The sequence below is a fragment of the Bubalus bubalis genome, chromosome 5, assembly GCF_019923935.1.
Source record: "Bubalus bubalis isolate 160015118507 breed Murrah chromosome 5, NDDB_SH_1, whole genome shotgun sequence".
Taxonomy (NCBI): domain Eukaryota; kingdom Metazoa; phylum Chordata; class Mammalia; order Artiodactyla; family Bovidae; genus Bubalus; species Bubalus bubalis.
Genome location: NC_059161.1, coordinates 26,954,097 through 27,064,292, shown reverse-complemented (window position 1 = coordinate 27,064,292; position 110,196 = coordinate 26,954,097). Strand labels below are relative to the sequence as shown.

Here is a 110,196-nt window from a genome sequence, read left to right as displayed (position 1 = left end):
AATTACATGGCCTGTTATGAACTGACCTCTGAAGTCACACTCTTCCATTTCTGCAATATTCTATTAGTTACAAAGGTCAGGCCTATTTTATGTTGGAGAGGTCTACACAGGGTGTGAACGTCATAAGATGAGGATCCTTGGGTGTCATTCCTATAAATTTATTCACTTTAACTGGATCCAACCTTTTTTTTGCACATCAAACTTACTCTCTTGCCCCAAACCTTCTAACAGCTCCTCATAACACAGAATAAAATCTAAAGTCTTAACCAGACTTCTTATCTAAAGGCCTTATGTGATCTAGCCACCTCTCATTTCTGCATTCTAATTTTCTTTTTTTCTAAGATTTTTTTTTTTTTTTGATGTGGACCATTTTTAAAGTCTTTATTGGCTTTGTTACCATATAGCTTCTGTTGTGTATGTTCTGATCTTTTGGCCTCAAGGCATGTGGGACTTCAGTCCCCTAACAAGGAGCTCACCCCTCATGCTCTGCATTAGAAGGCAAAGTCTTAACCCCTGGACCACCAGGGAAGTCCCACGCATACTTATTTCATAACTCCTCTCTCTTTCACTCTCTCCACCAGGCACACTGGCCTTTTTACTTTTCCTCCAAATACCAAAATTCTCCCAGGACCATACACAGCCCCCTCCCATGTTTCGTTCATTTCTTGACTCAGATGTTCACCATTTCCACTACTCAGAGTGTCTCAGAATAGCATCCTTACCGTCCTCCTCTCTCCATCCCTTTCTCTGCTTTGTGTTTCTGAGTAACAGTTGTCACAATCCGAATTTATATCGCATGTTTGTGTTTGTCTGGGGAGGGACCTTCTCTGAAGCATTCACTCCTCTAGCCCTGATGTCTGGTACATGCGTGATGCTCAGCTGCTATTTGCTGAGTAAATGAATGATTGGATGAAGTCATGTGTTAAAAAAAAAAATAGGGTTGGGAGTTGTACTTGATTCATTGGTGGACTAATTGGTAGTCTAAAAACTGTTACTGGTTCATGACAAAAAGTCCAGAAATTGAAAGTAAATACTAAGAAACTTTTATGGCAATTTGATATTGCTGTGACATCCAAGGTCATGATTGAGGACTGATCTTGGAGTAGAAAGCCTCTACTATAGACCAGCTTGGGTGCTGTTGAACCTGTATGGAGAACCAAGTATGACGTATGCTACAAACCAGTTGTCTACAGTCAGACCACTTTAAAATAGAGGCTATTTTATTTTTTATTTGAAGTATAGTTTATTTATAATATTGTGTTAATTTCTGCTATACAACACAATGATTCAGTTATATACATACATACATTCTTTTTTATATTCTTTTCCATTCTGGTTTATCACAAAGTAAGAATATATTTCCCTGTGCTATACAGTAGGACCTTGTTGTCCATTCATTCTATATAAATAATTTGCATCTGATAACCCCAGACTCCCACTCCATTCCTCCACCACTCACCCTACCCCTTGGCAACCATAAGTCTGTTCTCTATATCTGTGAGTTTGTTTCTGCTTCATAGATAGGTTGATTTGTGTCTTAGGTTCCATATGCAAGTGGTTTCATATAATATTTGCCTTTCTCTTTCTGACTTACTTCACTTAGTATGATAATCTCTAGGTCCATCCGTGTTGCTACAAATGGCATTATTTCATTATTTTTTATGGCTAACATTTCACTGTGTATATATACTGCGTCTTCTGTATCCATTCATCTGTTGATGAACGTTCAGGTTGTATCCATGTCTTGACTATTGTGAATAGTGCTTCTATGAACACAAGGGTGCATGTATCTTTTTGAACTGGAATTTTGTCCAGACATATACTTAGGAGTGGGATTGCTGGATTATATGGAGACTCTACTTTTAGTTTTTTGAGGAACTTCCATACTATGTTCCACAGTGGCTACACCCTTTTACCTTCTTACCAACAGTGTAGGAGGGTTCACTTTTCTTAAAATGAAGGGCATTTCAAAGTTAGTTTGTCAGCTATGATCCAAGTACTTATAAAATTCAGATTCCATTTCTTCCATTGAAAAATTACTTAAGTGCAATTGTGGCTTTTCAGGATAAATGGTGATTGATGATGGATTGAATATAATTTCTGAAAATTGAGCATCATTTGTTTTATTTTAAATAAAATAGGTACCCTAAGCTTGTCTCTTCACACAAAATTGCATTCTCTGGAGGGATCTGCAATGCATGTCCTGACTTTCAGCGTTCAGGTCAAGACTTTGGTCTTCTTCTTAAATAAGGAGGCACTATAATTCTGGTGTAAAACTATTAGCCAGAGACCCCAGAGAATAATAAGCTTCAGTGATGTGTCAGAATATTTTAGGTGCCATCAAACGAGATTTTGAGATTCTTCCCTGGGCTATGGTATTTGGATGCAAATTTGTGTTTTCTCCTATTTCTATTTAAAGCAGATTCTGCCATATGTGTATAATGTTTTAAACATAATTTTGAGTCTTTCTTGAAGCCATCAAAGAGTCTATTCTTTCCTGTAATCATTGGCTTTTACTGAATTTCTTCTATATATAAGTCAACACTGCACTGTGTGTATCTTTTTGTTTTTACCATCTGAGCCACCAGGGAAGCCTCTCCTTTTAGGATTCATCATGAATATGAAACAAGCTGTTTGTATGGGGACTTCTGCCTGAAGTGATATTCAGATGTTATTTGTAATTTGAAGCCCAGACCCGTGCAGTGGCTGGCAGGGCTTCCCTCTGATTACTGTAAAGAGATCCTGGAAATCTCAAAGGATGTTGGGGCCTTCTTTCCAGAAGATCTTTGATTTCCATGGCCTCTCTCAAGATGTCTGATGGAGCCATTGAAGAGGATAAGATTCTCTGAATTTAAGAATCACAGGGGTTGATTCTAAATGTGTTACCTTTTTGCTGAACGCTGCAGACCACCCCCTCCCAGATTAAATAACAATCATCAGCTCCTCTCCCCCATGCTCCGTCCTATTCCATGTCCAGGACATTCAGTTACCAGGTCCGAGATCCTCCAGACCAGAAGTGATGGGTATGAACCCCCTGGATGCTAGATATTATACCTGAAACTATGTGAAAATACAAAGGGCCTAGCCTGTTAAAATGGGCTCAGAATTGATTTGCACAGGGGTTTTAAGTGTTGTGCTCCTCAACTCAGAGAAATTAACAAGCAACGAGTTGAATGGAGATATTTGTATGTTCACCCAACTGTTTGTTACTGGGAGGAGCCCGTGGGTTTGGTCTGATGCCTAAATCTACAGATGCAGACAAAGAGGCCCATAGCTGGTGCGATGCTGGCTTGTTTACTGAGTGGACTCAGACCACAGCTGGAGGGCTGAACAGGCTGTGACTAAGGCCTGTGTTGCTTTTCTGGTGATCTCCTGGGTTTCATGTCCTCCACCCAGTTGCTCACCGTAGCTGCCTTTCATACCCCCCACCACCCACCTGAGATGGTGACCCAGGCTAGGCTGGGATTAGCTGGGAACTATTTTCAGGCCTTGGGTCACTGAGGTGGTCTGACCTGAGGGCCCAGAACTTTCCCCTGCAGACGGTTTGCACATGGGGCCCCAGGGGAGAGGGACAGCAGGATGGTTAAAGGTTTGCATGTCATGCTAAAATGATCACTTTTGGAGGTCCCTCTGGGGACTGGGGTGAGACCTCTCTGTCTGCAGCAGTGATCTAGTGAGTCAGGGGTGGAAGGTTAAGGGCATACCAAGATCGTTTGGGATACAAAAGGAAGGTTTGAGAACTCTTCTTTTTATTCAATCCATCTCTTCAAAAAAAGAAAGAAGCGAATCCTTTCTAATATTCGTTATGAAATCTGGTGGAGGTGCATGGTTGGCCAAAAGGTTTTATTCAGGTTTTTAACATTTTATAAAAAAAACAGAACGAACTTTTTTGGCCAACCCAATGTATGCAATTTATAAACATATATTGGGTTACACAAAGGTATTGAACTTTTTTTTTTATCCTACAAAAATGACAGTTTTCATGTGAATGAATCTAATACTACGCTGGGAGTGAGCGCTCACATTTTTTACTACTACGGATCAAAAGGTTTTGACCACACTATCAAACCAGTACTGCTTTACCCTTTAATTGCTTCTCCAAATCAGATCTTAAGCCCTGGAGTTGGGACATCAAACTTTCAATGGCTCTAGTCTCTCTGGAACACCTAGCCTTGACCCCATGTTAGTAGAGCCAGGGACAATGGAGAAGCTTGATTAGTTTGCATTTTGCTCCAGGCATGCCTCTTGGAGTGGGAAGTATGAGAATTGTAATTTGGGACATGGGGCTTTGCAGTGTGGAATTTGAGCCCAAACCTAGGAAAGTGAGATTTCCTTCCCAGAACTTTCTTCTCTGCCTTTCCCCTCTCCCACTCCTATCCCCCACCTCCTCGATCAGGTCCTTCCCTGGAGTATGTTATTAGTCTCTTAGTTGTGTCTGACTCTTTGCAACCCCATGGATTATAGCCAGCCAGGCGTCCAAGGAGACGTGGCTGCAAGGGCGCAGGAGGGCCTAGAGGAGCTATCCCATGTTGAAGGTCAGGAAGGGCAGCGGTGAGGAGATACCCCTTGTCCAAGATAAGGAGCAGCAGCTGCGCTTTGCTGGAGCAGCTGTGAAGAGATACCCCATGCCCAAGGTAAGAGAAACCTAGTAAGACGGTTGTGTTGCAAGAGGGCAACAGGGGCAGACACACTGAAACCATACTCACAGGAAACTAGTCAGTCTAATCACACTAGGACCACAGCCTTGTCTAACTCAATGAAACTAAGCCATGCCCGTGGGGCAACCCAAAACGGGCGGGTCATGGTGGAGAGATCTAACAGAATGTGGTCCACTGGAGGAGGGAATGGCAAACCACTTCAGTATTCTTGCCTTGAGAACCCCATGAACAGTATGAAAAGGCAAAATGATAGGATACTGAAAGAGGAACTCCCCAGGTCAGTAGGTGCCCAAGATGCTACTGGAGATCATTGGAGAAATAACTCCAGAAAGAATGAAGGGATGGAGTCAAAGCAAAAAGAATACCCAGCTGTGGATGTGACTGGTGATACAAGCAAGGTCCGATGCTGTAAAAAGCAATATTGCATAGGAACCTGGAATGTCAGGTCCATGAATCAAGGCAAACTGGAAGTGGTCAAACAAGAGATGGCAAGAGTGAATGTCGACATTCTAGGAATCAGCGAACTGAAATGGACTGGAATGGGTGAATTTAACTCAGGTGACCATTATATCTACTACTGCGGGCAAGAATCCCTCAGAAGAAATGGAGTAGCCATCATGGTCAACAAAAGAGTCTGAAATGCAGTACTTGGATGCAATCTCAAAAATGACAGAATGATCTCTGTTTGTTTCCAAGGCAAACCATTCAATATCACAGTAATCCAAGTCTATGCCCCAACCAGTAACGCTGAAGAAGCTGAAGTTGAACAGTTCTATGAAGACCTACAAGACCTTTTAGAACTAACACCCAAAAAAGATGTCCTTTTCATTATAGGGGACTGAAATGCAAAAGTAGGAAGTCAAGAAACACCTGGAGTAACAGGCAAATTTGGCCTTGGAATACGGAATGAAGCAGGGCAAAGACTAATAGAGTTTTGCCAAGAAAATGCACTGGTCATAACAAGCACCCTCTTTCAACAACACAAGAGAAGACTCTATACATGGACATCACCAGATGGTCAACACCGAAATCAGATTGATTATATTCTTTGCAGCCAAAGATGGAGAAGCTCTATACAGTCAGCAAAAACAAGACCAGGAGCTGACTGTGGCTCAGACCATGAACTCCTTATTGCCAAATTCAGACTGAAATTGAAGAAAGTAGGGAAAACCACTAGACCATTCAGATATGACCTAAATCAAATCCCTTATGATGATACGGTGGAAGTGAGAAATAGATTTAAGGGCCTAGATCTGATAGATAGAGTGCCTGATGAACTATTGACTGAGGCTCGTGACATTGTACAGGAGACAGGGATCAAGACCATCCCCGTGGAAAAGAAATGCAAAAAAGCAAAACGGCTGTCTGGGGAGGCCTTACAAATAGCTGTGAAAAGAAGAGAAGCAAAAAGCAAAGGAGAAAAGGAAGGATATAAGCATTTGAATGCAGAGTTCCAAAGAATAGCAAGAAGAGATAAGAAAGCCTTCTTCAGTGATCAATGCAAAGAAATAGAGGAAAACAACAGAATGGGAAAGACTAGAGATCTCTTCAAGAAAATCAGAGATACCAAAGGAACATTTCATGCAAAGATGGGCTCAATAAAGGACAGAAATGGTATGGACCTAACAGAAGCAGAAGATATAAGAAGAGGTGGCAAGAATACACAGAAGAACTGTACAAAAAAGATCTTCATGACCCAGATAATCACGATGGTGTGATCACTCACCTAGAGCCAGACATCCTGGAATGTGAAGTCAAGTGGGCCTTAGAAAGCATCACTATGAACAAAGCTAGTGGAGGTGATGGAATTCCAGTTGAGCTCTTTCAAATCCTGAAAGATGATGCTGTAAAAGTGCTGCATTCAATATGCCAGCAAATTTGGAAAACTCAGCAGTGGCCACAGGACTGGAAAAGGTCAGTTTTCATTCCAATCCCAAAGAAAGGCAATGCCAAAGAATGCTCAAACTACCACACAATTGCACTCATCTCACATGCTAGTAAAGTAATGCTCAAAATTCTCCAAGCCAGGCTTCAGCAATACATGAACCATGAATTTCCTGATGTTCAAGCTGGTTTTAGAAAAGGCAGAGGAACCAGAGATCAAATTGCCAACATCCGCTGGATCATGGAAAAAGCAAGAGAGTTCCAGAAAAACATCTATTTCTGCTTTATTGACTATGCCAAAGCCTTTGACTGTGTGGATCACAATAAACTGTGGAAAATTCTGAAAGAGATGGGAATACCAGACCACCTGACCTGCCCCTTGAGAAACTTATATGCAGGTCAGGAAGCAACAGTTAGAACTGGACATGGAACAACAGACTGGTTCCAAATAGGAAAAGGAGAACGTCAAGGCTGTATATTGTCACCCTGCTTATTTAACTTCTATGCAGAGTACATCATGAGAAACGCTGGGCTGGAAGAAACACAAACTGGAACCAAGATTGCCGGGAGAAATATCAATAACCTCAGATAACATCACCCTTATGGCAGAAAGTGAAGAGGAACTCAAAAGCCTCTTGATGAAAGTGAAAGTGGAGAGTGAAAAAGTTGGCTTAAAGCTCAACATTCAGAAAACTAGGATCATGGCATCTGGTCCCATCACTTCATGGGAAATAGATGGGGAAACAGTAGAAACAGTGTCAGACTTTATTTTTGGGGGCTCCAAGATCACTGCAGATGGTGACTGCAGCCATGAAATTAAAAGACGCTTACTCCTTGGAAGAAAAGTTATGACCAACCTAGATAGCATATTCAAAAGCAGAGACATTACTTTGCCAACAAAGGTTCGTCTAGTCAAGGCTATGGTTTTTCCTGTGGTCATGTATGGATGTGAGAGTTGGACTGTGAAGAAGGCTGAGCACCGAAGAATTGATGCTTTTGAACTGTGGTGTTGGAGAAGACTCTTGAGAGTCCCTTGGACTGCAAGGAGATCCAACCAGTCCATTCTGAAGGAGATCAGCCCAGGGATTTCTTCGGAAGGAATGATGCTGAAGCTGAAACTCCAGTACTTTGGCCACCTCATGCGAAGAGTTGACTCATTGGAAAAGAGTCTGATGCTGGGAGGAATTAGGGGCAGGAGGAGAAGGGGACGATAGAGGATGAGATGGCTGGATGGCATCACTAACTCGATGGACGTGAGTCTGGGTGAACTCCGGGAGTTGGTGATGGACAGGGAGGCCTGGTGTGCTGCGATTCATGGGGTCGCAAAGAGTCGGACATGACTGAGTGAATGAACTGAACTGAACAGAGGCTCCTCTGTCCATGGAATTCTTCAGGTAAGAATACTGGGGTGGGTTGGCATTCCCTTCTGCTGGGTATCTTCCTGACACAGGGATTGTGCCCAGGTCTCCAGCATTGCAGGTGGATTCTTCACCACCTGAACTACTTGGAGGATGGGGTCATGTCAAAGGCATCCAGAGCTCCACTTGCCTCACACCTGAGTCCTGGGTGGCCCTCTGTGTGGGGTGTGAGTGGAGAATGTGCTCCTACCATGGCTTCATGGCTGCAGAACTCACAGTAGCAATGATTTGACCTCCCTCAGCAGGAGAGGTGCCCCATGAGTTGGGTTACACCAAAGAGTAAGATTTTATGAAGCCAGATCCCAGGTCTGTGACATAAACATGAAGGAGTGTGCAGGAAGCAGGTGGTGGCTTCCATGGCATGACTTCAGGTACTCTCGCAGGGTCTCCATTCAAAAGATCTTTCATGTCGTGGTCCCTGTGTGGGTTAGAAAAAAATTTCCAGACATGAAGTGGAATGAGAAGAGAATAAAGTTTATTAGCACATAAGACTCTATTAGAAGAGTGGGCTGGCTCAAGGGAGAGTAGACCCCTTTCACAGGCTAGTAGCCAGTTTGTAGCCTCACAAGAGAGAAAATTCCTACCGGAAGAGTGGCATTAGGTGATTGGTTAGGATGCTATAGGGTAGTGAATAGGGTGGGTATTTTACCTAACATGCCAAAAGAACTGGCCAGTTTAGATCAGGAGGCTCATGGCAACAGTTGCTATGGGGCTGCGTTAATTTCAGAAATTTTTGTCCTGTGACCTTGGTCCAAGCCTCCACACTATGACCTTGGTATGGGGCTCCACATCTTACTCCCTGTCCCAGTGCCTGAATTTCCACCATCAGTGCTACTCCTTCGATATTCCTAGATTTTGAAAACAATTTATTTCTCTAGATGAGACATAAACATTCATCTGAGTGAGCGTCTATAGATATAATACCTTATACTGGAGCCCTATAGTGAAAAAGCCATGGATGTGGGGCTGCAGCTCCTTCACCCGCTATGGCATGGCCTTGGGTAATTTCAATCATTCCAACTTTTGGCTTCCCCACCAAAAATAAAGTGTTAGTTGCTCAATCATGTCCAACTCTGCGACATCATGGACTGCAGCCCTGAGGCTCCTCTGTCTATGGAATTCTCCAGGCAAGAATACTGGAGTAGGTAGCCATTCCCTTCTCTAGGGGATCTTCCTGACCCAGGGATTGAAGCCAGGTCTTCCGCATTGCAGGCCAATTCTTGACTGTCTGAGCCACCAGAGAAGCCCTAAGAAAGGGCAACAGTGATACATTTTGTGGTTATTGGAAGGACTAGATGCATTCATGTAAGAGAATCTATCATGTGCTCGGATGCGACGATTGCCTAATAAATAACAACACCTTTGACTGTTTTATATTGCTTTATAATTTATAAAACACTTCCACACATACTATTTTCCTCAGATGCAGTGTTATGAGCTGGGGTGGACTGTGTTATTTTAATTTTTACAGAGTAAACTCCAAGTCTGGTTGTTCCTTCCTTTCTTTTTTTTAAGATTTTTTTTTTTTGATGTAGACCACCTTTAAAGTCTTTATGAATTTGTTACAATATTGTTTCTGTTTTCTGTTTGTTGTTTTTTTGGCCACTAGGGATGTGGGATCTCAGCTCCCTGACCAGGGATCAAACCCGAATTCCATGCATTGGAAGGCGAAGTCTTAACCTTTGGACAGCCGGGGAAGTCCCAGATTTTCCCATCCTTGATCTTGAAGATGGTTCTTTCTACTCTATTTTTTTCCTTTTAGGTGGATCTGTTAGTAGTCAACTGAGGACTGCTGCTGCTACTGCTGCTAAGTCGCTTCAGTCATGTCTGACTCAGTGTGACCCCAAAGACGACAGCCCATCAGGCTCTACCTTCCCTGGGATTCTCCAGGCAAGAACACTGGAGTGGGTTGCCATTTCCTTCTCCAGTGTATGAAAGTGAAAATTGAAAGTGAAGTCGCTGAGTCTTTGACTTAGCGACCCCATGGACTGCAGCCTACCAGGCTCCTCTGTCCATGGGATTTTCCAGGCAAGAGTGCTGGAGTGGGGTGCCGGCAGACCTATGGAAATGGAGGTAAGACTAGGAGCCTGGGGTGGGGGGAGGAGTAGATGAAGAAGAGGGAGGTAAGTGGCACAGAGAAGTTCTTAATTTTGTCACAACCATCTCTGGTGTTGTGTAGCCATGCGACCACTGTCTGACAACAACCTGCGAAAACCATTGCCATTGTAAGTTGGAGGTCTATGACTGAAGAGAGCCTCTCAGACCCCAAACAGTTTCTCCTTTAGCCACCAGACCCAAAGGATTATTATTATTGGCACATTTGATGAGTCATTAGAATAATTCCATCTCCTTGTTAGCACCGATGGCAGTGCCTGACTCATAAAAGGTGCTGGGTGAATATCCGTTGAATGCTCACTCAATAGACTTTGGGGTTTTATCGTCATTGAAGCCTTTCTGGGTTAGTCACCACAAAGGGTGGTGAGGTGAGTATGGCTGGACTTGCCTTTGTGTTCCACTCATCCTGCAGGGGTTGACTTTGCCTATTGTTTTAGGTCACATTTCTTTCACCATGGATTCTTCCAATCTGAGTGCAAAGTTGGAATGACAGTATGGGGAGGTTTAGTAACATCTGTCTGTCCCAGAGGAAGTGTAGTGGCTGCCAAACCATTGTTTGTTAGAATCAAGGGAATGGCTCAAGGTCAGAGTGGAAGAGGTGTGTGTCACTTTCCATCTGGGATGGGCTGGATGGGCAGAGGGGAGCTGCCCTTGCAGATGGGTTACTCAGCGGGGATGGTAGGGGGATGTTTTATATTTCCTAGGGCAGCTGTAACAAATGACCACAAACTGGGTGGCTTAAAACAACAGGTATTTTTTTCCTCATAGTTTCAGAGGCCACAAGTCTCAAATGAAGGAGTCTGCAGGTGAATCTCACTCTGGAGGCTCGAGGGGAGATTTCCAGCCTCCTCCTGCTTCTACGGGTCCCTGGTGTTGCTAGGCTGGTGGCTGCATCACTCTGACCTCTGCCTCCATTTTCCTATGGCCTCCCTTATGCTTTACCGCTTCTGTCTGGGTTTTCCTCTTCTTCTAAGAACACTTGTTACTGGATTTAAGGCCCATCCAGTTAATCAGGAAGATCTCATCTTGAGATAGAGCTTTAACTTAATTATGTCTGCAAAGACCCTTTTTCCAAGTGAGGTCCCCTGCACAGGGACTGAGGCCCAGGGCTTGGGCATATCTTTTGGGGGCCACATTTGAACCACTACAGGTGAGGTTGGAGCGTTACCTTCTTTTTTTAAGATTTTTTTTTGTAATGTGGACCATTTTAAAAGTTTTTATTGAATTTGTTACAATATTGCTTCTGTTCATGTTTTGATTTTCTAGCCCTGAGGCATGTGGGGCCAAATCTGCATCCCCTGAACTGGAAAGCAAAGCCTTAACCATTGGACAGCCAAGAAAGCCGCAACTTTCTGAAAATGGTACTGATAAAATGATATGTGGAGAAATTCTCAATCAACATCAAGAACTCCTTACTTTTTCTTTAAAAGAGGGAAATGTTGAATTTAATTTTTGTGTGCATAGCAGTTCTTTTTCATTTCAGAGAAAATGTCTATTATGGAATCTTTTCATTTTTAACATTTGCTTCATAAATATTTTGGACTGTGGATCACCAGAAGGATTTTTCTCAGGAGCCAACTTCATGTTTTTAAATTATTTTTCTTCTGCAAGTTAGAAAATATCTTCCAACATCTGATATATCACTTTGTACCTAGAAAAAATGCTGACTCTGAATCTCACTGTTGTATTTTTATTAGAAGTAATTAACTAGCTCCAAAAATGTTTTCATGAAATGTAGGTGAAATATTTCTATCATTTTGAAAATAATAAATGTATTTCCTTCCAATATTTTCATATAGGAAAAAAATCAGACAGTCATTTGAAGGAAAATGGATGGGTAGAGACAAAGAATTATTGTAAAATTATTGGCCACTAAATCCAATTAATTTAGACCTTCTTTCTATGAGTATCACATTCATAAGAAAGATGCCAAGTAATTCTTAGTCAAGTCTGTATATTTAAATATCCCCCAAATTAATTCATTGAGAAAATGCTAGGGTTTGCTAAAAATACAGAGAGCAATAACAAAGTCTCATATACCTACCACTCAGCTTCAGCAAACCCTAGCATTTTCTCATATTTATTACATAATTTTTTTTTTAGAAATAAAAATTTGTCAAGAATCCTCATGACATCAGTTTCTTCCTTCTTCTCTTCCCAGAAGGACCATTCTCCTGAATTGGGTGCATTTCAATGGGAAATGTGTATATCTCTGTATTTTTCTGTATGTTTAAAATATTTCCAAATTAAAACAAAATAAGTTCTGTATTTTCCACTGGCTGAAGAAACTGTGTTTTCAAAATATACTACTGTTGAGCTGATAGAGAGGCATTGATTTTAAAAATGTGATCCTTGATAGCTCAGTTGGTAAAGAATCTGCCTGCAATACAGGAGACCCCGGTTCGATTCCTGGATTGGGAAGATCCCCTGGAGAAGAGAAAGGCTACCCACTCCAGTATCTCGGCCTGGAGAATTCCATGGACTGTATAGTCCATGGGGTTGCAAAGAGTTAGACATGATGGAGTGACTTTCACTTTTACTTTAAACAATGGAGGGCCAGAGACACCTGCTCACTGCTGATGATTCAGGCATTTTGTAACTCTATAATTTTAGGCAACTGTTTGATCCTCAGTTTTGTCATCTGTAAAATGGGGATAATCTCTGTCTTGCCTACTTCACAGGGATGTTGTGAGAGTAAATGAGGCTATGGTAATAGAAGTAAGAAGTGATCTTTGGAACAATTGCTACTCATGATTGAGCAGTAGCTGTGTTTTCAGACAGGCACTAAACATTTATTATTTCCTTTAAGGCTGATAACAACTCTAGGATATAAGTATTATTTTTACATAAGAAACAGTAAAGCTCTGAAACATACGGTTTTCCCATGCTCTTTCTTCCAGAACCAACTTCTGCCAACAAGAAAGAGGCAATGACTAGGAGATGGAGGACCTACAGTGGTCTGCGACCCACCTGTGACCCGGCACACAAAGTTCTGACCAACCGAGATAACCGGGCTGTGCAGATTTCTTTGGACATTATAGTCTGGGAAATAGAGAGTGAATCAGACATTAGTGGCAGGAATCAAAGCTGAGAGAACACATGGAGATAGGATGCCAAAGTGGGGGGAGGCAGGTGTGTTTAAGGGGACACCACTGGACCATGTGTTACGTGAGCTGTGAGTCAGTGCAAGTTGTAAATAAGCAGAAGCCAGGAAGCATAGACTAGATGCCCAGAAGACAGAACTGGTTTGTTGGTTGGTAGTGACAGGGAAAATGCGGGGTTAAATCACCCTCATATTTGTACATTGACAAACTCTCATGTGGTTGGACCAGTCAAGGTCCCAGCTGGAAACATGTGGTACCCTCAAAAGAAGGATGGAGAAGAGCTGGATAAAGGGACAATTTACCAACGGTGACACAGGGTTAAGGAAACCAACAAGGAACGATGAGGCTCCTAGGATTAACAACCATGGGGGTCCACAGTCCTAATTAGGCAAAAGGAGAATTTGTTACTGGAACCCGGCCAGACCTATAGCTTTATTCAATAGGAGCTGTGGCTTTAAATTTTATTCATTTATTTATTTAATTTTTGGCCATGCCATGTGGCATATGGGATCTTGGTTCTCCAACCAGGGATTGAACCTCTGTCCCCTGCATTGAAGAGCATGGAGTCTTAACCAGAGGACCACCAGGCAAGTCCCAGGAGCTGTGGCTTTTGGTAAAGAAACACAACTACCAGTAACATGTTGACCTGACAAGGAAGGGGCTGGAGGAATAAATACACCAACCTGGGTCTCTTTTGGGGGTGATTTTCTTCCCAAATCACCTGTCAGTGCCTCCCACTAGCCAAACCCAACCAGAACCTGGAAAGCAAGAGAATTGGTCATTCAGGTCTGCCTGCCTGGTCACAGAGCCAGGTGATGAAAGAAGGAGAATAGACTCAGAGTGACAAATGAAAACTGTCCAGTGCAGTGATGGAAGTGTCCAGATAATTCAGAACCCAGCACTGTTGAGAACACTCTCACTTCCTTGTGGTTGAGCTTTGCTTCTGCTTGGGGGTTCCCATAGGGTTTTTCACCCTTGTTTTCACAAGTAGCCATAGAATATGAAGCCATGCATGAAGACACCTGGGTGAGTCTCTGGTCCTTGCAATCAAGAGCCTAGAAACATAAAAGTGTTAATGCATTTCCTCCATGGTGGAAATGGGAGAGCCTGGAACTAAAGCCACCAGAATCTGGTCTAAATTCAAGCTCTTTCCACTCCACAAAAGTGGCTGTACAAATGTGATAGCAGCCCCCTGAAAAAGTGTAGAAGCTCTGAATCTCAAGTTATTTTGTGGGAAGCCACTGGGACAGATCTTAGAATATGGTGGTTAAATGTGCAAAAAGATGCCTTGGGAAGGTCCCACTCATGGAATACAGATCAGGTAAGAGCAGGGAGAGATGGAAAGCAGATGTTTAACTTTGCGATAATGTCAAGGTTCTACTCAAGGATCTTGAGAAGGGTGGCGGTGTGTATGTAAAGGGTGACAGAATTGTTCACTTGCTACGTGCGAGGCACTGCTCCAGGGGCCAAAGACGTAGCAGAGAACCTAACAGACTCCTGCCCTCCTGGAGCTTCTGGTCACTGAAGCTGTGAGAGTAGATAAGCTTTCCAAGGGAGAAGTGAATAGTGAGGCTTAGATATGCCTGTGAGGAAGAGGATGAAAGAAAGACAAGAAAAGAACCAGTGGAGCAGCAAGCAGAGGGCCCGAGGGGCAACTGGCTTGGTAACATGGTGAGCCAACCAAAAGCAAGAAGGAGGTCCACAGGGCTGGCTGCTGGGGCTTGTTGCCTAGGACAAGACCAAGTAGACAAGACCAATGCTGCTGGCATTGACAAATGGGGGAAGCTGGGTCAGAGCAAGTCAGTGGGGTGGGTGGAAGCTAGATTGTGGGAGGTCATGGAGGCACCATTACAGTTAAGACTTACAACAGAAGTGCTGTGCAAGGAGGAGAGTTGGATGCCTGGGTGGAATGAATTGGGAGATTGGGATTGAGATGTATACAAGAATCTGCCTGCCAATGCAGGAGACACGAGTTTGATCCCTGGGTTGGGAATATCCCCTGGAGTAGGAAATGGCAACCCACTCCAGGATTCTTGCCTGGGAAATCCCATGGACAGAGGAGCCTGGTGGGCTACAGTCCATGGAGTTGCAGAGTCAGACACGACTAAGCACACATGCATGTTTAAACCAGATAACAATGAGAACTTCCTGTATTAGCTCAGGGAACTCTACTCAGTGCTCTGCGTGACCTAAAGGAAAGGAAATCCAAAATAGAGGAGATAGATGTTTAGGTATAGCTGATTCACTTCTCTGTACAGCACACACTGTCACAGCAGTGTAAAGCAACTCTATGCTAATAAAAATTAATTAAAAAAAAAGAGAATTAGATGCCTTCATAGCACTGGTAACTTGATGTGGATATCATTCTCAAAGGATCTGGTCCTCAGATTTATGATCCTTAAATCTTAATTGCATAAGAATGGAACTGATCCTAGGGTTTGCTGCTGCTGCTAAGTCTCTTCAGTTGTGTCTGACTCTGTGCGACCCCATAGACGGCAGCCCACCAGGCTCCCCTGTCCCTGGGATTCTCCAGGCAAGAACACTGGAGTGGGTTGCCATTTCCTTCTCCTAGGGCTTAAGTCATGCCAATAAGATTCATTAAAACTGATTTATAACCCCACATACCAGGTTGGTAATTTTCAATGAGTGAGATTCTTTTTCAGTGTTGGGTGTATTTGTGTCCATTATCGACAGCACCCCATCCCAGCATTAAGCTGCTTGGAAAACTGAATTACTCATCAGAGGTTGTTCAATGGTATAAATGAGGACAAAGGGAAACAGCTAATCCTGACGTGTACGTCGGGGTTTCCCAGGTGGCACTAGTGGTAAAGAACCCGCTTGCCAATGCAAGGAGACGTAAGAGATATGGGTTCGATCCCTGGGTCGGGAAGATCCCCCTGGAGGAGGGCATGACAACCCACTCCAGTATTCTTGCCTGGAGAATCCTATGGACAGAGGAGCCTAGCAGGCTACAGTCCACAGGGTCATAAAGAGTCAGACATAACTGAGTTGACTTAGCACACACATAGGCACGTGTGAGGTGTATGTCATCCAGGCAATGATGGAAGACTCCTCTGGTAACCCGTCTGCCTACCCCTGACCTCTAAATCTTGGAGTCCACGAATGCTCTGATTTTCGACTTGTCTTTTTCCATTGATGCTCTTGGTGATCTCATCAGTATCACTGACATCATGTATTAACCACTCCCAAATTATGCCCCCATCCAGATCTCCGGCTTAAGCTCCAGACTCATACAGCCAGGTGGCTGCTTGAGATACCCTTACTTGGATCTCTAACAGACATCTCAAATTCTGCATGTTCAACACAGAACTGCTTGCCTCTCCCAAACCTTCTGCATCCACAGACTTCCCTGGTGAGTGATGGCAGCTCCATTTTCCAATTGCTCAGGTCAAAATCATTGGAGTTGTCTTGAGTTCTCTGTTTTTCTCATATCCCATGTCTGGTGCATCAGATAATCCTGCGGACTTTCTTCAAAATACAACCAGACCAGACCGTCTCAAGACACCTCCACTGCCATCATCTGGGTCTGAGCCACCATCATTAAAAAAAAAAATTTATTTGGTTTCGAGTCTTAGTTGTGACATGAGGGAACTTCATTGGGTCATGTGGTATCTTTCCTTGTGGTGCAGGGCTCTCTAGTTAAGGCATGTGGGCTTAGTTTCTCTGCAGCATGTAGGATCTTAGTTCCCTGACCAAGGATAGAACGCACATCCCCCACACTGCAAGGCAGATTCTTAACCAGTGGACCACCAGGGAAGCTGGTAAGACAATATCAGCTCTTGCTTAGATGATCACACTGGCTTTTTATCTGGCCAGTTCCCAGCCAGAAATAAGAGTGTCTTGAAATATAATTCAGATTATGCCACTCCTTTGCTCGGGACCTTCCAATGGCTTCTGTTTAGATGGGCCCCACCACCTCTCTGGGCTCATCACCTACCATTCTCCTCCCTGCTCATTCTGCTCCATCATTCTGAGCTTCTCTGCTTCCCCACCACCCCCCTAACATGTTCCTACCTTGGGCCTTTGATATTTCCTTTTTGCCTGGAATGTTTTCCTTCAGATGCCCACTTGGCATCCCTCTCTTGCCTCTTCTAGGGCTTTGCTCAAACCCCAGTGGGGTCTTCCTTGCCTAACCAAAGCAACGCTGTGGTCCCTCTGCCCTGCTCTTCCTCTTCCCTCCCCCTGGTGCTTTTCTCCATTGCCTCTTCCACCCCCTAATTTCCTACACACACTATGGTTTATCTGTTTATTTTGAGCACTGTCTGTCTCCCATGCTAGAGTGAAGGGTCCAGCAGGTTGGGAATTTTGTTGATTTTACTCGCTATGTATCCCCAGGACCCAGAGCAGGGTCTGACAATATGTTTACTGAATGAAGGAATGAGCAGATTATTTCTGTCCCAAGAGGGTGTATCTCTCCAGCAGTCCCAAACACCCTGTTAACCCGTCAGTGTCCTTTGTCCCTGGGTCTTGCTGGGCAAACATCCACACCCTGCAACTCCTGCCAACCAGCCCTGTACCATCCACAGCCTCAGTCTCATGCCCAGATGCTCTGTGGAAGGCTGGGAAGGGAAGGAAAAGGAAGGCTCAAGCTTTCCCTTCACTCGGAACATCTTTTGCCTTCCTGAGTTTACCCACAGGGCGCTGTTGTGGTTTAGGTTGTATTCAAGCACTTATTTGACATAACCTCTCAGGTAGCATCTGGAGGGTCACCATCCCTTCAGGAATATTCCCCTTGTGACTGGCAGGAGATTGTTTTCTCAACCCCTTGCCATCTGTGGAAAATTAAAGGTGCTAGGAGGGAAAGGGATAGGAAAGAACATGGGAGGAACAAAGTTTCAGGAAAATGCATGGGACTCTGTGTGGTGGCCCCACTTAGGTGCAGAAAAAGCATTGGGTGCTTTGCAACTGTGTCTGATAATATGACCCCCAGGGTGAAAAGTGCTGAGGATTAATGGTTGGTGAATCCAGGCTGGCATTTTGCCTGAATTATGTGTGCTGGGCCAATGGGCCAAAATCTCACATTCCTTACACCAACCTTATTCTTCTCCTCCAAGAGATTTTACATTTATCCTGCATATTGCCCATGAACTGTGGTTACATCCTGTGCGTTTATTAAATTAAAAGCCCATGGATCCACTATACATCCTAACCTGGCTTTTCCCCTCAACGTTATTGAAGTATAATTGAGAAGTAAAAATTGTATAAATTTAAGGTGTACAACATGTTTTGATATAAGATGCTGGTCAAAGGATACAAAGTTTCAGTTATGCAAGATGAATAAATCCTTAAGATCAAGTGTGCACTATGGTGACTATAGTTAACATCATCGACTGTAGCTTGCCGGGCTCCTGTCTATGAAATTCTCCAGGCAATACTGGAGTGGGTTGCCATTTCCTACTTCAGAGGATCTTCCTAACCCAGGGGTGGAATCCATGTCTCTTGGGTCTCCTGCATCGGCAGGTGGATTCTTTACCACTGTGCCACCTGGGAAGCCCATAGTTAATAATACTGCACTGTATTCTTGAATTTACTAAGACAGTGAGTGTTCTTGCCACACACACGAAAAAGTAACATGTGAGGTGATAGACATGTTAATTAGCTTGATTGTGGTAATCATGTCACAAGGTATATTTACATCTAACCTAGCTTCAAGCTTTGGGGAAGAGCAAAGAGAAATGCTTGCTTTCAGGGAACGCCAGGTTCGCTGATGCTCACAGGTAGAGAACTGTGTGCTCCAACTGTATGTGCTAAGATCCAGCTCTGTTTCAGAGAAATTCTACTTCCACTGGACTTCAGATCTCAGCAAAGTTTTTATGTCAGAATATGCATTATGCCCCATCAAAGCATTTGTCAGGAGCAACCCTGGATACTAAATCAATATAAATTAAAATAAAGATGGAAAGAGTAAGAGGTTAAGTTACTCATTCTTTGTTCACTAAAGCAGAACTAAGTCTTGTTTTTTGAAGACTTAGTTTTTCCCAGGTTGAAAGGAAAAAAGGGTTAAGACGATGCTTTGTGTGTATTAGTTGCTAAGTCGTGTCCGACTCTTTGCAACCCCATAGACTATAGCCTGCCAGGCTCTTCTGTCTGGAATTCTCCAGGCAAGAATACTGGAATGGGTAGCCATTCCCTTCTCCAGGGGATCTTCCTGACTCAGGGATCGAACCCAGGTATCCTGCATTGCAGGCAGATTCTTTACCATCTGAGCCACCAGGGAAGCCCAAACAATGCTTTGCTACCTCACAGTTAACTTCAGCACTGCTTGGTCCCCAGGCATCTCTAAGAGAAGAGAGGATGGAGTTGCTTCCTTAAAGTCCCAGCGCTCTTGGCAGTCTGTTTGGTCCCAATAGTCTCCTGAGGGTGGCGTGTATAAATTGACACTTGACATAGCGGATGGCCTGGGAGTCTGTGGGACTTAGGTGGATGTGGTTAGTTTTCTGCTAGAAAATGCATAGTTTCAAGTCCTCTCCTATTAGTTTCGCCACTTAGAAACAGGCACTCAGGATTCCAGACATCTGGCAAATTCAACAAACCTGCCTTAACAAAAACTGAGTATTATGAGGAAGGTATGATGCTAAATCTAGCCTTTACGAATAGAGATAGAGTTGGAGGGGAGAGACACAGGTGTGGCATTAGTTCCCATATGCAGTGTTGTGCATGGGGGTGTGGAGTAGGTAGACTGACAGAGGGCCAGAGGGCCTGGCTGCTCCAGTCTCTAGACTCTGCAGAGTGCTTGCGCTAAGGGTCAAGAAGCAGTGAGATGTCCCAGGAACAGGAATTCTGCAGCGATGTGCATCCCAGGCCATAGGCAGTTAGAAAACCTTCACAAGGGTTATTACCACCTTTTCTTAGGTGGTCAAGCCCTACCCACCTGAGGTCAAGTTCCCAGGTAGGCTGGCAGGAGCAAGGTATAACTGCTCCCCTTTCCTGGCTCCAGTCTCCAGGGCAGAGAAATCAGGAGCCAGGCAAAACCTTGTTAACAATTTGTGACCAGAGTGAGCAAAACTAATCCCAAAGTGCCACTTTTCCTCCCATTCCTCCACTTGACCTTAACTTCCCTACTTTGCCAGAGCCCTGGGTAAAAGGTCCAGTTATATTTCTTCCCCATGGATGTACCTCCTATGACCATTTATAATTCACTCCCAATCAAGTCAAGAGGCAGATGTTTATATAACGTGTAATCTCATCTGGAGATGTACTCAGGGGTGATCCAACCTTGATGGAGATTCCCAATCACAGATCTGACTCACTGTTATACTCAATCATCTGTTTTATTTTAAAACATGTCTACACTGCATTGAGCACAACACAGATGTGACCAGGAAACCCATAGCCCTGTCCCAGCAGGTGATAGGTCCAGTGTATGACTTGGGGTTGACTATTATTTTTCACAGTAAGAAAAAAAAAAAAAGAGAATAAGAAAGAGGAAACTAACATTATTCCCAACTCCTGTTCAGAAATCTGAGTGATGAAATGGAAGGGTATTTAAGAGATTCATAAAGCATTTCCAAAGCCCATTTTCTCCATCAGCTGATGATCAATTATTGAACCTGGGATATTGGACTAGCTGGACTTGAGTGACACAAGGGCATACTGTTTCAAATTACATCCACCCATTACTGCAAAAGGTAGGGGAACAGGCCAGGCTTTCTGACTGATAGTCTACTTTTCCCTGTTTTATGAACCTGATGAATTCAGAGGCTATCAGAAATGTATAACCGCAACTGTGATGTATAACAGCATCTGCTCAGTGTAAAACCTTTTTGTGTAGGGGAAAGAATTCAGTTGGCCTACGGGAAGACATGTCCTGAGCTGGATGGTGCCCATACAGAACTGTCAATCATGACCCCACTGAAATATGTGGGATCTCGTGAAAATCAGAAACAGCTTCCATTTTAAGATAAAGTCTCTAAATCCAGTTGCCTTTTAAAAATTAGCATTCCCATTTCTTTCCTCTGAAGCAGAAAGTGAACGCTAGGAAGCCAACAGGTTTTGTTTGTGACAAGCACACACAGGGTTTGGGGACCACTGCGGCTCAGTCCCTGGAACACCTGAGCCCCTGGCATCACTGGGCCTCCAGGGCTGAGGTCCTCATATTCCAGAACAAAGAAGCCAATATAGAGGACTTGGGTGATGGGGAAGTGAGAAGGCCACCCCGTCAGGTCTGGATCTCTATCATCTGAGGAAAATGGAAGTAAAAAATTTATACTTGTGTACAAACAAACCTTTGATTCATCAAGTCATTGATGAAGAAGACAGCAGAGTACACCGAGACCCTTGGTGTGAGAAACAAAATGCCTTCCCCAAAGTAAGACTTCTATTTATGATCTAAAACAGAGGTCTTTGAAATGCTTTACCTGGACCAGTGAAAGCCAGTTGCTAATTACATATTATACAAGTATAAATTTTCTACTTCATTATCCATACCAAATCAGGCTCTAAAAACAGACCCCATTGGACTGGAATGTGTATGTTTTAACAGATCAGAAACTGCAAAGCACTTACGCCACTAACTGACATAGCTCTATCCCCAAGGACGCCATTGGTATAAATATTTTCAGATTCCTTTGCATTTTAACAATAACAGAGGAGAGTCAAAACAAAGGCTAATTACAAAGACAAAAACAAAGACAATTACAGCTTCTGACATTCACTGATTGTGTTGGCCATAAAGTTTGTTCAGATTTTTCTGTAAGATCTTACGGTAAAAACCTTAACAAACTTTTTGGCCAACCCAATCTATTGTCTATTTAGTTACAAATCAGGTTTAACACAGCTTTGCTCCATTTTCTATGCATTTTGCCTTTTAAATTACACACAAAATTTATATTAAAACAATAGTTTTTTTTCAAAAGACAAAGGCTTAGAGGAGCACGTCTGATGAATAATCTTTCCTTCGGTTAGTTTTAGCGAGTGGAGGGATCACCGTGGATTTTGAGTGTGGTGGTGAAGCAATTCCACGGGTCATCTTCTCCATGTGCTCAGGGACGTCACAGGGGGGGATGTCGGAAACTCTTTTTTAAAATGTATTGGCAGGACAGCACAATTCTTTAGCACTTTAGGGCCTGTGAAGACAAAGAGAAAGGTGACTGTCACTTCTTTGTGACTACTAACCCGGTGAGTCATTGTTCTGATGGTCCTTTGTCTACATCTTCCAGTTCTGAGTCCTGGGGCTCTTCTCTCCCTGCTCATCCCTCCTCTAGGCCTGATTCTCAGGATCAGATTCAGGCCTGACCTAGGGTCAGGTTCCCGAGCATTTCCAGACACATAAATCTGCAACTGTATCGCTGCTTATGTCCCTTGACCACCCCCTCCCCCAGTCGTATAACATTTATCCTCTCCCCATTCAATCATATCTCCCCAACAGAACTAAGAAAATGTTTTCCTCTGGCTATGAATTTGAAATGTTCTGAATTCCTAGGAAATTTTAATGGAGAAATAATTCCTTTCCTTGGGTGCATGCAGGTCAGGAGTGGAGGGAGGGGCCCCAGCACCAGTGGAATTCCTCATCAGAATAGGGTCTGCCACTAATGTTCTTCTGAGAACCACCTACCTCTGATGACTGGTAGTAGGGTGATTGGGTATCGTTAAAACTTGGTTGGGCTTTCCTTCAAGTTCACTGAGTTGGAAAATTAAGAGGTCAAATTGGGTCAGATTGCAATGGAAATCAACTGAAGAGCCATCTGGGGTGCTCTCTTTGCTTAGGGAGGTTGGTGGCTTCTGCACATGATCTTTATTTACAGTGTCTATTAGTTCAAAGGTTGGAAACCACTCCCTTCATTTACCATCACAAGAGCCTAAGGTTTATACTTACGAGTATCTTCCCATTTTCCGAACAATCACAGAGATGATTCCACCAAAGACTGCGATGCCTAGTAAGACCCCAACAATGATTCCAACCAGGGTCCCCACTGACAAGCCACCTGAATGAGACAGAAGAAAAAAAGCCGAGTCCCCAGATTAACAATACAGCAGCAATAAGCCACGCCATAGGCCCACCGTAGATAACAAAAGATGCTCTACATTGTTTGTCCTCTATCTATCTAGTAGGAGGTGACTTAGAAGGGGAGAAAAGCTGGGGTTAATCTAATCAGGGAAAGATTTCTGGACCTCAAGATATATCAAGAAGCATACCACTCCGACTAAGTGGCTTCACTGTTGATTACTGGGTAGCTTTTGTGTACACACAGCTATTAAATTAGCCCCTATTTCCATTCTTAGGAACCATATATTGTGATATGACACCATTCTCCACAGCTGTTGTGAAGACTCACTTGTGGTTTGCTTATTTTCAAATACAGGCAATTCCCTTTTCTCTCTTAAGAGATTTGAAACATTTTCAAAAGGTTTTCTGCTCCCAGTTGATTACAATCCAGGAAAGAATGTTAATTCATCACAAAGATTAAAGTTCAAAGAAACCTTCTTAAAAACTCCCATAAGAATGTTTTGATAACAAAATCTAACCCACCTTTCTGAGTGCTTTTTGGTTTTTCTCCATCTGTTTTCCCTATAAAGAGAGAGTTGCAATGATAAAGAATTATTAGGAGTTAATAACTATAATTTAACAATTGGCACAAGATGGATTTACTCTAAGTGGAAGGTAGCAAAACACAAGCAAAGAGGATACTTTCTTAAGTAAATCGGATCAGGGGACTTTTAAGCAGGCTCTGATGTGATCCTGTCTTTAAAACTATTATTTATTGAATTTATGAATGCTTCTTCACACCTATGAGTCCATAGTTTTTTGGTAAACGTTACTTTTTTCACCACCCACTGTAGAGAGCAGAGTCAAGGTAACTCGCCCAGAGAGATCTTAAATAAATGGTCGAAGATTTCAGAAGTTAGGGTAACAAAAGAATCCAAGGCTGTTGATCTTTGGTCCAAAGTCAAGATCATGAAAAACTCACCCATTGGGAGGAGGTTTATTTTGAAGAAACATCATTTTGAGAGCAAAATGTTTTGAAAGTTGTGGTTAAGACTGTGATATCACCCATCTTATGATATCAATTTCCTTTTCTTTCATAGAAAATCCAGATCTTACAGGGCACTTAAGCTTAATGAGACTACACTTTTTGTATTTTCAGTTCATTCAGTTCAGTCACTCAGTCATGTCTGACTCTTTGTGACCCCATGGACTGCAGCACACCAGACTTCCCTGTCCTTCACCAACTCCTGGAGCTTGCGCAAACCCATGTCCATTGAGTTGGTGATGCCTTCCAACCATCTCATCCTCTGTCCCCTTCTCCTCCCGCCTTCAATCTTTCCCAGCATCAGGGTCTTTTCCAGTGAGTCAGTTCTTCACATCAGGTGGTCAAAGTATTGGGGTTTCAGCTTCAGCATCAGTCCTTCCAATGAATATTCAGGACTAATCTCCTTTAGGATGGACTGGTTGGATCTCCTTGCAGTCCCAGGGACTCTCAAGAATCTTCTCCAACACCACAGTTCAAAAGCATCAATTCTTCAGTGCTCACCATTCTTTATACTCCAACTCTCACATCCATACATGACTACTGGAAAAACCATACCTATGACTAGACAGACTTTTGTTGACAAGGTAATATCTCTGCTTTTTAATATGCTATTTAGGTTGGCCATAGCTTTTCTTCCAAGGAGCAAGTGTCTTTTAATTTCATGGCTGCAGTCTTTTAATTTCATTTGCAGTGATTTTGGAGCCCCCCAAAAATAGTTGGAGAAGGCGATGGCACCCCACTCCAGTACTCTTGCTTGGAAAACCCCATGGATGGAGGAGCCTGGTGGGCTGCAGTCTATGGGGTCACGAAGAGTCGGACACAATTGAGGGACTTCACTTTCACTTTTCACTTTCATGCATTGGAGAGGGAAATGGCAACCCACTCCAGTGTTCTTGCCTGAAGAATCCCAGGGACAGGGCAGCCTGGTGGGCTGCTGTCTATGGGGTCGCACAGAGTCAGACACGACTGAAGCGACTTAGCAGCAGCAGCAGCAAAAATAGAGAGTCTCTCACTATTTCCATTTGTTTCCCCATCTATTTGCCATGAAATGATGGAACCAGATGCCATGATCTTAGCGTTCTGAATGTTGAGTTTTAAGCCAACTTTTTCACCCTCTTCTTTCACTTTCATCAAGAGGCTCTTTAGTTCTTTTTCGCTTTCTGCCATAAGGTTGGCATCATCTGCATATCTGAGGTTATTGATATTTCTCCCGGCAGTCTTGATTCCAGCTTGTGCTTCATCCAGCCTGGCATTTCTCATGATATACTTTGCATTTAATAAGTAAGTACTTTGCATTTAATAAGCAGGGTGACAATATACAGCCTTGACGTACTCCTTTCCATATTTGGAACCAGTCTGTTGTTTCATGTCTGGGTCTAACTGTTTCTTCTTGACCTGCCTACAGATTTCTCAGGAGGTATGTAAGGTAGTCTGGTATTCCCATCTCTTTAAGAGTTTTCCGCAGTTTGTTGTAATCCACACAGTCAAAGGCTTTGGCGTAGTCAATAAAGCAGAAGTAGATGTTTTTCTGGAATTCCCTTTGTATTTATGGCACTATTATTATAGGATTTCTATCTGCAGCTAACTCTAATTTAGTGGTTCAAATGTGAATATTCTTATTTACCTAGCATGTGGATATAAGTTGCTTAACTATGAATACCTCTCTGGAAGAAAGAAATAACATTGTTTTCTTCAGATAATGTTTACACAATTCTATTAAAAAATAAAGGCCTTTTGTTTCTCCCATCAACTTGTTGGTATACTGAGCTCTTCACTCCTCTGGGTGGTAGTTGTTTATAAAGAAAAAGTCGAGAGGCCTTAATTTAATGAGACAACAGAGAGATGTGATTTAATCAGGCTCACCCCTAGAATCTTAGCTCACGATTTGCAAAGTATCAGATATCCAATATTCTCCTAATCAAAAGTGAAACCAGCCAACCATCAACTATAAGATGGTTACTTTTTCTAATGGTTGATTTGGAAAGAAAAGAAGTTATCCACTCTGTATCAGGTCCATCTTTCAAAAAAAAAAAAAAAAGACATCCTTTCAAGATGGCCCCAGAGTTGTCATTGTTCAATAGCTAAGTTGTGTCTGATTCTTTAAGACCCCATGGACTGCAGCATGCCAGTCTCCCCTGTCCTCCACTATCTCCAGGAATTTGCTCAAACTAATGTCCACGGAGTCAAGTGATGCCATCCAACCATCTCATCCTCTGTCGTCCCCTTCTCCTCCTGCCCTCAATCTTTCCTAGCATCAGGGTCTGTATCAAAGAGTCAGCTGTTTGCATCAGATGGTCAAAATACTGAAGCTTCAGCAATAGTCCTTCCAATGAATATTCAGGGTTGATATCCTTTAGGATTGACTAGTTTGATCTCTGTGCAGTCCAAGGGACTCTCAAAGTCTTCTCTAACACCACAGTTTGAAAGCATCAATTCTTCAGTTCTCAGCCCTTTTTGTGGTCCAACTCTCACATCCATACATGACTACTGGAAAGACCATAACTTTGACTACATGAACGTTTTTTGGCAAAGTGATGTCTCTGCTTTTTAATGTACTGTGTAGGTTTGTTATAGTTTTCCTTCCAAGTAGCTTTTAACTACTTTTAACTTCATGGCCCCAGAGTACAGGTCCTTGAACCCATCTCTTCCTGCATGAGCTGAACCCATGGCTCTAGAACATTTACATGAAGCTCAAGCTGATCACACCAACTCACATAAAAAAGCAGTTGGGAGACTTCTGGGTTTGAGGCCTGCCCAGAACAAAGGTGTCATCCTATCAACTCCCTGAATGTTATACCTGGCTGACAACTACCAGTAGAGGCAGGGCAAACATTTGCTTTTCATGTCTTAACATGGTGGCTCATGACACATTATCACCATCAATGGCACCATTTTCCAGAAAATATATTACCAAAATAAAGTTTGTGGATGATTTATCACTAAATTAAAGTTTACTAGACTTATACTCCCTAGGCCTCTTCCCAATTACACCGCCTGTGATCACTTGAATGTATCATGCACATGAACATCATCAAACTTGGGCGTTTGATGGGAAAGGCATTTGCAGTCCTAATAAAATTACCTCTTAAAAAGCCAAGTGTTTGTAATTACATTTTAACTCACATGTGAAAATTTCTTGGAACACTGATGCATGAAGTAGGAATGTGCCGTAAGTCACAGTATTTGTGAAAGGGTGGGGAAGAAGACAGACAAGAAAGTAATCATGAGTATTTTCCAGGAAATTGAGACATTTTCTTTTTAAGGAATAGGAGAAATATTCTGGTATGATATAAAAAAAATACTCAACTTGGAATGCTCCATTTGCGGCTTGCCATGAATAAGCTGTCAGCTCTTGTTACAAACGATCAATGCTTCTCCAAAATTTTGAAATGTTTCCAATGATTAATTATATTGATTCTTTCCTTGTTTAACCCTATTTAGTTCGCTTTGGTGTTTAATGCCAACCATTTCTTTAGTATCTTAGAGTAACCCTTAGGCATCATTTTCTAAGCATATTATGAAACTTTTCTATCTTTGTAGTAACGTACGCATAATATAAACACTACTATCTTCACCATTTTTAAGTATACTCTTTGATGGTATTATGTACATTCACCTGGTATGCAACCATCAGCCCCATCCATCTCCACAACTCTTTTTCACCTTGCAAAACTGATACTCTCTACCCATCTCCATTCCCTCCCCACACCAACCCCTGGCAACCACCATTCTGCTTTCTGTGATTTTGACTACTCTATTTACCTCATCTAAGTGGAATCACAGAGTATTTGTCTTTTCGTGACTGGTTTATTCCATTTAGTCCTCAAGGTTCATCCATGTTATAGCATGTGTGAGAATTTTCTTCTTATTAAAGGCTAAAGAATATTCCATTGCATGTATATGACACATTTTGTTTACCCAATCATCTATTCGTGGACAGTTGGGTTGCTTCCATGTTTCAGCTATGGTGTATAATGCTGCTGTGACCATAGGTGTACAAATACAACGCATTTTAAAAATCTGCAGAAGTGCTTTAGAGTTTTAAAAACCAGACTGGTGATTGGGAATTGTATATCAAACAATAAGGAATAACTTTCTAGGTGTTCAGCTGTGCAACTGGTTTTAGGAATCTTGGGTTCAGGGAGGTCCTTACGTTTACTTTAATTTAAAGATGAAAACACCTAACTAGGTATATATGATAGGAAATTGCTGAAGTTAGCAAGCATTCATTGCAGTTACTAGAAGATTAGTTCCTTTTCTCTTCCACCCCTATCTACTATAAAATAAGGCGTATTTAAAAAATATTCCAAATAACTGAATTTCTTTCAAGAAAGCTCTGGAAATAGGAAGCTCTTCCTCTTACTAAGTTGTAATGGCAATCATCTTTCCTCACAATCATTAGTGATGGTCTAAACCTCATAATAGTGATGCAGACTCAAAGTTGTCCTTCAGAATTTCTCCCCAAGGTGCACCTCCATTCACATTGCTGCATATACCAGCTGTAAAGTATAACCCCAAAGCCTGGTAAGACAGGCTTAGAATAGATTCTTGCATCATGTGTACAGACATGAACTCAATGTACAGTAAGATAGTAAATGTTAGCAATGTTATTGCTGTTCAGTCGCTAAGTTGTGTCCAACTCTTTGTGACCCCATCAACTCCAGCACACCAGGCTCCTTGGTCCTCCACTATCTCTTGGCGTTTGCTCAAATTCATGTCCGTTGAGTTGGTGATCCTATCGAACCATATCATCCTCTCCTGCTCCCTTCTCCTTTTGCCTTCAATCTTTCCCAGCATCAGGGTCTCTTCCAATGAGTTAGCTTCCTGCATCAGGTATTGGGAGCTTCAGCTTCAGCATCAATCTTTCCAATGAATACTCAGGATTTATTTAGTGTTGACTGGTATGATCTCCTTGCAGTCCAAGGGAGTCTTCTCAAGGACCACAATTCAAAAGCATCAATTCTTTGGCATTCAGCCTTCTTTATGGTCTAACTCTCATATCCTTACATAACTACTGGAAAAACCATAGTTTGACTATACAGACTTTTGTTTAATATGCTATCCAGGTTTGGCATAACTTTCTTTCCAAGGAGCAAGTGTCTTTTAATTTCACTGCAGTCACCATTTATAGTGATTTTGGAGCCTAAGAAAATAAAATCTGTTATTGCTTCCACTTTTCCCCCTTCTATTTGCCAGGAACTGATGGGACTGGATCAGTTTTTTGAATGTTGAGTTTCAATGTTAGGACAGAATCTACTAAGATATACATAGGTTGGCTAACTTTTACCCACTTGGGTGTCAACACAGAGCTTTTTTGTGTAGCATTATATTAGCTTAGGGTCAGCAATATGACGCTGGTAGCTATCTCACTTACTTTTGTGGGGCATTGTCACTAGCTGTCATTCGAAGTAGAGAGCAGAATTCAACAACCCAATAAATATGAGCTCTGAACCCACCACACAAAGCTTGGTTCAAAATTAGTGCTTACATTCCAACGTGTGCCATATTGATGATTATATTTGTCCCTGGATTGTTGGGGATGCATTGATGGTGCAAAAAAAGATCAACCCGTACTGGGGCGACTGCTTTTCTTACCCTGGGAGTGACTAGTCGCTGATACGTGGGTATGGACTGTGGTCTTGGCAGGTGTGCTCTTGGCGGTTGTGCTCCTGGCAGGCGTGCTCTTGGCTGTTGTGCTCCTGGCAGGCGTGCTCTTGGCTGTTGTGCTTTCGGCAGTTGGCAGATCTTCTCTGTGACCGTGTGTTACATTCTTTGTTCCTGCTGGCATCTATTGGAGATGTAGAAGGCAAAACAGACATAAAACTTAATATTGTAAAATATATACTCTGTCTTATGTCAGAAATGGACTTAAAGGAGCTTAAATGCATATGCTATATGATGACATAAATTTAAAGTGGAAACAAGATAACACACAAGAAACAAGAGTGGAGACAGGAATAAAATCATGTCTACTCCAGAAATAAATCCCAAATGTTGAGCATGCTGACTTCCTGAGGTGTAACTTTTTAGAAAATACTGGGTCACTAGGCATTAATTCTTTTCCTCCCTTGAACGTGAATGGTACTTTTTTTCCTGTAACGTTTACTCAGCACATATTATGTGGTATTATTTTTAATGCCCTTTTTCGCCCAGAGCTTACCATTTGCCATGCCCTCTAAATACATTCTCATTAACACCACAAAAAAATCCTAAGAAGTAAGTTCTCTTTTTTTTGTTTGTAAGTTATCTTTGGCTGCTTTGGGTCTTCCTTGCTGGGTGTAGGCTTCTCTAGTTGTGACTCGAGGGCTCCAGAGTGTGCAGGCTCAGTAGTTGTGGCACATGGGCTTAGTTGCCCCACAGCATGTGGGATCTTAGTTCCCCAACCAGAGACTGAACCCACATCCCCTGCACTGGAAAGCGGATTCTTAACCATTGGACCACCAGGGAAGTTTCAAGAAGTAAATTCTATTATTAGCCCTATAGTATGAACAAGGCTTAGAGAGATCAGATAATATGCCCAAGCTCACATAGCCAACAAGCAACAGAACAAGACTTGGAAATGGTTCTGTTGACTCCAAAGTTCATGTCAATATAGCATTCAACAAGCTAATGAGTACAGGCAAAACAAACAAACAAACAAACATAGATCAGTGGAATTATATCAAGCTTAAAAACTTAGTGCATAAAAAGACACAATCAGCAGAATGAAACGGCGACCTATGGAATGGAAGAAATACTCACAATCATCTTATCTAATAAAAGTATATAGAACTCCTATAAATGAATAACAAAAAAATCTAATAACTTGATTTTTAAAATGGGAAAAAGGACTTGAGTAAATCAATCTCCAGATATAGTACACAATGGCCAACAAACAAACAAAAGATACTCAATCACACTAATTATCAGAGAAAAACAAATCAAAAGTACAATGAGATTATCACCTCACACCAGTTAGGATGGCTACTATCAAACGAACAGAAAATAAATTGGAGCCATTGTGCACTGTTGATGGGGTCGTAGAATGGTTGCAACGTTAGGGAAAACAGAATGGAGGTCCTCAGAAAAATTGAAAATAGAACGGGCATATGATCCAGCAATGCTACTTCTGAGTATAAGCCCAAAAGAATTAAAAGCAGGGTTTGGAAGCTATTTGCACGTCCATGTTCATAGCAGCATTATTCACAATAGGCAAGAGTTGGAAGCAATCCAAATGCATGAAGAAAATGTAATATATACTTACATACAGTGGAATATTATTCAGCCTCCAAAGGGAAAATATTTTTACACATGAAAATATTCTTACAACATGGATGAACACTGGGGGCATTAAGCTCAAGCATACTGAAATAAGCCAGTCTCAAAATATCCTTGCATGTGATCACATGCCTATGAAGCAACTTCCTCTCTTCCTGCTACACTCACCGGAGTTGCCAAGGATTCTTTACTGGCAGCTGGGGTTGTCGTGTAATCTTCCACACCCAGGGTCGTCTTCTCATTTGTCACACCTGTAGTCACATCGTCTTCTGGCCGGACCGTGCTGGCTGAAAAGGGGAGATTGAGTCAGACCTCAAGGTGAAATCATATGGGCAGACCTAACTGGTCAGCTACAATCAGATTTTTTTTTCATTTCCGCTGGGTATTTTTTCCTTTTTAGGGAGTTTTCCTTCTGGCTTAACAAATCATTCTACATATATAGAACAGCCCGGTCATCTCCATTGTAAAAGAAAGGAAGATGGGACTCCAAAAAGGTGAAGCAGCCAGACCCTCCCTGGTTCCCACTGAGGCGTGCTGGACAGTGGGGTGTTTGTGCGTGCGTGTGTGTTTACACCTTGACTTTTCTTTCAATAATGAACCTGATTCTTTCTGGTGCCATTTCATATAAAGAATTAATGCATTTAGGTAAATAGAATTTCATATAGACCCAGAAAAATTCTCAATTAGAGTCTGGAAAGATTTCTGAACATACTGATTAGCAGGCTCTCTGTTATAAAGAGTGAAGTAAGTTGGAAAGAGGAAAATATCTATCATATATTAACGCATATATATGGAATCCAGGAAAACGGTACTAATGAACCTATTTGTAGGGCAACAGTAGAGACACAGACATAGAGAACAAACTTGTGGATGTGGTGAGGGAAGGAGAGGATGGGGCGAATTGAGAGAGTAGCGTTAACATATATACATTACCATAAAAGTGTCAAACTGTTCACTCCGTGTCCAACTCTGTCACGCCATCAACTAGCCTGTCAGGCTCCCCTGTCCGTGGAATTCTCCAAGCAATACTGGAGTGGGTTGCCATTCCCTTCTCCAGGGGATCTTCCCAGCCCAGAGATCAAACCCAGGTCTCCTGCATTGCAGGCATTTACTGTCTGAATCACCCGGGAAGCCCCATCCATTACCACATGTATTAATAAAATAGATACCCAGTGGAAATTTGCTGTATGCCTCAGGGAGCTCAACCCAGAGCACTGTGATAACCCAGAGGGTAGGATGGGGTGGGAGTTGAAAGAAAGGTTCAAGAGCAATGGTACATACGTATACCTATGGCTGATTGATTTTGATGTATGGCAGAAACCAACACAACATTGTAGAGCAATTATCCTCCAATTAGAAATAAATACATAAAAAAAAACTTAAATGAAGTAAAATAAAGCTAGATAGTAAACTTAAAAAAAAAAAGTTGATTAGTAGGCTCTATCCCAAACCTACTAAATCAGAATGTCCAAAGGCGGGGGTTCCTTCTTGTTAACATCAACCTCGTGCTCCATTTAATTTTGAGACTGCTGTCTGCTTGAATGATTAAACTCACTGGCTCTAACTACAGATCTCATACACATAGACATAGAGGTTGACATAGAGTTCAAACTCTTCTTTTGCAGTTGGGATCATCATCTACAAGGGAGGATCAGTAATATGAGTGCTGAGATAACTAACAGAACTTTTAGTGCACCCAGAGCTAAAGTAAAGAGAGACCTGACAACCCCTGGCCCTGGCTTTTCTGTATTACCACTGGACGAATGACCCTGTTGTGCCAATGAGAAAGGTTTCCAGAGGAGCAGGGAGTAGGTGGGGGTGGGACCGCAAGTTGAATTCCAGGACGCAGGGAGGACAACTTGAAGTGGCCTTTTCTTCACCCTCTTCCACAATGATTGGAGTTTATCCTGACCGAGTAGGAATGCCATCTCAATTCATCAATAACCCTTTTCACAAGTTAAAACAAATCTGACTCATTGGTCATGGGTTCCCTCCCTAGACTCAGAGAGGCTCTGGAAGAAATTTCGTGACTAAATACAGTTGCAAAATAAGTAAGCACACACAGCTCAGGAGCAAGAGGGAGGGGGTGGTTGGAGACTTCTGTGCTTAATTAAAGAGCAGATGTCTGGCCCTTGCCTTAAAACTCCCTCTTACTCTTGTGCTTAGATAGCTCAGCCAAAGCCACAGCTAATAAATATTTGATCACAGCTTCTTTGCTGATGCACAGAGGAAGGAAGCCTCTAGAGTAAATTCTCTTGTTTCATGAGCCTTCTCTTTGCATTGAGTACTACTGATCTGGTGCTGCCAATCAGTGCTTCCCAAGCGTATGCATTTTTTTCTCATCTGGGGTGGGGAAAGGCTTTCATTAGTTAGCAACTAACTGATACCTCAGTGCCAGCAAATAGATTGCTCCCTTTCTGGCTGGTTGCTAGGGTGGGAGTAGGGGTAGTGATCAGCTCTCATTAAGGACTTAAGATTATGATCTCAGCAAATTTTGTTTGTATTTATCAACTTCAAGGGGAAATATCCCTTTGCCAGGCAAGCAGTCTTTATTAAAAAACTTAGCATTCTATTTTCTTTTCTTCCACTCCAGGTTCAAATACACTTAACAAACCATCCATTTAAAAACATTTTCTGGAGTGTTCAGCAAAATCACTTACCATATGGCATCCTCTAGCTTTAAAAAGCAAAACCAAACCACCCTTGCTTAAAAAAAATAAATAAGTACAGGACTAAGTTAGTTAAAGTTGAATTCTTTCGTAGAAAGTTCAGTTCATTGAAAGCCTAATGATAAAAATTCCTTCTTGCTCTTTTCTACCCTTGGCCCACAGAGCCAAGGACTAAAATCGCTCTGAATAGACAAAGGGGCATTTTATGAATGACACTCATGATGAAGAGGCATGTCTTTTGTCTCACTGCCCTGGCATTCTTTTTGCTCCCTGGGAAAGCTGATCTTTAACAAGGGATGTTCACTTGTCTCTCTCATTATTTCGGCTGAAGGCTTTGCGGATGAACTGCTGAGTGTCCAGCCAGCATTTGACATCCTTTTCTCTTGAATGGTGAAATTCAAATCATGTGTTGCTGTCTTTCCTCTCCAATCATTTTCTTCTTCCTAAGACACGTGTGCGCATAGTCGACACACACAACTGTTTATGTAAATGCAGTGACGAACCTGCAATAACAGAGTCTGTTCTAGAGCGATGTCCCCTTGTGCTCACACGAACACCTCCCTGCCACTCCCAGCCTCCCCCAGCCTGTGGGTCAGAACCCGTGGAAATTTTCAACTCTGTCTGTAAGCCATCCATGTGCTTTGGAATTGGTGTGTACATGTTATTCTTTTAAAAACTACTACTTCTAAGAAGATGATGTGATAAATTGATTTGATCCTAAGGTGTTTAAGTTTGAGAGCCAATAAGCACTGAAGAGATGTTTATCAGGGATGAAGGTACTAGTTATGAATCATTTTTTTGGTTTTGTTTTTTTTTTTTTTTTTTAATTATGAAAGTATGACAACACGTTTACAGGAGATATGGAAAATACATAACAAAGCTACATTGTTCTGCATTTTCATTATGTATTAAAATTACATATTACAATTATTTTTTAAGTAGATAAAGTAAGATTTTTAGTTGGAGCTTCAATATCAAACTCTCAAAACTTAATAGACTGAATAGACAGAAAAGCAGAAGGATATAGTAGACCTGAAAACCACTATGAACCAATTCAACATAATTAAGAGTTATACAATTTTCACACAACAGCAGGATACAAATTCAAGTTCCCATAGACTATAAACCAGGAGACACTGGAAAATATCCAGGTGCATAAAACAAGATGCAAAAATGTCATGGCTTAAAGGTATTGGAATCATTCAGAGTCTGTTCTCTTATCACTGTGGAATTATTTTAGAAATCAGTATCAAAAGATATTTGAAAATAGCCCAGATATTTTCAAATGCAATGTGTTATTTACCAAGAGAGATCTTTGATTTAGCCATTGAAAGCCTCAATAAAGTTCAAACACTGAAAACACAAAGTGTGATTACAGAGAAGGAACCATTAAATGATAACTGTCAAACTGAGAAATTAACATCAAAGATACTTTAAAAATTTCACGTATTTGGAAATGAAATGTCCACTTTTAAATGATAGGTATATCTAAGAAGCCATAATAAGGAAAATTAGAGAATATTTGTAACAGAATAAAAATGAAATGAGAATTTATCAGAATTTGCTGCATGCAGCTGAAGCTGCTGGATATAACTAAATATTAACACAAGTGAATCATTTTTATCTTTGCATCAAAATCTAATAGCCCAAAGAAATCATTCTAGTTTCCATATATTTATGGGATGGCATTTCATTTACAATATTTAGAATTTGATGGAACATTAGTTACACTGTCACTGTGATTGTCTTACAACAGTCCCAAATTCTTGATTAAGCCTTTGAGTAAGTGTTTTCAATTTTGTGGTTTGTTTACATTTCTCTGATTTGCGGTACTGAGTTGTTCCTTATGTTTGCTGGTTGATGGGAGTGTCTTCTCTTATGACCATTTTTCTTTTATGGTATTCATCTTTAAATAATTTTTAAGTCTTCTTTATGCCTTAAGAATATATTCTTGGATTTCCTTCCCATTTAGGTCACCACAGAGCATTGACTAGGGTTCCCTGTGCTATACTTTAGGTTCTCATTAGTTATCTATTTTATACACAGTAGTGGAGAATCCCAGGGACGGGGGAACCTGGTGGGCCGCCGTCTATGGGTCGCACAGAGTCGGACACGACTGAAGTGACTTAGCAGGAGCAGCAGTGTATATATGTCAATCCCAATCTTCCAATTCATTCCCCTTTCCACCTGGTGTCCATACATTTGTTCTATTCATCTGTGTCTCTATTTCTACTTTGCAAATAGGTTCACCTGTACCATTTTCTAGATTTCACATATACGTGTTAATACGCATTTGTTTTCTCTTTCTGACTTACTTCACTCTGTATGACAGGGAACTAATATATAACCTTTTATGGCATCCAATCAATATACTACACGGCTAATTGGTTCATAACACTCGTCTGGCACCATTAAATTAATCCAGAGGGTGTGGTCTAGTGGTTAAGAATCTACCTGCCAACACAGAGGACTTTTGATTCCTGGTCTGGGAAGATTCCACACGCCGCAGAGCAACTAAGCCTGTGTGCCACGACTACTGAGCCTGTGCTCTACAGCCTGTGCCCCAAAACAAGAGAAGCCACCGCAATAAGAAGCACGCACACTGCAAGGTAAGAGTAGAGTAGCCCCTACTTGCCGCAACTAGAGAAAGCCTCCACACACCAGTGAAGACTCAGTCCAGTCCAAAATAAATAAAAATAAATTAATCCAGAGAACTGAAATATCAATAGGAAAAAGGAAATGAACAAATGCAACATAAGCTCAAGTTGCATTTTATTTAACAAAATCAGGAAATAAAGCATATTTCTTTAAGTTTTCTGGGGTAGACTAGAGTGATAAAACTGAGAAAAATATATATTCTTTGGAATAGATGCTGCAATAATTTTTTTAATTAATTGGCATTTGCATATACCTTATAAGTGGCAAGGTCTGCCATTAGTCAAACTGATAAAGCTTGTTTTGTCTCTCTGAATATCATACTTACAAACTCTTTCTCAAGATTATGTAAATATTCATCTACATTTTCTGTAAGTTTTTGTTTTTACACTGAATCTATTTGTCCTGTGTTTATCTTGAAGCATGATGTAAAATGGGAATATAAATTAGATTTTCATCCAAAAATTAAGCTGGTGTGCTTGTCCCCACTTACCAGATGAGCAAAGTGAGGCTGACAGAGACCTTCCTTGACCAACCTTTGTTGAAACTCCTCTGAGCCCTCTTCTCAGGGAGGCCATGTCCTCAGGCTTCAGTGTTCATCATTACAGAGTCTAGTTTCAGCAAGAACCCTGCTAAGTCAGTTTATAGAGAATCACTTGATTCTCTCTAATCAAGTTCTCCATCTCGCACCTTTGATTTCTAAATCCCTGGCCTGCCTTTAGCAAGAATCCCCCTACCTTTGAGGTCTCTTTTTTACAATTTTCCATCCACTGCCCTTCTCTGCTTCTTGGCTATGAATCCTCAGCTGTCCCCGTTGTACTCAGAGTTGAACCCCCATCTCTCTTCCCTGAGGCAATAGTCTTGAATAAAATCTTCCAACTGTTTGAACAAGTACCAGAATAACTTTCTTTAACAAGGTCAGAAGTTTAACAATTTTCTGAGTTGGCCTGGTCAGTAAGCAGATGCAAAGCCAAGTGTTTTAGACTGCTCATTGGCCCCTCAAACCCTTTTTTATGCCTCTGGGGTAGCTGTTGCCTGGAAAATGCCCTTCCCTGGGTTCTGACATCCTTCCTTTTCACCCCCATCCTCACTCTCCCTTAAATTATAATCCTGGTTATAGAAAGCAGTTGCTTCCTTGACCATCTCACCTCCTCTTATGAGACACCATCTATTAGAATCCCTCAGTCTAATTATGTAGTGACCACAATTTCTATTTCCTCAAATGAGTTCCCTTGTTAGGACTGAGGTTCCAGAAGTGGCAGGTTAGAAGACAGGCGTGGTCTGCCTTACAAAGGCTGTACTTCTCAGAGCCGAGGTACTCTTGGTTCTACAAAAAAAGGCAGCAGCAATGATGGATGGAGACTGGAGCCTTTCTGAGTTCACCTCTATTTACCAGAATACTTACATGCTGGGGGCTTCCCTGATAGCTCAGTGGTAAAGAATCTGCCTGCCAGTGTAGGCAAGGCGAGTTCAATCACTGGGTCAGAAAGATCCCCTGGAATCTGGAGGAGGAAATGACAACCCACTTCAGTATTCTTTTCTGGGAAATCCCATGGATGGAGGAGGCTGGTGGGCTATAGTCCACAGCGTTGCAAAAAGAGTCGGACTTGACTGAGTGACTAAACAATGATACCTGCATGTTGGGCCCTGTTCTCGGCACTGGAAACAGAAAAGTGAACCAGGTGAGGTCTCCATTCTTATGGATTTGGGTACTGTTGGGGTGGGATAGGAGGAAGGACTCTCAACAGGCAGACAAGGAAACTCTCAAGCTGGTGCTCCTGCACCCACTTCAGATCTCTGCTTAAAGGGCATTTTCTCAGGAGGCTTCTTGACCATCCACTGAAATCATAACATACTACTTAGTGAATTAGTATATTCACTAACTGACTATCCCTCTAGAACACAAGCTCAGTAAAGGCTGTTTCTTCTTGATGTCCCCATTGTCTACGATACTGGCACAGAGTAGGCACTCAGTGAGTATTTGTCGAATGACTGAGTGATCTCCAGGTAAGTGAAAAGCTGGTCTCACTAACCCTGAAGCCCAGAATGCAGCACCACACACTTGAGAAGCAGGCTGATCAATGTGGCTGGACAGTGAGAGACAAGACCGGGGAGGGGTAGAGGGCCAGACTGGTGGAATTCTGTACAAAGGGCTTTTGATTTGAACTTAATTTTATAGCCAGAAGATGCTCTGAGTGTGGGAAGGACCTAACTCCAGCCCCAGGAGCCACTCTAGTGCCACAGAATAGATGTAGGTGTTGGGGAAGGTGCCAGTGTCAGACTGAAGCTGAGCATCACTTAGACTGTTGTCCAGGCAGAAGTGGGCAGTGCTTACACCAGGGCAGAGCAGCAGGAAGGGAAAGAACTGGACAGGTATTAACTGGAAAGCATCTAAAGTCACTATCCCAACAAATGGAAATAAGCATGAAACCTCAGAGGCGAGACTTTTACCGTCTGTTGCCATTCTGTGGATAACAACATTTAGAATATGAATGGATGAACTGAGTAAAGCAGGCTGTCCCATACGGTGCTGAGTCCTTTACTAGATTTTACCTCGTGCTTTTTTTGGAGGGTGGTAAGAACTCAATCCTAAAGGAAATCAACCCTAAGTATTCATCAGGACTAATGCTGAAGCTGAAACTCCAATACTTTGGCCAAGCTGCAAGGAGCTGACTCATTGAAAAAGACCCTGATGCTAGGAAAGATTGAAGGCAGAGTGAGAAGGGGATGACAGAGGATAAGATGGTTGGATAGTATCACCGACTCAATAGATGTGAATTCAAGCAAACGCTGGGAGATGGTGAAGGACAAGGAAACCTTGCATGCTGCAGTCCATGGGGTTGCAAAGAGTCGGGCATGACTTAGCAACTGAACAACATAACCAATTAACAATGTTGTGATAGTTTTGGGTGAACACCAAAGCAATTCAGTTATACATAAATGTGTCTTCACTCTCCTCCAAACTTCCTTCCTATCCAGGCTGCCATGTAACTTTGAGCAAATTTCCTTGTGCTACACAGTAGATCCATGTTGATTATCCATTTTAAATAGAGCAGTGTGTACCTGTCCATCCCCAATTCCCTAATTATCCCTTCCTGCCATCTTTCCCTCCGGCAACCACAAGCTCATTCTCTAAGTCTGGGATTCCACTGTGTCTTATGAGAACAGCCTCCGAAGTCTCCTTCCTAAGTTTTGACAAAGAGCCTCTGCCCACTTTCCATCTCCACATGAGGGAGAAGTTCCCTGTGGTCCTCTTTCTGTTGACCTGAAGCTTCAGAATTGAGCAGCTGGAGATTAAAGTGGGAAAGTTGATTTTAAAAGAAGTCAAGCTGAGTTACCCTCAGGCTTTCAAAGAAAACTGGTAGATTAAGATATCTTTCATGCTGTCTAGATTTTCTAGCATCTTGAGCTGCTCCAGCATGTAAATGCACAAACAACCCTTTGAAGATGGATGACTGCATGGCCTTTGTGGCCATCGAGAAGTAGAATGCTCTTTTTCTTTTCTTGCAACATCCTAGGAAGTTCTGGATTTTCCCTGTAGGAAAAACTGTAAGATAGCTTACAAACAAATAATTCCAATGAAGTTTGGGAGAACGTAATGTTTTTAGAGGGAGGTCAAAACATCTATGTAGAAAACAAAACCAAAAAGGTCTGCTTCTCATCCTTTGCCCAGGCACAGGCTTTTACGTATTATTTTTCTATCATGTTTCGAAACTGTGCTCAGAAGCCTGAAAACAAACACACCCCAAACTGCAGGGAGGTGCCAATCTCCAATGTTTTCCAACTTTCTGCAGACCACCCACTATACTATCTTTCATCTTCATTCAGAACGTCCCAAATAGCTGTTTGATAGCGCTCCCTTAAATCACCATGAATTGGGTTTCTGCAACCAGAATAAAAGGTGTTTGGACTTCGCTTTTATTTATCACATCTTGAGTGACCCCTCTGGTCTCACAGGCTGGCCCACATCCAGACCTTGTACAGCCAGCCTTTCTTGGGAATATTGAAAGCCATTTGCTAATCCAGAGCCCTACATCTGATCGTCAACTCCTGGCAGACCCAGGGTTGTGGTCAGTACAATCACTGATATGGTCAATGGGTTTCCCACCCACCTCCACCCCTTCCAAGGATCCTGGTAAATTGCTTAGTGGATCAAAGTTTGGACCACGGAAACTCCGAGAGGGCTTGGCCCCACCACTCAGCATTCCACAGGGATGAACGCACTCTTAATTTTCCTCCAGGCAGTACGGTACTACTCACAGCGCATACCATCCCCTTTTCCCCATTCCTGGCACCATAGGTTAAGTATTTAGTAGGCGTTTGTTGAGTGGCTGACTGAACGAGTACACTTCTAACCAAACAGCAGATTTCCTTTGAGTTATCCCTTATAACATTCCTGCCACTGTCCCCTGTGCTTCACCCATGAGTTGTCAAACGCCTTCTCCTGATGAAAGAGACAGCAGGGCTGAAAATAGGATACTTTTCCTATAAGGATGAACTCTGCTGCTCTGCTCTTTGATTTTTAATGAGCAGCAGCCTGCCCACTAACTGTGTCCGGTCCTGTCAGTCCCTCCAACACAGGGCTGAGACTGCTCACTGCTGGCATCGGCAATGTGTTCCTCTCCCATAAAAATCAAGAGAAACATGTCAAGGCTGCAGAGATCAGACAAGTGTCACTAGTTCCTCTAGAGAAATCAGAAGAAACGCTACACATTAATATTTGGAGCAGCAACCATCCCCTGACTTCAGAGAAGGGGCTGTTGTGCTCAATGCCCCAAGGATGCCTTTCAGGGGGGAGCAGTTTTCTTTGGGCTGTGGGAGGGGTGGCCCCTCTGGGTCACCTCCCAAAGTTGAAGGCAGTGTTCTGAAAGTCTCTGCAGCTGAGCACAGCAATCAAGAAAGGGGAGGGGCTGGCGATGGCTGGGGACTCCCATTTCATTTCAGAAGGAAGGACTCACGCCAAGTCATTGGCAGGTGGAAGGTGCAGGCTCACAGCCCATAAAATATGTCTCCAACCACATCCATTCTTTCCCCTTCGATGGAGGGAAAGGAATTGAGACCTACTGCGTAAACTTTACCAATCCTCCCAGTTAATTCCCATGAGGATATTAGTTTAATTTTTGTTGTTTAGTTGTTCAGTTGTGTCCGACTCTTTGTAGACCACCAGGCTCCTCTGTCCACGGGGTTTCCCAGGCAAGAATACTGGAGTGGGTTGCCGTTCCATTCACCTGCCTGGGCAGGTGGATCCTTTACCACTGAGCCACCAGGGAAGCCCCAGATATTTTAATAATGGTGACCAAACATTTGTGCCAAGCACTCTCCTTTGGTCTTCAAAAAAGCCTTGAAAACTAACATCGTCCCTATTTTGTAAATGAGGATGGTGGGGCTTGAGAGTAAGCTGCCCACGTAGTCAGCAAGGGGTGATGCAGGGGTTACACATCAGGATCTGTCAGACTCCAGAGAAATCCCCGGCTCTAACCACTGTGTAACACAGCCCTCATGCGTATTGGTCACTTTTCCACAGCTCCCACTCATTTTCTTCCCCAACTCAACTCCATCACTGCCCATCCAGACCCTACCTATGCTCCAGGTAAAACATCCCTTTCTTCAGAGACTGCTCCCTCCTCCCCAACACCCCCCACCAAGGTGTCAGGAGGAAGTACCCTCCTCTAAACTGGTGTTGCTGTTGTTCAGTGGCTAAAAGTCATGTCTAACTCTCTGCAAGCTTAATTCATGTACACTCAACTCACTAGCACCCTGTGTTATACAGCAACTTCCCACTAGCTATTTTTATTTTATCCAGACTGCAGCACGCCAGGCTCCTTTGTCCCTCACCATCTCCCGGAGTTTGCTCAAACACGTCCATTGAGTTGGTGATGCCATCCAACCATCTCATCCTCTGCTGCCCTCTTCTCCTTTTGCCTTCAATCTTTCTTAGCACCAGGGTCTTGATAACTCTGCATTCAAGACTTTCTTCCTGCTAGCAGTCTCTGATAGCTGAATGAATGAATGAGTATTTACACTTTTTAGGACTGAGAATGAATCAGCTTATCCAACTGTAAACAGGGCTTTTTAGGACTGAGAATGAATCAGCTCACTTCAACTGCAAACAGGGCTCAGGACCCCTCTTCAAATGTTAAAACTAGAGGTTGTTGGTTACAACCTCAATCAAGATTACTCAACCTGAGGGAAGGTCTCTCTCTTAACCAAAAGCAGAATGTTCTCAGTAAAGGAGGAAATGAGTCCATAGTGCTGTAGACTGGAATCAACGCTCTTGTATAACTTTTCCGGAACCTGGCCAGGAGGCCACCTCTTAGGGAGAACCACTTAGTTATTAATACTTGAATAATCAAATGACTATGGCAGGCTTTAGAAGTGCTGGCCTGGAACACAGCATCTCAACCGTGTTGGGAAACCCTCACCATCTGCTCGGAAACCGAGCTTCTGATTCATGCACGGCTGTCAGCTGGGCGGGCCCTGATTTCGCAAGAGTGAAAAGAGAAGCCCCTTTGGCTCTGACCTCACCATCCACGCATACAGCTTGCACACAGCTCAGCTGTGAGCCCAGGAGGATGAGGCCCTCCAGGAATGTACAGAATGTAGCTGTGTTTCCACTGACTGCCCTTGGCCTTGGTCTGAAGCCTGGTTTGGGAGTTTGAAGTGTGCTTCGGTAAAGTTTTTTAAAAATAATACTCTCCTGACCCTCTTTGTCATCTTTCTCCCCTTGTTCCGATGAATGGGGAATTCAGGCAGCAAAGTAGGGCTTATTATTTCTGTGCCGTTTTAGCTGAGTTTCTCCCCAGGAACACATCAGTTACATCAGACTAGATGTCTTACTATTACCCCAAACTCAGTGTGTCTATAACAGTGCATAACTTACTGTTCTTTCTCATCAAATTGGTTCCTTATCTCTCATCCCTCCAATCTGATTTCTATCACCTGCCTTCTTGTCATTCCTGCCAAAAGGCTGGGTTTCTCCCCTCTTCCTCCTGCCAAATGTTTTTACCAACCATATTTTCTTTCAAGTGCTGAATAAGATGGGTCCTCCTCTCTTCTCTAAGGAGCGAGAGATATATATCAGACAGTTAAAGTACAGTGATAAGAACAGCCAGAGCGATTTGAAAAAGAATAAAGAGGAGGACTAACACGTCTCAATTTCAAAACTTACTACAAAGAGTCAGCAGGACTACAGTACGCAGCACCACGAGGTACTGCATGAAGACAGATGTATAAGCCAACAGACTAGAATTGAGAGTCCAGAAATAAACCCACACATTTCTGGGAAAGTGACTGTTTAAATTTATTTTTAATTGGAGGATAACTGCTTTATAATGTTGTGTTGGCCTCTGCCATAGGACAATGTGAATCAGTCATAAGTACAGATATGTCCCAACCTTCTTGATCTTCCCTCCCACCAACCCCCCATCCCAACCCTCTGGGTTGTCAAAGAGCATTGGGTTAAGCCCCCATGTTATACAGCTACTTCCCACTAGCTAGCTATTTTACATACGGCAATAACACGTTTCACTGCTACTCTCTCAACCTGTCCCATCCTCTCTTTCTCCTATTGTGTCTACAAGTCTATTCTCTATGTCTGCGTCTCCATCCCTGCCCTGCAAATAGGTTCATCAGTATCATTTTTCTAGATTTCATACATATGCATTAATACATGATATTTGTTTTTCTCTGACTTATTTCACTCTGAATAATATGATTTAGGGTTATCCACCTCACTAGAACTGACTCAAATTCATTCCTTTTTTGGCTGAGTAATATTCCATCATATATATATACACTACAACTTCTTTATCCATTCATCTGTCGATGGACATCTAGGTTGCTTCCATGTCCTGGCTATTGTCAATAGTTCTGCAATGAACATTGGGGTACATGTGTTATGGGCAATCATTCTGACAAAGGTATCAAGATAATTCAGTGGAAAGAATCATCTTTTCAACCAAATGGTATTGGGACAACTGGCCTTCTTCATGCAAAAGAATGGAGTTGGACCTCTATTTCACACCACGATTACTTCATTAATTTCAAATGAATCATAGACCTCAATGTAAGAGCTAAAACCATACAACTGTTGGAAGAATATATAAGAGTAAATCTTTGTGACCTTGGATTAGGCAATGGCTTCCTAGATAAAACACCAACAGTAGAGGCAACAAAAGAAAAAATAGATAAATTGGACTTCATCAGTTTTTAAAATTTGTGCTTCATTGAATGCTATCAAGAGATTGAAAAGCCAACTCACAGAGTGGGAGGAATGCTCACAATTCTTAAGTCTGATAAAGGTCTAGTACCCAAAATATTAATACATACGGAATTAAACAATAAAAAATGACTATTCAATTTTAAAATGAGAAAACAAGATTAGATACTTCTTCAAAGAAGATATATAAATGGTCTTCAAGCACATGAAAAGCTGTACAATGTCACTGGACATTAGGGCCATGCAAATCAAAATTATAATTAGATACCACTTCATACCCATTAGGATATCTACAATTAAAAAAAAACAAACCAACCACTCAACCAAATGGGAAATAACAAGATTTGGCAAGGATATAGAGAAATTGGAACTTTTGCACTGTTGGTAGGAATGTAAAATGGAACCACTTTGGAAAACAGTTTGGCAGTTCCTCAAAAAGTTAATTGATAAGTGAAGAATTGATGCCTTAGAACTGTGGTGCTGAAGAAGACTCTTGGGAGTCCTTTGGCCAGCAAGGAGATCAAACCAGTCAATCCTAAAGGAAATCAGGCCTGAATATTCATTGGAAGGACTGAAACTGAAGCTGAAGCTCCAATATTTTGGCCACCTGATGTGAAGAGCCGACTCATCAGAAGAGATGATGCTGGGAAAGACTGAAGGCAGAAGAGGACAACAGAGGATGAGATGGTTGGATGGCATCACCGACTCAATGGACACGAGTTTGAGCAAGTTCCGGGAGACGGTGAAGGACAGAGAAGCCTGGGGTGCTGCAGTTCATGGGGTTGCAAAGAGTCGGACATGATTGAGCGACTGAACAACAACAAAAAGTTAAACAAAGAGCTACAGAGCGTGTGTGTGTGTGTGTGTGTGTGTGTGCATAGTCACTCAGTTGTGTCTGGCTCTTTGCAACCATTTGGACTGTAGCCAGTCAGGCTGCTCTGTCCATGGAATTCTCCAGCCAAGAATACTGGAGTGGGTAGCCTATCTGTTCTCCAGGGAATATTTCTGACCCAGGAATCAAACCGGGGTCTCCGGCATTGCAGGTGGATTCTTTACCAGTTGAGCTATCAGCCATCTGAACTACCAGGGAAGTCCCTGAGCTACCATATGACCCAGCAATTCTATTCCTCGGTATATCCTTGAGAGAAATGAAAACATATGTCCATACAAAGACTTGTACATGAATGTTTATAGCAGCATTATTCATAATAACCCCAAAGTGGAAACAACCCAAATGTCCATCCATGGATGAATGGATAAGCAAAATGCAGTATTAGCCACACCATGGAGTATTATTCAGCTATAAAAAGGAATGAAATTCAGACTCATGCTACAAATGCATGAACCTTGAAAACACCATGCTAAGGAAAAGAAACCAGACACAAAGCACTGCATGCTATATGATGACATTTATATGAAATATCTAAAATAAGCAAACTCATAAAGACAGAAAGCAGATTAGTGGTTGCTGGGGGAGATGGGGGGACATGGGGACAACTGCTAATGGTTTGGGGTTTTGGAGGAAGGGGTGATAAAAATATTCTAAAACTGACGGTGGTGATGGCTGCACGACTCTGAATATACTAAAACCCACTGGACTGTCTATTCTAAAGGGGTTAGTTTTACAACATGAGAATTACATATCAATAAAAATTTTAATATAGTGATGAATGTTATAAGATGTGAGTAAGAAATCAGGAAATGAGGAAAGAATAATAAGAAACCTAGAGGATCATTGGTGGCAGAGAATAAGAATCTGCCTACCAGTGCGGGAGACATGGGTTTGATCCCTGGTCCGGGAAGATCCCCCAGTGAGAAGCCCGTGCACTGCAACAGGTCGCCCCCGCTCGATACAATTAGAGAAAGCCTGCGTGCAGCAAGGGAGACCCAGCAAAGCCCAAAAAACAATGAAAAAAAGAAACCTGGAAATACTGTGCTGTAAGTCTTGCTGGCTCTTATTCCCCCAAATCTGATCTCATTCTCCCATGTGTTGTCATTACACTTAGTCTCTTTACCTCCTGATTCTCCCCTTCCCCCAGACTAGTCCCCCATAAACTAGATTCAATCCCATGTGGTGCCCTTATCATTACATTTTTCCCCAACAGCCACTATTCATGGCCCACTCTGCTCCCATTTGACTATACTACAGAAAAAGGTTTAGCTCACACTCACCTTGGATTCAGCCTCCTCTCAACAGATTTCCTGCAATTCCCCAACTCGACACGCTTGACTCCAGCCAGCCTCCATGGCTTTTCCCAGCCCTGGACGCCCATACCTTTTCCCACACAAACTCCAGATTGTTCTAATTTCTGTGCATTTGCTTGAGCATTCCTTCCTGCCTAGAATGCCCTTCCCTACCACCCTGTCCAACCAACCCCACCATTTTTCACCACCAAGATCAAGTCCCATCCTCCCCCGAAGGGTTTCTCCAGTTCCCGAGGCCCACAAGAATCTCATCTCTGAACCTGCATCTGGTAATGCTGTGTGTCACACAGGACATGCCGTTTTACACCACTTTTTCTGTTCTTATCTGTATCTGCCACAGACATCTGCCTTGCTTCCCTGTGTGAACCGCAATCCCATGTATGACTCCTAACTCTTAAAGTTCTTATTAAGATATGTGCTCTATAAACGCTTACGGGGACAGGGATTATGTCCTTTAACTAGGTACCCCAATATCAGTCTAGTTCTTCAATCTGAATTATGTGTCTAACAAATAACTGTGATGTTATGCTGTAAAAGTTGCTTGAAGAAATCAACTGGCTGACAACTCTGAGAGTCCTTGGCAGCTTCAATCTAAGAATAGCTGGCTGTTGTGCTGAATGTTTAGCGATACGGGTTCTGGGGTTGGACTGCCTGGAGTCAAGTCTCACCACTGTCATTTACTAGCCCTGGGTCTGTGTGTAAGTTACCGAATCTCTCTGAGCCTCTTTACCTATCTACAAAATACAAATAGTTCCTATCTTCAAGTTATGTTGGACGGATTAATCAAGTAGGGCTTGCAAAGTGCTTGACACCAAGCACTCACTTCCTAGGTGAGGCAGTGATAAAGAATCTGACTGCCAAGCATGAGACTCAAGCGGGTGTGATCCCTGGGTCAGGAAGAACCCCTGGAGGAGGAAATGGCAACCCACACCAATATTCTTGCCTGGGAAATTCCATGAACAGAGAAGCCTGGCAGACTATAGTCCATGGAGTCCCAAAGAGTGGGACACAACTGAGCACAGGACACACACACACACACAATGTTATTATATAGTTCCATACAGTTAGAACCCTGTATGGAACAACTGATTGGTTCAAGATTGAGAAAGAAGTAGGGCTGTCTGCTGTCACCCTGTTTGTTTAACCTATACGCTGAACACATCATGAGAAATGCCGGGCTGGATGAGTTACAAGCTGGAATTAAGAGAGGAGGGAGAAACATCAACAACCTCAGATATGCAGATAATACCACTCTAATGGCACAAAGTGAGGAGGAACTAAAGAGCTTCTTGATGAGGGTGAAGGAGGAGAATGAAAGAGCAGGCTTAAGACTAAATATATTAAAAAACAAAACAAAACTAAGATCATGGCCTCTGGCCCCATTATTGCATACAAAATAGAAGCAGGGAAAAGGTAGAAGTAGTGACAGATTTCCTCTTCTTGGGCTCCAAAATCACCGCAGACGGTGACTGCAGCCATGAAATCAGAAGACGGTTACTTTTGGGCAGGAAAGCGATGACCAACCTAGATGGTGTGTTGAAAAGCAGAGACGCTACTCTGCCAACAAAGATCTGTATAGTCAGGCTATTGTCTTCCCAGTGGTCACATAGGGTTGAGAAATGGTCGGTAAAGAAGGCAGAACACCAAGGAACTGATGTCTTCGAACTGTGTGCTGGAGAAGACTCCTGGTAGTCCCTTGGACAGCAAGGACATCAAACCAGTCAATCTTAAGGGATATTAACCCTGAATACTCACTGGAAGGACTGATGCTGAAGCTGAAGCTCCAGTATTTTGTTCATCTGATGCAAACAGCTGACTCATTGGAAAAGTCCCTGGATGCTGGGAAAGATCGAGGGTAGAAGGAGGAAAGGCTATCAGAGGATGAGATGGCTGGACAGTATCACCAATGCAATGAATACGGACTTGGGCAAACTCCTGAGATGTTGAGGGACAGGGAGGCCTGGTGTGCTACAGTCCATGGGGTCGCAAAGAGTCAGACACAACTGGGCAACTGAACAACAATAACATCCATTTACTGGGCTTCCCTGATGGCTCAGATGGTAAAGAATCTGCCTGCAATGCAGGGTTTGATCTCTTGAGTTTGATCTCTGGGTTGGAAAGATTCCCCTGGAGAAGGGAATGGCTACCCATTCCAGTATTTTTGCCTGGGAAATCCCATGGACAGAGGAGCCTAGTGGGCTCCAGTCCATGGGGTCACAAAGAGCCAGACATGACTGAGCAACTAACAGTTTCACATTTCAATGCTAATATATAGTTAATGCTGTGAACACTGCACATCTAGAATCTAGTTCCTTTAGTTACAGATTCAGAAATTTAATCTTATTATAGGGTGATCTAGATCAGATGAAATCCTTTCTCCCTCAGTTCAGTTCAGTTGCTCAGTCATGTCTGACTCTGCAACCCCATGAATTACAGCACACCAGGCCTCCCTGTCCATCACCAATTCCCAGAGTTTACTCAAACTCATGCCCATCGAGTCAGTGATGCCATACAGCCATCTTATCCTCTGTTGTCCCCTTCTTCTCCTGCCCCCAATCCCTCCCAGCATCAGAGTCTTTTCCAATGAGTCAACTCTTCGAGTGAGGTGGCCAAAGTATTGGAGTTTCAGCTTCAGCATCAGTGCTTCCAGTGAACACCCAGGACTGATCTCCCTAGCCACGCTCTTATGAGTCCAGGAATTCAAATAGCTTATCTACAAAGGCAAATAGTTCTTCAGTGGTCTCTATCCACATTTGTTATCCCAGGCATGCCCTTCTCAAGAGTGAAATACCTGAAATGCTGTCTGGTGCACACAGACTAAGGGCACGTGGGGGGAATACATTTCCAGACTGTGACAGAACAGTCCTAGGGGCACTTGGACTGAGACCAGAAGCCCTTCAGCCACCAGACAGGACACCTTACAGTAGCCGTTAGCAAGGATACCATTTACCTTGCCTGACTCACAAAGAAGTTACTCAGTAAATATTTAACTAAACACATTCCTCAGGCAGGACAAGTTTCACATCATCTAGTCCTTACTCCTTTCCCCTCCCTGTCTAGATTCTAGGCAGACAAACTCCTCCAGGCAGGATACCATTCATTGGATCACAATTCTGCTTAAGTAAGTCGTGTTTCAACACCCAGATGAAGACAGTGTGATGAATTACGGAAATACTCTCATTAGTAATGTTGACGCATCTTCTAGAGGCCCTTCCCTATCTGCTACAAATGTATCAGTGACAATCATTCCTATTCCCCCAGGGCTCAGTGACATTGGAACACTGACCCTCTGGACAGAGGTCACCTTCCGGAAAGGTGATTATCCTATTGCTAAATTTGTTGTTTTTGTGTTTTGTGGGGTTCCCCGCCCCCATATAAAATTTAGTGTTGCCCTGACAATTTCAGTGTGCAGCTGCTCAGACAAGTAGGTATATGAAGTGGCCAGATCTACAAATTTCCCTCAGAGGATTAAACCCATCTCCTCCGAGCAGTTCCTGAGGCAAAGGCACTGGGCCAGGTGAAAAATCGGGAAAACCCATCCGTCCCCACCCATTGAAGCTCCAGGGAACGCTTGCCCTGGACTGGCCGCCAGGAGCGGGCGGGCTGGTGGGCACTGGGGTGAGTCTCGAGGGAAGGAAAACAGTCACCTCAGTTTCCTGCCTTGGATGAAGGTGGCAGAATTCCAGTTGCTCCCTAACCTGGCTCCATCTCATAACCCTCAGATAAAATGCCCCATCACTTCCCTTTCCCCCAAGGTTTTAAGAAATCAGTAGGGAAAGGATTCAGAACTCCAATCAAAAGGTGCTTTTAGGGCTTTCCTGGTGGCTCAGTGGTAATGAATCAGCTTGCTAATGCAGAAGACATGGGTTCGATCCCTGATCTGGGAAGGTCCCACAGGCCGCAGAGCAACTAAGCCCGGGCACCACAACTATTGAGCACGGGGGCTGCAACACTGAGCCTGCTCACCTCACAGCCCGTGTCCGCAACAAGAGAAGCCACTGCAGTGAGGAGCCTGTGCACCGTAACTAGAGGGTAGCCCTTGGCTCGCCTCAACTAGAGAAAAGCCTAGTCCAGCAATTAGGGTCCAGCAATGGACCCAGCACAGCCAAAAAATAAATACTTAATTTTTTTTAAAGGTGTTTTTATCTCTTTTGCTCACCCCTGTGGGAATCCCAAGATTTATCTCTGTATAATCTGTATATCCCCACTCATTTGATTCTCTTCCAACAAAACACTCTCACTGAGTATTTCTTTGGAATACCCAAGGAGTGGGAGGGTCCTTAGAGAGCCTTACAGGAGTTGATTTAACTTCTTCAAGTCTCACAAGGGTACTGCCAGCTATATGAGCCTCTCCTCTCTCAACATCTTCCCCCGTAATATTTCCACAAGCTGTAACCTGGCACGCCTGTTCTTGGAAGCCAGAAATATGACAAATATTCAGATAAGCCAGTGGAATTTAAAGCATACGTTCATCGTTTTGCTGGTAAGGACTGAAGTGCAATGCTTTATGTTAGGTGTGCCTTCCTCAAAAGTGCTTAGAATTTCATATCCAGCATATCAGGAGATGCTGAGTTCCTATTTGGGGAAAGCATGAACAAATCCTATTTTAATGTACCGTGACATTTTCATTCTAAAAGGAATATTACGGTAAGTATCAAATGTAAAGAACTTTATATACCTTGAAAATTTTTTGTTTTCATGTTTAAGGAGTTTAAAGCAAGGTTAACCTTTAATTTCAAGTTCAACCTTTTTTTCCCCCCCAATGTGTAATGCAGGTTAAAAAAAAAAAAAAAAAAGCTTGAGGTTTGGAGTTAGGCCTGTTTTTGGAATCTGGCATATTCTGAAGATAATAATGTATAATTTAAGGATGCATGATGATTTAATGAGGGAACCGTGACATTCCTGGCATGTGGTGGGGGGTGGGCATGGGAGAGAGGTGGTGTCCCTCCCGCTCGGTCACACCATCCACTTTCATGCCAAGGTTGGGGGTCCTTGTAATTCTCAGTATAGACTTACTCACTGGTTACTCACTTCAGAGGCCAGAGGAAGCAGGGGCAGGCCGCCGCGTACCTCTGATCAGCCTGGGTTCCTCCCTCTTGCCATGTCCCAGTTTAGCCTTCTCAAGCAAGGATACTTTTTAGAAATGTGCTTTCCTATATTAAATGCTATCTTGGATCTCACATGCCAGTGTCATCAGAGCCTCCCTCGAGAAGGCTCTAACAGACCTGAGATACCTTAAGTGCAACAAAACTCTTAGCAACTCATGAAGATTTCCAAGCCTCTGAAACTGGCAAGAGTTTTGGGGAAAGCACAGGGAAATTTGTTCATTGCATGATTAATCCTGGGTGGACTGGTCCGGGAAAAAGCACATGTGAGTTTTCAGCAAGCAGCAGCCTGCAGAATTTCACAAAATAAACGATCTTACGGAGAGGCCTGTGTACGTGTCTTGGATGAAAGTTCAGAGTGAAGGTGGGGCCTGACAGTGGAGGAAAATGCCAGATGTGTGGACCACTGAGCTCCTTTAAATCCACTAACATCTCATGAGACCCAGAGGACATCTCAACCCAGAGGACCAGATCGTAAAACTGAACCAGATTATAATTTTAGAAGAGGGAAGCCCAGTAGGGAGTAGACTCCTAAGAGAAGGATAATAAAATTCATCACCATAATTACCCCTAGCTCAGCTCCCCGACAAGAGCCCACAATGGCTCAGCTCAAAGAAGTTATTCATCCATATTCAAGTTGCCTCGCTCATTATCCTCAGACAAAACCCCTCCTGGGCCTCAACTCTTAGCCAGCAGCCCAGTAACTCTGCATTGACACACAGCCCCCGGGGACAGGGCCAGGGTGCTTCAGTCTTTGCCAATCGAGTTGCTATTACCAGAAGTGGCTGGTTTTTCAGCCACAACTATTTTTTTTTAAATTATTACTTCTGTTTAGGAGTACCTTTGATATTCAGAATTGGCTTAAAGATAATTACAGCTAAACTCTTCCCTGGGGCAAGGGGGTTGCAGGGGAGTGGTGGGAGTGGGGGAGGCTAGGGGAGGGGAGAGGATGCCACCCAGTGGCCCTCTTTCCTGAGCAGAGCTGGGACGAGGCTCAATTTGGGGGGCCTCCCACATCTTGCCCTGCTGAGCACAAAATGGTGTCATTTGCAGTCTGGCCAAAAAGGAAATGTAACTGAAATGCAGAGCCATGTATGTCGCTCTAGAGAGAGAAGTTCCAAAGACAGGACCGCCATGAATAGCTCACCACCCAACAAAAAGAGGGCTTCCCACCCAGATGGCACAGGGGTAAAGAACCCGCCTGCCAATGCAGGAGATACAGGAGACTCGGGTTCAATCCCTGAGTCCGGAAGATCCCCTGAGGAGGAAATGGCAACCTGCTCCAGTATTCTTGCCTGGGAAATCCCACGGACAGAGGAGCCTGCTGGGCTACAGTCCATGGGCTGACAGAACAGTTGGACACAACTGAGCATACATGCACAGCACAGAGAGCACCTCAGTCTCCAAGCAGACAGCGCGCACAGGGAAACACCCTGAATCACTCACTGGCTGGAGCTGGGTATTATTGTCTTTGTGTGGAGGCCTCCTTCAAGCCCCTCCCTTCAAGCAGGATTTCTCCGGCACCGGGGCTACCTCCATCCTCAATTTGCAAAATGTAAAAGAGTTTCATTTCCTCAAGCTTCAACTGCAAAGATCCCTAGTTAGCTTACAATGCCTTCAACCAATATTCAGTGAGCAACTACTAAGGGCTGGATATTGTTTGGCCCTGGAGATCAAGGTGAAGACACAGCTGTGTCCACAGGAGCTTATATTCTACAGTGGAAACAGATCAAACTAAAACCCAAGAAAAAGAAAACACTGACCAATGTGACTGGAGGCTACCAACACAGCAGCAAGGGGCAAGAGGAGGAGACGTAAGAAGAGGGAAGAAGGAGGAGATAATGAGAGTGATGGGCAAGCAGTGTCCTCATTCTCAGCTCTAGAGAAGTGAAGGTCTAAGGAGTCACCAACACGTGGTCATTGACACTGTTGGCCAAGTTCCACACGTGGCCCCAAAGGAACTTAAACATCAGTGTTAATAATGGGCCACTCCCTCATACACTCAGGACCCTCCAGTTCAGTTCTTACCCCCACACACTGCCCTCTCCACAGAGGATATAACGAATCCCCCCTGACCGAACCCTGAGTGTGTCCAACGTGCTGTCTTACACACTGGCAGCCCCCAGAGGGAGGCCGTCGCTGCACAGGGATATCCCACCCTCATCCCCGACCCTCACAATTCTAAGGGGCCAGTACTTCTGAGGCCATGAGCATGTCTCCAATACACAGCCCTGAGAAAATCCCATCACCGTCAGTGGAAGGCGCCTGGCTGCTAGCCTTCTATCTGTCTCTCGGGAGCCAGGAAGGGTTGGCAGGAGGTGGGTCGCCCCCGAGGGACCCTCTGCTCCCCACCTGCTACCTGTGGATTCGGGGTCTTTCCCTGGCACCCCGCTCAGCTCTTTGCCTGGGACCTGGCACCGGCTAAGCCGCCGTCTCTCCTTCTCCCGGGGCCTCCAGACCCTGGCGCGCACACTGCTCCCCCGGGCAACCTCACATTCCAGGCCCCGGCAACCCGCAAGTCCCGGCTCGCTTGTCCCCACCAGCTAGCTGCTCGGGGAGCTCCGCCCGCTGGCCTTACCTCCTTCTGCCAGGACCCAGAACGATGCACTTCCCAAAATGAAGAACAGAACTGGCACCTTCCACATTTTTCTTAGCTGACTTGTTCTTTGGGGTGGGGGGCCGAGCAGCTAGTTTCTGGGCTGGGGAAAGATGAAAAAGCTCCGTAGCCGGGGGCCTTCCCTTGATGGAGCGCGAGACGTGGGGCCTGGAAAACGGAGTCCCAGTGAGGGAGGGAATCCCCAAGTTACTTCGCTCGCAACAGCTGCCGGAGGAGCAAACTTTGCAGTTGGAAACTTTGGGATCGGAGTCAGCATTTATCTCTCCGACGAGGGCGAGGGCGGGGTGAGTCCGCGCGCTAAGGTGGTCCCAGTCTCGGGTTCGCTAGGACCGCCCCCTGCCTGTGTTTGGCCAGCGCGAAAACGATGACCTCAGGCCAGGTTTAAAGTTACAAGGCCACAGCTGCGGGGGGTGCTAGGACCTGCCGATGGGTCCCGGCAAAGTTGGCTTCTATTTGTTCCCCGACAAGAGGGAAAGGGGGCGCATGCAATAAGCGATTTTGGGGGGTGATTTTTAAACTGTATTTATTCTCTCTCTCTCTTTTTAAGAGTAAGGCGCAAGCTTGGGTTTTTCTTCTTATAAGAAGTAAACTGTTTCTTGTGTGGCCAGTCATTTTAGCGCCAAATATGGGATTGTTCTTGTAAATATTGAATTTGATGGCATTAAAAAAAAAAAATGCGGCCGTCCTCCTGTTGTCGGTGGGCCAGAGGCGGTTTCCACTGGTAAATTGCGCCCTTGCCTGGGGGCTGGGAGCGGGCGGGCTCTGGCTGGCGTAGGGGGTCGGGGGTGCATCCCTAGAGAGCTGGCTGGGAGCTTGGCAGGCTCGTGGGATTCGGCAGTTGTGGGGAAAATGCTGAGCGCGCGATCCAACCTCTCCCTACTTTGGTTTCAGCGCCGCGGGGCGCGGGCCCACCCGCGCAGTCAGTCGGTGGGGCGCCACAGCCCAAGGGTGTCAAAGGGACCCACCAGGTCACCAACCTGTGGGCACTTCCAGCTGGGGCTCGTCCCTTCTAATCCCGGACCTTGACCCCCTAATCCCCATTTTACTGGTTCTGATCTCAGGTACTGGATGTTAGCAACAAGAAGAGAATTTGTTTTATTTCCTTTCGAACTCTTGGAATTAAATATTTTTCTCTTAAGGGTAGGCGTTGGAAAGGTGGTCCACTCCCAAATGCCATAAGTTCCATTCAACAAAAAGAGCCAGAAGATGAATGCCCCAAAGCTCCATCCTGGGGTGAAAATTGGGTTTTTTCAGATCCTAAGGAGAAGGTGAACCCCTAGATTCCAAATTTACTTTGTCATAAGAATCATATGGGGAGATTGTAATCAGACCCTTAGGGAATTCCTAAGGCAGAAACCCCAAGAATGTTTAGTAAACAGAGCCCCAGGCAACCCTTCTCAAACACCAGTGACCCAGTCAATCACTGTTAGAATGTTGTAAAGCCTCCTGGGGAAATTCTGAATTTCTGACAATCTCCCAGGTGAAGTCTTGTCCTGGGGCTCTCAGATAGGCTCTGACACCTGAAATAAGGAGAGGAAGAGACCCTGGAGAGTGCAGGGGTTGGAAACATAAAGAGAAAACTGTAGATAGGGTAATCTGAACTTACTTCCCCATCACGTTAATGCATTTTATTGGTGTCATTGCATTCATTTCAGTTCAGTCACTCAGTCGTGTCTGACCCTGTGACCCCATGGACTGCAGCACTCCAGGCTTCCCTGTCCATCACCACTTCTCAGAGCTTGCTCAAACTTATGGCCATCGAGTCGGTGATGCCATCCAACCATCTTATCCTCTGTCCTCCCCTTCTGCCTTCACTCTTTCCCAGCATCAGGGTCTTTTCCAGTGAGTTGGTTCTTTGAATCAGGTGGCCAAAGTATTGGAGTTTCAGCTTCAGCATCAGTCCTTCTCTCCTTACAGTCAAGGGACTCAAGCGTCTTCTCCAACACTACAGTTCAAAAGCATCAATTCTTCAGCACTCAGCTTCCTTTAAAGTCCAACTCTCACATCCATACATGACTACTGGAAAAACCATAGCTTTGACTGGATAGACCTTTGTCAGCAAAGTAATATCTCTGCTTTTTAATATGCTGTCTAGGTTGGTCATAGCTTTTCTTCCAAGGAGCACACGTCTTTTAATTTCATGGCTGTAGCGCATATCTGAGGTTATTGATATTTCTCCCGGCAATCTTGATTCCAGCTTATGCTTCTTCCAACCCAGCATTTCTCATGATGTACTCTGCATATAAGTTAAATAAGCAGGGTGACAATATACAGCCTTGACGTACTCCTTTTCCTATTTGGAACCAATCTGTTGTTCCATGTCCAGTTCTAACTGTTGCTTCCCGACCTGCATACAAATTTCTCAAGAGGCAGATCAGGTGGTCTGATATTCCCATTTCTTTCAGAATTTTCCACAGTTTATTGTGATCCACACAGTCAAAGGCTTTGGCATAGTCAATAAAGCAGAAATAGATGTTTTTCTGGAACTCTCTTGCTTTTTTGATGATCCCACCCTTATGGCAGAAAGTGAAGAGGAACTAAAAAGCTTCTTGATGAAGGGGAAAGAGGAGAGTGAAAAAGTTGGCTTAAAACTCAACATTCAGAAAACGAAGATCATGGCATCTGTCCCATCACTTCATGGGAAATAGATGGGGAAACAGTGGAAATAGATGGGGAAACAGTGGAAACAGTGTCAGACTTTATTTTTTGGGGGTCCAAAATCACTGCAGATGGTGACTGCAGCCATGAAATTAAAAGACGCTTACTTCTTGGAAGAGAAGTTATGACCAACCTAGATAGCATATTGAAAAGCAAAGACATTACTTTGCCAACAAAGGTCCATCTAGTCAAGGCTATGGTTTTTCCAGTTGTCATGTATGGATGTGAGAGTTGGACTGTGAAGAAGGCTGAGAGCTGAAGAATTGATGCTTTTGAACTGTGGTGTTGGAGAAGACTCTTGAGAATCCCTTGGACTGCAAGGAGATCCAACCAGTCCATTCTGAAGGAGATCAGCCCTGGGATTTCTTTGGAAGGAATGATGCTAAAGCTGAAACTCCAGTACTTTGGCCACCTCATGCGAAGAGTTGATTCATTGGAAAAGACTCTGATGCTGGGAGGGATTGGGGGCAGGAGGAGTAGGGGACGACAGAGGATGAGATGGCTGGATGGCATCACTGACTCGATGGACGTGAGTCTGAGTGAACTTCAGGAGCTGGTGATAGACAGGGAGGCCTGGCATGCTGCGATTCATGGGATCGCAAAGAGTCGGACACGACTGAGCGACTGAACTGAACTGAACTGAGTCACCATCTCCACTGATTTTGGAGCCCCCCAAAATAAAATCTGTCACTGTTTCCATTGTTTCCCCATCTATTTGCCATGAAGAGATGGGACCGTATGCCATGATCTTAGTTTTTTGAATGTTGAATTTTAAGCCAGCTTTTTCACTCTCTTCTTTAACTTTCATCAAGAGGCTCTTTAGTTCTTTGCTCTCTGCCATAGTGTGGTGTCATCTGCATATCTGATGTTATTAATAGTTCTCCCAGCTATCTTGATTCCAGCTTGTGCTTCATCCAGCCTGGCATTTCACATGATGTGCTCTGCATAGAACCTAAATAAGCAGAGTGACAATATACAGCCTTGACGTTCTTTTTGAACCAGTTTTGAACCAGCCTGCCTGGATCTTCTGGATCAGGGATCAAATAAATCCATGTCTCCTGCATTGTCAGGCAGATTATTTACCACTGAGCCACCAGGAAAGCCCCAGATTCCTACATTCTTGTGAAACAGCTTGAGCTCTTAGAGTGGTAACTGGCGAGATAACAGTGACGTTTAACCAGGAACTCTGGGACCTTAGGAATTATCTCTTTTAACCTCAAGATATCCTTTGCACTAAAAACACTGATAATACCCATTTTACATCCAAGGAAACAGATTTTCAAAGTAGTATGGTTTCCCAAGGGGCTTCCAAAGCCAGTGTGCATCAGATGTGCCTGGTTAAGATTAAGATGCTGGGAAAAAAATTAAGACCCTGAGAGCTGGGCCCCACTCTAAGAGTTTCTGACCCACAGGTTGGGGTTGTACCTAAGAATTTGCCTTTCTAACAAGTTCTCAGGCCCCACTTGGAGATTCATTCATTTAGAGACCACACAGATTTTCCTGCTCTTCTGGAATGACAGGTGGAGCCACAATCCCTCTGTTGCAGGACTTGAACCTGTTGGGTAGTGTGCTCTCTTGCTTAAGGATCTGGAAAGAGAGGTCTGTAAGTCACTTCTGAGAAGTGGGATCCTCTCCTGCACCCTCAGGTGGGGGCCCAAGATGCAGAAGGAGCAGAGCCAGAACCCTCAGCCTGGGACCCTCCTCCCTGAAGGATGCTGGAGAATGAGTGTTAGGATCACTGCTGTGCCCTGTGTTCCCTGAGGCCTCTGCACAGTCTCAGGGCAACAGGCAGAGCTTCCCCGGGAAGACTTCTCAGCATCTTCTCTTGCTTCTCAACACAAAGGGCTCCAGAGCTGAGATATAAATGATATTAAAGGCACCTCTGTGACTCAGGGATAAATGCTGGGCTTAGGTGAGTGAGTTGGGTTCAAAATGTATCTAGCAGGAGTGTGGGATGAAGATGAGAGTAGGGATGGTGGGGGTGGGGGTGGGGTGGAGGGTGGGAAGTTGTGCTGGGGCTGAAGGAACCCACTTTACCAGAAAAGGCCTCACTGTTTAGGAATCACAATTCAGCTCCACCTTGGTCTCAGTCAACCTGAGCCTCAGTTTCTGCTTCTTTGAAATGGTGAGCTATTCCCACTTTGGAGGGTTCTATGCACAGTTGAGAGTAGAACTGCTACGGTTGCAGTTGATTGCTTTGTTGGTCTTTCTGCCTCTCATGTCTTCCAGTGACCATCTATGCCCTTGAACCCTCAGCCAGGCCTAGCCTCCAGGGGAGAGGTTCTTTTTCTTATGTGGACCATTTTCAAAGTCTTTACTGAATGTGCCACAAGATTGCTTCTGTTCCATGTTTTGGCTTTTCGGCTGTGAGGCACATGTGATCTAGCTCCCCAACCAGGAATAGACCTTGTTACCCCCTGCATTGGAAGGTGAAGTTCCAACTGCTGGACTCCTGGGGAAGTCCCCAGGGATGTCCATTGACATGGACTCTATGGAACTGGTTCCTTTTGGCCTAAGGAAACCCAAATGAACAGGAACTCAGCATGAACTCATCCCCTGCTGGTCCAACCCTCACTTTGAGTCTGCCTCCTGAGTCTCTTGGATCCCTGTCTGGCTCTCTGAGCCCAGGGTCCCTTCTGGAAAACCTGATTATCTCTCAGTTCTACTCAGGAACCAGTGTTCCACATCGAGACCCCACCAGATGGCTGGTTCCTGCCATCCCACTACTGGGGAACTGGCATGGCTTTCTGACCCACTGGGTTACCTCTGTTTGCCAGAGTACCCCGTTTCTCTCCAGGAGTCGCCTCAATGCTGAGTACCCCTCCTACTGTCAGAGTCAAACTGTCACACGGCCTGTTTCAATGGGCAGCACACAATTTTGCTTGACTCCCTAAAACTTTTTTGAAAAACCAGGTACCACCTCTCTTTTCATCATAGAATTAAATAAGTATATTTTTAATGGGAAGTAGGGCTACCCAGGTGGCTCAGTGGTAAAGAATCCTCCTGCCATTTCAGGAGATTCAGAAGACACAAGTTCAATCCCTGGGTCAGGAAGATGCCCTGGAGGAGGAAATGGCAACCCACTCCAGTATTCTTGCTTGGGAAATCCCATGGACAGAGGAGCCAGGCAGGCTACAGTCCATGGGGCCACAAAGAGTTGGACATGAGTGAGATAGTTAGCTTAGAAACCCCATGAGGGAATTGTATATAGAGATGGAACTTTAGAGGACTTTGGGAGACTACAATGAGATTAATGATCACTGAAGAAAGTAATGGGAAAATTCTGAAACAGTGTGGGCTTGCTTGACTTGTGCATGCGTACATGCTCAGTCACATCGGTCCGACTCTTTGCGACCCCGTGGACTGTACCCTGCCAGGCTCCTCTTCCATGGGATTCTCTGGTCAAGAATACTGGAAGTGAGTTGCTAAGTCTTCCTCCAGGGAATCTTCCAGACCCAGGGATCCAATCCACATCTCTTACATCTCCTGCACTGGCAAGCAAGTTCACCTGGCAAGCCCTTGCTTGACTCATAAAACGGAACAAATCACTTGCATCAAAGCCAGATTGGCTTGCTTAACAGTGGAATCAAGCTACCTTGCTTAGCAACTAAATTACCAAGCAACAGAAGCACAAGACATGCCCCCAAACAATAAAATGATGGTGGCATGAAACCTACACCCTGCCTAGTGAGCTCAGTGAGTTAGTGAACCCCAAGCATGCTGTTTGGCTTGTAAGACATGTTCTTTGCACAATACTCACCCCACCTCCCCAACGGAGAAGGCGATGGCACCCTACTCCAGTACTCTTGCCTGGCAAATCCCATGGACAGAGGAGCCTGGTAGGCTGCAGTCCATGGGGTCGCTAAGAGTCAGACACGACTGAGCGACTTCCCTTTGACTTTTCACTTTCATGCATTGGAGGAGGAAATGGCAACCCACTCCAGTGTTCTTGCCTGGAGAATCTCAGGGACGGGGGAGCCTGGTGGGCTGCCGTCTATGGGGTCACACAGAGTCGGACACGACTGAAGCGACTTAGCAGCAGCAGCAGCAGCAGCACCACCCCCCCCCAAACAATAAAACAATAGTAGAGAATAAGGCTTACAATCTGCCCATTGGTGTCATCAAGTTAATTATCCCTAGGACATGCTCTCTGCACACATAAAAAACAATAATTTGTGGACCTAATTTGACCACGTAGGGACAAGAAAATACCCCTGCTCAACCTTGAGGAAGAGCTAATACGGAAGCATGATATCTACTCAAGGAAGACAAAGAAGTTCTTCCCCACCTCCCAACTTTTCCATTGACTATAGAACTGTAGTTCAATAAGTTCTTGGGGTGTGGCAACCCCTCACCCACCCACAGGTAAACCGAACAAGTGTCCTATTCTAACAAATCATTTCTTATCTATCACTTTTGTCTCTCGCTGAGTTCTGCTCTGTCCTGAGACATGAAGGACTATTTATCAGAACTCCTTGGAGCCCCCCCTTATGATACCCAAACTATTTCAGTAGAACATAGCAAACATATCATAAAGAGAAATACGATGAAGTCTGACTGTAATTGGAAAAAAAGAATCATGTTGCGACTTGATGACATAATGAATAAGTGCACTGATCATGAAAAAATTAAATAAAAATTTTACCTATGAAATTTTAGCCATACATCTTGATGCTTTTTGATACAAGACCTGGAAAATTGTCCAGTTATATGTCAAAGTGTCAGCATCACTCACAAATTTTTCAAATGGTGTGCATGTATTAATTTTTATTATGAAAATATACATTCATAAAACAAATATAGAAAACAGGAATATAGAAAAATCACCATATGCTCAGATTTCCTTGTATGTTTGCAACTTTTTCTTTTGACATAATTTCAAATTTACAGTAAAGCTGGAACAGTTGAAGAACTCCTATATACCCTTGACCTAGATTCACGAATTTGTCCTTTACTCCATTTGCACCATCAGCTATCTCTGTATTTACAAATATTTGCATATTGGCTTCATTATCAAGTCCTCTAGCCCTAAATGTTTGGGAGTGGATTTCCTAAGGACAAAGATCTTCTTTTTTGTAAACACAGTAGAATTAGCAAAATCATAAAATTTAATATTGAAACAGCACTAAGGTCTAATCCACAGTCCATATTCAAATGCTGACAATTGTACCAATTATGTCCTTTATGGATTTTTTTTTTCAGGATCTAATACAGGACCTCATATTTCACTCGTCTTCAGATCTCAGAACTCTGATTCAGCCTCTTTTTATCTTTCCTGATGCTTCTTGAAGACGACAGGCTACTTGCCTCGTAGACTGTCCTTCAGTTTGGGTTTGTCTGATCTGTCCTCGTGTTTAGATTCAGGTGCGCATTTTTGGCTGGATGAACACAGACCATTGCATTTTCTCAGTGTGTCACCAGCAGAGCCCCTGATGTCATCTCACAATGTCAACACGTGAGTGTTAACTCATTCCTTGTTAAGGACCCCGATCCTAAATTCAGAACACCCCAACCCGAGCCAAACCCCGCTCCTAACAGCAGGTACACAAACAAGGCAAGACATTGGTTGTTGTTATCCAGTCACTCAAGCAGTCATGTCTGACTCTTTGATGACCCCATGGTGTAGCCTGCCAGGTTCCTCTGTCCATAGGATTTCCCAGGCAAGAATACTGCAGTAGGTTGTCATTTCCTCCTCCAGGGGCTCTTCTTGACCCAGATATCGAACCTGAATCTCTTGCATTGGCAGGCAGATTCCTTACCACTAAGCCAACTGAAAAGTCCAGTTCAGTCAATTACTAATTATATAACTTTATCAAAATTTCTTTTCAAAAATTCCTCATAAAAGATGTTTCTTTAAAGGGAAAGTTTATTTGCTATTAAATACTACACAGGTTTTTGACAATAAAACCAGTATACAATTTTTGAATATTTAATAAAGAGCATATGTTTTCACTAAGGATTCAGAGCAGAAAGAATATTAATCCAAGAGTGCATGTGTGCTCATTTGTGTCTGACTCTTTGCAATCCCGTGGACTGTATCCCACCAGGGTCCTTTGTCCATGGAATTTTCCAGGCAAGAATACTGGAGTGGGTTGCCATTTCCTACTCCAGGGGCTCTTCCTGATCCAAATATCAAACCCATGTCTCCTGTGTCTCCTACAATGGTAGGCAGAATTCTTTACCACTGAACCACCTGGGAAGCCCCTAATGTAAGAGTAATGGCTGCCTAATGAAGTTTCATTGTAATTTTTAAAGTCCATTAATACCACACCCAAAGGGCATTATAATGATGACCAAAAACCTCCTTTTGCTAAGCATAGGATCAAGACTATGTTTAAAGATGTGCTAAATTTTAATGTTTTATTTAAGAATTATTTTCCTTATAATAACCTCATAAAGAGGTTTATTCCTTTATAAATAGTATCTATCAGACTAGAAACTAGTGATTAACATTGTGGCGTAAGTTAAAAGAAAGAAAATAGATCACCATAAAAATTGATCTTCTTCATAGTTTATAGTTAAAATTATGTAAGAGTGAAAGAAAAATGCCCAGCAAGGATTTACTAAGTATAGAACCAGTTGAATTCACTTCTAAGTGGGAAAGTACAAAAAACAAGAAAAGACAGTTTATCACATTGGTGACAGAGATTTTTTCATCCCAGAAAAATGCTCCATAAACAAAATTCAGGATGGATAGGGAGCTGCCTTTCTTTTGCAAGTGGCGAAAGGGTTATCACAATGGCATCCCTTTTCCCCAGGAGTTTTAGAGGAAAACTTATGAACCTTGAGAATTTGAGGACTCCATCCCTTGCTGGCATGCCCCCGAGGAAAGCTGTGTGCATCCACAATTTGAAGACCCTACCCTGTCCCCCTGCCTGGCTGGATCTCCTCCCAGCATTAGGGTCACCTCATTCCACTCAGGGCTTCCCTTGTGGCTCAGCAGTAGAGAATCCACCTGCCAATGCAGGAGATGTGGGTTCCATCCCTCGCTTGGGAAGATACCCTGGAGAAGGAAATGGCAATGCACTCCAGTATGCTTGCCTAGGAAATCCCACGGACAGAGGAGCCTGCAGGCTATGGTCCACAGGGTCGCTGCAAAGAGTTGGGCATGTCTTAGTGACTAAACAGCAGTCAGAGGATATCCTGAGCTCCCTGCAGTCAGGAGCTTGCTGATACATTCATCTTCCTCTGGTATGCTCTCCATCAGTATTTGTGAAAGGAGACTTGTGATTTTGTTGGACCTGCTAGAAGATCCTCACCATTGAGGAATCCCAGCCCAACGCAGCCAGGAGGGTGAGTCAACAGCACATGATAAACCTCCAGTCAGCCTGATGATATAAAGACAAAATGATCAGGTGATTTGTAAGGTTTCTGGGATGCTTGAAAAGCCCTGGGAGCACCTCTCCAAATCTCAGTGCATACCTCTGTCTCCTTGCAAACTGCCTGAGAGCTGAAAGTTCCATAAACAGTATTCACTTCTTAGCTTACATTCCTAGAAACCTGATTCCTTTGAGAATGCAAGTATACGTACGAAGATGGCATGTAGCACTATCAGTTTGGCAGAGTTTTCTGTGAATGGCTTTCTCTCCTTTTCCCAAGAGCAGGTTTTGATAAGATGTCAAGGAGACTAGAGGGCTTCCTGCGTTGGCTCAGAAGTAAATAACCTGCATGCCTGTGCAGGAGACACAGGTTCGATTCCTGGGTTGGGAAGATCCCCTGAAGGAGGAAATGGCAATCTACTCCAGTATGCTTGCCTGGGAAATCCCATGGACAGAGGAACCTGGAGGGCTACAGTCCATGGGGTTGCAAAAGAGTCAGGTACAACTGAGCGGCTAACAACGAGACTAGTTTCTTGGATATTGCCAAGAAGAAGAAGGCGCACAAAAATAAAAAGATCTGGGATGCCAAAGACACGTTATAGCCATTTCATAATTTCATTTGGTCTCACAGTGGCTCAGGATTTATGCTGTCATTCATTCATTCACTCTTGTAACTCATTAGTTGGCTCATTCAGGACCTACTGCTTGCCCAACAGCGAAGATGTGAGGTTTGCCTGGACCTGGCTGTCCCCTAGCTGTCCTTACCATTAATCTCACCTCACATACCATCAACCTCTCCACTCTTATCCCTCATCTTGGTAGAGAAAAGTTGAGTCTTTGTCATTCATGCAGGGCCCTGCAGCTGTCTTGGGCCGAGGAACCATGTTCAGTTTTTCCCTAGTCTGAGGCTTCCTTAGTGGCTCAGATGGTAAAGAATCTGCCTGCAATATAGGAGACCAGGGTTTGATCCCTGGGTTGGGAAGATCTCCTGGAGGAGGAAATGGGGGAAAAAAACCACTCCAGTTTTCTTGCCTGGAAAATCCCATGGACAGAGAAGCCTAGAGGGCTACAGGTCCTGGGGTCACAATGAGTCGGACACAACTAAGTGACTTTCACTTCACTTCCCTTCACTTCACAGTTTTCCCCTAGTTTATTAAAAGCATGGTGCTTTTGCTTGAAGCAATAAGGAAAACATTCAGCTCTGTGGATCAATAGGCTCCTGTGAATTTTGTTGTCCTATGGGGAAGGTGGGGTGGGGGCAGCCTTGGGCTTCTCTGCTAGACACAGAGAGGGATCCACACACTCCAGGAGAATAGAGAGCTCTGACCAGGCCTGGCCTGGGTGTGAACATCCCCTTCCCCCGGGAGATGAAATGCCCCATTTGACATACTCAGAATCTGATGTTGGCTCCACACTGCACCAAAGAAATGCAAAAACAACGTACACAGGCCCCTGGAAACTTTTTCTTTTCACAACAACAAATTGCTTATTTATGTACAACCCTTCCTCTATCCTCCACCCAAAAGAAAAAGCTGACTGACTCCACCAATGGGTTTGAATTCAGGTGTTGGATGGTTGGGAGACAAGGGTTGCTGATTCCTTTAATGGGTTGAGAGCAGAGAGTCCATTTTTTGTTTGTTTTGTTTTATTTTGTTGGCTTATTATTATTTTTTTTTTTTTTCCTGATCAATACTGAGTTTTTAACGGACAGACAAGCATTGGGGCCGAAGGACGTTTTTACAATTCAGACCAATATACACAGAAAGCTCCTTTCATTGGTGTGTTCAGAGGGCTCTTCATTATGGAGACTCAGCACTGCTTGGCAAACAGTCTGAATGAATGCATCTCAGTATGGGAGGCTGGGGAGTCGAATTGGGACAGGGCTGGAGGCTGGTGTTTATCTTACTGCTCTCTTGAAGGGTGGTGGCCTTGAAGACATCAATCCTGGTCTTTCTCTCTCTCAGCTTCCCTGAATGGAAAGTGAGCTTGTGAAAATGCTGGTGGGCAAGGCTGCTGTGAGTCAGTGAAAAAAACAGCAGCTTCACTCATTTTCCTGCCAGCTCCTGCACACATGCCTGGTAATGACAGCAGCCCCGCCGCAGACCTCGTGCTATGCCAGCCTGGAATCCCCTGCCCAGAGGAGACGGTGCGGTCGCGGGAGATGAGGCCAAGAGACGCACCGGATGAGACCCCACCCCACCTCCTCCATGGGGCACAGTTTCTTTGGAATAGTCTGGATACTGTTGGTAGTTTGAAATCTCTTTTGTTGAGGTCCCAAATCTGTTTTAATCACTGTTCAGAAATCTAATTCAAAAATTTGGATTTTAGTGTCTGCCAAGAGTTGGGTTTGGCCATGGTGGGAAAACAGGAAAAGGCTTAGAAGTTAATAAAGCTGGAAGCAAACAGCTTTTATGTTGGCAGTGCAATGGTCAGAGCCTCTGAGCCCCCAGTCGTGTCCCCAGCTGCCTTCAGACAGGGCAAGGACTATCCTTACAATGGAGCAGCATGTTCACAGGGTTTGGGAGTCGGGTAAGTGGCACAGGGGAGTTTCTAGGAGATTTAACTGTTTTCCTTGGAAGAGCTAGGGAGTCTGGTCACCTTTTTATTACTAGCGCTGACAGCAGGGAGCTATAAGACACACGATTTATTCTTTCATTCAGTAAGATCTGTTGAACATCCAAGTGTGTACCAGGCAGTGTTCCAGGCTCCAGGGACACGGCAGGGAGCAAGGCATCCAGATGGATGTTTCTGAACCTCTTCCATGCTGTAGTGTTATTCGCTCAGTCATGTCTGACTCTTGGCCACTCCATGGACTGTAGCCCACCAGGCTCCTCTCTCCATGGAATTTCCCAGGCAAGAATTCTGCAGTGGGTTGCCATTCCCCTCTCCAGGGGATCTTCCCAACTCAGGGATTGAACCTGGGTCTCCTATATTGCAGGTGGATTCTTTACAGTCTGGGCCACCAGAGAAGCTGAGGAGAAACAGATAATAGACAAGGAAATAAATAAGGTATGCAAAGGTTGTGCTGAGGGTTATGAAAGAAAAAAAAGTCCATGGAGCAGAGTAGCAGCCTTCCAAGTGGGGAAGCCCAACACTGGGGGTGGCAGTGACCAAGGGGACACACGCAGACAAGAAAGTTTAAAGGGTATCAATTTCCAGCTGCCTAATGAACATGTGTTCTGTTTGCTAACATGCATCTATGCCTCTTCCACAACTGTTTTTCTTCTCTTTTGCTGTGGGAAGACAAGCCTCTTAGTCCTCCTTCATCCTTCAAAGATGCATTGCCTAAGGGATGTAAAACCCCCTAAGGGCTTCCCATGTGGCTCAGCGGTAAAGAATTCACCTGCCAATGCAGGAGACACGGGTTAGATCCCTGAGATGGGAAGATCCCCTGGAGACGGAAATGGCAACCCACTCCAGTATTCATGCTGGGAAATTTCACAGACAGAGGAGACCAGGGGTGGGGGTTGGGGTGCTACAGTCCATGGGGTCACGAAGAGACTGAGTGACTAAACAGCAACAGACAAGGACAAGTGAGGGACAGTTTGAGATGGTGTCTGAATAACCTCCTGTGAGCAAAACACCATAAACCCAAGTGCTTGCTTTGGCAGCACATATACTAAAACACAATAAACCCACCAAAGAGTTTATGTTTTTTCTTGTTGTAGGGATATTTCTATGAAGGGTGAAATCTAGCTTTAGAATTGGGGTATTTTGACCCCAGTTAGGTTATTCTGAATTTGTATTGGGCAGTGTTACGTGTTAGTGTCGGATGGTTGGATGGCATCAACAACTTGATGGACATGAGTTTGAGCAAGCTCTGGGAATTGGTGATGGACAGGGAAGCCTGGCATGGAAGCCTGGTGTGCTACAGTCCATGGGGTGGCAAAGAGTCGGACACAACTGGTCAACTGAACTGAACTGAAGCATTAGTGTTAGTCACTCAGTCATGGCTGACTCTTTGCAACCCCATGGACTGTAGCCTGCCAGCTCCTGTGTCCATGGGATTCTCCAGGCAAGAATACTGGAGTGGGTTGCCATACCCTTTTCCAGGGAATCTTCCCGACCCAGGGACCGAACCCGGGTCTCTTGGCCAGAGTGATGACTGATTCAATTTTATGACCTGGCCTCTTCTATGCTCTGGCTCTTGATCCAGATTCATGGCTCTGAAGGAGAGCCCTGAGAGACAAAAGCAAAGGGAAGATGAAGAGAAGCAAGGACTCCTTGTTTCAAACAGGAGCCAAACTCATGGACAAGACTCCCACCAGATCCATAAATCCATGTCAGAATTAGAATTCAGAAGAATCAGAATTCTCAAGAAGATGTGTAATAGTTCATCATTTTGAACTGAAATAAAGTTAGACTCCTGACAGAAGAAAAGTCTGGTTTGATAAAGAGCTGGTGTTAATAATTAAGTTTCCTGGCAGAGATTTCCCATTAATTCAATGAACATAGTTCACAGCACTGTGGGGTTTTGTGAAAATATATGAAAAGTGTGTGATCAGATTAAATCAATCTATTTAACTACATTGGCAAAGGTGTCTTGAAATAAGAAATATTTTTATTTTCCAAATTGTTTTTTGAGTACATCCAACCTGGTGGCTCAGATGGTAAAGAATCTGCCTGCAATGCAGGAGACCTGGGTCTGATCCCAGGGTTGGGAAGATCCCCTGAAGAAGAGAATGGCAACCCACTCCAGTATTCTTGCCTGGAGAATTCCATGGACAGAGGAGCCTGGCATGTTACAGTCCATGGATCACAAAGAATTGGACATGACTGAGTGACTAACACTTTCACTTGTAACTAAACAAAGTGAAAGAATAACGGGCAAATTAGTAGTTGTTTAATACATGTTGTTTAATAAGAATGTTCAAACTACAGTACAATTGCACTCATTTCACATGCTAGTAAGGTTATGCTCAAAATCCTTAAAGCTAGGCTTCAGCAGTGTGTGAACTGAGAGCTCTCAAATGTACAAGCTGGGTTTTGAAGAGGCAGAGGAATCAGAGATCAAATTGCTGACATTTGTTGGATCATGGAGAAAGCCAGGGAATTCCAGAAAAACATCTACTTCTGCTTCATTGACTACACAAAAGACTTTGACTGTGTGGATCACAACAAACTGGAAAATTCTCAAAGAGACAGGACTAGCAGACCATCTTACTTGTCTCATGAGAAACCTGTGTTGACTAAAAAAAAAAAGAGATGTACAACTTGAAAGTTGTGAGTTAAGTTAAAATTTTGCCCCAAATAAAAACTTAACTCACAACTATCAACCGAGGAAGCGACCCAGAGTGGACTTCCTTCCTTCGACTGGACTCCACCAGGAATTGGAGCTTTGGTACCAGCAGCAGCCTCTTGCACCCATCAGCTTCCTCGGGGAGTGCAGACGAATTTGGGTAAGTCTTTCCTGGTTCTTGAATCTCCTGTATTGGTTGAGATTCTGAGTTTTATTTGGCAGTGGAGCAGGTTACCTTCCTCCTACTGGTAGGAAAGATACTGGTGGGGGGGGGGGTGGCTGGGGTGGGGGGTGGGGGGGTGGGGTGGGCAGGTGAAACATCCAGGGCATACCCAGTCATGGTCTAGACACTGAGTGGGACTTGGTTGAACGATACTGAGAAATTCCCACCTGATAAAAAGATACTGGGTGGGGGGCTGGCTAAAAGATGCCAGGAGAATTGCCCACCCAGTGGAAAGTTACTGGGTTAGGGGGGACTCAATTGGAAAAAAAATCGAGGAATACCCGGGGCTCAGCTGAAAGATGCTGAGATTGCTCCATTGTAGGGGACTGAATGGTCTTGGCTGAGTGGTTAAGTAAAAGGCTGATCTGACACTTTTCCTCAATTTGACTGCCATTATGAAATTTGTCAGGATAAAAGTGAAGAAAATAAATGAGAGCTTTGCTCTGAAGAAAAGGGACAAGACTCCTCCCAGCTGGTTTCGGTTTTCTCAGGTGACTGAGAAATTTACGAGAGTGTTGGAGGCCTAGTCCTCACACCTTGCAGTGGTCGCATAGGAAAACCCACTCATTAATTAAAATACTTGCTCGTCCAGGGGTTGCACATAAGAACTGGCCATTCAGCGACCTGAGCAGCCATGGTGGTGTTCCATGGCCGGAGGCAGAGTTCGAGACACGAAAGACGGGCTGAAATGACTCTGGGGTGACCTCTGGAGGAGTTAAGCACACGAGGAGCACCTGGGCCCACTACACAAGTTCACTAGTGACTTTTATCCCTGACAAATTCAGCTTAAAATGGGAAACAGAGGGACAATCCTTGCTGGGACCAATCTGCCCTTGCGATCAGGGCCAAGTAGAGCACTATCAGGTCTAAATTTTGGCTATAAAACTATGGTCACACACACACCAGAAAAATACAATTTTTGACAATGTGGTCACAATATTCTTTAGACTCCAGAGGAAGCTTGAAGAAAAAAAATGATCTCTTTAAGAATTCTTGCCCTGAGGCAAAAACTCCTCCTATAGGTGATGGACAGGGAGGCGTGGTGTGCTGTGGTCTATGGGGGTAACAAAGAGTCAGACACGACTGAATGACTGAACTGAACTGATACCTTTAGACCAGAGCTCTCTGGATCACTTATCTAGACCATATCTAATTCCTGAAACCAAAAGCAAAAAAATAAAGGGGAACAAAGCCTTTTAAAATCTTATTCCAAGCATTTTTATTCATAACTAAGTTTGGAAAATGAAGCTATAGGATTTCTTGTGTCTATTTGGATGTATGTGTGTCTCAGTGTGTGTCTGTTTTTTTTTTTTTTTTTAATAATATTGCTGATTGCTGAGATCAGTTTGTAAATGAGCTCTAATCTAATTGGACTTAAAAAAAGAAAGTAAGCTCTTACAAATCAAATAATTCTAAATACAAGAGAAATTAACCTAAATGAATTTCAGATTCATGTGAACTGAGAAATATTCAGTGTTAAATACCTGATATTAATGTTTATTTGTTGATTTAAATGTAGACATGCCTAAGAGTAATTAACATTAAGCAGAATATTTTCATTGTACCTAGATTTAATATAAGTTAAATATTATTATATCTGTTACAATTTTGTCAGCAAGGAAATTACCTCTAGTGAAGAAACTTCTAAAAAATGTAAATGACAGATCTTTTTTGTACAGTTCTTCTGTGTATTCTTGCCATCTCTTCTTAATATCTTCTGCTTCTGTTAGGTCCATACCATTTCTGTCCTTTATCGAGCCCATCTTTGCATGAAATATTCCTTTGGTATCTCTGATTTTCTTGAAGAGATCCCTAGTCTTTCCATTTCTTTGCATTGATCACTGAAGAAGGCTTTCTTATCCCTTCTTGCTATTCTTTGGAACTCTGCATTCAGATGTTTATATCTTTCCTTTTCTCCTTTGCTTTTCGGTTCTCTTCTTTTTACAGCTATTTGTAAGGCCTCCCCAGGCAGCCATTTTGCCTTTTTGCATTTCTTTTCCATGGGGATGGTCTTGATCCCTGTCTCCTATACAATGTCATGAACCTTCACTTACTTTGGCTAAGTGAATAGTATTGTTTCACAATGGCCTATAAATCTGACTGAGTGTTCTAAAACTTTTTGACATTTATTGACAAAGCTTCCTAAATCACTTTAATGAAGAAGATTTCTAGCTAACTTTGGGATGCTTCAGAGGGCCCCTGAAACATCCCAAAGAGAGATATTACACTAATGAGGTTTGTTTTGTATATAGAATTACATGGGAAATATTGTCAAATGAGTAATAAGTCTCGGGTTATATTGTATGGTAAATGTTACTAATATAGATATCCTAGAAACTGTTGTTTGGGTAAAGTGTTATCAGGCATAATTCTACTTACTATCTCAAAATATTGTCATAGCACTAACCAAGTTTCACCTTCAAGAAGGTTCACCTTCAAGAAGATTTATAGAAAGGACTTTTGGATAAATACTAGTTTCTGAACTGGGTAAGGATTCTAATAGAAAACCTGATGACTTCACAAAGGTTAACAAAAGGACTGAATGAACAGGTGAATATGCTTAACTTTTATGGTTTCTATCTGAAAAATTACTGATTTGAATCTGTGTTTTCTAAGTGTAAGGAAAAAAAAACCCTTCCCCTCAAACTAATTATGACAGTAATTTGGTAAAATTATATTTTATAAACAAATTGAAACATTTATCTTTTCTCTCTCTCTGAACCCTCCAGAGATTGGAAGCTTCCACTAACTTTATAAGTTAGGAAAGTGAAAGTGAAGTCGCTCAGTCGTGTCCGACTCTTTGTGACCCTGTGGACGGTAGCCTACAAGCTCCTCCATCCATAGGATTTTCCAGGCAAGACTACTGGAGTGGGTTGCCATTTCCTTCTCCAGGGGATCTTCCCAATCCAGGGATCGAACCTAGGTATCCCACATTATAAGTGAGGAAAGTTATCTCAATAACAGGTATAGAAATCTCAAGGAATTTTGGAGACCTTGAGAAGGGAGGAGTTTACTTAGATCTGTTGGGCAAAATCTGTGATAAGCCTTTGGTATGACTTTCCTAGCCCTGAAAGGTTTGTTTTAAAAATTCAGTCTGAGACTATAAATTCTCAGCAAAGTAAAAAAAGTCTATGATCAATTATGGTTATATAAACCATCAGGCCAAGTTTATTGAGACCAGACCTATATTACAAACAGGTCTTAATTAGGTTATATTTGGTAAAAGTGATGGTGATTTTAGGGAGAAAGAGATGTTTCAATGAATGTTAAGTTCCAGTTTGTTAATGGAGGTCTATATCTACTAAGACTCATTTCCTGGATAGTTCTTTGCTGTCAAGGTATATTAATATAAAATTTAATTGAATTATTAAAGGACACTCTAAGGTTGTTTCTGAAGCTTATCTCAATAATCTACCTTTGGATGAAGATCAGATGCCTCACACATGACCTTCAATCAAGACTGGAAGAAGACCTAATTTAAGGAACTGTCTCCAACCTAGATGTAAGGACTTTTCTATCAGGTACTCTTAACTAGCTCATGACCAGTGGAATTGAAGGGAAATTGACTCAGGTTAACTCCCACTTCCAAAGGCCCCTAAGCTGGACTGGTCCATAGAGAGGCCTGCTGACCTCAAACTCACCTTAAAACAACGCTCAAACAGAGGAAACTACACTACACTGGGACAAGAAGAAGATGACATCAGAAGTAGACAGCTTTCCCAAGATGCTGATCTGACTTTTATGATCATTTATAAGGTTTTCTTGATTCCTTGGACCTATGTCTATCAATCACATGTTTTCTATCATGGACATGATTCTATGCTAGTTTAAAACTCAATCCAATTGTTGGGTTGTGGCCAATTACCTGTGCCTAGTACTTCTGGGTTACCTGTTCTCTAGGTGGATTTCTGTTCTCTAGAGCACTGATTGGATACCCCCTAGGAAATTTATTTTAGATGAATGTTTAGTCTTGTTCTATCTATTCATGCTATTACTAGATGGGATCCTCTCACCTGGCCAATTAATGATATCTGCTCTGATGCTGGCCATAGATTTAAGTTTTCTCTTCAGTTCAGTTCAGTTCAGTCACTTAGTCGTGTCCGACTCTTTGTGATCCCATGAATTGCTGCATGCCAGGCCTCCCTGTCCATCCCCAACTCCTGGAGTTCATCCAAACCCATGTCCATCGAGTCAGTGATGCCATCCAGCCATCTCATCCTCTTGTCCCCTTCTCCTCCTGCCTCCAATCCCTCCCAGCATCAGAGTCTTTTTCAATGAGTCAACTCTTCACATGAGGTGGCCAAAGTATTGGAGGGTCATTTAAACTCAATTGGAGTGATGAGCTAAGTCTCTAAAAAATTAACTTCTCATCTATTAAAAGGAAAACTCCCACAATTATGGGGAGGATCTACATGGTTAACACCAGGCTATGGTCATTTAGGTTTAAAGGCTCCTATATGTTGGGAACAGTTAAATCATACTAAAAATGACCAACCTGGTAATTATGAGATAAGGCTGGGTGCTTTTATGAACTATGCCTATGATTACCCTTAGAGAGAGTGATTGGTATGGAACTCAGTGGATTTGTGGCACTCATTTATGGTCTCAACATCTACAGGGATGGATATGAAGCTTTAGCCTGGGATTCCCATGAATTTAAGGTCATACATGTTACCAACCAATTTACCATTGGTATGATCCCAGTGGGTCAAAGATCTATATTCTACTGGTATGACCGTTTAGCAGCTTTTGTGTGTGTGTGTGTGCGCCTTCAGTGGGGTTGGAGGATGAAATTGATCATATCTAAGCCTTAACAACTTTCATAAACTTTAAATGATAGTAACCGGGTTATTAGCTTATTGAATTCTGAGATCTCTATGATGAGAACGGCAGTGCTACACAACTGCAAGGCCCTTGACACCTTACATCGCAGGGAGGTGTCTGTGCTGTAGTTCAAACTGAATGCTATATTTTCATACCTGATAAATCCTTTAATGTAATACATTTGAACCACATGAAAAATCGGATTTCTGCTTTAAGTGACCCATTCCCTCATCTTGACAATCTTTAAAAAAAAAAAAAAAACTGGTGTGGGAGGCTCATGGGTAAAATATTTTCTTTTAATTCCACTAATGTTATTAATGATACCATTTGTATTTTGCTTGTTTCACAAGATTATTATTTCTTGTATTACGAAGTATATGACTGAGCCTCCAATGGAAATGATGACTAGACTTGAAGCAGTTGATCAAAGGTATAGCTCTATATATGATCAATGATTATAACAGTGTAACACTAGGTATGAAAAGATGCAACGAGAGGAAACACTCTCCTGGACCATAACTAGAAGACCAGTGTTCAGAGATCTTCGATTATTAACACCTAGTCCAGTAATAGCACATTGAGTGTCTTATCAACAAAAACCTTCTTAAGAACTGGGGATGAGCCTTCCCAGCAACACGGGACAAAAAGGTCATGAGATGGCCCCAAAGCATGGTCAGATTTATGACCACAAGGGGGCTATGTCAACTACAAATTGCCACTTACCAAGAGCATTGCCATGACTGAACAACAAAGGCATTTGCCATCTACCTCATTCCAATCCCTAAGAAAGGCAATGCCAAAGAATGCGCAAACTACCGCACAACTCACTCATCTCACATGCGAGTAAAGTAATGCTCAAAATTCTCCAAGCCAGGTTTCAACAGTACATGAACCGTGAACTTGCAGATGTTCAAGCTAGTTTTAGAAAAGGCAGATGGAGAAGGCAATGGCACTCCACTCCAGTACTCTTGCCTGGATAATCCCATGGATGGAGGAGCCTGGTGGGCTACAGTCCATGGGGTTGCTAAGAGTCAGACACGACTGAGCAACTTCAATTTAACTTTTCCCTTTCGTGCATTGGAGAAGGAAATGGCAACCCACTCCAGTGTTCTTGCCTGGAGAATTCCAGGGATGGGGGAGCCTGGTGGGCTGCCATCTATGGGGCCGCACAGAGTCAGACACGACTGAAGCGACTTAGCAGCAGCAGCAGCAGCAGGATGGCTAGATTAAATACAGGTTCACCAGTGTAATTTAAATTTCAAATAAACAAACACATTTCTATCAAAAAAAAAAAAGAAAAAAGAAAAGGCAGAGGAACCAGAGATCAAATTGCCAACATCCGCTGGATCATGGAAAAAGCTAGAGAGCTCCAGAAAAACATCTACTTCTGCTTTCTTGAGTATGCCAAAGCCTTTGACTGTGTGGATCACAATAAACTGGAAAATTCTGAAAGATATAGGAATACCAGGGCACCTGACCTGCCTCTTGAGAAATCTGTATGCAGGTCAGGAAGCAACAGTCAGAACTGGACATGGAACAACAGGCTGATTTCAAATAAGGAAAGGAGTACATGAAGGCTGTATATTGTCACCCTGCTTATTTAACTTATATGCAGAGTACATCATAAGAAATGCTGGGCTGGATGAAGCACAAGCTGGAATCAAGATTGCTGGGAGAAATATCAATAACCTCAGATATGCAGATGACACCACCCTTATGGCAGAAAGTGAAGAAGAACTAAAGGGCCTCTTGATGAAAGTGAAAGTGGAGAGTGAAAAAGTTGGCTTAAAGCTCAACATTCAGAAAACAAAGATCATGGCATCTGGTCCCATCACTTCATGTCAAATAGATTGGGAAACGGTGGAAACAGTGGCAGACTTTATTTTTGGGGGTTCCAGAATCACTGCAGATGGTGACTGCAGCCATGAAATAAAAAGATGTTTACTCCTTGGGAGAAAATGAAAGTGAAGTCGTTCAGTCGTGTTCGACTCTTTGCGACCCCATAGACTGCAGCCTATCAGGCTCCTCTGTCCATGGGATTTTCCAGGCAATAGTACTGGAGTGGGTTGCCATTTCCTTCTCCAGGGGATCTTCCCAACCTAGGGCTCGAACCCAGGTCTCCCGCATTGTAGAATGTCGCTTTACCGTCTGAGCCACCAGGGAAGTCCTTGGAAGAAAAGTTATGACCAACCTAGACGGCATGTTAAAAAGCAGAGACATTACTGTCAACAAATGTCTGTCTAGTCAAGGCTATGGTTTTTCCATAGTCATGTATGGATGTGAGAGTTGGACTATAAAGAAAGCCGAGTGCCGAAGAATTGATGCTTTTGAACTGTGGTGTTGGAGAAGACTCTTGAGAGTCCCCTTGGACTTCGAGGAGATCCAACCAGTCCATCCTAAAGGACATCAGTCCTGGGTGTTCATTGGAAGGACTGATGTTGAGGCTGAAACTCCAAAGAGCTGACTCATTGGAAAAGACCCTGATGCTGGGAAAGATTGAGGGCAGGAGGAGAAGAGGAAGACAGAGGATGAGATGGCTGGATGACATCACCAACTCAATGGACATGAATTGAAGCAAACTCCGGGAGACAGTGGAGGATAGAGGAGCCTGCCCTGCTACTGTCCATCCTTGGGGTAGCAAAGAATCAGATACAACTTGTTGACTGAACTACAACATCAATAAGCATTGGTAATAAGTTTTTGATGTATTTTCCAGAAATTAAAAAATGCCTCAAATGATCCAGTGGTATATAGTTTTGCAAACTCTTCTTATCAAAATTATTATGATTTTTCAGTGCTGATGGTTCTCAAATGCATGTTTCCTGCCAGATCTTTACTAGAGTTCCAGGCTCATGTGCCCAGCTGGTGTTGGACTGCTCTCAACTAGCAAGTGAGAAAAAGAGTAAAGAATACACCCCAAAGGGAGGAGAGAGAGAGAGAGCTGATGCTACCTGGGTCTCTCGGGGCTCTGCCCAAGGTCGCAGGTGATGGGAAGAAAACAGAAACTCCAGACAGTTTGTGGGCACATCCTGAGAATACATGGGCTGACCAGAAACATCCAACATGGCGAGGAAGAAGAAATACGGTGGAGTGAGCTATCTGGAGAGGTTCTAGGTAAGTGGTCCTGATATGGCACAGCTGGCTCCCCACAGAGAAGACCCTCATGTCCTCTCCAAGGAAAGAGATGCTGAGAGGACCAGTGGTCTTGATAGAAGCCCAAGTCAGGCTCTGAAGACCTCAGACAGCAGTGACCCTTTGACCAGAGCAAATGGCAGAGCTGAGAATCAACAGCAATAGCAGATGCCAGCTTGTGGCTTAAGAGCAGGAAGGACCAATGACATCACCAGTCTATGCAGCAAGAATTGAGGCTACTGCCCAGAGGCAAGCAGGATGCCCCAAAGGACAAAGCCAGAGCATTCACATCATATTTCATAGCCACAGACATTGTCCTCATGCGATGTGAAAACTTCCCCTGTATCCGGATATCATTCAGCAACAGAAATCCTGAGAAATTGAGCATTTCCCTAAAAGAACATGGATAGATGTTAGGGGCCTGTTCCAAACAAGAAGAGATTGAGTTAGTGATAACTAGAGTGTTTCAGTCCCTCTGATCCCAACATCTGGTTCTTCCCTAGTGGCTCAGTAGTAAAGAACCTGCCTACTATTGGGTTTGATCCTTGGGTCGGGAAGATCTCCTTGAGAAGGAAAAGGTAACCCACTCCAGTATTCTTGCCTGGATAATTCCATGGACCGAAGAGTGTGGTGAGTTATAGTCCATGGGGTTGCAAAGAGTTGGACAGAGCTTAGTGACTGAGCACAATCCCAAAATCTAGATAAAAGTGAGGCTTCTGTGGTTCAGTCATTAAGTCATGTCCAACTCTTTTGACCCCACAGACTCTAGCCCACCAGTCTGCTCTGTCCTTCACTGTCTCCTGGAGACATGCTCATATTCATGTCCATTGAGTCAGTGATGCTCTATGACCATCTCATCCTCTGCTGCCCCCTTCTCCTTTTGCTTAACTTGCTTCTTTTTTTTTTTTTTCATTCAAAATTACAGTATTCATACTCATCCCTGTGGTGCATGTAACATTGTTCACCCATTTTCACTGCTATGTAATATTCCATTCTGTGGACCTGTCAGTTTATTTTGTAGCTCCTATTGATGGACATTTGGGTTGGGTTTTTAGTTTTTTGCAGTTATGAACAGTGCTGCTATGAACATTAGTGTACATGTCTTTTGGTGCCCACAACTGAGAATTTCCGTAAACTGATTCATCTCAGAGTGTGGTCCCTGGACCATCAGCACCATCACCTGGGAAGTTGCTTGAAATGCAAATTCTCCAACCAGACCTATTGAACTGAAAACTCTGAGAAGGTGTGCTGATAAACTGGGTTTTAACAAGTCCTCCAGGGAGATCTGATACTCACTGAAGTCTGAAAAACCCTGGTATAAATTTAAGAATGGAATTACTAGATTATAGGAAATGTGCATTTTCATGTGCAGGGTTTTTTTTAAAAAAAAAAATATATATATATATTTATTTATTTACTTATTTGGCTACCCTGGGTATTTTAGTTGTCGCATGTGGAATCTTTGGTGTGGCATGCTGGATGAACTCTTATTTACAGCATGTGGGATCTAGTTCCTGACCAGGGATTGAACTCAGGTCCCCTGCATTGGGAGTGTGGATTCTTAGCCACTGGACCAGCAGGGAAGTCACTGAATATGCATATTTAACTGCCGTGGACTAAATGTGTGTGTCTCTGCAAAATTCATGTGGTGAAATCTGTTTCCCCAAGTAATGGTGTTTGGAGGTGGGGTCTTTGGGAGGTGACTAGGTCATGAATGGGATTACTACCCAAATAACAGAGAGGACATAACAGAAGAGCCATTTCACCAGACCCTGAATCTGCCCACACCTTGATCTTGGATATCACTGCCTCCAGAATTGCTGGGGGGAGAAAAGACTTCTGTTGTTTATAAGCCCCCCAACCTATGGTAGTTTATTATACAGCCAGGATGAACGAAGACACTAACTTTGTGAGATAATGCTAAATTGTTCCCCAGAGTGATTCCTCATTCTAGTTGACACCCTTCCCTGACCCTAAGCAACAGCTGAGTTTCTGTTACTCTCCATTCATACAAACCTAGCAATTATATGCAATCTTGCTGGAGTCTACTTATACTGTGATGGGCAGGGCCTTCAGAGGAGCTGATTTGCCAAACTCCTGCAAGAGGAATTCAGTTAATTTCCAATCTTTGGATTATGTCAAAGAGAAAGTGTGAATTAAGTGTTCTCGTGTTACCTCTGTAACACCTGTTAAGAGTCAGAGACTTTGCCAACAATAGTATCTGACTAGAATTTAATACTGTTGTTTAATTTTCATGATCTTTATCTTATGGCCACATTCTACCATGGAAAGTGTTACTGGATTTCCATTTACTGTGTGGCATAAAGTTTCCTTTAAAGAGGAATCAATTTATATGTAAAAAATGATTCAGTTTAATGAAAGTTTTAAGTCAATAGTAGTACACAGAGTGTAGCTAAATATTTCAAAAATCACGTGAGAATGAGGATTGGGAAACCCTGGACAGTATCTTCTCGGTTCCTCAGATCTCACGTTCCCACTAAAAGTTTCTCTCCTCAACCCAGCCTCCTGGGCTTCCTCCTTCCTCTGAAGAACAAAAAGCTGTGGCCAGTGCCTCTTAGCTTGTCTCCTGCAAGTCACCCTAACATTCTGTGCCATGACGCCTGAATCACCCCAAGACTGAAGCAAGCACATTGAGGACAAATGAAAACCCCACACCAACTTCCCACAGGGTAGGTGTTCCCTTACACCTCTTTGTGTCCCCATGAGATTATTATTTTTTAAAGTCTTTGTTGAATTTGTTACAATAGTGCTTCTGCTTGAAGTCTTGGTTTTTTGGCTGCTGGGCATGTGGGATCTTACTTAGCTCCTGGATCAAGGATTGAACCCTCACACCTTGCATTGGAAGGCAGCTGTGTTCGCTAGTCTACCAGTGCACTCTGCACCCCTTGCAGTGGAAGGTGAAGTTTTCACCACTGGACCACCATGGAAGTATCTCCCCATCAGATTTTTTTTTTAACTGAATACAAACCCATCATTTATTAATTTGAGGGCAGAACAGTGTCCCTTTTATCTCTCCATCAGACCTTGCCTCTCCTTGTCTTCCATGTCTCTCCATAAGCCCTGCCCTGGGTCTGATGCATAACTGGTGCTTTTGTAGTTGTTAGTCTCTAGTTTGGACTGGACACTGAAATGAGCTGATGTAGCCAGAGGGCCACAGCTGTTGGGCAGTGGGGGTGGCCTCAGAGGCAGGCGAGACACCAGCAAGTGGGCCCTTGCTCCCAGGCAGCCCAACAATTTGAGTGGAAGCACTAAGTCTCTAAGCATCTTGTCTCTTGGCCTTTCATTTGTTTGTCTCAGAAGCAAACAAACTCTGGGTCTGGGAAGTACAGTATGAACCCAACCCCACTTCCTGGAGCTGACAGCCAGCAAGCCATCTGCACTGACCACTGTGCTAGCCTCCAGTGCTGGACATTTAGGGGAGCAAAGTTCTCAACTTACTCCTGCCTTGCTCAGATCTCATGCACGGCCCTTGTTTTAGCCACAGAAGCAGCAACTACAGAAGTGAATGGGAGTGAGAAGCAGCCTTATGCTGAAATGGAAGCCATGTCCTGGCCTAAGCTTCTGCCTCCTGGAAACCAATTATTTATTTTGCAAGATGCTGTCCCTTTCTTCAACCCTAAGTTTATTCTTACGACCCAGAAAAAACACTGTGGGAATTGCATACAAGCTCAGTCATGTCTGAATCTTTTGCAACCCCATGAACTGTGGCCCACCAGGCTCCTCTGTCCATGGGGTTTCCCAGGCAAGAATATTGGAGTGGGTGTCATTTCCTCCTCCAGGGCATCTTCCTGACCCAGGTGTCGAAGCTGCATCTCTTGCATCTCCTGCATTGGCAGGTGGGTTCTTTGCCACTACGCCACCTGGGAAACCCCATTTTACTACTTACCCTCTAATTACTGTGGGAATTATGTTTTTTCTAAAACTTGCTATGGTCCAACAACTTTACTTATTCAGGCTTTCATGCCTTTATATAAATCAGAAGTTACTTTTGAATTCATCTCTTTCAATAAATATTAACTGAATGGCCTTTGGCATGGGGTTTAAGAGCGAGGCTATTGAGTCAGACTAGCTTGCTCCAGTTTGCCATGTCTGCCACCTGTTAACTGTGTGACTGTGGGCACATTATTGACTTCTCTAAAGCCGACCTGCCTTTTCCATTAAATGGGGGTAGTTATGGTACCTGCAGCAGAGTGTTGTGGTGATGGAATAGGGGTCATTCCTGTGAAGGAATCAGTACCTGCCTGGCACATGCTAGGAACCCAATCACAGATGATGATAATGGTGATGATGGTGATGATGGCACAGGTCACATTAGGTTTTGGGGACATTGAAATCAAGGAGACGCAGAATTCCCTGGATGTCCAGTGGTTAAGGCTGCATGCTTCCACTGCTGGGGCCAGGGCTTCATCAGAGAACTAAGATCCTGCAAGCTGCATGGACAGAAACAAACAAGCAAAATAACAAGGAAAAACATTCTTTGCCTACAAACATCCATAAACATCCATGAGATGTACAGGCAATGGTGGAATGGAGTGCTTACTGGACCAGTGATGGTACTAGTGACAAAGGCATTCTCTGAGTATGTGTTAACGTGAGGGCAAGTCTACTAGAATATCATTCCCAGCCTCCTGGGTAAGGAGAAATGCCCTGGGTTGGGCAGTGGGGAGATGTTGCTAAGCCTGCCCAGCTCAGCCCATTCTCTTTGCAGAGTGTCTTGTTCTCAGCATGCACGCTCTGCTCCTTCACATGTTAAGCCTCCCTACTGTGGAGATCAAATTGCCAACATTCGCTGGATCATCAAGAAAGCAAGAGAGTTCCAGAAAAACATCTATTTCTGCTTTATTGACCATGCCAAAGCCTTTGACTGTGTGGATCACAATAAGCTGTGGCAAATTCTGAAAGAGATGGGAATACCAGACCACCTGACCTGCCTCTTGAGAAATCTATAAGCAGGTCAGGAAGCAACAGTTAGAACTGGACATGGAACAGCAGACTGGTTCCAAATAGGAAAAGGAGTACGTCAAGGCTGTATATTGTCACCCTGCTTATTTAACTTCTATGCAGAGTACATCATGAGAAACGCTGGGCTGGAGGAAGCACAAGCTGGAATCAAGATTGCTGGGAGAAATATCGATAACTTCAGATAAGCAGATGACTCCACCCTTATGGCAGAAAGTGAAGAAGAACTAAAGAACATCTTGATGAAAGTGAAAGAGGAGAGTGAATGTTGGCTTAAAGCTCAACATTCAGAAAACGAAGACCATGGCATCCGGTCCCATCACTTCATGGCAGTTGGATGGGGAAACAGTGGAAACAGTGGCAGAGTTTATTTTGGGGGGCTCCAAAATCACTGCAGATGGTGATTGCAGCCATGAAATTAAAAGATGATTACTCCTTGGAAGGAAAGTTATGACCAACCTAGACAGCATATTAAAAAGCAGAGACATTACTTTGTCCACAAAGATCCATCTAGTCAAGGCTGTGGTTTTTCCAGTAGTCATGTATGGATGTGAGAGTTGGACTATAAAGAAAGCTGACTATAAAGAAAGAAGAATTGATGCTTTTGAACTGTGGTGTTGGAGAAGACTCTTGAGAGTCCCCTGGACTGCAAAGAGATCCAACCAGTCCATCCTAAAGGAAATCAGTCCTGGGTCTTCATTGGAAGGATTGACATTGAAGCTGAAACTCCAATATTTTGCCCACCTAATGATAAGAGCTGACTTATTTGAAAAGACTCATTTGAAAAGAGGATGAGATGGTTGGATGGCATCACCAGCTCAATGGACATGAGTTTGGGTAACTCCGGGAGCTGGTGCTGGACGGGGAGGCCTGGCGTGCTGTGGTTCATGGGCTCGCAAAGAGTCGGACATGACTGAGCGACTGAACTGACTGACTGTACTTGTGTAGGGGAACTGTGGTTCCTGTCACACCTGTGACCAGGTGGCTAAGTTTGTTTAGAGATGAAATATTAAGAAGTCCCTTATGCCGCATCCTTTGATGCAGCTTTTCCAGTTTTAAAGCCAGCATTTTGTTCTCCATCTTTCCAGCTTCTCTGTTGACATGATAGGCAGCGGCCAAGATGGTGCCCAGTAATCCATACCTCTTGGCATTTGTGCCCTAGTATAGTGCTATATTGTACTAGGGTAGTCTCTGTGATCACAAGAATATGGCAGAAATAATACTATGCCACTTCTGAGCCCCCTGGTCCCCCACCACTTCCTCTATGGTGGGGAAGTCACCATTCATATCATGAGTGCCCCCCTAGGGAGAAACCCACATGGCAAGGAATGGGACCTCCTGCTAACACCAAGTGAATAAACTTGGGTGCAAATCTTCCAGCCTCAAATGAAATTTGAGCTGACCACAGCCCTGGCTGACCTCTTGACTGCAACCTCATAAGAAGCTCTGCCTTACAGTCATTCAGTTCATCCAGTCCCAGATAGCTGACTCTCAGAAACTGTGAGGCACTGAATGTTCATTGTTGCTTAAAGCTGCTACATTTGGGCATAGGTTTGGTGCTGGTGTTAAAGAACCCACCTGCCAGGGCAGGAGACATAAGAGACTTGGGTTTGAGCCCTGGGTCAGAAAAATCCCCTGGAGGAGGACATGGCAACCCACTCCAGTGTTCATGCCTGGAGAATTCTACGGACAGAGGAGCCTGGCAGGCTACAGTCCATGGGGTTGCAAAGAGGCAGACACAGCTGAAGTGACTTAGCACATGTTATACAGCAACAGACTACAGATGCAATCTACTTCTCACTTGTTTGCACACTAGAAAGGGCAATAAAAGATGTGATTGACTGGCTCCCTGCAGTTCCATCAGAGAGCAGGATCTGGGGTGTAACACCTGGTGAATTCCACTCTGTGCTGTGCTTAGTTGCTCAGTCATGTCTGACTCTTTGTGACCTCATGGACTATAGTCCACCAGGCTCCTCTGTCTGTGAAATTCTCCAGGCAAGAATACTGGAGTGGGTTGCTATGCCTTCCTCCAGGGGATCTACCCAACCCAGGGATCGAACCCAGGTCTCTGGCATTGCAGGTGGATTCTTTACTGTCTGAGCCTCCAGGGAAGCCCAAGAATACTGGAGTGGGTAGCCTATCCCTTCTCCAGGGGATCTTCCCAATCCAGGAATTGAACCAGGGTCTCCTGCATTGCAGGTGAATTCTTTACCAGCTGAGCTTCCGGTGAAGACAGATTCCACTCTACTCTGGGATAAAATAGTGCAGGGTGCTAGTGCATCCATTCTGCAGACCTGAATTTGAATCCAGGTTCTGCAATTATTCCTCCTGCATGATCATGGTCATGTGACCTAACCAGGCTCAGCCTCTTCATTTAGTGGAGATAATAAGACCTGCCTCATTAAGTTGTAGGAAGTAAATGAAAAAATGCAAATAAAGAGCACAAGAATAAGCATTCCCTAATATTCTAGGCATTTTTGTGTGTGTGGCTGTGCTGGGTCTTCATTACAGCATGTAGATTTCTCTAGTTGTGGCTCAAGTGCTCCAGACCAGCTGCCCTCAACCTTTTTGACACCAGGGACTGGTTTCGTGGAACATAGTTTTTCTACAGACTGGGGCGGGTGTGGGGTGGGAGATGATTTTGAGAGGATTCAAGCAGGTTACATTTATCGTGCACTTTATTTCTATTACTACTTCATTGTGATTATTTGGTAATGTGAGCAATGGGGAGTGTCTGTAAATACAGATGAAACTTCACTTGCTTGCTTCACTTACCTCCTGCTGTGTAGCCTGGGGGTTAGGGACCCCTGCTCTAGAGCTCATGGGCTCAGAGGTTGTGGTACAAGGGCTTATTTGCCCCATAGCTGGTAAAGAATCCGCCTGCATTGCGGGAGACCCCGGTTTGATTCCTGGGTTGGGAAGATCCACTGGAGAAGGGATAGGCTACCCACTCCAGTATTCTTGGGCTTCCCTTGCGGCTCAGCTGGTAAAGGATCCACCTACAGTGTGGGAGATCTGGGTTTGATCCCTGGGTTGGGAAGATCCCCTGGAGAAGGGATAGGCTACCCACCCCAGTATTCTGGCCTGGAGCATTCCATGGACTGCACAGTTGCAGTCATGGAATTGCAAAGAGTCAGACACTACTGAGCGACTTTCCCTTTCACCTTCATGTGCAGCGTATGGGATCTCTGCTCCCCAATCAAGTATCTTAGAACCCCAATCTGAGTTGCTGCATCAGAAGGGGGATTCTTTACCATTGGACCACCAGGGAAGTCCCTCATATGCCAGCTTCTAATGTGAATTGATATCATCTCTTTTCCTATCATGAACTTGGAGGAGGTGCCATGAGTCAAGCCTGTTCATTGCCCCACTCCATGTATCACCTCCCCTACCAGAGCACAGGGGAGAGCTTCAGTTTTGAAAGCTGAGTGGGATGTGTTTATAAAACAGCAAATACATATTTGTTTTTTGGAAATCACCCCAAACCTCACTTTAATTTGTGCAAACCACAAAATAATCTCACATGGACAACCAACTCTACTCATTGCTTTGGTTGAAGGACATTTGGGACAACTGATCCCCTTTAGAGTGGGTCCTTGTTTTTATTTTCTAGGGAGGATAGAGTCTGATTATTCTATCAAGAGTCCTTCCCTAGTAATGCCTCCCTAACAGACATCCAGGCGCTTGAAAGCAAGCATAATGCCCCGGTATTAAGTTTACTTGGCTAATTTTAAATCTCTGGGCATCCATCATGTACTTAGCTTCAAATTATATGGTGGATCTGGGTTTTTCCTAGACCTCATCCATGCAGCGAGTAAATAAAACAGCTCTGTGAAGAGACCAGAAGAAACCATGTAAAGATTCAGTGTGTCTGTCTTCCTTCAGCAAGGGCTGTTATTCCCTGTCCAGGAGAGCTGTCCTCCAACCCATGTACAGCTGGGCAGCCCTGAGATTGGGGGATGACAGTTGGACAGTAGAAATGATTGAGTGCCGAAGAACTGATGCTTTCTAACTGTGGTGCTGAAGTAGACTTGAGAGTTCTTTGGATAGCAAGGAGATTAAACCAGTCAATCCTAAGGGAAATCAATCCTGAATATTCATTGCAAAGAATGACATTTAAGCTGAAGTTCCAATACTTTGGCTATCTGATGCGCAGAGCTGACTCACTGGAAAGGACCCTGATGCTAGGACAGATTGAAGGAAAAAGGAGAAGGAGTGGCAGAGGATGAGATGGTTAGATAGTATCACTGACTCAATGGACATAAATTTGAGCAAACTCTGGGATATAGTGAAGAACAGAGGAGCCTGGCGTGCTGTGGGTTAATGGAGGCCACCAACCCAAGAGACGCTCAGCTCCCAGGCCTCTCTGGCAGCCCACCCCTTCTAAGTTTTCATCATCAAAACCATCCTGATTCTTCCTTGTCTTAGGAAAAATTGCTTGGAGCATATGCAGTGTGCATTCTGGCCACGAGAGGGCGCAGGAGGGCAGCATTCCTCCTGGGGATGCTGCTGCCATAGGGACCATTTGGCATGTTAAGCCTTGTCCCCCACGATGACGCCTGGAAACAGGGCAAATATAGCATAAACAGTAGTCAGAGGCTGTAATTTGAGTGCTGCAGTCTCGGATGTCAGCTTTTCCTCTTTCCTTTTCTGATTTCTTTTCTCCTTTTTTTTTAAAGACATCTAATGAGAGGGAAGTATGCTGGGTTTGGAAATAGAAGCCTTCTTTTTCAGGTCAAGGTCTAGGCTCAGATTTGCCTGGTTGGAGCAGGGCCCTGTTTTTTTTTTTTTTTTCAAACATGAATTAAGTTCATTCACTCACTGGACAACTGGTTATTGAGCAAAAGCCATCATGTGCCAGGCACTCTGCAGGACACCGGAAATACAAAGGATTTCCTGGTCCTGGTGGGGAGGAGGGTACTGGGTAGGGCACCGGTGGGGCCATCCTGTAGGCTTCTCCAATTCTGGTGGCGGTGGGTGAGTTGCTGCTGCTCTTGCTAAGTCTTTTCAGTCGTGTCCGACTCTGTGCAACCCCATAGACGGCAGCCCACCAGGCTCCCCCATCCCTGGGATTCTCCAGGCAAGAACACTGGAGTGGGTTGCCATTTCCTTCTCCAATGTGTGAAAGTGAAAAGTGAAAGTGAAGTCGCTCAGTCATGTCCGACCCTCAGCGACCCCATGGACTGCAGCCTTCCAGGCTCCTCTGTCCATGGGATTTTCCAGGCAAGAGTACTGGAATGGGGTGCCATTGCCTTCTGGGGGTGGGTGAGTTGAGATGGAGTTAAATGATAAGTGTGTATGTGCAGGGCACCTGGAGGATTCAGACCCCAGGTGCGGGGGGCAGGGATAACACAGGCCTAAGATAGTACCCTCAGGTCCTGGGGGCAGTCCTGGCTTGTCTGTCTCCACCACCACCATCTTTGCCTTCTAACCTGGGTCCTCGCTTCCCCTCAGACCTGCCACACACTGGCCTCTACCCCATGGTCAGTCGGATCTTTAGAAATATTAATCAGACCAAGTATGTCCCTCCTGCAAAGCCTCTGGTCACACATCTTTTGGGCTCAGTTGCTAAGTCACATCCGACTCTTTGTGACCTCATGGACTATAGCCTGCCGAACTCCTCTGTCCATGGGATTTTCCAGGCGAGAACACTGGAATGGGAATCTTCCTGACCCAGGGATCAAACCGGTGTCTCCTGAACTGGCAGGTAGATTCTTTACCACTGAGTCACCTGGGAAGCCCCCACACCTGTCTCAGGGGCCACCACTATCTGCCTTCCTCCATACACACCCTCTGACTTCTCCTGCCCTCTGCCCTCCAGGCACACTGGGCTTTCTTCCTGATTCCAGAGCTCTCCAAGTCCGGCCAAGACTCAGGGCTCTGAGGCTGACTATTCCTTCTACCTAGAGTCCTCTCAGTGGGCATATGACCCCTGCAGTCAAACAGGGGCCTGAGCTTGGAGGGACCTCATGCTTGGTTTAACGCCCTGCTGTCATCGATGTGAAGTGCTTAATATGTTTTGAACGAGATCTCACATTTTTATGTCAAGCCCGGGACCCTGAGAATCACCTGGCCGACCCTGCCTCTACCTAGAACTCAGTCTTGGCACATCTGGCTCCTTCGGTCACTCAGGGCTTTTCAGCTCAGATGTCACCTCCTCAGAGGGCCCTTCCCTAGGGCCCTGGGCACGTGCCCAGAGCCTTACCCAGTCTCCCTAGGTCACAGAGCTGCTTTGTCCTTCACACAGCACCATCCCTCTCTGCAATGACCTTACAGTTTCGATCTCCCCGTGTTTGTTGTCTCTCTTCCTGGACACACTGTCTGTCCAAGGCTGGTTGTATCCCCTGGTCAAAGCTGCCCTGGGGGCCCTGAGCACTTGTGTTGGAGGGAGGGTGGATGAATGTGAGCCTGACAAGGTTGGGGAGGAGGTTGGCATGGGAGCGGGGCCTCCAAGAGGTGGGTGGTTCTCTTTCCTTTCTAATCATGCCAGAGTCTCCCTCACCCCTTCTGGGGAGGGATATACTGAGCAAGGGCTTCCCCGATAGCTCAGTTGGTATAGAATCTGCCTGCAAAGCAGGAGACTGGGTCGGGAAGATCCCCTGGAGAAGGGATAGGCTATCCATTCCAGTATTTTTGGGTTTCCCTGGTGGCTCAGCTGGTAAAGAATCTGCCTGCAAAGTGGGAGACCTGGGTTCCATCCCTGGGTTGGGAAGATCCCCTGGAGAAAGGAAAGGCTACCCACTCCAGTATTCTGGCCTGGAGAATTCCATGGGACTGTATGGAGTTGCAACGAGTAGGACAGGACTGAGAGACTTCACTTTCAGGTGACCAGCAAAGTGATTCAGTTACACATATGTATGGAAATGTATCCATTCTTTTTTTTAAAAACAATCTCTTCCATTATAGTTCCCTGGCTATACAGTAGGTCCTTGGGTCCTTGATGATTATCTATTTTATATATAGTGTGCTAAGCAGGAGATATAAGAGGTGCTGGTTTGGTCCCTGAGTTGGGAAGATCCCCTGGAGAAGGATATGGCTATGAACTCCAGTATTCTTGCCTGGAGAATTCCATGGATGGAGGAGCCTGGCGGGCTACAGTCCATAGGGTGGCAAAGAGTCGGACACAACTGAGAGACTTAGCAAACACTCCTGCGCAGTCACAGGCAAGGTAGCCCCCGCCACCGCCACGCCAGCACTTCTGCCTGTGTGTCCAGTGTGAGGAGCTGTGAAATTCTAGATCAGAGCGGGGGGAGTGAATTCCCCTCTGACGTCAGTGACTGATCCGACCTGTGTTCTGAAGCCTGTGAAGGAATGACTGGCATTTCTCTCCCACTTGGAGCCTTATGGATATAATCCCACGGACAGAGGGAGGGCCAAGCATCCAGGCAGGGCTGTTTATGGCTTCTGGGTGCTGGGCAGCTTGATTTAAGTCAGCTTTAAGTAATTGACTAAATGTTTGCACGTGCGTCTTCAGGTTAGCATTATCCGGAGCCATCCAAGGACATCTAGACCCACACAGCTGCTGCCTCTGACTCTGTATTTTGCCAACGGATGAGGTTTCTTTTTTTCTGAAATTTCTCCAGAGTGGAAAAAATGACTCAAGGCTGTGGTTTGTGAGACAAAGGGTTCAAACTGTACTGTGAGCTTCATATTAAAAATGTGACATTATGATGTATGGCAGAAACCATCACAATATTGTAAAGCAATTATCTTCCAATTGAAAGTAAATTTTAAAAAGATAATCTATGTCAAAAGAATGTGATGTTATTATCATCATTATTGTTATTGTTGGTTATTGATTTACCCAGAACTAAAGGGCTGTGTGGGCTTCCCTGGTGGCTCAAATGGTAAAGAATCTGCCTGCAATGCAGAAGACCTGGGTTCCATCCATGGGTCAGGAAGGTCCCCTGGAGAAGGGAATGGCAACCCATTCCAGTGTTTCTTGCCTGGAAAACTCCATGGACACAGGAGCCTGGCTATAGTCTATGTGGACACAAAGAGTCAGACAGGACTGAGTAACTGAGCACTCATGCATACAGAGAGCTGTCTTCCTCTTAAAGAAATGAAGACTTTCATTCAATTAATTCAAGAAATCCTGGGTCTTCCCTGCTGGTCCAGTGGTTAAGACTTCACCTTCCGATACAGGGGGTGTGGATTTGACCTCACATCAGGGATCTAGTATCCCACACAGTTTGTGACCAAAAACTCAAAACATAAAACAGAGGCAACATTGTGGCAAATGCAATAAAGACTTTAAAAATGGTCCACATCAAAATCAGTAAGTAAATGAATAGAGTTGTAAAAAAGAAATGAATTTTAAAAAAAGAAATCCTTATTGAGTGTTACCACTGTATAACAAGCAGGATGTGGGTCTCCTCTGGGCGAACTGAAGATAATAATAATTGCTACTGTTTAGGGATCAGACACTAAACTGGGTGCCCTATGTGTGTGAACTCACTGTAACCTCCAGCCACTCTGTTGGGGGGTGGGGTGTGGGGAGTGTTATTTTGTTCCCATTTGACAGGTGAGAAGTCTGAATCCTAGAGGGCGGTGAAGCCATGTGCCGAGTTGCCCAGCTCCTGTCATGGACAGTTTGGAGAAGACCTATCTGTGCACTCCAGTGCCCAAGCTCATGATCACCACCCTGTCACGGTGGTGGGAAGAAAGTTGACGACCTAAATCCTTTGGCTTTGCCCTCAACCTTAAGATGGGTCTCTGCCAGGCCCAGTGAAAAGGAATCAGCTAGTCATCACCTCTCTTATCTGTAATCTTTAAAAAAAACTCAACAAATGGAAGATGGATTACTTGATGAAGAATTCTTCATTCCAGAGAGAAGGTTATCAGAGGTCTGACAAGCTTGAAAAACAGAACTCATTAGGAGACCATCTGAGGCCAGATTAAAGGAACCTCAGAAGCTCACCAGGAGACCACACCAGACCAGGTTAAAGGAATGCAGGTTCTGCACACACCCTGATCCTTATCAGCAACCCCACCCTTGACCCATTGCTGTTAAACTCCTCACCAATCACTCTCAGTTGGAACATACAGGTTTTGAGGGCATCAGCCCACTGTGTCCCTCTTTGCCTGGTAAAGCAATAAAGCTGTGCTATTTCACCCAAAACTCTGTCTCCAGGATTCAATTTGGCACTGTGGCACAGAGGCTGAGTTTGGGGCATCAATCTCTTTGTTGTAGTTGTTCAGTCACTAAGTCCTGTCTGACTCTTTGTAACCTCATGGACTGTAGCACACCATGCTCCTCTCTCCACTATCTCCTGGAGTTTGCTCAAAATCACATCCATTGAATTGGTGATGCTATCTAACCAGCTCATCCTCTGCCCCCCTCTTCTCCATTTGCCTTCAGTCTTTCCCAGAATCAGGATCTTTTCCAATGAATTGGTTCTTCGCATCAGGTGGCCAAAGTATTGGAGCTTCAGCTTCAGCATCAGTCCTTCCCATGAATATTCAGGGTTGATTTCCTTTAGGATTGACTGGTTTGATCTCCTTGCAGTCGAAGGAACTCTCCAGAGTCTTCTTTAATGCCACAGTTCAAAAGCATCACTTCTTCAGCATTCAGCCTTCTTTGCCATGTGGCAAAGCTCTCTATAGGCAGCCTGAGTGTCCTCACCAATGGCAACTGGCTCCCCACCAGAGGCTTAGAGATGGTCTTATGCTGCAGTCTTCTTATAACCGAAAACCAGAATTGACATGCCATGAGCTAGTCAGGAACCACCTCAGTATGTGTGGAAGGGGACACGGTGAGAAATCCAGGAGAAGGAGAACTGGGGGCTGTCTTGGAGGCCGGCTTCCACATGGTTGTGAAATAGGAACACTGGCATCTTTAGAAAATCAACTTGCGAAGCCAGTAATTGCTCCCCCAGCTCGAGATCCCTAGACTCTGCAGATCTCGGGAGGTTTCAGCAGTCGAACCCTTTCATGCCTGATACATGCTCCATGGATGGGCTCCCCTCCTGTTCATTTAAAGTTGAGCTCTGAGTGGCAGGGACTTTGTCTTGTCACCCATTCAGCCTCACCTATGCTGTTATGAAAGCCAACATATTTCATTAGTGGTTTGGATAAAACATCTGAACAGCAAAAGGCATGACTGGTTTCTCACCCCTCCCTCCACCAAAGGACTCTTTTTAAAAAATATTTATTTATCTGACTGTATCAGGTCTTGGTTGCAGCACGTAGGATCTTCATTGTACCATGCAGGATCTTCTGTTGCGGCACATGGACTCTCTAGTTGTGGCACAGGTTCTGGAGTGCATGGGCTCAGTGGTCGCAGCAAACAGGCTCTCCAGTTGTGTCATGCGGGCTCTCAAGCACAGGGGTTTCTGTAGCTGCGGTGCTTAGGCTCAGTTACTCCATGGTAGGTGGGATCTTAATTCCCCAAACAGGGATCAAACCTGTGTCCCTTGCATTTGCAAGGAAATTCTTAACCACTGGACCAGCAGGGAAGTCCCTGAAGGACTCTTGAGGAAGGAACCTGTTAAAACCTGGGACTGTGTTGTGTTTCATGTAGCAGCTGAGGTTGTTGATGGGGGCTGCTGCTTGTTTGATTTCTTACTTAAGATCTTTAAACCAGGTATCTAGGGTGAAGGGGGAAATATACGAAACCTGGGGTCATCCAGGGAGAAGGCAATGGCAACCCACTCCAGTACTCTTGCCTGGAAAATCCCATGGATGGAGGAGCCTGGTAGGCTGCAGTCCATGGGGTCTTGAAGAGTCTGACACGACTGAACAACTTCACTTTCACTTTTCACTTTCATGCATTGGATAAGGAAATGGCAACCCACTCCAGTCTTCTTGCCTGGAGAATCCCAGGGATGGGGGAGCCTGGTGGGCTGCCGTCTATGGGGTTGCACAGAGTCGGACATGACTGAAATGACATAGCAGCAGCAGCAGGGTCATCCAGACCTAGTTTGAATTCCAGCTTTGCCACTTTCAGTTTGAGTGTGGGTTAGTTGCTTTATCTCCCTAAACTTTATTATTGCATAAAAAATGGAAATAATGATACCTAACTCACAGGACTATTATGGGAATTAGATTAGATATCATGTGAAAATGCCTTACTTGGCTCCCCAAACTTAGTTACTACCTAGGAAATGGTGGTTGACATGGAAACTATTGTACCATATAGAGAAATAACCCTAGCTATTTTATTTCATGTTTTTTCAGCTTTTTTGAAATGTAATTTTTTTAATATAAGAAAATGGTCAGTTTTAGCTATAAAAATGTTCATATTAAAAAGTTTTCTTCAGCCTTAGCTGGGGTTTTATTACACTCTAGAGCTTAAAATATCCTGTGGACCCATTTTTTCAAGGAAGGTATTGGAAAAAGCATGATTGAGGTTGTAAAAATTCCAATTTGCAGTTAACTTTCCAGAAATGTGTCTCTTCCCTAAGTGAGGAGCATGTGTATCCCAGATGAGATGAAAAATTCCCTGTTCCTTTTTGTCCCTCCATTTCCTCATAATCAGACACTAGTGTCTTTTGGAAAATAGTTGCCTGTCAACAGGCACAATTTCTCAGAATCAATTGCCTCAAAAGTTCTTTTTCTGAGAGTTGCACTGGCAAGGTGCTTTCTCATCAAAGATACATTTCTATTTTCAAGGCAGCAATTCTGCCTTTTTTTTTTTTTTGAATATACATTATCATTCTGTGAAGAGGGCTCCCTCCCTGAATTCTGCACTTCAGGATATTGAAAATCCCCGCAACTCCAAGGCAAGTATCACCCATCAACAGCTCTGGAATAACTAATCAGGAGTGGGAGATGGAGCATCACAATGCAGAATTCATTTTCTTCTCTTACAGGGCTCATGATGAAGCTGAGAAAAAGGCCTTGAGTCACCCCTGTGTTTATGTGTGTGTGTGTGTGTGCCTTACATTTGCAGGTGGAGGGTAGACCAGATGACCAGAGGGACTTGGCTTGGAGGGCCTGGAAATGGGTTGGGAAACTTGTAATTAGGTGTCATTTCTTATGAAACATTTCCTATATTTTCTTCTCATATTTTCAGGTGATAAAATACACCCTCCACTGAGGTCATTTGCTCCCTAAAGAATCAGACAGCTGGCCTCCTAATAGACACTGGAAAATTTCCAAATGTAACATCTCCAATCTGACTTAAGTGGCTCTGCCTTAAGTGCTTCTCTCAGTGATGGTTCAGAGCATTTCCACGATAAACAATCTACCTGAAGATTAGACTTCGTTGACTTTTGAGAACCAAGCACTCACACCTGTGGCTCAGAATTATACCTTCCCTTGCCTTCCTCCCCTTCTGACTGAATACCTGGTCCAGGACTGGTTTAGGGCTCTGTGTGCACACAGGAGGTGCTTAGTGAATGCTTACCAAGTGACATGGTTCTTTACACTCACACATATATAGCTTGTTTAGCTTATTCTGTTCCTTTCCTTGAGTGATTGCAGCTTTAACTGTCCACTCACCTTTCCATTCCACCACCCTGGTCACTTTTGAAATCTGTTCCATCTCATTCATTGATAGGCCTGAATGTACCATGCGTGTAATCTGCTAGATGTTGTTCAGTCACTCAGTCATGTCTGACTCTGTGATCTCATGGACTGCAGCACACTAGGCTTCCCTGTCCTTCACTATCTCCTGGAGTTTGCTCAAACTCATGTCCATTGAGTTGGTGATGCCATCCAACCATCTCATCCTCTGTCATAAACTGCTAGGGAGAAGACCAATGTCAACAAAAAATTAATCAGAAAGCTCTGAGAACTCTTGCATCCCTTAGAGGGAAAGCACAGTTGTGTAGGTTTTTGATTCAGAGGGCTGTACGTGAAATAAAATAAACAGTTTGCACAATACACATTTGTAAGTACAAAAGTGGTGAGTCATCATGACTGCTTTACAAGATCAAGAGGAAATATTTTTTAAGGACTTGTCTTCTTGATGATTAGGAGAATATTGCTCTTTATAACTGAGCAGGTATTTCTGTTAATGGGGAGGTTTGTTTTTCTATATTTAAATTTTTCTTGCCTTCAATTATAGTTCGTGAACTCAAGTTTTGTTGCTCACTTCTCAAGAGCCAGTGCTCAAGAATCAAGTGTTGGTTGGAAAGGAAAGTTTGCTTTATTCAGGAGACTGTCAACCTGACACCTTGTTCACCTTGGTTTCTATGGGGAAGAGAAATCAGAAGTGAGTGTGTTTCCTGGGACATCATTGAAGTCAATTTCTGATCTCTTGAGCAGATTGCAAACTGCTAGTTATTAATTTCATGTTTATGTTACTTGGTTAATTGACTAAAAGTTAGACATCAATGAAAGGAAAATTGACTAAACGTTAGAAATCAATGAAAGGAAAGACTATAATGAACCCCTTTTATGTCTCTGGTGTTTTCCCAGACAGCTAGCACACAGTTCTCCAAATTTTTGGACATCAGCTGTATACCTAGCTATTCGATTCAATTCTGACATTATCTACATGGAGATCTTAAGTCTCTCCTGAATGTCTCTTTTTCAAAACATTTATTTATTTATTTTTGCTGAACTAGTTCTCCATTGCTTTGGACGAGATTTCTCTAGTTGTGGCCTTTTCCTTGCAGGGGCTTCTCGTTGCAGAGCACAGATGGGCTCTAGGGCGCTCAAGCTTCAGTAGCTGTGCCACCTGGGCTTTGTTGTTTAGCAGCATATGGAAGCTTCCCAGACGAGGGATCAAACCCGTGTCCTCTGAACTGGCAGGTAGTTTCCTATCCACTGGACTACCAGGGAAGTCCTCACCTGAACTTCTGATTGACTGGCTATAAATCTGGGTTCCCATGACTCCCTCAGGTTTGACAGTTTGATGGAACAGCTCATGGAACTTGGAAAAACACTTCTGTTTACCAATTTATTATAAAGGACTGTGGATCAGATCATGAACTCCTTATTGCTAAATTCAGACTTAAATTGAAGAAAGTAGGGAAAACCACTAGACCATTCAGATATGACCTAAATCAAATCCTTTATGATTATACAGTGGAAGTGACAAATAGATTCAAGAGATTAGATCTGATAGAGTGCCTGAAGAACTATGGATGGAGGTTCATGACACTGTACAGGAGACAGGGATCAAGACCATCCCCATGGAAAAGAAATGCAAAAAAGCAAAATGGCTGTCTGAGGAGGCCTTACAAATAGCTGTGAAAAGAAGAGAAGTGAAAAGCAAAGGAGAAAAGGAAAGATATACCCATTTGAATGCAGAGTTCCAAAGTATAGCAAGGAGAGATAAGAAAGCCTTCCTCAGTGATCAGTGCAAATAAATAGAGGAAAACAACAGAATGGGAAAGACTAGAGATCTCTTCAAGAAAATTAGAGATAGCAAAGAAATATTTCATGCAAAGATGGGCACAATAAAGGACAGAAATGGTATGGACCTAACAGAAGCAGAAGATATTAAGAAGAGGTGGCAAGAATACACAGAAGAACTGTACAAAAAATATCTTCATGACCCAGATAACCATGATAGTGTGATCACTGACATAGAGCCAGACATCCTGGAATGCAAAGTCAAGTGGGCCTTAGTAAGCATCACTATGAACAAAGCTAGTGAAGGTGATGGAATTTCAGTTGAGCTGTTTCAAATCCTAAAAGATGATGCTGTGAAAGTGCTGCACTCAGTATGCCAGCAAATTTGGAAAGCTCAGCAGTGGCCACAGGACTGGATTTCATTCCAACTCCTAAGGTAATGCCAAAGAATGTCCAAACTACCCAACAATTGTACTCATCTCACATGCTTAGCAAAGTAATGCTCAAAATTCTCCAAGCCAGGCTTCAACAATATGTGAACCATGAGCTTCCAGATGTTCAAGCTGCATTTGGAAAAGATACAGGAAACAGAGATCAAATTGTCAACATCTGTTGGTCACTGAAAAAGCAAGAGAATTCCAGAAAAACATCTATTCCTGCTTTATTTATGCCAAAGCCTTTGACTGTATGGATCACAACAAACTGTGGAAAATTCTTAAAAAGATGAGACTACCAGACCACCTTACTTGCCTCCTGAGAAATCTGTATGCAGGTCAAGAAGCAACAGTCAGAACTGGTCATGGAACAACAGACTGATTCCAAATTGGGAAAGGAGTACATCAAAGCTGTATATTGTCACCCTGCTTATTTAACTTATATGCAGGGTACATCATGAGAAATGCTGGGCTGGATGAAGCACAAACTGGAATCAAGATTGCCAGGAGAAATGTCAATAACCTCAGATATGCAGATGACACCACCCTTATGGCAGAAAGGGAAGAAGAACTAAAGAACATCTTGATGAAAGTGAAAGAGGAGAGTGAATGTTGGCTTAAAGCTCAACATTCAAAAAACTAGGATCATGGCATCTGGTCCCATCATCTTCTGGCAAATAGGTGGGGAAACAATGGAAACAGTGGGGCTTCAAAATCACTGAAGATGGTGACTGCAACCATGAAATTAAAAGATGCTTGCTCCTTGGAAGAAAAGCTATGACCGAACCTAGACAGCATATTAAAAAGCAGAGACATTACTTTGCCAACAAAGGTCCACCAAGTCAAAGCTATGGTTTTTCCAGTAATCATGTATGGATGTGAGAGTTGGACTATAAAGAAAGCTAAGTGCTGAAGAACTGATGCTTTTGAACTGTGGTGTTGAAGAAGACTATTGAGGATTCCTTGGACTGCAAGGAGATCCAACCAGTTAATCCTAAATGAAATCAGTCCTGAATATTCATTGGAAGGACTGATTCATTGGAAGGACTGAGGCTGAAACTCCAATACTTTGGCCACCCTGATGCGAAGAACTGACTCATTGGAAAAGACCCTGGTGCTGGGAAAGATTGAAGATGGGATGAGAAGGGGATGACAGAGGATGATATGGTTGAATGGTATCACTAACTGGATGGACATGAGTTTGAGCAAGCTCTGGGAGTTGGTGATGAGCAGGGAAGCCTGGCATGCTGTCCATGGGGTCACGAAGAGTTGGACGTGACTGAGCGACTGAACTGAACTAATAAAGGACAATCCAGAAATAACCCAATGGGAGAGATGCATAGGGCAAGGCATGGGGAAGGGTGTGCAGAGCTTCTGGGCTCTCTCTGCAAGCACCACCCTCCAGCAACTGATGGGGTCACCAACCCAGAAGCTGTCTAAATCAACCTATTCAAACAATTAAAAAAATGTTTTTAAGTCGTGTTTATTGAAGTTGAATTTGCATTCAGTAAAACTCACTCTGAAATTTGACAAATGTCTTCAGCACCATAATCAAAGTGTAGAACTGCTCCGCAAACTCCCTCCACCCCCAAATCCATGTGCAACAAGCTCCTCCACTGTCTCCTGTCAAAGGTCAAATTTAATCATCAAATGATTATTATAGAAAAAACTGTAAGCAAAGAAACCCAAGGTTTTAAAAGGATACTTCGAAACATACAATGTCTAGAATAGACAAAAGAATGGGGTTTAAAAAACAACCTTTGTAAATCAAAGCAGCTGACAAAGTTGTCTTAAGACCGTTGTAGAATAGCTAATCTAGTTACCATGTCAAGCTTCAGGCTGGGATTCGTTGGCAGAAAAATTATTTTAAATAATGGAATTGAATTCTACAGAAATTCTCTATGAGGCAGATATATATTCTTACATATTCTTGGTGCTTTTTCTAAAGTTCACTCCAGCTACCACCATGAGAAGGACAGTAAGCAAAAACCTCTGTTCTGCATGTATTATTGACACCTCTAGTCACTCGGTCTTTCTGGTGACCAGTCCCATCCTGAGGTGGTCTAGGGGCCACACCCTAAGTCATTGCATTAGCACCAACTCAGGTGTGATCTAGAGGCTTGTGTCAGAAACGAGTTGGATTGTTGGGCACGCAAAGAACTGGAGAACTGTGTGGCATCAGAGAAAACACACCAGAGATACAAAAGAGGATTTTGTTATGAATAACAGAAGACACTCCCATCACTCATGGATTTCCAAGGGTTTTTGAAGCTCTTTGCCAGGAATGGGGGACAAAGTTTGAATATATTCTTATTACACTATAATACCCAAAGGTGATTTTTATTTCAGCCTTTCAGCCCTTGATCTGTGCAACTTACACGGGATGATTTTTCTAAGGGTTCCCACTGTTTCCCCAGGATCTCAGCAGATCAAAGGCACTGACTAGAGCTTCTCTGGTGGCTCAGTGGTAAAGAAGCTGCCTGGCAATGCAGGAGACACAGGTTTGATCCCTGGTTCAGGAAGATTCCACATGCCATGAGCAACACAACTATTGAGCCTGTGCTTTAGAGCTTGGGAGTCACAACTACTGAGTCCTCGTGCCCTAGAGACCGTGCTCCACAAGAAGAGAAGCTGCTGCAATGAAAAGCCTGCACACCAAAACTAGATAGTAGCCCCTGCTGACCACAGCTAGAGAAAGCCCATGCAGCAATAAAGACCCCGGCACAGTCAAAAACAAAAAAATTAAAATTAAAAACAAAAAGGAAAGACAGACTTTATTTAGGACTGCAGCAATCGATATACGGTTCGGGTTAGGGGATGGAGCCAGTGCTCCGAACCTGCAGAAGAATGGTGCTCAGTCCCCTGAACTCTTGGAGAGGTGGGTGGTTAATGTGAGCTTGTTTCATGTATTTGCTCAGATGGCCACTCATTAGAAGGTACGGTTACTCGAATAACTGGGTTTGCCTTTTGGTGGGTGATGAGCCAAAAGACACAACCAAGGTAAAGATGAGGAGAAGGAAGGATTTATTCCTTGCAGCAAGTAAGGAGAACACCAGGGATCTCTCCCAAAGCAGCATCTCCCCAAACTGCACAATGAGGAAAGTTTTAAGCTAAGAGTACACACATATTCATGAAAGGGCTTGGGCGGTTGAGAGTCCAAGCTTTGGTTGATAGAAGTCATGAGGGTCAGAAAAGGACCACATCATCACCCCTCAGATTCCAGTTCATCTGCTAGTTGAGCACCTGGGGGTGGGAGTTGGGGGTTTAAATTCTGCAAAACAGCTCAAGAAAGTTCTCTAGTCTTGTCTTTATCATTGAAATGGAACTCAAGAGTCTTTAATTGTCATCTTTGCTTTCATTACTTCTCTTGTTTGATAGAAATTTCTTCTCTCATTCCCTCAATATCATTTTTACTGAGATCTGTTCAAGGACAAGTGTTACGACCAGCCGTAGGTTACAGAATGGCTTCAGCCAAAAATGCCTTCTCTTCAGTCAAGAAAGCCATGTCTGGTTCTCTTTCTCCAGGGGCCCCCTACCTTATTTGTTTACAGAACCTCGGGAAGGGACATTAGGCACCATCTAGCCTTGGAGTCTCATTTCCGAGATGAGACCAAGGATGAGAGAGCTTTGTGGCTTGCTCCAAATGACAGTGAGTTAAGGCTGCACGGACCCCATAACACAGATCTGCTGGCTCAGAGTTCAGAGCTCTGTCTCCTGCCTGAAGCTGGCTGGAAGGTAACAGCCTAAGGTGCCCTGGAACCAGTACATGTGCATTCCCAAGAGCCAATCATTAAATATTCAGGAATTTTGCAAGCTGGTTAGTAAAATAGTCATTACTAAAAATCAAATGCTACAAACTTATGTTAAAAATGAAGACAATTACAAGTGTTCATAGCAGCACCATCCACAATAGCCAACATGTAGAAACAACCCAAATGTCCATCCACAGACAAATGGATAAATGAAATGTGGTAGATCCATGCAATGGAATATTATTCAGCCATGAAAAAGAATGAAGTATTGACATGTGCTACAATATGGATTTTGAAAACATTATCATCAGTGAAAGAAGCCAGACACAGAAGACCACACATTATAAGATTATCTTTATATGAAGTATCCTCTGTAAACAAATCCACAGAGACAGAAAACAGATTAGTGTTTGCTAGGGACTAGGGGCGGAGGTGGGGGCGTGGTGATTGGTATGGGATTTCAGATGGGGTCCTGAAAAAGTTCTTTAAATAATGGTGATGGTTACATAACAACATTGGGAATGTACTTACTGCTACTGAATTGAGTATATTAAAATGGCCAAAAAAGGCAATAAATACTCAAAGCTCATCATCTTCTAATTTTTAACTACATTTAATTATTAATATCTATGCTCAAGAGTTTATTTACATCTAAGATGTCTGTGTGGTAGAAAGTCTATTAAACAATGTTCTCCTACTGTATATTTATCCTCAGGTCCATATTCAAGATTACCATGAGAAATAACAACCTCAGATATGAAGATGATACCACTCTAATGGCAGTAAGTGAAGAGGAACTAAAGAGCCTCTTGGCAAGGGTGAAAGAGGAGAGTGAAAAAGCTGGCTTGAAACTCAACATTAAAAAAACTAAGATCATGACATCTGGTCCCATCACTTCCTGGCAAATAGAAAAGGAAAAAGTGGAAACAGTGACAGATTTTCTTCTCTTGGGCTCCAAAATCACTGTAGACGATGGCTGCAGACATGAAATTAAAAGACTCTTGTTTCTTGGAGGGAAAGCTGTGGCAAGCCTAGAGATCATATTAAAAAGCAGAGATATCACTTTGCCGACAAAGTTCTGTATAGACAAAGTTATGGGTTTTTTCCAGTCATACATGATGTGAGAGTTGGACCATAAGAAAGGCTGAGTGCCAAAGAATTGATGCTTTTGAATTGTGGTGCTGGAGAAGACACTTGAAAGTCCCTTGGACTGCAAGAAGATCAAACCAGTCAATCCTAAAGGAATCAACCCTGAATATTCATTGGAAGGACTAACACTGAAACTGAAGCTCTGATGCTTTGGCCACCTGATGCGAAGAGCTGATTCATTGGAAAAAAACCCTGATTCTGGGAAAGATTGAAGGCAAAAGCAGAAGGGGGCAGCAGAGTACAAGAGGGTTAGACAGCATCACTAGCTCAAAAGACATGAATTTGAGCAAACTCTGGGAGATGGTGGGCAGAGGAGCCTGGCATGCTGCAGTCCATGGGGTCGCAAAGAGTTGGACATGACTTAGCGGCTGAACAACAACAAACCACACTCAGTATCATCACGCTGGTAGCAAGAGTTTATCATGATGGGAGTTTGCACCACAGAAGCTGGAAAACCTTTGCAAATCAGGGCTTACTTGGCTGAGCTTTTTAAAAATTTGCATAGACTTAGGAAAGTGATGGGAAAACACTAATAATGCAAAGTGCATTGTGTCTGTGGTTATGACATTGAGACCAGTCAAAAAAGTAAGGAAATATTCTACTATTGGAAAACTGTTACCTGATTCAGCAAAACGGTTGCCCACATAATTAATGAAATATCACATACTCCTTCATTGCTTTACTTTTGCCTTAGTTATTAAGGCAAATGAAGAAACCAATTAGTATTCACATTAGAACTACACTCAGTAGCCAGTGACATGAGTAACCAATTAGCTGAATCAGACAGTGATTGAGAAGTTATTTGTAGTTTGATTTTGCCAAATCATGGTTGAATTGTGACCAGAGGTTTGCTACAAGCTCAAGAGTTCTACAAAAATCAGTGAAAACATTCTGTGAGAATGACTTGGGCTTATGGAATTCAAAAGAAAAGGTATTGCATAATTTTAGAAATTTTTTAAATTAATTAATTTATTAATTTTTGGCTGCCCTGGATCTTCGTTGCTGCACATGGACTAGTCTCTAGTGGTGGGCTTCTCGCTGTGGTTGCTTCTCTTGTTGTGGAGCCTGGCCTCTAGGGTGCCCGGGCTTCAGTAGTTGGGGCTCGCAGGCTCTAGAGTGCAGTGGGCTCAGTAGCTGTGGTGTGTGGGCTTAATTGCTCCACGGTATGTGGGATCGTCCTGGACGAGGGATTGAACCAGTGTCCCCTTCATTAGCAGTTAGATCCTTAACCACTGGATGCTTAGGGAAGTCCTGGTATTGCATAACCTATTATTATCATAAATTGTGTGCTATGTATCTTTTATGTCAGTGAAAATTTTAATTTGTTTATGCATATATATATTTGGATATGTGTTTTTGTTTTTGTTTTTTTTTGGTAGAGGCAGATGGTTAAACACAGCACATCACTGGCTACAATGTGATTGATAGGGCCTGATTTAAATGGGTAAAGCGCTTCAAAGATTCCCTCAAACGTGACAATCCCACTAAGGCTATCATAAATTACCATCAAGACCCAGAAACAGAATGTTGGCAGTATGGAGAATAAGGGGAACTGGTATTTTTTGGGAAAAGTAGGATAAATTAAGAGACTTCTTGCTCAGAATTAGTTCAGTTTATTCCCACCTGTCAGCTGAAATAAGAATGTTTTCCCCACTCAGAGAACCAGTCTGCAGTATATTCTTTCAAACTTGCCTCCAAGAATTCAACTGGGAAACCAAGTTGTTTGCTTCAGTGAATGAGAAAAAGGACATTTATTTAGAGTATGTTGCATAAAGTTCAGAAAAAAGTGTTTTGGCACCCCCAAACCTACTGGTTACTTATGTGTTGTCAAGAGAAATACAAAATCTTCTAGGGATGTAAGCTTATAGGATTCCCACCAAAGGACCAAAGTTCCCCCAAAGGACTCAGAACTCATCTGATTTATCACACCATCCCAGGACGGGAGCACTCTCAGTGGAAAGGGGGTGTGTCTGACTTCTCAGCTCTTTCATATTTGAATGAAGAATGGATAGATCGCAGTTTCCAGGGGTTCAGGAAACTGAGGGCCAGATATTTGTGAAGCTTTTTAGAATAAATCAGGAGCTTCACAGATGCATCCCATCTAATCCTCACGGCGAATTTGAAGGGAGTCATGTTGTTGACATAGTACGTGAGGCAAGGAAACTGGGGTCCAGAGAGAGGAACTGGGACCCGGAGAGAGAAAATGGTCTAACCTCTTACAACTTTAGGAAAATCAGGTTTGAACTCAGCCAGGAGACAAGCAAGGGCCAACAGATTAAATAAAAACGGGAGGGAAATAGCACTGTGGATTTTCTATTGATTTTCAGAGATGAAGAGGGTTGCTTTGGGGAGGAATGGTTAAAACTAGTATCTGGGCGGCTTAGAAAAGTAAGTCATCTGCATGGATTAGGCTTGCTGGGAAGAGGCTGAGCAGGGACGTGGTGGGATTCCAAGTGGCCTGATAAGTACCATCCTTGTCCCCACCTGAGTTCCGGATCAACTGAGAAACAAGAGAAATGTCAGTGGACAGAGGTCTGGAACATTAATCTTTATTACTAAGGCTTTGGAGAAGGTGGCTTAAATCTGAGAGCAAGTGGACGGCCCACAGCAGACGGGCAGATGAAGGTGCCAGGTGAATGCAGAGCTGGGCAGCGTGGTGCCACCTCTGTGAACCCCCAGCTTGGAGGCACATGGCTCCCAGGAGAGAGAGATGAGAGGGCCTGGCTCAGCCAGGCTCAGTTTCTCTGAGCTGCTCTTCTTTCCCTGTGAGGGATGGGAGAACCTACTGAGCACAGCTCCGTCCAGGTTGCAGGAGACATGGCCCCCCATCCGGTGCTGGGAGCTGTGGCTGCCATGGCCTTGGAAGGTCTGTGTGTTGCATGGCGCCTTTCTTAGCCTTGAATCTTCAGCTCACCTATCACGTGACAATGGGCATTCCAGCGCCCGGACCTGGAAATTTCTTTCCCACCTGCACAGCCCAGCAGCTAAGGAATGGTGGCGTATCTGCCTTCACAGCACTTCCTCTCCATCTTCTTGGGAGGGTTCTGTCCTTTCTATCTTTCCTGGGCTTTTGAGATACCAAATTGGGACCATGAGTGGGGAAGAGCAGGAGACAGGATGGGAAAGGCAAGTGGGCTGAGGCTTCAGAGAGTGTGGAGAGTGAGGGATTTGGAGGGTTCTGGGACAGCTGTGTGGATTTTTGCTTACATGTGAAATCTAAAAGAAATGGTACAAATGAACCTATTTATAAATCAGAAATAGTGTCACAGATGTAGAAAACAAACTTTTGGTTGCCAAGAGGGAAAGTGGCGGGGGTGGGGAGAGGGATAATTTTGGAGATTGGGATTGATATATACACACTACTAGATATAAAACAGCGAACCAAAAGAACCTACTGAACAGCACAGAGAACTCTACTCAAAACTCTGTAATGACCTATATCGGAGGAATAGAATCTAAAAAAGAGTGGATATGTCAATATGTATAACTGATTCACTTTGCTCTACAGCAGAAACTAACAGAACATTGTTAATAAACTATACTTCAATAAAAATTAATTAACCAAAAGAGAGAGAGAGAGTTGAGAAGAGAATGAGACAGCAGAGATATCTAAAAAAGTTTCCCTGGCTTGTTACTTGAGAAATGGCAGCAAAGGTTTAAATTGTATTGTAATTACTTTCAGGTACAGGATGGCACTTCTTTGAATTTGACACTATAGAGACTCTTAATATGTATTCCTGACTTAGAGTTGGGATGCCCTAGGTATTAAAACGACAGGCTTCTACACCTGAAATGTGATGGGAGCTGACAGGGTGAGTCTTGGAATCTCTCTTTTCGGAGCTCATGGTTTCATGTGAGAGACAGACAGGTTAGCAAAGAATCATAACTCAGTGAGGCTAGAGTTGCATCAGAGGATGTGCCAAGGACCAGAAGGACACAGGTGAGTGTAGGGGCCATTCTATCCTGGGGAGCAGAGCAGGCAGAAGGGGGCCCTGGGAAGGAGGTGATACAGAGCAGGGAAGAGCATTCAGCAGGGAGAGAACAGCAGGATAGAGGCACAGAGGACCAATGACCACTGCATTCAGAAGCAAGAGAGAGGCTGGCTGGAGACTGAGACCCAGGATGAGGTGGCTTTGGAACACTGAAAACCTTGATGTGTGTTCAGACTTTCTGTAAGGACAAAGGTAAGCCACTGAAGGTTTTTGTTTTGATTTTAATATCCTTTTCCTCATTCAGTTCAGTTCAGTTCAGTCACTCAGTCGTGCCCAACTCTTTGCGACCCCATGTACTGCAGCACGCCAGGCTTCCCTGTCCATTACTAACTCCCGGAGTCCATCCAAACCCATGTCCGTTGAGTCAGTGATGCCATCCAACCATCTCATCCCCTGTCGTCCCCTTCTCTTCCTGCCCTCAATCTATAATAAAATGCTAATTAAACTGTTCTATATTGGAGAAGGAAATGGCAACCCACTCCAGTATTCTTGCCTAGGAAATCCCATGGACAGAGTCTGAGCCTGGTGGGCTACAGTCCTTGGGATCACAAAGAGTCAGACACGACTTAGCAACTGAGCAGAGAGCACATTTTTCCTCATTATAAAATGCCAATTAAACTGTTCTATTTTATTTTTTTCTCTGTATGCATGGCTGTGAAACAAAATTGGGACTATCCTACACATAACATTTTGTAAACAGTTTCTTTTCACTTGATATTTTTCATATCATTGAACAGTCTTCCAAAAATAACATTTCTAAGAGCTGCATAGCATTTATTTAGGTGGGCATTGTGTGATCTATTTATTTTTAAAAATGATTTATTTACTCATTTCTTTCTGGCTGAGCTAGGTCTCCATTGCTGCTAGCAGGCTTTCTCTAGTTGCAGTGAGTGGGGCTACTCTCTTGTTGTAGAGCATGGACTCTAGGGCACATGGGCTTCAGTAGTTGCAGCTTGTGGGCTTAGTTGCTCCATGACACGTGGAATCTCCCCAGACCAGGGACTGAGCCTGTGTCTCCTGCATTGGCAGTCAGGTTCTTAACCATTGGACCATCAGGGAAATCCATAAACTCACACTTTTCAACCTGATTACTGACTTCAGCTTTGTGATAAGCAGTAAGATCTGTGATATGCCTAACTTGTCCAGTGTGCATCAGGAAAGGAAGGGTTGTGGGCATCTGGGGTTCAGAGGGCAGGTCAGTGGGACTGTGGTGGATAAGACCTCCTTCCACCCTCCCCATAGTCTCCTTCTGGCCTCTCATCCCCCATGGTCAAGATCCTAGTTCAGGATCCCATCATCACTCTTGTTTTTAAACACTTTACTGAAATATAACTTACATACCACCAAATTTGCTCATTGTAAGTGTCCAACTCAATGATTTTTAGGAAATTTATACGTTCTGCAACCATCACCGTGATCCAGTTTCAGAATATTTCCACCACTCCAAAAAGTTTCCTCATGCTTGTGTGTGTTAATCTCCACTTCTACTGTTGTCTGTGGGCAGTTCTGTTTTCTGTGTAAAGATTTGTGTATTCTGGACAATTCATGTGTACGCAATCTTACAATACATGGTCTTTCTCATTGACTTCCTTCACTTAGCTTTGCAAGTTGCTCAGTCGTGTCTGACTCTTTGAGACCCATGGACTGTGGCCTACCAGGCTTCTCTGTCCATGGCATTTTCCAGGCAAGAATACTGGAGGGGGTTGCCATTTCCTCCTGCAGGGGAACTTGCCAACCCAGGGACCCAATCTGTGTCTCTTGTGTCTCCTGCATTGGCAGGTGGATGATTTACCACTGAGCCACCTAGGAAACCCTCACTTAGTGTAATGCAAGATTAATCCATGTTGTACCATGGACCAGTAGTTCATTATTTTTTTTAATTACTAAATACTACTCCATTGTATGGACATACCACACTTTGTTTATCTATTCACCAGTGGGTTAACATTTGGATTGTTTTGGTTTGGGGCAATGATGAGTAATGCTGCTGGGAGCATTAGCTTAGATGTTTTGGGGTAGATTCACTTTGTTCCTTCTCTTGGGTAGGTAGAGTCCTTGAAGTCCTGGTGATATAATCACCCACTTTAATTGCTGTGAAAGAGTCTTGCCACCCCCCCCCCCACCTCAGTCTCTATGCTGTCCTCACAGTCTTCTCTCTAAAAGGTACACCCAGTTCTATCTCTTCCCAGTATAAAACTTTTCAAAGGCTCAGAACAAAGTCCAGGCTCTTGGCCTCAAAATGTACTGTGGCCTTCCTGCTGCAGCCAGCTCTCTTCTCTCAAGCCCCTTTCTCATGTTGGGGATCAGGCCTCAGGGTGTCACTGTGTCCCCAGTGTTTGAGTCCCTTTAGGATGAATGCGTTCAGTCATTCCCATTGCTGCGTGAATGCATGGGAATAGAAGCTCAGTGATCAGAGCTTTAAAAATCCTTGTATAAAACCCCAAGATTGACAGTCAGACCCTGGGACAACTGCAAAAGAAGGTCCCAAACTAGTAAACTAGGAATCAGGAGGCCTGGGTTACCTCCCAGCAGTGATTTTAGAGGTTTAGTTGTTGCCGTCATTGTTCAGTCACTAAGCTGTGTCTGACTCTTTTCAATCCCTTGGACTGCAGCACACCGATCTCCCTGTCCTTTAGTATCTCCTGGACTTTGCCCAAGTTCATGTCTGTTGAGTTGGTGATGCTATCCAAATCTCATCCTCTGCTGCCTTCTTTTTCTTTCAATCTTTAGTAGCCTTTCTCAAACATTTATGGCCAAACTCTAAATTATTTCATAAGACCTCTGTGCTTTTATGCACACAGCTCTTTCTTGTTGCAATAATATTCCTTACCTGGAACAGAATCTCCAACTGTTTGGAGAACTCCTGTTCATCCTTCAAAACCTTAGTCAGCTATATGTATAGTAACTGAATCACTTTGCTATACACCTGAAACACTGTAAGTCAACTACACTTCAATAAAAAAAAAAAAAAGCCAGAAAAACCAAAACCTGAGTCAGCTGTCACTTATTCTGTGACACCTTGTCTGATCCTTCCCATCTAGGTAGAATTATCATTCCCTTCTTTCTCAATACCACTGTATTTTGTACACAGTTTTATTATTATTTGCTTTACAAATCATTAATGTGTCCACTTCTGCCACTGGACAGTAATGTGTCCACTTCTGCCACTGGCTGGCACAGATGAAGTGGATTCACCTATTAATTGTTTGTTTCATGAACTTGGTGTGATGGCTTTGAGAAAATACATGCAAATATATGCAAATGACATGCAAACGCACACAAAAATAGCTCCCTTGTACCTCCACATTTACTAGAAAGAATTCTAGTGGCTTTATACCCTGTTCGGGTTAT

At 43.7% G+C, this 110,196-nt stretch overlaps 1 protein-coding gene across 1 annotated transcript; it reads right to left on the bottom strand.

Moving 5' to 3' along the window:
- Nucleotides 1-20,456: 20,456 nt before the first annotated feature.
- Nucleotides 20,457-55,191, bottom strand: PDPN (podoplanin). Its single transcript, XM_006074459.4, has 6 exons — nt 54,858-55,191; nt 31,596-31,714; nt 29,766-29,958; nt 23,669-23,707; nt 23,015-23,123; nt 20,457-22,265 (listed from the first exon to the last, which is right to left on the bottom strand). The coding sequence occupies exons 1-6, from the start codon at nt 54,922-54,924 to the stop codon at nt 22,259-22,261; spliced, it is 534 nt and encodes a 177-aa protein (XP_006074521.4). The 5' UTR covers nt 54,925-55,191; the 3' UTR covers nt 20,457-22,258.
- Nucleotides 55,192-110,196: the final 55,005 nt, after the last annotated feature.

Excerpts from the sequence above, each read along its gene's own strand:
- PDPN (XM_006074459.4), bottom strand. The coding sequence starts at position 54,924 with ATGTGGAAGGTGCCAGTTCTGTTCTTCATTTTGGGAAGTGCATCGTTC. Across the intron at positions 31,715-54,857 it reads CTGGGTCCTGGCAGAAGGAG|CCAGCACGGTCCGGCCAGAA; the intron begins GTAAGGCCAGCG and ends TCCCCTTTTCAG. Across the intron at positions 23,124-23,668 it reads ACCAAAAAGCACTCAGAAAG|GTGGCTTGTCAGTGGGGACC; the intron begins GTGGGTTAGATT and ends TGTCTCATTCAG.